We start from the raw sequence: 112,406 nt of genomic DNA, 5'->3' as shown, positions 1-112,406 counted from the left end.
ATATCATCAAAGTAGAGAAAGGGAGTATAATGAGGAGAGAGAAAGTGTGTGTGTGTCTGTTGGCTGTACGTGAGTGTTATGAGTGGTGCTGATAGGTTCAGGGTTGCGTGTGTATGAAAACAAGAACACTCTTCACATGCAATCAGTTCTATAGAAACACAAACATGCAAAGAGCACCAGCACTACAGGTGCATTTTAGAATAAATAAATAAATCTTTGAAAATGTGATTCATTTCAATAAATTGAAAAAATAAATTAAACCCATGTTATGTAGATTATGCATTACACACTGAGTGATGTACGTCAACTGTGTGGTTCTGATTATTATAGTTTACAGTTAATGAAAACCCTAACATTATGAACAACCAAAAAATAAAGAAATAAGAATTTTTAGTAGAGAAATGTTAATGCTATTGAGCTGACATTTTACAGAGTAAATATTAATGTAAAGTTGTGTGGAAGGAAAATGTTTGGTGGAAATATGGATATCCAAAAGAGAAAACTATACAACTCTTAGAAAATTGGGAAGCAAAATCCATTCAAGAGTTTGGGGCAGATTTACAAGGTTTGGACTGCAGCCGGAGTAAGTGCTACAAGAGTCACACAAACTTACCCGAGAGATAGACTCCAAATGTTGCATTCCAGACGCTAAAACACAGAATCCTCTCACCTGAGCTGAGGAGAAATGCAACTGACAGTTGTTCAGTGGCCTAGCAACTTTTTAGACAAAAATACATTTTGCATTTAATTTGGAAGTCAAGATCTGAGAGTCTGGAGGAAAAGAAGGGGACACAGAATCCAATTTGTTTTGGGTCCAGTGTTGATAATGTCTAAGATCCACACTGCTATCAGCTAAGAACTTGAAGAACACTTCATGCTTTCCTTTGCCGTCAATCTTTATGGAGATGCTAATTTCATTTTCCAGCAAGCTTTGGCACCTCTCCATACTGACAAAAGTACTTGATTTAACTATTTTTGAAATGACCAGCAACTCGCATGACCTAAACCCTTTAGAAAATGTATAAGGGATTGACAAGTGGAAGACAAAACACCAGACCCAGCAGTGAAGTTAACCCACAGCAAAATGGGCTTCCTTAGCTCATCAACAAAGCTACAGGCTGATCACCTTCATGTCCTGCTGCGCTGATGCAGTACTTCATGCAAAAGAAGCAGCAAGTATTGAGTGTGTATACTGTAAAAGTACATCTTTATAATTTTCAGTGGGCTGACATTTCTGTATTTAAAAATGTTTTCACAGCTGTTTTTAATATTCCTGAATGAAAATTAACTGAAGTAAACATGTTTAATATATTTCAGTGTAATAATTCCTTATAAACATTAGTTACATTTTCTAAATTTAACCACTGAAATAAATGAACTTTTCAATTATAGTCAATGTTTTTAATTTGTGCAATTTGGCTTTCACCTTAGGGCAACAAAGCCATGGTTTATTTCACCTTAGGCAGGTAAAATAAACTTAAAACAACAACAAAAAAGTTTGAGCACATTGTTCCAGCGAAGAACATTTAGATAACTCTATAATATCAGGCAACTTATGTAGGCGAGGAGAAGATTAAATTTAGTGAATGAGCAGTTCGTTATTGTAATTTAGTTTACAGTTTAAATTCAATCTTAGCAGCTCATAAAGATTTGCAAAATGACAAATCACTTTATCATCAGTCCCAAAACTAAGTGTAAAATGATCACACCGATCTTAAGTTTGAGTGCCAATGTACAAACCCACTCGAGGCAGATAAATGGTGCAAATTGTTCTCTAGAGTTAAATAAAGCAAAACGTACATATATATATACACTCCACACTCTGTGGTGGATACAACCCTCTTATTTTATGTCTGCCGAGAAGTGGTTCACATGTAACATAAATTTTTGCATGCACAGCAAAAATTCTTATTTTGAGGCGAACTTTCGGCTCCCGAGGAAACAGCTGCAATGGGTAGGCTGAGCAATTGTAAATAAATAATTTAAAGCCCCTTTTAGCCAGCCTCTCTGCTATCCATAGCTTCTGATTTAACAGGGGAGATGAATCAATTACCGAACTCAAATTCGGCAGTTTAAAAATAAATGTGCAGCATAAACGTCAAAACAATGAAAGCAGAAGTAAGCAAGATAAATAAGTTGTGCACTGGTTTTCTCTAAGCATAGCAATTGTAGTGGATATGGGAGCGGAGAGAGAGAGAGACTTCAAACACGATCGTTTTCTCTGGCATCGATTGGTCGAGCGTCGTGAAATCCGACTTGAGCGTTGACGGTCTGTCACATTTCACACTGGGCTCATACGCTCACATTCGCAGGGCTCACAATAATATCGACAGATAGGAGCGCGTTGAAGGTATGACTTTTCTGGTAAAATACGTACTCCAGACGGGGGAAATTGACCTGGTTTCAGTGGTGTTCTCTGAGGCGGGGTCTTATCTCTTGACCGTGTTAATTTTAGCCCCGGTTCTTTCTTTCCAATTCTAGATTCACCACTTTTTTCCTCTCCAATCTTTCTCTCAGCGCTTCGCTGTTCGCGTCTTCACAGCTGGGGGACTCACCACCACCCGGCGACTCAACGTAACGCCAAGAACCAAACTTTAACCATTTTTGGTTCATTTTTTAAAGCGTTTTGCTACCAGTTACCCGGCGTTTTAAGGGGTTTGTGGCGTTGCTCGTTAGCTCCGGGATTTTTTCCCTCTTGTGTTGGTCGCTGCTGGAGGAGGGGTTGGTTGGTTGGCGAACCTTGCCAAGCTAACGAGCGACATTACGCAGACTGGCTAAACAAGTTTAAATAAAGGGTAAAGTTAATGAAACTTAATTCAGGAGAAAACACAGTGATGACTAGGTGAAATGGTATAGAAACGCGGTTGTTTAACTGACTAGAAAATTATAATATCGCGTTTATCTCTGCGCACTAACCCTAGCGACTCCCCCAGCGTTAGCCTCCCCCGAAGTTAAACTCCGATTAAGTAAACGTTGTCAATGAGCGATTGAATAAATGTTGATTCAAAGCGGGTGTTTTTACTTTAAAACATTACATTTACGCTTCTTTGTATTAAATATGAAATTAAGGAACGTCTCTGTGTCAAGAGTTTGTGTGAAGGGGGTTTATCGCTAGTTGTTGAACCAGTTTTGTTGTGTGTAGTGGACGAAATGCTGCTAACCATGAACTTTTCTTAACATACATTTTTTTTTTACTTATTTCCTTTTCAAACTTTTTTCTCTCCCAACAGCCCCTTAAAGCTGCTACTGTGGGAGGAAACGAGAGAAAAAGCTCAGAAAAAAAGAAGTAGAGGAAATCCCCCGAAAGGAAATGCCAATCGCAACCGCTGGACAGCCAACGACTCAGGAGCCCAGAGTTTGCCCCCGGCTGCCCTCCACCCCGGAGCCTGTCCCTAAAGGGGCTGATTTATTCGAAGAGGCGGGGGCGGCGGAGTCGGCGGAGCGTACAGAGTACGGGGCCGCCGAGGGGGGCAGAGCGGTGTTCGGGGGCTTCAGTTTCAGCCACAGCGGCGCTCGGAGCTTTGTACAGCCCGGTTCGACCAGCGGCTCTCCGCCGCAGTCCCCGACCGCCGCCTCCTCCTCGTTCCTCCTCCACCTTTCTCACTCCCACCAAATGACTATGGAGCCCCCTCGGACTCGATCGCGTTCTCGGTCTGGATACTACCAGCAGTACGGGGTTGGGAGTAACAACACCGGAGTTGCGGTGTCCAGCCACCACCAACACCACCACCACCTCCTCCACCAGCAGCAGCAGCAGCAGCAGCAGCAGCAGCAGCACGGAGCCGCCTGCGCCCCGCTCGGAGCTCACAGCAATCACCCGGAGAACCAGCAGCGAGCACCGGGAAGCAACGCCCCTCCCGGCATTCACCGGCTCCCCTCGGTGCCCGGTGCGCACCACATCCCGATGACAGGTACATGTTCCCCCTCGACTTTTGTCAGTGATAGAGAAGTCTCACGTTTATTGGACTTTTGTTTTTTCACACAACCTCTGCCTTGAAGGGATGGATGGCAGTCTGGGGCGGGGCGGGGGTAGGAGTGTTTTTAGAGCCAAATTGAAACAGTGAGGGGGTGACTGCCCTGAAGGGCTGGCATGACAGTACTGTTTGTGTATGTGCGGAGACGTTTGATGTGCTCTAATTAGATGGGGTGTTACATGGGCTTGTCTGGGCGGTGCAGAGTTAACACTTATACAGTAGTTTAATGAACAGCAGCGGTATTTTTGTTTGTGTGTGTGTGTGTGTGTGTAGACTGGGGCAGCCTCAAGCCAACAGAACAGCTGAGAACAGGATGTAAACGTCACTTTGTTAAAGCAGTGCAGCACCTCCACATTTAGTCAATTCTGCAAAAAAGTATATAGGTAACAAGACTTGTGCACAGGCTAAAGTTTGTCCGAAGTAGGCATGGGGTTGTTCCTTTCTATGTGGAATAATACTAGGCTATTTGGTGATGCGGTTTCTAACAACAAATTGCACGATTAGAGACTTTACAAACTGTATAAACTTTATTGAAAGTATGTAATTGAAGATGTAGCTCTGGCTATGATGCGTTCAGTTTTGTTTATGTCCCTGTCTGCAAAAAAAAAAAAGTCCTGTCCACTTGCAGTTTGTGTTGGCTCTAAAGACGCTCGGAGTTATGTTTTTACCAGCAGCTGCCTTGGTAACTTATGCTTGGACGTTTTCCTTAACAAAGATGAACTTTTGAGTGTGGGGTTGTTGCTGGGTGTACATGCAGGGTCACTCTCAGACAGCAATTCAAGTGCAGTGAACCATGTATCATAGAAACACCTCGGCTAGAGTTTCACCTTCTCCAAAGTGTGGTTAACGATTTATGTTTTTTTTTGTTTTGTTTTTTTTCTTGTCTTAACGCAGACACAAAACACTCCAAAAAGTTATTAGGGAACATATTTCATCAACCTAAATCTTGATGCTATGGCTGTTAACTAACTCGTTATAAAGATAAAACCGGAAACTATGTATTTGGTATTTTTGTGTCGTCATATTGAACTCTATTCATTTATTTTTAAATTCTGCTTCCTCAGTCACATTATCCAGCAAAACAGCACACAGCTTACCTAAACTTCCTATTAAAAATGATATAAAATCAGTCTTTGAAGGTTCATTAGAATAAAAACAAAGGCACCTTTAAACAGAAAGTGCTTGTTGGTGTGTTCAAAGAACCCTGCAGCATTTAATTGAGACTGGAATTACCTGTCCTGCAGAGCCAGACGAAAACAGCTGAACCAGTCTAAGCAAACAGGCTCCCAAACCGTGCACATTTTCTGAGCAGTGTTCTGCTCACTGATTGGCTAGGAATTGTCTGTATTTCTTTCGAGTGACATGGGAGAGAGATTGAAAGACGATTGAGAAATTGCCATACCAGTCCGCATCACTCGCGTTCTTGTCATCATCAGCGTTAGCAGCCTGTAGTTTTCACTGTCAAAATAGCTTATTTATGACATGTGGGATTGCTTGAATCAATGGATTGAATGAATAAACTGTACTTGGATCCAAGCTGAATTCAGTTGAAGCCAAGCGGCATTGCTGGGATATTTAGTGAGAGTGTCTGAGCTGGGAACCAGAACCTGCACACAGGGCTGCACTTCAGTCTTACCATAGCTGCGACTCAAATAACACAAATGTCTGCAGCATTTAAACCTGATTACCTGTGTCATTTCTTCCCCTGGTCTCTGTTAAAATCTCTTTACGATCAGCAAGGGAGAAGATCACTCATTACTTTCTATTGTAGATGTCTTATAAAAATGGTAGCAGGGCTGTTCTGGTCAAGGCTTTTTGTCTGAAATTAGGATTATTTAAGTTTGACTATATTAAAAAGAGTGATTATTTAATTTAATTTATTTTTTTGAGTATCAACAGTAGAAAAGACATTGTTCTTTCTTGTTAGGTCTTTGCAGTGCTACAGATAAGGACACAGACATGGAGCTTTTCCATTCCCCTGTGTGTTCGGCTTGCTTGTCTAGTTCATACAGCGTCATGCAGCATTATATGTCATATAATGCTCAAAAAAAATCACCTGGCTAGTATAAAAACTATCCTTAGTGATTGAAATCTTTTTCTCAGTGGTGATTTTTTTATTTTTTATCTTGTCACTGTTCTGTAGAAACATATTTCTTCTTTTTAATGTATACTTGGGTGAGTGCAGAGGTTTGTTAGAGAAAGTTCATGCAGTTAAGGTCTATCGTACCATTAATCAGAAACTTGCCTGCAGGCAATTTTCATACAAAGCTTTACCCCTGGTTAGCCGAGTAAACCTGTTTTGAAATGTTTTTCTCTGCAGCACAGATGTTAGCATGGTTTATGAGCAGCCAATGGCAAAAAGGGTCAGTTGACTCTATGGTGATCCCTGCCAATGAAAATGGGCCCAAGTTCATATCCCAGTTTTGTATTTAAGATCCAAAAGGGAGAGCCATTGAGGAAATCTGACAATATTAACTTATGCTATCTGGTGGGAAAAGCTTTGACCTCCCAATATAAAGTTTGTCCAACTCAGACTTTTCTTTAGGAAGCACAATATGATAAAAAGCCCTGAAACAAAACCGTATTAAAAATATAAGTTAAAGAGAACTAATTGTGAAACAAGGTTTCAGATATAGACCAAAGGGAAAATGATTCCTATTTAGATGTTAAGCTATCTTTAGGATAACAAAAGGTGTTTTCTATGTACATATTTTTTTAGGAGAATGTAGAACTCTGGGGTTTCCAAAAGATTGCTAACATGTCACAGATTGGGGAAAAAAAATCAATAAAATAGAGCAAAGTCACTTTGCAACCTTCCTGTTATCTCCTAAAGGTGTGGCTCTCTCTTGTTGCCCGAATAAACCGTTGATGTAGTTGAAAATATTTCCTTCTTAAATATTTTTCCTTTGATTTGAAGACCTCCCATATTGACAGTAACTAACCTTTAGTCCCCTTCCCTCAGTAGCAACTTCCACAGCGAGCATTGTTGTTGTCAGAATGACCTATAAACGCTTGGTGGTAATTAGCATTTTGTCTGTTGAGCTTCTGACATCCATTCGTTCTGTCTATCCTGTTGATTGGATATACAGGACTGATCAACCTGAAAATGGTTCTATTAAGGTAAAACGTTTTTTTTTGTTGGTGTGTTTCCAGTATATTGTAATAAAAACGGGGGCATTCCAAAGTCCAGTTTCCCCGTCATGTTCTGGCTCCCTGACAGAGCTCCCCTCCATCCTTTTTCTCACATTACTAACAGGCAATATGCTAAACAGCAGTTACAAATTTGTCAACACATTTTAATTACTTTTTTTTTTGTCACTTGAAACTTCTCAAATTTATTGCACAGGGAGGGCATTATTGCCGAGTAATAATTGAATCACTCATTTGACGATAGAAATGTTTCAGGATAATTAGGAGTTGGATATTCTTTTAGCAGAGTAAAGCAGCTGGTTATCTGGACTCTTCCCAGCACAACACCCCTTATTAGACCCTCGCTTCATTCCCAGAATCAGCCTTCCTTGTTGGCTGAGCGTGAAAGAAAAGGAGAGATACTTAATCCATCCTTCCCATGCTAGTCACCTGCATTGGACATGAAAGATAAAGCTGCCCTGTAACTCTTCAGTCCCCGCCCCGCTCCCTCTCTCCTCTCTTCCCTTTGTAGTCTGCTGTAATTCTTTTGGTCCCCTTTTTTTTTTGTCCTCTCTACCTCATTTGTTCATTCTTGTTTATTGTCTTGAGTGCTCCCTTTTTTCTTTGACACACCGTCTTGTTTGCTGCGCACATGACTGTGCCCACCTGGTTTTCGAATTGTAACGTCCACTGAGATAAGTGTTCCCAAAGTGTGCAAAAAGCACCGCCAGATTGATCCGAGTAAAAAAAAAAAGGGGGGGAAAAAAAAAGAAACATTGTCTGTAGCATTTGATATCCTGTCCCGATTCTGTCCCACCTCTGTCACAGCCTGTCCTCTTTTAGCCACATTCCCTTCTCCCTCCCCTCCGGATCGTTCAACCCTTTCTGTACCCCTCCGATCCATTTTCTTTGGCCTCCTCCCTCACATTTGTCTAATGGAGGGATCGTTTTAATGGATTGCCCAAAGCAGCAGAGAGGAAGACACTACAGTCACTCTACATCTGCCTCTCATCCCTCTGTCACTGACAGAACTAGAAACATTCATATTGTTTAAGTTCTTTTTTTCTTCTTCTTCTTTTTTTTTACTTTCCTTTGTCTTGGCACCCAGGCAACCCCCTGCAGTGTGAAGAGAAACCCTTTCACTCTGATTTACCAACTCGTAGGGGTTTCGTGATGCTCTTTCACTTCAAATAAACAACAAAGAAGTCACTTTGGTCAGGAGGAGAGGATTCCTGGAAGAGTGGACTGGTGACCTTAAATGTGGCCTAAAATCTAAGAGATGGGCTTTGTTGTGGTTTGGAAAAAGTACTTCTAAGAGGGAAAGAATGCCAAAGGTCAGTTGAAGCCTTAAGAAATGTCAATATAAAAAGGAGGGAAAGGCCAGTAAGAGTGCAAAAAATGTTCCAGAAAAAAAAGTAGGGTTAGTTTAAAAAAGACGTCATGTGTGGGATTTGGCAGGTTTGCTGGAGTTGCGAGGAAGCGCAGCGCGTATTTTCTGTTTATAAAGGAAGGGTCAGGTGCAGAAAGAGGTTGAGGAGAGAAAAGGGAGAGCTAATTAGATGGAGGTCTGGGAGTATTAAGAAAGGGAGCATGTGAGCAAACCTCATGAACCGGAGCTGGCAGGAGGAGGATATCACGGGCAACACACTGTAAGCAAAGCACAGGGAGGAAACCCAACTTGCAAACAGCCTCTGAGCTTACAACCTGTAGAGCAGCCCCTGACTGAGCGCCGAGAGGAGGAAGAAGGACGGGCAGGAGGTGCTGTTTGCCCCGACTGTTTGCATGTTGACCGGCTGTCTCTGTTGATTTAAGCAGGCCAGTTGTTCAGGAGATGAGGCCTGCTTCTGTCATGGCAGCAAATCTGTTGCTTTCTGTTCTCTTGGCTGGAGTTCAGAAGGACAATGACTGCAACGTCGTCTGAGATGTGTTCTTTAAAAATCCCACTTGGTTTTATAACCCTATTCTGGGAAACTTATCTCACAAGTTCCTAATGTTGTTTAAGCAAATTATGAAATGGGAGTGACATTGAGACTTTTTCAAAGATTACTTAGCAAGTCTAATATCCAAGTTGATCTTCAGGTTGTAGAAAACCAAAGCAGTCCTAGTTGAGCTTTAGAATCACTTCTTGTAGTGTTGGCATCTAGGCCCGTCATGACAGCAGATTGTCCCAGAAATCATTGTGATAAACAATAATATTGTTGTTTTGAGAACATTTTCAAGTAATATACTGATAATGGCATAGTAATGGAAATTTTGCTCTCTCAAAGAGCCATAAACTTTAATTGTGTAAACAACATATGACGCAGGAACTGGAAAATATTTTAAATATTCCCACCACACCCCCCCCAAAAAAAAAGACTAAAAGCTTTAAAAAGTGGGGGAAAAACACAAATAAGATAAAAAGAAAGCATCATTTTCCTTAGTCTTTAAAATTCTTCAATTCTTTGTTTGAAGGTATAAAATATACTGGATTTTTGTCTGTGACAAACTGTAAGGAGGTTCAAGGGGTGTGAATGATTTAGAAAGGACTCTACTATTCAAACATGTTCAGTAGAGTACTTTAAAGAGTCAAGGGTAACATACTCCTCCCTCATCAAGCCCTTCCTGTATTACTATTCATGGCCATGACACGAGGTAAATATGGTTATTTCAGTCATCATCTTGACAATATGGCAAATATCATCCAGTTTAGAAAGTTTTAAAAATTTGTGTTTGTATTGCGGCCAAAAAAAATAAAATAAAAAATGACAGCTGAACACAACATGCTGCAGGAATGGTAGAAAACTGTCACTTAATCACAAGTTTCCAATGTGTAACCTTTAAAACCAGACTGTTACAGGAGAAGTTTTTTTTTTCTTTTCTTTTACTATTTATTTGATCAATTCATACACTTACCCCACTTTTACAAATATCCATTCATTTTTTAGAGAAATTCAATCTGCAGTGAGGTCTCATGTCCTCAGTTTTAAAGCACATAAATTGTGCTGTGGTACGAAACTACATACTGAGATTTCGACACAAGTTCAAATTATGTTTTAACAATACAGTTGAAGTTAGTTGGGAGCACTTTCTTTTGTTTCAGTGGTATCTCCACCCCACCGCAGACATCTAAAAACACAGTTCATCAGCTGTTTTATATTTGTATTTATGGCGTAAAGGAGGAAGATTTTGGCTGTGAATGCAGAATATAGAGTGAGTAATATCATATGGTCTGAAGGAGTGGTTAGCCTCGTGCGTTTCATGCGTCACAAACTTCCTCAGTGGCTTGCGCTGTTGGGGACTGTCAGAAACTTGTGCTTGCAGGTTGTAAGGCTTCACTTCTAAAACTGTCGTAATGGCAGATCCCTGAAAAGATGTCAGGAAAAGCACCAGAATGTTGCACTTAAATACATAAGTTCAAATGGGGGGGAAAAAAAATCACAAATGACAGGTGGAAATACCGTCATAGATTTTCTTCTGAAGCTGGATGGGCCTCGTCATGCACTCTGGCAGGGCTAGGCTTTGAGTTACTGTTAAAGGTGCTTTCTAAATTAAATCTGTCATCTTTGGACAGGGATTATTTTTGATTTGTCAAGAGTAGCCATCCCAAAATTACGCTTGTTCATGCTCAGATACATCGTTTCTGTTTGAATACACCGCGCTTCCAAGTAAATTTAAGCATAAAGGTTGGCTCCTACTTTTAAGAGTGGTATGGTATTGATGCATATTTAAAGAAAAAAACTTAATGATGAAGTTAAATTATTTACTATTAACTAGAATTGCTCAGAAAAATGTGCCAGTCGCAAATTCAAAAATCTAATCTTTTTCCTATCATTGAAGGCACAATGTCTGTTTGAGCTTACAACTGCTGTTCTGTGTAGATGCTGTTGCTGACAGAGGAAGGCTCAAAGTTAGCTGTTTTCAGCATCAGTCAGGAGTTCAAAATGAAGTTGGCTGAAGCACAGAAATGTAAGAGGTTATTCTCTGAAACGCTGAGACCTGACTGTGGTTCTTTTGGGCTGCACAAAAGTGAGTCTTGAAGCAGATAATAGGAAGGCTAAATGAAGTGCTGTAAGAGATGCTCTGTTTTATCCTTTTGAGCTCTAAACGTTTCAGTCATGTTGAATTTGGAAGAGTCCGTAGCCTTTTGGAAATCTCAGAGATGAGATGAACGTCTGTGTTCTCTAGAAAGCGCACACAAAGACCGATGCTTTAGTATTGGTAGCTGTGCTAACTTTGCTAATTATCAGGATTAGATGGTAATAATGGTTTAAAATGTCAATTTTGTGCTAATTGTCTTTGCTTAGAGGAGTAGTGGACTCACACAGCTGATTAGTGCTTCCCTTTTAACTTTTTTCTAAATTGGAGAGTCATCTATTTTTAAAAAAATCTTTCTTATAAATGGGTTTGTGTGCCAGCTACCTCTACACTCAGGCTTGTCAATATGAAGTGTACAAACTTCTGCTCACAAGCAGTTTGTTTAATGTATATTTTTACTCCCAAGAGCCACAGACAGATAAGCAACTTTAATGTGGCAGCTAAGAGAGGAAATGAAAGGAACATAGTGACGGTAGAGATGTTACACGACAGGAAAATATACGAAAGGCAAAATGTGCACACACATTTGTACCATCAAATATTCAAAACAAGCAATATCTGGGCAATCTTTACCAACATGTTCTGTGACAGCTTTCCGCTTCAGTGTGAAATGTGCAGTGACATGTGTTCAGGAGGCGGGGTGATGTGAGAAGTGCGTGCATATATGTGTGGGTTTGTGTTTCACATATGTTCAATTTTCTTTAGCAAGTGCTGCATCAGTCGGTGTTCTGTCCATCGGGCTGTTTTGTTCTTACAGTACAGCCTGCTACTTATCTGGGCTCTTATCCGTCAAACCAGCTGCTCTCTCCAGCGGTTTTGTCGCCCGGAACGGGAAGAGGTAGTTTACCTTGGAGCGCAAAAGGGGGGTGATGGGGATCATGGACAGAGATGGCGCGATAGGGCAAGGACAGGAAATGTGGATGCTGTGTGATAAAGCGGCTGGAATATATGGGAGACAGACAGGTTGGCTGATAGGGAAATGGATCGCTGGCAGGGAGGGATGTAATGAAGGGATGGGAAGTGTGAGGAGGAGGAGGTGTACGAAGAAGGAGGGTACCTTAGCCAGTGCAAGAGGGAGGGATCAGAAAGGGAGGGGAGAAGTGGAGGAAATGGATAGAAATAGCTGATGCACTCCGAGTCGTACAGAAAATCAATAGCAGTCAAGAGCAGAAGCCACAACCCCCACTCTGCTCCGTCTGGCTGTTCCCTCACCCTCCACGGCCGCTTTTCCTCCAGCCGTTTTCCTCATGTTTGTTCCTCCACTCCGCGTCCTTTCCTGTCAAACTTTCCTCCTTGGAGCTCTCACACTTTTTTAATGTTCTCTTGCATCCATTTCCTCCTCTTCTTCACCTCCGCTTTGCCCTCGTCCTGTCACCGGCGTTTTCCTTCCTCCACAGCTGCTCTGCATCTTCTGCTGCAGAATGAAAGTCGGTGGTAGTTTAAGGTGCAGTTGGAAAATAAAATCTCCTGTCTGCAAACTCAAACATATTTTTAAATTGACTTTCACAATTGAGAGAGAAGGTGGAGTTCTTGACATATAATAAATAGTAGGCTTCCTTAAGTATGTCGACGTTGATTTAACTTGTCGATGTCACTCTGTGATAACACAACTTGGTTAGAAACTTTTTAAACCACTTTGAATAATTAACTGAGCTTACTGTATCGGTTGATCACTAGAATCAATTGGGATTTATGTATGATTGTACTGAAATGTATTTGTTTTAGTGAAGTGCCTGAAGACGACATTTGTTGTGAATAGGTGCAATATTAATAAAACTGAATGAAATTAAACTTTTTTTTTTTTTTTTTCTGGCTGGAATTTGTGCCAAACTTAAACTACTCATTCGCTAAAATACAACGTAATTGTTTTAGATCACTGTACAGTCATCTAAGTGACTTTAATGTTTAATGACTTTGGACTAAATACAATTTACCTGTCTGCCAAACTGAGTTATTTAGTGATTGGTGGGATAAAAGCTGGCAATAAATGTCCAAGCAGGTCATTTTTGGTGCTCGTAATGTCCTACAAAGTGAAGGAAAAAATAGAAAACTGAGACTGAAAATAGAAATGCTGCGGACATATCTGCTGCTATTAGGTCTTATGTTTGAGGTTGTCCTTACGGACCATGTTGTTCCTCCTTTGTGTTTTCTTCTTGGGCCAGCTCTTACTTTTTCTGACGTTCACCCATGAATCACACCCAAGACTAGACAAACATGACTATTTCGTTGTTGTTGCTCTTGACATCCATCTACTTTCACCAAAATACAGGCAATTCAAGAAGCTCTAGTTTTCTGCTGACTGTGTTTTCTGCTTCTTTTGTTCCGAGTTCAGTGTATTGATTAAACTTTCTTAGATTTAGGGTCAGACCTGACAGTCTCCCCACATATTATCATTGATACTGCAGTCTTATTATTCAGCCGTCCTCGAGGCCCAGACTGCAGAGCCAAATAGTGTGTCGTCTGTTACCCCAACAGCGGGTATGATGTCATTCAAACATGTTCTGTTGCCTCAGTGTTGCGCTCTATAGAGTGAGTCGAACTGAATGACTCGCCTCTGACTCAATTTACAGGATTCTGACAATGTGTGAGTGAGACCATATTCAGGGAGGAAACTGGTTTTTGGCGCATTGTGATCAGTGAATGAGTGCTGCATAGAGGGGAGCTGTGCAGCCGGCGAGTCCCATGAATGCTTCGTCAGTTCTCCGGCCCTAAATTGTCTCACTGGATTTGTGGTGTTAGCTATCTATTTATTTATTTTTTTATATCCTTACCTCACTAATAAAAGCTTTCCGTTATTTATGTTGCTTTCCATCCAGATAAAAGAACGAGAAGAATTTTTTTTTTTTTTTTTTTTTTTTTAAAGTGATCGAGGGCTTCTGAAAACCTTCACTCTGTCTGCCTCGTCTTTCATTTCCTCTACTTGCACCACTTTGTTGTCAGTCAGAGCTTTTCTTCAAAGACGGATACTAGAATCAGAAAAAAAAAAAATCCTCACAAACAACCAATAGGTGTAAAGCTCTTTTATAAAGGGCTCTTCTCGCATGCCTTCTAGGTTACCTCTCTTCATTTCTATTGTAGAGGTTGCTTCGCTTGGCGTGCCCTTGGGAGCGTTTACCCTTGGAGCGCGTACCGGTGCCACCATCTGTGATCAGGACGTACCCGACCAAAGATTTGGCCACCGCAAAAGAGGGGGAAAAAAAAAATAAAAGAAAAGTCAAAGCAAATAGACAAAGACAATAAAAAAAAGATGAAAGGATTGTGGTAAAACAAAAGAGTAAACGTCTTAGCAGTGATGCAAGCGGCAGTATCATCTGAAAGCTCCTCTAATCCTGGATTACTGTGTTTGTTCTGTTTGTGTATGTATACGTACTGAGCCAAGAGAACACCATATGTGTTTCAGTGACTTTTATGCTGCATACGTGGTCGGCGGCCTTTCTCACAAACATGTTGTCATTGTTGTTTTCCGGTTCCAGGTGGCTTTAGGAAAATGACAACAGAAGGATTAAGTAAAGTGCAGATAAACAGATTTTACTGCGCAATAACTGGGTACACTGATCTATCAGGTTCAATAAACAAATATTTACACTATTTCTATAGTGCCCCTTACAGTAATAACTCATTTTGTGGCTCATTTTTAAGTTTACAGTCCTGCATAGATGAAAAAAGGGCATTCAGTTATCATGATTCTCAGAATAAAACGCCAAGATTTCTATGTAATCTTTGTAAGGAATCTGCAAACTATATTTTATCATGTTTGAATCATTTATGTCCCACAGTTCATGACCTGCTTTGTTTTCGTTATGTGCAGGGGCTTCTGGTGGAGCTTATCACTGCCACCCTGACCATGCATATGGAGAGGAGAGGGATAAGGTAAGCCAACATTCACTCATTGTTAAGGCCAAAATTATTCAACAAAGAGGTAATCATGAGGGCTTATTTGGATAATAAACTATAATATGGGTAATAAATCATATTATGGCGGTGGAGTGAAGAATATTTTCAGGAGAATGCTGGAATTGGCATTGGAGTAAAGAATTAATCCAGAGATTTTACCTTTTTTATTCCAAGAGTTTCTGGCTGACCTGATCAAACCGCTAATTATAATGTTTTAACCAATCTGTTGTGAATGGAAAAGTGGGCCACTGAACATTTGGCTTAAGTGTTTGATTCTGAATTAGTTGATCAAAGGAAAAAAGTAAAAACAATTCTCTGATAATGTTTTATTCAAGCGTGTGCAATTTATATGGTAATGTGAAAGAATCAGACTGAGGTTCACAGGTGTGCAGTCTGTGAGATGCTAAAAACACGATAGTGCTGAAAGCAAAAAGTGTTTGCAAAGAAAGCCATAAATGATAAATAGATTACTGAGTAGTCCTAAATATATTGACAGATTGTTTACAAATATAATAGTTTGCTAAAGCCCTATTACCTGTGACAATCTCACAAGAGCAAAATAGCAAATCATGGTGAGCAATAGATTTCAGATAAAAAAAACAAAACAAAAACTGGTTATCATAACTGCTTGAGCTGGAACGTCATTCTTTTAAAAAATAAAAATGCCGCCATGAGAGGATCAGGTTTTAAGTTGCCAATACCTGTATGTGAATTTCCTCTTGCAATTTCCAATAATAAAATCACAGCACTGCGGTTTAGTTACTCTATATCATTGACGGAACTTTTTTAGTAACTTTTAAGGTTTTTTAAACAAAAAAACAAAAACAAACATTGCTACAAAGCGTGTTTGACCTAAAGTGTCTTGAAAAAAAAAAAAAGCCTGCGATGCATATTTGAAGAGTTCAAGTAGAACTCAGTAAATGATTTTAATAACCACAAGTGAACACCTTTTAAAAGCATGCATATATTAACAAGAAAGTAGTGAAAGTGGAGAGGCTGGACACTGAAGTGTTGCGGAAAGCTTGAAGGGAAGAAAGGGGAGGGGTGTTGCTAATGATTTCAGTCTCCAGCTGTGGAACTTGCTTGGAATGAGAGAAGCAAAAGCAGGATGAGGAAGGGAGGGACAGTGGTGGAAGAGCCAAAGACGAGCTTTGAAATCGTCTTTATTAGTGTTTCTGGAAGCATGTCTGTAAATATTAATGAATCTCAAACAGAAAACGGCCATATTTGCTCAGTGTTCATAAAAGCAAAATCGACTAAATTGAAGAGACAAAAAGCATGGACTCGATTGTTGTCTTGTCCTGCACGATCTCGGCAGCCCCGGCTTTATTTCGGTTCTAAGCAATGATAGCAAAGCCACAACAGCTGGAGGCCAGAGTCGCTGTCCGAGAGTTGATGCAAGCATGCACGCCGAGTGAGGTTGTTGTGAAATAGAATGTGGAAGGGCGTGTCAGGATATCTGACTCGCCTGGTTTCTACATGCACTGAATACAGCGACGGTGAAGAGAAGTGGATGGATGGGTGCATAGTTTCAAAGACTTGCTTTAATATCCGTCAGAAAGCACTTTAGTTTTGCTTCTTCTGGTTCAGCTTTTCATCTTGTGTCCTTTTCTTTTAGCCTTGTGAAAATATGTTCAAACACAGCAAACAAACCCGCAGTTTGGAACATGAGGTTAAATTATAGCAGATTGCTTGAGGACACGTACACTCCTTTGTCTGATGATGTTCCCCTCCCTCTAACGGAGGGAGACAGGCCCATCAAACTTTCATACTAATGGGGAAATAGTCTGCATGTCTGTGGAGTGAATGTATGCATTTGTCCTTCTTCTCAACCTCTCTTGTCCCCTCAGATTTCAAGTCTGAGTGAGAGACAGGTCAGATAGACGCAAGAAAAAAACAACAACCAAAAAACGAGAAGATGGAGCAAAAAGAATAAGGGAGGTGGGGGGTTAAAGATGGGTTTAATTTATCTGATACAAGGGAAAGGGGGTGGGGTGGGTGGAGATTGTTGAGCAGGGTAGGAAGAGTGCGCTGGTAAGAGTCTGACTCAGATATGAAAATGGGCACAGTACATGTCCCAAGGGTTTTGGGGTTGGGGCCGAGGCTGGTAAAGAGGTTGTGGGGTGATGGGGTGGATAAGAAGAGCCAATAAGGAAGAAGAACAGATAGGGGATGCTGTTTCATTCTGTAATGGAGAGGAGTAGATGCTGTTTTCTGCAACTGTAATGCAATCAGCCTAAACAGGTGTTATCTGTCCTTTTACAAAGTGCTAATTTGTTTCCAATACTGTTACTTTCTTCAGTATGTTCGCCAAAGCGAAAATAGGTAATTTAACGCAAGTCGAAGGCGTCACTTCAGTTACAAGAAGGCAAACATTTTGGAGACTTGTTTCTTGACTCTTGAAGAAAAAATGTTTTAAAGGAGCAATTTTATATAAAGCAGACTTTTTGAGCTTTGTATAATCTGATAATACCAGTCCCTCATTGAAAACATACCTGGAGTGTTGCTTTGAGTCTTAGAATCATGTTTGAGCAATCCTTTAAGGAAAAATAATAATTAAAAACAACTGAACTGTTCTGCTCTTTCATGCATCACCTTTAACTTCACCCATCCTGACAGGTGAGCGGCAGGTCTGAAATTCAAAAATCCCTGTTCGGTAAACTCACCATACCTTAGCAGTATGTAGCACCAGTATGTAGTTCTGCCACAACACCCTTTAGTGTGGAAGTGGTTGCTTTAGGAATAATACTCGGTTGACTGTTTTCAGTGGGTTTATATTGTAAAGAGTGGAAAAAATTTGCATCTTAAAAGTTGCTGGAAGCTATTTAAGAGTAAGTTTTCTACAGAGGTATGCCAGCTGCTAATTTAGGGTGGTAAAACAGAGGCACTACTGATGTTGCTCATTTTACCCACGCCACTTTGGGTTTTTGGAGGTTTTTTTTTTTTTTTTTTGCGGCCAGCTTGTTTTAGATGCTAAAAGTAGCCACATACCCTGAAATGTACTTTTACAAAGTGTTTCTTAAATTAGAAACGGGTAAATTGTCCTGAACCTTACTTCAGAGTAATCATTTTGTCTTGTTGAAAAACAGTAAAACCGTCTTTTACAGCCACTACTAATACACACAATGTGGCAACTGCTCACAACCAGAAAGGCTTGAAAAAGTCTCTCAGATGTGATCGTTACATCTCCGACCCCTACCTCATGTTTCTTTCTTTCTTTTTTTTTTTCCTGTAACTCAATCCATCTCTAAATCTTTACATGTCAATACTTTCCTAGTTCTTGCTTTCTGGCCCCAAACTGGAGGAAATTGCTCTCGTACATCCAACGAAATCTTCAGGCTCTCATCAAACCACAGCCCTATGACTAAACTATTAGTGTAAACTCTTCATGGCCCCACAGTTCAAACACATTCGTTTTTTTTTTTTTTTGTTTTTTTTTTGTTTTTTTTGCCTCTGCAGATTTTCAGAAGGTCGTGTTTATGGGCTGCAGAAACGGTGGCAACTGCTCATGTGTGAATTTGCGCATGTCTGCAGGCGTTTCCATAACTGCGTGTGTTTCTGCAGTCTGCTCTCCAGCTGTTTCCTGTTAGCTATCGTACTGCTGCTCTCAGGGCTGCTGAGCTGTACATGTGTTCGATCTGGTGCAAGAAAAAGTTGCTCGTTGAGTCACTTAAAAAAAAAAAACTCCCAAAACTCTATAGTATGATTTTACTACTTTAGAGTGATGGTTTGTTGAAATGGGTGTCGTTTGGGGAACATGAGGGAAAGGCAGATGTAGAAATCATGTGTGTGTGAGAACCTGGCTGTCCTGCTGAGTACTGCAAGACTCATCGTGAGGGAGAATGAGTAACAACTGAAACACGGGCAGGTCTGTGTGTGTTCTTGCCTCACCATGTGCCAAGTGGGAGAGTCATTGCCTGACTGTAAGTGACATGACTCACAGATGAGGCAAAGGGACGGAAACGCTATATGATGACTCTTGAGTCACTGATAACTGAATGACTACACATGCAGCTATTTTGCCGTGTTTGCGTACATTTACCGCCTCTTTTTTATATTCTGACTATACAAGAAAGTACATGTCCAGTTGAGGGCGTGTTCCTGCGACTGGCACATGGGCTTGTACGCGCTTGCCTCCTGTTTGTATTTCCTCACTCTGAGAGGAAGTAGCTTTGAACCCTCTGGGCCGCTGAGTGCTTGCGGTGTAAAACGCTCCCCTTCGTAGATGCAGTAAACCTGGGGAAAGATGCATGCTTTGAACCATACAGGTCCAAAGCCACAAAGGATTTTAGGGTCTAGCAGCATTGGACTGTACCCCAGAGGGACAAAGAGTGGTGAACTAGATGTATTTGATGAGTGCTCTGGGTCACTAAACACAATACTCGTCTGTTTCCCCTCTTCCATTGTGCAGAGTGAGGAAAGCCCCAGTCCGAAGCGCCAGAGGCTGTCCAGTCAGTCCGTTTTAGAGCAGCTGACCTCGTCTGCGCCTCTGCCATCTACGCCGTCGCCCCCCATCCGCCCATGGGAGTCGGGACCTACGAGTCGGCGGCAACCTCACCCTCACACACACTACCACCAGGAGAGGTGCCTCACTCCTCCACGACTCCGACGCAGGTAGATTCTTTTGTTTGCTTTTTTTGTACCACAGTCTCCTAAGTACAGTGTTTTTCCAAAAGTATTTACAGCCCTTAAGCCTTTTTTTCCCCCATTTCGTAAGATTGACATTTGTGGCGTTTAAAGTATTTCATTGGGCTTTTATTTGATACATCAATGCAAAGCAGAAAATAATTTTGAAATGGAAGACAAATGATTCATGGTTTTTAAATTGTACCTCAAATGTAAATCTCTAAAGTGTGGCAGAAGTTGGTTTTTACCCCTTATTTTCACTGTTATCCCTTAAAAAAACAATTGTCCTTTGTAGGCCTCTAGTAAATCCACCTGTGTGTACTTCAGTTTTGTTGAAAATCTGACAGCTTTTCTGGGAAGAAAACAAATATTTGTTAAAAGAACACAGTAGAAGTAAAAGTTTGAAGCAGGCTGAGATATAATATCTCAAGCTTTCAACATCATTGAGGGTTGTTCAGTATATCATTCCAAACTAGAACATGGTACAATTGCAAACCCATGAAGACATGGCTGACAAGCTGACAAACCACACTTTTGGATTTAAAACAAGTTTGAAAACCGTGTTTTTCCTCCTACGAATGTACTCCTTTTTGTGGATGTAGTGTCACAAAATGTTCAAAATCTCCAGCTGTGTAAATATCTTTGCAAGACTCTGAATGGAACGAACGGTCTGCTGTCCTCTCTTACAGTCCGCCTGCGAGGCGCCAACGCGGCCGTCTCTCCAGGCCGTCCCGCCACCCTCCTCTTCATCACCATCCCTCCGCTCAAGGACCTACAACTCGCCCGTCACCGTCTGAGCGTCAGGACGAAAACTACCACCACATCCCCCTGCCCTTGTCACATCAGACGTACCCGGCACACACTCCAAGCACTTATCCTCAGCCCCCCACAGCCGGCGTAGGAGGCCGAGGTTCTGAGGAGCCCCGAGCCTTCCACCCCCCAACGTTATCGTCGCAACTGTTGCACCCGGCTGCCCATCATCACCCCCATCATCACCTTCCTCACCATCAGCAACAGCATCACGCAACACAACAGCAGCAAGGAGCCATGGTGTTGGACTTGCACGATCGGGTTAGTTTGCATCTGTCGAACTGTTGGAGACATTTACCTGTGTTGGTTAGTGCTTGTGTTTTTATGTGAGCTGCTTGTATTTTCTTCAGCTGCAGCAGGGCAACATACCCGTCTCCTACACAGTGACCCCTGTCCCTCCACACGGCCTGGCAGCACCTCTGTGTAGCGGTCAGCACATTCCCCCCTCCTGCTCCTCTCAGCAGCAGGTTCCCACCTGTAGTGTGGTCTTCAGCGCTGGACAACACTACCATCCGGTGAGAGAAACTCCCCAGTGTACAACATGTGACATTGTTCGTACAATTTGCAGTTTCCATGGTTCTGCGCTTTAAAGGAAGCAGTTTATCGTGTGTTAAGGTTTCCCAGTTTGGAGGACAAAGTTGGTTTTCTAAGTCACAGCTGCCACCTTGTGGCAAAGATGGCACATTACAGGTGATATTTAAAAAAGTAGTGTCCTTTTATTTTGACTAGCTTCCTTTTTCTTTTTCTCGCCTCTTTTTTCCAGATGCTACAGGCATGTTCAATGCATCATTTGCCGGTTTCCTATGCGTTTCCCTCACTACTGTCTAGTGACCCTCAGTTCCTGATTTCTCCCCCACCTCATCTCTCCCACCATCCGCCCCACCTGCCCACACAGTTCCTGCCTTTTCAGACTCAACAGCCAAGATCGGTATGTGAACAATCTGCTACTAATGCTTACACTTTACATTTGCTTGGATTGTATAGTTTGAAAATTGCGAGAAAAGCCATGCAAGAATTATGGTGTACACCGGGCTAAAATGACATAGCCATCAAATAAATTTCACTGCAGTACTTCCTTTTGGTCAGATTTACCACAAAATAAAGCAGTTTGTTCCATATTAATGCATATTTTTGGTTTTGTGGATATTTATCTCAGCCCTTACAGAGGATTGAAAACGAGGTTGATATAGGGGGAGAGCAGCTCCCTGTTGGAGGAAGCTTCAGCTACGCCCACCATCACCACCACCACCAGCCTCCCTCCACCCTGCCGCCTTCCACTCCGCTCCAGTTCCTTTCACACCATGACCCCCTGTCGCAAGATCTTTTCACACTGGTAGGGGGATATGTTTTTGCTTTTGTTTTTAAATCCCACATCGATTCAACGATTAAATTGTTGCTTTGCTTTTTCTCTTCTTTTTTTTTTGCAGCCATATCCCCACTTTATGCCTCGGCGATTCGCCAGTCGCCGTTACCGCTCGCAGCAGGCCGTGCCCCCGTCTCCGTACCACCCCAGCTTCCTGCCTTACTTCTTGTAAGTTTTCTTGCCCCGCTTCCTCGTGTTAAGCCAGGCTTTGGGTGAACACTTCATTGTGACAATGCCAGCTGCATATTTTGATCACTGTTCTTAACTCGCAGGTCAATGCTTCCTGTTCCCCCGAACGTGGCCCCTGCTATCAGCCTAGAACTGGATGTGGACGATGGAGAGGTGGAAAACTATGAGGTAGGACAAACTGAGTTCTGCAACTTAATATATTTGTGAACTAGAAGATGAATATTTTCTATCTATATGAAATCTTCAGGCCCTGTTGAACCTCGCCGAGCGTCTGGGGGAAGCCAAACCCAGGGGTCTAACCAAGGCAGATATAGAACAGCTTCCATCATACAGGTTTAACCCCAACAACCATCAGTCGGAGCAAACACTGTGAGTAGCTTCCTTTTTTTATTTGGAGTGCTTTGTCCCATCAGGCTGCAGTTTTAACAACTTTTTTTTAAATTTAATTTAATTTTAATTTTTTTTTTTACTGCAGATGTGTCGTTTGTATGTGTGACTTCGAGTCCCGCCAGCTCCTCAGAGTTCTCCCCTGTAATCACGAGTTCCACGCCAAATGTGTTGACAAGTGGCTTAAGGTGAGTTGTGTTTTGGCTCTCATAAAAATTGGAAAATGCAACTGTCTTTAATGGGTTTTTTTTTTCTACGTGAAGTTATAAGTTTCATTTCTCACTGTTGGAATGTTCTTGTTTTATTCCAGGCTAACCGCACCTGCCCTATCTGTCGAGCCGATGCCTCTGAGGTCCAGAGGGACTCTGAGTGACCTCAGACAACCACAATCCCCAAGCCCTGTTTTGGATCCGTAAACCATAAAAAGTGAACCGACGTATTCCGTCAAACAACTGGGACCACTGCACATGAAACAGCATTTAGGTGTCAAAACCTGCTGCTTAATCTTTCTTACTTTATCCTTGGACTTCTGAAGCCTTCTGTTTTGTTTAACTCATCTTCTAGTCTGGCATCTTCTGACGGTTGCTGTGAATTACTTTCTTAACACACCCAGCTGCAAATCCACTTTTAATGTCATCATGAATACCTTTCCATTTCTCAACTACGTGTAATTGTTTTCAAGGATGCATTTGTTAAAAATGGGTTTTCCAAGGATTATGACAAACATTTTAATCCAGCCTTGGTATTTTGTGGTGAAAACAAAACTCTGCTCTTTGTAAGGGAGTTGAACCGAACGCAAGAGATTGATTTCTCACTATCCTTGTTTTCCTCACGGTTAAAGCAGCCTGTTTGGAGGGAAACAAAGATTTATTTCACTGTGTGGAATGACAATAAAATACTTTGCACAGACACTTTGTTCTTTCTGTGCAAGTCATTGTGGTTCTGTTGACAAAAAGTTCCTTATGGGAACAATTCATAATTCGAATTCAAAAAGGCTTTATTGATCCCAAAGGGAAACTAAATAAACCACACTTGCAGAATTAGTTTTTCTCTCTCAGATTGATTTGAACTTAAAGAAAGTCGAGAATACTTTGGAAAATTTTAGGAAATTTCTAAAGTGAGGTTTTTATCCTCTGCGAAGTAGACTTTTCTTGTTTTATAAAATGATAAACTTTAACCACACATTGATGTTGCAGCTGATAGAAAAATATGGATTCAGTCTCGCGTGTGAACAGATCTTCAGAAATATTTAAATGCAGTTGAATTTTAAATCAAGCTTTCTTTTCTGCAAAAATTTTAATTTATTCTCCATGCGGTTGGAACGAGTCATTTAAGTAAGTTATTGTGTCTTCTGGTTACCTTCTGTGCAGGCAGCGATCCACTTCATTTTTTCATCGTCTACCAGGAACAACTTTGAGTCTCTTTTCAGGTTTTAAGTGGCTCCACTTTGTTTCCCTGGCAGATCTAAGCCTTCAGCACTTTACAGCGATTGAATTCCTGCGTCGCTTTCTTTGCGTTCTGAACAAACCAGTTTTGAGTTCAATTAAAACTGGTTTTCATTTTCTCTTCAGACGCCTGTTTATTTCTGGGTCTTTTTGGTTTATGTAGTGACATGTTCTGCTTGAGATGCAGGCAAAGGGGTTTTAAAACTGAATCTGTCTGAAAGAGATTAAGTGAAAGATCACGCTGCGACCTTCTGTTGGTATTGGTAACATATTCAGAATAACTCGACACCAAAAGGAAAAAGAAGTATTTAACTATAAAGCAGTAGATTGTTCAGATAATTGCTTTCTATGCACATCATTTCACCTGTTGAGTTCAGATTTAGGAGCAAAAACTGCAGATTTTTTCATCCCACCCTTCATTGGAACATTTTGGGATTAATCTACTTGTTTCCTGTTGGCCTTATGTTGGTTCAAGATGTTCCATTCAAACTACTACTGTTAGGTTGTATTTGCTGCCTGTTTCATTTTAATGCACAACATTTGCAGGAGAAACCGCATGAAGTGCTCTGAAAAGTTCACTGAGCCATCTTTAGAGGCTTGTATCCGAAATGCCTTTTCTACCAAAGCGTCTTCTCCAGGTCCAACCTGCGTCATAGGACAACCAACGCATTCGAACCAGATGTTTGTTTGTTTGTTTGTTTTTTTCTTTCCATCATGTGCAAACTACAGTAATGTCTAAATCTGTTATTTATGTACGCTCTTCCTCTGCATTGTCCGTTTAGAAAAATCATTGGAATCAGTTTGGACTGCAATGTTTCTAGATGCCGTATGTGTGATTTTATGCATCCTTTTTTTTTTTTTTTTTTTTTTTGTCGTACGAATGCATTGTTTTGTTTTCTGGTACACTAGCAATTACCTCAGTTCCACTATTTTTTATCTACTAGAAAATGGCGCAAACGGTATGATTCGGGCTTTCATTCTGATCCCTGGGTTGTTTGAGAAGTTTTCCTTCAAACTCTGAAACTGTATTATTCAAATGGTGTTATATTAGTTTCGTTATGTATTATATCTGTAACCAAAACCATTTGAAGGCTTATGATGATGATGATGATGATGAAATTTTTAACAAACATTTGTACATTTTGTATGAGAGTTACTTATGGTAATACTTTATTAAGTAGTGCAATGATTTTTTTTAAAACCCTTACTTCCCCAACCTCCATCTTTTGGATTTCAAAAGCTGGTTCAATAATAAATGTATAACATCCTCTTCTAATTTTGTGCTTGTTGAGAATTTTGTCCTGAGCTCATGTTTATCATCAGTAAAGATTTTCAAAGATGTTAGTAGTTTCTCGATGAGAGCTCTTGGTGGCAGTGTAGTTCTGTCATCCTGGAAGGCTCCCTATAGATGCCTCTCAAAAAGTTAAAACATCATAGAAAACTTAATTTGCTCGAAATGCGAAACTCATAAATTGCTGTGATACACAAAACTACTGTAAGTGTTTTGTTTTTTTTTGAAAATGAAAGCTTTGAGGAGACGACAAACACTGCAGAAATTTTTTGTGCTCAAGAAACTAAAGTTAATGGCAGCAACATCTCCTTATGTGGCTTAAGGATCACAGTTTAACCCTGGCTGTTTGACGGATGTCCAGCAGGAGGCAACAAGCTTTTACAAGGAGGTTAAGCCTCAAAAGGTGCACCACTAAAGAAAATACCTGTTCACAGTGTAGTGTTTAAATACAATAATGAAAAGCTGTGTGGGAGGAGAAAGGTGCTCAAATAACCCGGACAAGCACAGCCTTGAGACGATTATAGAGCAATAATCCATGTAAGGGTTTTGAGGGGATTCATAAGTCAAAAGATTAAAGAAAAAATCCCCAGAGTTTGGAAAGAGTGGAGCAGCACACAGTCCAAGGTACTTGAGGTCAAGTCCAAATTCAGAACTTCACGTTTCCATCTCCAAGCTTTATGGAGATGCTGATCTTATTTTCCAGCAGGACTTGAGGCATGAGAATCCAAGGCAGGGATCTTCAGCTCCAGTCCTCGAGGGCCAGTGTCCTTTAACTTTTAGACGTCCAAAACGCCTGAATCAAATGGCTGACTCGCCTCCTCAATGTACAGCTCAGTTCCTTCTAATGACCTCATTATTTGACTCGGGTTTGCTGAAGCAGAGGCAAATATAAAACTCCAGCACTTAGAGGCCTGGAGTTGAAGACCACTGATTTAAGGAAATGTATCAGTAGATTGAACAGAGCGACACCAGAACAATACACCCAATTTTAGAGATTTGTTCAATGAATGAGTTTCAGTTTCTGAAATGAATGATCACTGTCTCTGTGTACACTTTTACTAAAAATAAAACATCATGCATTTAATTATGATACAGGCTCTTGTCTGGGCACCAAGTCATTATATTTATCTTAGATCGCGTCAACCAGAGTTATAAAACCAGGAGGCTTGCACTCAAATCTAGCTAAACAGCGCCATCTAGGAGAACGTTTTTTGTTTCTACTTTCTTATTAATGCAAATTCAAAACCTTCTTGTGTTAGAACATTTCTTTTGAAAACAGTTTTATACTTTAAAAATTCTTCACTGATTAGTGAAGAATGTTTTAGGAAATTTAAAAGTCCTCAAACCTCTGAGAAGTACTGAACAGCTTTTGTAGCTTTTCAAAATTCTTACTCCACTGAATGAGCAAAGATGTGTAGATGATCGTCATAAATTTGTATTTAAGGCTTTTATATGTTATTTCCATTGTTAACTTCATCTATGAGTCACTTTTTCTGCTTTTAGGTCCTACTTAACTTTGTAGTCACTTAAAACTAAAGCCTGTAAACTTCAGATAATGCTCCCAACTCTGTTGTCCTGTGACGAATCTTGAGCAAGTAGAGATAAAAGATGGATGCCAACTTTTGGGCAAGTTTATTTAAAGAAAAACATGAGCAGCTTTCGTTATGTTTTGATAATATTTTGACATAATTAAATGTTGTCTGTGCTCAATCAACTGTTATGTTAGATATATGTTTTCATTCATGACATCTAAAGAAATGTCATCTCATCCTATTTGATTGTTTTTTACAGTACAGATTTATTGTCATAAAACACCCATGAAAGGCTCTGATTTGTGGGATCTGAGACCAGACAAACACAGTTTCCACTTTTGGCCTCAGACTGAACCCAAGCGAAGCGCACAGTAACGCTGAAAGTATTGGAAATATAGACCAACAGATTAGAGGGGAGGGAAAATGCGATTGTGGTGAAAAGTGTGATGTTTCTTTGCAGCATCTGCTCCGCAGTAACTAAACGGGGTTTGAAGAAGCATGTCTTCTGTCTTCTGATGTTGGACATAAACATATTAGCTATGATGGCGCACCTAGACTCCGGGTATTATTGCGTTAAAGTCTATATTGTTGGAAAAAGATTTGATAAAATCAAACTATTTCCAACTAGGCGACTTGTAGATTCTAGAAAAGATTGATGTTTTTTATTTTTGTGTGTTTATTTTTAAAATGAAGAGTACTTAACCTTGCTCTAATTCAGCTTTATATAAGTGTCATGTAGGATTAACTGAGTTAATCATCAGTGGTTTATTTCTGCCCTCTGGTTTGACCTTTTCAAAACCATATTTTTCCTCAAATAAAGTCATTTTTATATGGGTTTGGACGAATGCTTGGACATCCGAAAAAGTCCATCTTCAGCTTTCCAGCAGACACCTAAAGGTTTTGGGCCAAAACTGACCAGCATTTTCAACAGTGAACTTTAAGTTTAGTTTCATCAGACCACATGGTTCCCAAAATCATTTTTCCTCTCATGGGAGAAAAAAGATTACAGACCCATTTGTTGACTCAGAATATTATTGAAACATTAGTTAATTTCAGTAACGCCATTCACAAAGTGAAACCCTAACTACTATGTAATAACCTCAAAGAGAAACTTCTAGTAGCCATCTAATAGAAAGAAAGGCATTCTGGGAATCTGAAATAATTGTTTTTATTCTTAATATAAAAAAACCCCACAGAAGTCTGCTTTCTGGAAAAAGTACAAAAGCATCTCTCATGTTTTTGTCACTTGTCACATATTGGAGAGTCTAAGCCTTTTGTAATGAAAAATGCCAATCACACTAGTAAGCTTGTTTGGATGAATGCCCAGCCAGTGTATGTAAAGTCTCTGGAGATGGATAAGTGGGTGTCACCTGCCAGGCCTTTCAGAATTAGAGGGATAACCAAAGAATGCTCTGGTTAAATTTGACAAGAGTTAGACAAGAGTAAAAGAGGATCAAATTCTGAAACTGATCTAAAATTCCTGGACATCAGTTTCTTGTTTACTAGTGGACAATGTTACATGGCGTTACTGAATGAATTAAAAGATTAAACTAATTATCATTTTTTAAATGTTGGAAGTGCTTTCTTGTGTAGGTAAATGTATTACTTTTAGCCTTGAATTTCATTTGTTGTGGGTGTTTGTCCCTAGTTTTTTGCAAATATATGTGAGTGACTTCATCACTCTGGTGTTAGTCTTTTAAATAAATCCTATCTCCCTAATATCTGCTAGTTGGTGCTTGGAACCACTGGACTATAATTGGCCTCAAATTCAGAAATTAGCCAAGCTGCAGCCCTCCACACAAATGAGATACATGTTGACAAACAACATGAAAACTGGAATCTAATTCACTGATGATGGATGGCAGGTTTATATTGGTGCACTTATCATGTAGGTGGGGGAGGCGGGAACGCTTAATTCCTCTCTGTAATGAAATCCATCTGCATCTTCAGTTTGTCACAACATCCCACTCCTGTCAACGTGTCTGCGAAACTCAAATCCACATTTCCACATTGCAATCTCCAACCCTCAAACTGAGGAGATGAACATCAGCAAGCTAACCTGAGAGCATCTCTAAACAATTAGCAGGTTGACCTGCAACCGACCTTTGCATTACTGCTTTTTAAACTCGGAGTGACTCCCTTCTGTGACCAACAGCTGATTGGAAAAAAGAAAGGAGTGACAGAAGAAGGAAAATATTTGTGTCATTGCTGAATTGTTAAGGCTTCCCAAGTTGCTTTAGCAGCCGCCTCAGTGAATCAACAACAGTTTACACAGGTTTTGCTTTACATTGTTTTTCCACAGTTGCTGTTAGGCTCACTACTTGTCCACATTTTCTTCAACCGCACCTTTTTCTTCCACCCGAAGTTTGTCACTGTGTCTTTTATGGATAACCATCCTCATATAAAATGTAGGTGACTGAAATCTGGAAGGCTGCAAGGTCACCGATTTACTGCACACTTCTGTTCACCATATAAAAAGTCATGGGTCTTATGTAATATTTCGATTTTTATTGAAACTAAAATGAGTTTTTACAAGCTGTAAGCGAAGATCATCAAAATTAAATAAATATCTTAATTGCGAGAAATGAATCTTGAAAATACAAGTCTTACTTTTTAAAGTGAAGGACAAAAATGCATGCTTTTTATGCAATTCTAAACTAATGAGATGCACATCTATTCATATGCATGTCACTATAAAACTGTTATTATATATAGAACAGAAAACAGAACAGACAGATCAGACCAACTAAACAAAAAAAAAGAAAGTAACAAACATAAATCATTACTGTTGTAACTACTCACCTGTTTTATGTATTGATTGGTAGCAAATGCATTGCGTCCTGAGTGTAAGGCGACAGAAATGGCTCGTTCTATCGCTGCTCTTATTTCTCACCCTGAAATCTGCACGGATGAGTGGAAAGTGATGATGGAGAAGGAGACTTAGTGGGTGAGTGTGCTGTGAACTGCTGTGAAATGTGGCAACTTTGTGCCAGTTAACTTGACTGAAGCAGACACGGATTTCCATTAAAGCAGATTGAAATCTCCACTGGGCCGTGTAAAGGCTGGTTCTATGGCCTCATCCGTGATGGATATATGCACATGCAAACTACGTCAATAAAGTCACCCAAGTAAATCTTCCGTCTCCTGGTCTGAAGGTGCAAATCCCGTGTTTCCATTAGAATTAGAAAAAGAAAGAAAATTTGGGAGACGCAGCATGAAAGCACACCTCATAATCAAGACAAGCCTGTACTTTTGAATCCGAGATGTTTTATCCAGGAGTCACATATACATATATTTCTGCTCTAGTCTGCTTTGTGCCTCTGAGCATGCTCAAATAGTTTATGTGAATCTACTCATTAGCTCCAACAAAGAGTTTAAGTTATGAAGAACTGGCCCAGGCTTGTATCATACCTACTGGCTCAAAAATAAACCAACTTCTGAAGAAAGAATGGGACTCAGCTTTAGTGACTGACTGAGTTCTGAACAGTCCTGATAATGAAAAACCTCCCAAAAGGAAACCAACCCGTCCAACTATTGGCAAATGAATCCGAAGGTCTCTCAAGCTCCTGTCAGGTGTAATGGTGAGTAAGATAAGCCGACATATAGATCAATTAGTCTCACATGCCATTTTCACACCAGGACTTCAGAACTTGGACTGCATGGTGGTCTAATTGGTAGCACTGTTGCCTTGTAGCAAAACGGTCCTGGGTTCAAATTCCAACCCGGGGTTTTTCACTGTGAATACACACGACTGGTTATTTAGTCCGTGTAATTTGTCCCTATAGGTGTGTGTGTGAATTGGTTGTTTCTTCTGTGTCCCTGTGGAGGACTGGCCGCCTGTCCAGAGTCTACCCCACCTAGACATAGGCACCTGCCCCTATTAATCCATTCATGCATGGATGAATGGATTAATAGAGAGAGGAAAACTAATTGCTCCAGAAACAACTTGCTGGGCTAAACATCCTCTGAACTGGATTGTTGGACCTTTATCAAACAGAAAAGTGACTGATGTGAGAAAATATCAACCTATGTTACTACAAGGTTATGTGACTCATCCTCCTTTTGAGATTTGATTGATAAAAATGTGTTTTTACAAAAAAGCTCTGTAGAAGTTAATCTAAATTGCTAGATTCTTTGCAAATGTCAAAGTTGTAAATACATACACGCACACGCACACACACGCACACACGCACACACACACAAAATCTAAAAGTCAAATCGGGACTCTGCTCATTCTGAGTGAGCTCAGTCCCCTCAGTGAGTCTCAGTGAGTTTGACTCCAAGCGGTAACAGACAGATCGCCAGTGATAGCTGAAGCGCGCTCCCGGTGCGCGCCGCGGTTCCAGCGGGAGCGCATCAGAGGCTTCATTAGAGATCTGCAAACTTCCGCCGGCTGAAGATGGGTCAAGTCACAGAGAAAGAAGTTTGCGTTTGAAATTTCTGGAGACAACAGCGACGCCAAAGTGGATCTCGTCTATAACTGTTTGATCTGGATCGACGTTGTGACAGTGGCTGCTTGCGGCGGGAAAAATAATAATAATAATAAGAAATTAAAATACAGCGTGCCTTTTAACGCTCTGAGATAAAACGACCACAATGTGTTTTTCAATTTTTAGGCTGTGAACCTTTTTGTCTCCATGTTCCCATGTTTTCCTTTTTCCTTTTTAATGTTCTGAAAAATTCAAGAATTTAAAATCGGTCTAGTTGCTCTGAAACTGTGGGAAAGAAAATCCTATTTCATCACGATGGACAACACAGATTGAATTTAGTCATTAAATGGACTTCAAATTCTTCTTTGAAGAGCAACGTCGGAAAGTAACAAGTTTGTGCAAGGAAGCGGGAAGGAGATGACACCCAACCCTTTATTCCTGGTCCTCATTCTGTCGCTTACTAGTAAGTCATGTTCGATTCCTTGCATTTGAGCGTAAAACTTTACGAAGAAAAACATGCATTTAGATTCCGGGGCGTTCAGACTAGCAGCGCTTTAGTGGAGAATTCATTCAGCGCTATGATTCAGCAGGGAGGAAATAGACGCTGTCCATGGTGCTGATGTCAATGTAAGCACACGGATCTCTGGACTACTTCAGATATGACCGACGTGCCTTTCCCCTACACACACACACAGCCACGAGTTTGTACATGAACGATGTTCGGGTTCTGGGTCTTTAAAATTGTACCGTAGCCTTGATTTGCTCAAAAATCCCTGACTTTGACTGAGTTTTTATCAGTTTTTAATAATAAAATAATAATAATAATAAAAAAAACAAACAAACAAACAAACAAAAAAAAAACATAGACACTGAGGCAAGCATTATGGGACATACTGTTCAGTTTTGAATTTCTTTCTCTTTCTTCATCATTCATTTAATAACTTTTTTGCACTTTCTCATCCTTTTGGCTAAATAAATGCTTTCAGCCACCAACTTCAAGTGCACGGTTTGAAAACTGAAACACTATTCGGGCATTTTTAAAAATACAGACACATTCGTTGGCAGCCCTGGTATAGATGTGTTAAAAGCCTACAGTCCAATTAATCAATTATTGCTGTGGCATCATTTCACAGTGAAAAAGAAAATCTACATGGTTTATTTTGTGTTTATTAATTCTCACATTGACAAAATATCCTCTAAACAAAATCAATCCTGGCTTAAAAGAATATCTGTAAGCCAATCCATTATTTGATTGAAAAATTTAATCTTAAAGTCGATTTCTGTGGATAGAAATGTTTCATTAATAACCAACGACTGTCTTGGTCTGTGTGGTATAAATAGAAAATGATGCAGAGGTCAGTTTCTTTTAGCCTCTGGGTTGGAGAAGTACCCATAACGCACCATGCCACCATGTCCAGAGCTCATTGTAAGAGAGCATATACAGGCCCAATGGTTGGATAAGAGTAATGTCATAAAAAAAAATGTTTTTTCCTTTTTAAACTGGATCATTGTGTTTAATCAGATGAGACGAAGATTAAGCTTTTCAGCAAGAAAAACCTGAGGTCAGTCTGGTATAAAACAAGGGATGAAAATGTGTAAACATCTCATGTCCACCATAAGATGCTGCAATGGAATTATGGCCCCTTTTAAGGCATTATGAGAAAATATTTTCATACAAACAGGAAAAAACTTGACCATAAGCTAAAGATGAGTTGCCATTAGATCTTTCAACAGGATAGTTATCCCAAACAAAAATCCTTTTCATTTTCATTCAGACCTCCTCAGAAAGACTTTAGAAGAAACAGATTGGGTGATTAAAGATCCATCTTGCTAAGTGTTGTACTTTTGGCAAAAAGGGATTTGCAGAAAGTATTAGCAGCAGAATTTTCAACAACTCTTAATGCAACGACGTTACTGAAAATAATTATTTCCTAACTTGATTTTTAATTGAAACTCATGGATGGGTAACATCTGTCTCACTCTTGTTTAGAGATATTTTCTTCCGTCTACCTGGACGATTGGACAGTTGTTGTGTGCAGACTCTAAAAATATTCAAAAGTAAAAGCAGATGGGCTGTTTGAATAATTCACTGAGGGCTACTTTTGTTCATGTATCCAAGAAAGCCCCGCGTCGTTTCTCTCAGAGAACACACTTGGGTGGCTCACTGTTTCAAAAGAATCTCTTTGTTAATAATCTGCCCTGGATTCTGGTTTTGTGGCGTGTCATGGAGTGTTTTTGGCTTCTTTTATCACTAAACATTTAACATTTAGCATTTTCCTCCGGGTCAGAATCAAACAGCGAGGACATTTTACCAGCATAAATTAACAAAATAGACAACTCACTACAGTTGATGTAAATATAACAGAAAAACGTGGTTAAGCATCACTCTATTGGATCCATCAGGATACATATTCTCTGTAAACAAGGTTTTACATAATTTATAGGATGCAATACTGCACAACTCAGAAAGACTGGGGCAGCCTACTGTGTCCTTTACAGTGTTGCTCCCTGTGTTTGCTTCTCCTTAAAGGCCAGAAGATTTGTGCTGGATCAGTGTTGCGTAATTGTATTTGGCACCAGTGCTCATTCAAAGCGGCAGTGTTTATTAGCAGCTGTGGTGAAATGCACAGATTAAGAACAGTAGCTCTACATCTTCACTGATTCTGTCCTCCTGTGCCGCTTTAAGGCATTTGAAGCCACATGCAGCAGAGTAATAAGTACTGAACAAGTCACTTTATGTTTTAATCTGCCTTTTGATACAAAATTCACAGCGGACGTCTCTAACAGCCAAGGCAACCAGCAAATACAATCAGATCAAAACAAGTAAGTCCACAAATCATGCGTTCAAGAAAGTGAAATGGAACAGGAAATATGTGTTGAACACTTATTTATTTAAATATCTCAATATTGTGTAATTCAAAATAATTTTTCTGATAATGACTTCAAAAAATCTAGCATAAAGATCAATGCATCGCTCAGGTGGAAATTTGATCCAATCTCTATAAAAAATGTTTTAATCCGGGATGTTCTTGGTGTGTCTTCTTTGTCCTCTCATTTCAGTTCTTTCCATAGTTTTTAAATGGGATTCAAGACAGATAAGCATTCACTTTACATCAGGCTGCTATCATTCAACACAGAAAGTCTGAGAGAACTTCATCCAACCTGATGGCCGTTTTTTCAGTAAAATCCTCTCCGGGAATCACACTGTTGTTGCAAAAGTTAAAGAAATGGGGACAATAAAAATCGTGCAAAAAAAAAAAAAAGAGTAAAGATTGCAAGGGCATCTCTTTATATGCAAACAAAATATAAAGAAAAGGGAGATAACTCAGCTTTTGCTCAGTATTCTAGTCATGTTAGGACAGAGTTTAGCTTACGTCATCCTTAGTTTTAACCCAACTTTCCCTCTGCAAGCGGTACAGCAAACTATTTGTCCTTTTGGGTTGAAATGAGCTGAAAACTGGTTGTTTCATTTAGCTTTAAAGCATTTATTCGCCCCATTTGAACTGAAACAAATAACACCCAGTCTGACATAAGAGTCGAAACGGCATGGTGCATCTGTAACAAGAACATCTGCGCTCGCTGCACGCAATCTACTGAATAAAAAGGGAGACGGTTCATGTGGCACAATGAAGCAAGCCATCTAGATATTTAATGCCTGCTTTGCTTTTGTAAGTTTGCTTGACAATGGAGGCACGATGACAGCAAATGTCATGAGACAAAAAAAAATAAAAAATTTGCCTCCAAGTTGTTCTGAGCTATATTTTTACATAACCAATCATTTAAAGTTGTGCAAACACAAAGCTTCGAGAGGTTGTCTCATAGGATGCATGACTGAATTTCTGTTTGTTGTCTTTTTTCGTCTCTGAGAGTCTGCAAAGTGCTCAGCCAATCTCATTGACAAAGCAAACGAGAACATGGTGTAATAGTGATAGAGTTAGGCATTAATAGCTGTATTGTTCACATCCAACTGGCGTCTAAACACATAAGAGAAGCAAATTCAGTTGTTTTGTTTGTTTATTTTTGGTAAAATGAAGACTCCTGACATTGTGGTTCACCGCAGGACGAGCAAATGGCATTTATTCATCACATCAATTATTGACTGACTGACGTAATGTTTTCACTTGAGCTTGTGTCTGTTTTTCTAATGGCTGACTTAGCCTGCAGCCACGTGAAATTAAACACAGTCAGAGTGTATTTGCTGCTTGTGCCTTTTCTGCCTGCAGACAGCAGAGCAGAGAATGCTGAGGAGCGGCTGGTGAACCACCTGCTGGGACCGGAGCGCTACAACAAGCTGATCAGACCTGCGGTGAACAAGAGCCAACAGGTCACCATCTCCATACAGGTTTCTCTGTCGCAGCTCATCAGTGTTGTGAGTATAGTTTACGATCCACAGTAATCGTCAAAATTGGGTTCTGGGGCCAGTTTCATTGGTACGTTGAAGACCGACTATAATATTTCAGCTTCAGTATGAAGTTTTTATACAGTGCTTTAGCAAAAGTTTTTATACCCCTTCAACCTTTCTCTAATTTTTCACTTAAACTTTTCATGTTGATAATGTGAGATTTAAGAAAAACAAGTTTTTTTTACAATTTTTTTTTACAATTTTACTACTCCTTACATCATCTGTATAATTTTCCAGATTTCCACAGAATGGGCCACCCTCTGTGAAGGAGCGCTAAACTTTACTTCAGTGGATCCAGATTTTTCAACTAGAGGCAATGCTGGGTGAAAAACCCATAAATTGGGCTTTAATTTGACAGCCGACCCTTTTATATCATCCAACATAAGGCAGCATCATGAGAGAACTGTAGCAGAAAAGGGCTCTGCTGTTTTCATTTTTTTTAAACCCTCTGGGCTCTGAGCAGACAACTTCCCAATGTCTCTGATGCCATGCATCTTTAATCAGCTGCTCTCCCTGAGCCCATCCTACACAGAGCCACTTGGACCCAGAGAGGCTGCTGAGCGTCTAATTTCCAGACGAGAACTGACTGCAACAATGTTTTTGCTACTAAAAATGTGAGCTTACCATTGTCAACACAAGTAGAGAGAAGAAGAATGGAAACCGATTTTAATCAGCTCTTTTACACTCTTGACTTTGGTGGAATCCATTTGGCTTTTTGTGAAGCAAAACATCAAACTGAAGAAGTATAATTTGATATTAAGATGATAATTCATCCTCCCACTACATCATTACACCATGTCTGATAGATTTTTGTTTAATATATTGGAAATGCACCTTACCAGACAACTAGAGTTTTTGTTGTTTCTCCGGAGGCTCCACTGCACTATGAAGAAAAAAAAGTCCAAAATATAAATTATGGTGTGAGAGGAGTGATTATGCAAAACCGACCGAGGCAATATCTTCAGTATGAAATACAGCTTAATAAACAGACTCTGTGCTGCTTTACAAGTTATAGTTGATGAGATCTCTGTAACAAACCTACACTGTTTCTCTATCTGTCTGTATAGATATTTATCTAATATTTAATAAAATTCATTTTCTCTATATAATAAACTCATTTAATTTAAATTGCTACATAGATTTCATGGCATAAAATCTAACCACTGCTCCATCATCGTGTTGCATCAGTGAGTCATTTACATGTTTAGAAAATATGGTGACATTGCATTAGCTGGATTTTTCTTTTTTTAAAAAAACACACACACACACACACACACACACGCACACCCACACACACATAATCAGTAAAATAATGATGGAAATGTGATGTGATCATGCAAACATTCAAACTCTGCATCATAGGGTCTCAGTAAAAAGGCTCGCGGGTTAGATGAAGTGACAGCTTGAAGTTGCCGCTGGCTGGGAACAAGTGTGAGTCTTCTTGCCCGTCTCTTTGAGTCTTCCCAGTGATACGCGACTGACATGTTGAGGTCGAACAGCTACAGCCCATTTGATTTTTGGACGGGCTGCAAACTCGATGCAGAACAAGAACTTGCGAGAATACAAGGCAGAAGTTGTAGACGCATTCTTTTATTTGGATGTCTGGGTTTTTGTAAAACTGAATGAATCATTGATGATCCATCTGGGCTGTGAGGAGGTTATTTTAATTTAAAATTTTAAATTATAAAATTATAAAATTGCTCATCCTGAGACTACATTTTCCGCGTGTTCCTTTTTTGCAAAGAGATGAGCTTGGATGGAGAACATCTGGTAACAGTGATCTTCAAGTGGAAAGTGAGGCCCTCCAAATCATGAATATGTTTAGAGGGCCCAAGGTATATAATGCAGACTATGTGATGCTGCCTCTGTGTTCCTTGTTGGGATGATGTGCTTAGCCTAATGTGTGGAATAAGATTCCTTTATCCAGTATTCTTTGTAGGCAGATCAAATAGTTCAGTTTTTCTCTCCTCTGTTTGATTGTCTGATTACCTGTGGTTGTGATGTACAAAACATTAATTAAAGACCAACTGAACAAGAGCATAGAGTTAACACAAAGTGTCTGCAAATATACTGTTTTCTTAACGTTTTATTTCTTTTAATAATGAAGTGCTTAAAGTCGACCAGATAAACAAAAAAATGGCAGAAATCCAATCAATGTTTAAAATGAATGATTATTTTTTGTTTCTGTAGAATGAAAGGGAGCAGATAATGACCACCAATGTGTGGCTGTTTCAGGTACTGTGCAGTCTTTCTCCAATTCCCTGTCTGCATCACAATTCATACATTGTTGGTTTGCTGATAAGACCCTTTCCATAGGAATGGAATGACTACAGACTGAGATGGGACCCGGAAAAATATGAAGGCATCAAAAAACTGCGAATACCTTCCAAACTGATCTGGCTTCCTGACATAGTGCTTTACAACAAGTGAGTAGGTGGAAAACGTAAACTGATAAAATGAGCTGAAGGTACAGAGAAAATGTGAAAATGCATTTAACCATGGCTGTATTGTTGAATGGACAGATTGTTCACTGTTGAATATTTTTGGCCAATCTCTGAACATGTCACAGTGCCGACGGAGTGTATGAAGTTTCCTTCTACTGCAACGCTGTGGTCTCCAACACGGGCGACATCTTCTGGCTCCCCCCAGCCATCTACAAGTCCGCATGCTCCATCGAGGTGCAGAACTTTCCCTTCGATCAACAGAACTGCACGCTCAAGTTTCGCTCCTGGACGTACGACCACACAGAGGTGGACCTCATCCTCACCAGCGATTTCGCCAGCCGGGACGACTTCACGCCGAGCGGGGAGTGGGACATCGTCTCGCTCCCGGCACGCAAAAACGAGGACCCCAGCGACATCACGTACCTTGACATCACTTACGATTTCGTCATCAAGAGGAAGCCTCTGTTTTACACCATCAATCTGATCATCCCGTGCGTGCTGATCACGTCGTTGGCCATCCTGGTGTTCTATTTGCCTTCGGACTGCAGGGAGAAGATGACGCTGTGCATCTCGGTGCTGCTGGCCCTCACCGTGTTCCTGCTCCTGATATCAAAGATAGTGCCACCCACCTCCCTGGCAGTGCCACTCATAGGTCTGTGAAGTTTGTGTTTGTTTGCTGCTCATGTGATTGGTTCAAGGCCAGACAAAACTTTGTAGAGCTCTGATAACTGTAACCAAGTTATCATCTGGCGTTTTATAAAATGTTTTTGTTAAAATGGATGTGTTTAAAAAGCAATCTGAAGAGTTTACATTCTTAGAGGTTTTTAGAAACACTGACTTCAGCAAAGAGAAACCTTATCTATATACAGGAGCTTTTTACACCTGACTAAACCAACACCACAATTTTAAAACTCTTCCAGAATATAGATGGCTTTTGTAGAGTTTTACAGTGGTGGTTTCATGTAGTTTTGAGGCACAAATTTCATTGTATAGCACAGCCAAGTAACTATGTTACCTTCAGTTATAAAAATGCTTTATAAACAACCTTACTTAGAAGAAGTTTGACTTTCTAATTTGATGCCTTGAAATTGGGCCTCTGTCTCTTTAAGAAGCTCCTGTCCTTCTTATAGAGAGGAGGACAAGAAAGAGAAAGAAAAAGCACACGGATGTTGCTAGTGGAGGCACAACTAATTCTTAAAGAGAAATTTAAAACATCCTGTTCCAGATGTTATGCCCATTGGGTTTTTTTCTGGAAAGCATCAGTCAGCATTATTTTCTGCAGTAATTGGAGAAAATTTAACATCGTCACTTCTTAAATACTGAAATGAGGTCTTCTAGATTTCCCAGAATCAATAAACTTTTACAAAACAATGGAGGTTCTGAATACTGTGGAGTGTGAAAGGAACAGAACCAGCTGATTCATGTGGGCTGTGAGAACGGACACTGCCCTCGTTCAGTTTGCAGTAACATACAATTAGCAATTTCTTAATCTTGTTGTATTTAATGAATTAGGTAAGTAAAACTGTATCCAACATAAAATATATGCAAATGAAAGATGGACAGACACTTATTCCAAAATAGGTTCTGTATTGAGTGTTTGTTGTCAGGAAGCTGCAGCTGGTTTGTAGACGTAGCTCATATTTCCAAGATCGAGATCGGAAAGTGTCATTTTAAATGATTTGTTTATGAGCTAATTCCTTGTAGCTTAACACACATAGGATTTATGTTGTTAGAGATAATTACTTTTCGATTATGTACGTATAATTCATGTTTTAAAGTCTTTGAGAAGCTTAGCCCTGAAGCCACACATTAGTATACAGTAGATGTAGTAATATGTCTTGGTTTTACCCCTTTTTTCTCTTTTTCTGAACATTTCCCAGGTAAATACTTGATGTTCACCATGGTGCTGGTCACATTCTCCACTGTCAGTACGGCCTGTGTCCTCAATGTGCATCACCGCTCCCCGTCTACTCACTACATGCCAGACTGGGTCAAGCACCTCTTCTTGGTTCGCCTTGCAACCTTCCTGCTCATGAGACGCCCGGGTTCCTCCAACGTCCACAATAAACTCCGCAAAAGGCTCACCAGCAGGAAGGCCGTCATTAAAAGCAGCTCCCACAGTGCCGCAGGCAGGAGGCAGCACACTGACGCCAGACTGGGAGGAATCCCCACAGACTGCAACTCTTTCTACGTTAACGAGGATTCGGCGTACAACTGCTGTTGGAAGATGGGCGACGCCCGGGACTCCCCCGACTTTGGGAGGCCGACGGCGGCGCAGTTGGATGCAGAGCTGGAAGAAGCAGTGGATGGAGTGAAATATATCGCTGAACACATGAAGATGGAAGGCGGCAATGAAGGGGTGAGGAGCTGAAGTACAGAGAAATAAGGAGAGATAGAATGAAAATCATCATTAGATCATCAGCCTCTCTTGATGTGTGAGAGCGGCTGAATAAAAGAAGAAAAAGCAGATTTTGATGTGTGACATATCAGATCTATGGAAAAGACTGACTCTCTAAACATACAGTGTTTACAGTGCCTTGAAATAATATTCCTACTTCCTGAAAACATTTTTTTACATCACAACCTCAATGTATTTATGCGGGCTATTCCACAAAAAATAGTATTAAGCAAGGTTGGGGTACATCTGGCATTTTTGGGGGGGTGAGGGAGATTTTTAAATATAAATTAGAAATTTTTTTTTTAGGAAAGTTTAAAGTACGGTTGCATTATAAAGTTAGAGGCAAAATCTAAAAATATTTGCTGTAACTTTAGTAAAAAGTTATGAAATTCAAAAGCATGCAACACATTTCAGGTTTTCACTTCTAAACATTTTGTAACTCATGTATAGTTTTCTTTTCACTTCACAAATGCACTATGTTGTTTCAATCTATCACATAAACTTCCAATAAAATATATCTTTTGCAAACTGGTAAAAAGTTCAGAAGGCATGAATTCCTTTCCAAGATGCTCTAATTTTGTTCATTTCAAGGTTTCAGGCTCTCTGCGAACCTGTGTTTTAATTTGGAACAGTCGGAAAGATTAAAGTGATGAATAAAAATAGAAATCTGGTCTTTATCACCTCTAAGTTGATTTACCCAGGAGCTAGCACCAACTTCATGTTATGCAGCTGATCATGACGGATGTTTTTTAGCCAGCCTTTTAATATCAGTCATATGTTTTATAGCTAAAAATATTTTTGGCAACAGACCTGAAAGCCTTCATAATATCAAAATTTCAAACTCCTGTTAGTCTGTTCTTCCTATCTTATAAGCATCTCCAAAGAGAGTTTAATGTTTAGAGCAAGTATTTTAAAGTAATGTTAAAAACAGATAAACTGTTGGTGCAAAAATCTACAAAAAAAGTGACTTCAGGGTGATTGGTTCAAAACATATGGATTATGTTAAAATGAGCTCGTCACAACTTCTGACTTTCTGATGTGGCTTCCAGATCATCGAGGACTGGAAGTACGTTGCCATGGTGATAGATCGCCTCTTTCTCTGGATCTTCATCCTGGTGTGTGTGGTGGGAACTCTGGGACTCTTCATGCAGCCTCTCTTCCAGAGCTACAACACGCCCACAGCTGATGACACGGAGTAAGTCGGGCAGACTGTGAGACACTCATTCAAATGAACTCTGACATGATTTCTAACCAGAAAAAGGCTCCAGTTAAAACCTTAAATAACAAAGTGCTTTGACACTTCCATCATTCATCACTAGATTTAATTTCCCCATTGATTCCTAAATATTTATTTCTTCAGATAATCCACTTTATGACTGATGTGGGTAGTGGTATGAAGGAATAAAAATCACTTATGATAGTTCTAAAGTTGCATAAAACAAGACAACAGAAAACATTTTAGATAAAATATATAATCATGCCATTAAAGGTCCAGACATAAAGCCAATACAAAATCTTTGACTAGACTTGACAATTGATGTTGACAAAATATCAAAGCAGTCGAAGAAGCAAAGAAGAACTGTTTTTGTGTTTTGGCAGAATCAAAAGTTTCTCAGGTGTAATTGTCACATTTAATATTTCATTCACAACTCAGTAGGAAACATTCAAACAGTACCATTCAAAACATTCTTTATGTCAACTACTCCCAGGAATATCTAACTCGAAGCGTTAGTGTTAGATTTGTGTCTCTATATTATATGTAAAGACACAAATGCATTTATTGTGCTGTGTTTTTCTCCCTGCAGATATGGAGATTTCTAGGATTTCTGTGGCACAGAAGAGAAAACAGTCAAATCAGCATCAAAAGAAGAAAAGAAGCTGAACACTTGTCAAACATAATTCAGCTGCTGCTGGTCTGATCTGATCTGATGTGCATTCAGCCTGATCTGGGCAGCCTGCCACACTTTTTGAATTTGCAACGTTGGACTTTAAATGTGAACCAGTGTTTTGTGCGAGGATTGAAGCTTGATCACATGTCCAAGAGCAATGACAGATTTTATAACTCTTTTTCTGTCCATTTGATGAATACACCTTCACCACTACTTTAGGACAGATTTTGATCATTTTGAACCACTGTGAAAGTTTGGACTGGGTTCAAGTCAAAGACAGACTGGTATATTCACACTGTGGCACTTGTGAAGTCATCTGCCTTCTGCTGCATTATGGAAACTCTCTGAACATGTAGGCCTATTATTCACGGTAGAGGATAATTATTTCTCCTCCACCCACTCCATTCAAACCAATATTTAATGACACAACAGGAACATTGTGTCTTTTTCACCTTTCTTTCTTTATTATAAAGCTATTATTCCACCGTCCCCTTAGTGAGCTCTTCATTTCCATTGACTGTTCTACTTTGGATGTTACTTGTTCTGCTGTTATCTTCTGTCTCTGCGTTTTTCTTCTTTGGTTATTTATTTATTTATTTTTTTGTCTGTTATTTTTTTTTTTTGTCTGTTATTTTTTGTGAGAGGATATGTCAAAAAAACCTGTCAGACAAAAAGACGACTCGGGAAAACTTCCCCGAAAGACTACATGACAAAAAGTGATGTAAAAGCAGTGAAAGAGTGATTGGTTGCAGCCACCATAGCTACAGAGAAACGTGTCGGAAGCTGATTTGTGACTTGGGATTACTTTCTTCAGATTGAACTGGTTTTTTTTCTCAAGGTGGATGAAACCCAATCAAGTTGGGTTTTTTTTTTTTTTTTTACCCAACATTACAGATTTCAGCCAGCGAGCTTAGGAATGAGGGATTTTAGCTATCAGACTCAATAAGACTGAAAGTAAAGATCTAAACAAAAGTGATGTGTCTGTCATCTGACAGAGATAGAAAGCCTGAAGGATGGAGTGAGGGACTGCTGCCAAATCAAGATGTTTTAAATCTACGAAAAGAAAGAAAGAATGCTGAAGCTGAAACTACAGAAATGTTTATTTGACGTGTGCGCGGCACATTTTTGTAACAAGTTGATTGTGCAGGATGTAGGTCACATTAAAGACAGAAGATGTTTTGAAAGGGCCTTGTCTATTCCTTTTGTTTTTTTTTTTTACTTTTTGGATTTAAACTGAGGGTAGCTACGCTTTTTGGAACGATGCAAATGTACACCCAGGAACAATGTGATGTTAGACGTGTAAAATAAGATGATTGAATTTTAAAAGATTTTCCACACTAACTGTGTTCTAATGCAATATGCTGAATAAAAGAATTCTGTGTTGAAACTCTACAATAATGTGCTGACAAAATGTTTTTACTTTCTTTCTTTTGTTCAACGTGTCCCATGTTTAAAACACAAACATGACAGATTTTAATTTGACAAGATTTATGATTAAATCACAATCCCTCTTTGTGCACAACACTCCATCCTAACATGCAATGACACACGCAGAGTTTTTTGATCTTCTCGTCACAGAGTTGGTTTCGTATCTGCCGACACTTCTTTGGTGTTAAATATGGACAGCAGAGTAAATGTAGAAGAGCTGCTGTCACATTAAGAGCCTGGGGTTGAGAAATAAGGGCACATTATGTCATAATATAATTTCTACAGACTCTGGCAGTATGAGTTGTGACAAGGTGACATTAAACAATGTGTTCAGTGCTCAGGTGGGCTGACGAGGTTGGCAAAAAGTGGCTAAAATGTATTCCTACATTAGAAAATTGAACGTAGCGACAAAAACGAAGGCGTATGATGTGCTGCCTTTAACGTTCCTGCAGCTGTTTTGTGCAGGTTTTGATTGAAAATGTCTGCGTCAGTCGGAGCGTGTGTGAAGGTTTATGAATGTGTGTATAGCTGTTTTCTTCCTGTAGATGGTTAAAATCCTCCACGGGTTTGTCCTGCTCGGTCTTTAAGTTCAAAAAGTGTGTTAATGGCTGAGGTGGTGAGTCGGAATCGACAAAAAAAACAATAAATGGTCTTTGCTCCATTGAAGCCGAGTGCTTTTGTGAGTCTGCGAGCGTCCATTTTCCAATTCATGAACCCAATCAGCTAACCAGGAGGCACTCTATGGTAAAAATAATGACACTGTCCATCTCAGAGCACCCCCCGAAGACAGACAGTTACTTTTAATGCACTATTGCATGGATGAACACACACTCACACACACAATGGTCCATGGTATGATTTAAAGGGCCCAAATTCTTTATCTCAGCAAAAGTGGAGCACTGATTTCTGACCTGAAGTCAGCACATCAGCAAGAAACTACGAGTCTCTGCTCTGGTGGACAGTTATCGACCCACCGCATATTTATTGTGGCCCCTCTAGGTTTGTGTGTTCGTACATATTGTGTGTGTAAGTGTGCTTGATATCAGCATAAGGTTGGCGGGGGAAGGACTCTGACAGATCTGTGTTCCTGTGTGTCAGTGAACAACGGATTCAGACTTGCTGGGAAAGCCGCGTGCTAGATTGTTGCTTTTACTACAGTATGATTCTGTTTGAGTTGGCAAATTGTTGCCTGTGTCATTTATCCATGAAAACGAGGAGTGTTTTCCACACTTGTCTTCTTTATAGTAAAAATGTTTGAGTAACTGAATGTAATAGTTGTCTGTAATAAGTCAGTTTTGACCAGTAACCGCAGAGTAAGCCACAGTTGAGCCAATAAGATGTGGAAGTACCTCTGGCATTTCCTCTTTAAATCATTTTGTGGCAGAGATTTTGAATAAAATATGTATTGCATGTATTTTTTTTGAAGATGACTTCAGCCATAAAATCCTTGAACGTCGTCACTCTTCTTCTGGACCTCTGTAGCACACACAAAAAACATCATGTATGGTCGACAAAAATGGGTTTTAAATAATTTGTTTCTTGAAGTGGAAGTTAACAAAATTCAAACAGGACAGAAAAAATAATCTCCAAGTTTTCAAGGATATAAGAAAATTACTGATCCATTTTGAAACAAAGAAATTAGATTTTTGACTCCACATGAAAAAAATACGTAAAAGTGTGAGAACATGTTGAAAGTTTACAGCATAAAAGACTAATTTGTCTTCCTTCACATGGCTGCATGGGAAACCCATGGCAGGAGTTGCAGAACGGAGGTGGATCTGATGCGTACCTCCCTTCAGATGTCTGGGAGGAGACACCGGGTCAGACACACTACATATGCCTTCCAGCATGGACTCATCTTGCGATCTCCAAAATGAAAAGAGAATATCACTGAGTCTGAGGTTTCATTCAGGACCTTATATCTCTGAGAAATGGAAGGAAGGGACGGACGGACGGACACTCCTAAAACAATGTCCAAACTGAAGTACAGACGGAAAGCAAAACTCTTTTTGCTTCAGATACTTTTTTGCTCTCTTTCTGCCCTGGAGTCGATGTTGATGCTTGATGACACAGCGACCAGGAGATTTAGATTTCCGTGTCTTCCACTATGTGTCAGTGTGAGCTGACGTCTGAATCACGCTGGTTAATTTAGATCCCTGTGCTGCTTACCTTGGCTAAGGATGCTCTCCTTAATAAGCTGGGTTTTGGACCCTTATACATACCCCTCTTTCACCCCCATAGCTCCTCACACACACAAACACACGCACACGCACACCCGCACACACACACACCACCACCCACACATCCTGCGGTAAACCAGAGGGCGCGTCAGATCTGTCAACCTGCACACTGCCTGAGGGTGGGAACAGCATTTCCTTCACACACTCCACCAATCTTGAACACGTGCCAGATTCCATCTTTGCGATCCATTTTCCTTCCTATCTTTCTTTCTACCCTCTTTTTCCTTCTCCCTGCAGTTTCTGTCTGCTCTTTTGCGTTCTTAAATTGTGTGTGGAGAAATGGGGACTAAAAATATGCCTGTGATAAACCCAATTATCTGTCCTTTTTCACGCTGCACACCCAAGCAGCTGAAATCGTGGGACAAGCTGCGTGCAAAATCTGAACTCTTGCTCATTTGTGTGCATGCAGATGTGTACGGTGGCGTTCAGTACACGGACTGCAAAGTTTCCGGCTGCAAACTGATAAAGGCAGGGAAGGGAAAAGGGAAAATGAAAAATGATGCGGCACTAGACAAGTGCAGCATGTACACTCCAGTTTCAGACGACACCCATCCCCTCCCCCCGTCTCTCTCTCCAGATGAGCTTTTGTGTGTCTTTGTGGCCCCTGCATATATCGCCAGGTTAGCATGATGACTTATGTCAGTGTTTCTCGGAATAAGCCCCTTCTAGCTCTACTTGGCATTTGATCTTACTGCATGTCAGCTTGTGTGTGTGTGTGTGTGTGTGTGTGTGTGTGTCAGGGTTAGAATGTTGCATTCCTGGATGACCAGAAAGGACCAAACACCGATCTGAGACAGAAGTCCACAAAGAAAAACAAACATCTGATTTTCTTTCTACTCTGGTCAAATCCCAGTATGTAAAATTCTTCTCTATTCATGCATCTGAAAAGTCTTACAGGATGTATTTGTTACATTTGTCAAGAAAGTTTACAGTTGGACTTTAGATGTAATTTTGCTTCAATATAGACACGCTAAGTTTATTTGAGTGCTTTGGTTATGCTGCAGCAGCATCTCTTTCACACAAACGCAGCCATCAAACAATTTCCAAACTAATGAGCTTTATTCTAGTGCCGATGCAAAGCTCAGCAATTTCTTTGCATGTTCATGTAAAGATGATTGTGGTAAATAAATAAATAAATAAATTAATTAATTAATTAAAAAAAGTTGGCGTCACCAGTTTGATTCATTACCGTTAAAGTAAGAGTGAGCAAACCCACATTTGGACAACATATTACAGACGCCAGGACATTTTACTGTCCTGAGGAAAATTCTAAACAAATACAAGAAAAGAAGAGAAAGAAGAAGCGCTGAATCACAGAAGTATGAATGTCCATGGGTGTTCAGTTTGCGTTTGGGTTGGAAAATATGGTGCGTGTTGCTGGGATGCAAATCATTCTTATGTACGTCTTTACTTGGGTTTGCACAAAGCTTCATAAGAGGCAATAAACTCTATATAGGCCTGCGTGGGCAGAGACAAACATATTATTGCTTTATTCAGTCAAACAAATGAACATATGCATGTGTGTGTGTAGGTGTGTGCATCAGGCTGTTAATCCTCTTTTCAGGAGCGAGATTGCAAGTGTTTTGATAAAAACACAAAACATTTTGATCGAGTTTAGGTAAAAAGAAAAGAAAAAAATCTTAAACTAAATTAATCTCAGGGGTCGTAAGACAAAGAAAAGGGGGAAAAAATGGCCTTTAGTGATTAATTTATACGAAGCAGAAACAACTAAGACATTTATAAAACCAATTTCATTTGGCTTAGAATGAGTAAGTTTTGAACTTTTTTTTTTGCATCGTCTGTCTAACAGATTTGAATTTTGGTGTGGTTCCAAATAAGAACAGACTGTGGATACACATAATTGTTTAGATATTGATGACATTGTCTTGGCTGTTAGTTGCAGTGCTTTCTTTCACTCTAGTTTGATTTCATTAGTCATGTTTTCCGCCTCCTTTTCACATCTGATCCCCATTTATTAACCATCAACGTTGGCACTGTTTTCATGATTTCAACCCTGACTGTGTTCAGGGTCTCACTTTGTTCTTTGTTGTAGTTTTGCTATTTTAATTTAACAGGTTTTCTAGCATGTTTTTTTCTTATCTCTTCGTCATTTTCTTGGAATCAGAAATTTCTTGTGCCTTTTGAGAGTTTTTGCCACGTTCCTTCTCAGCTTGTTTTGAAGTGTTTGGAAACTCATCATCTGCCAATCTAAGGGCTCTCGAACGTCACCATTGTATTGCTGAAATCTAACTCCTCTTGTGTCCCTCTTGTTTACACTTATTATTCATGCTGAGTGTCCAGGTGAAGTATTTTCAGATCTTTGAGCCACTTCTAGCTTTAAAAAGATAGATCCACCAATCTAGCCAACAAGTCTTGAATGAGGTTGAGGAAATGGAAAGACATTGTATTTTAAGGAGCCAAAAACTAGTAGGGAGTGTGTATACATGTGAGCCAATTTAGTCATTGAGACAAGAAACTTTTACACCCAAAATGTGTTTTTTTCTAAACGTATTTAAGTTGCTTATTTACTCGTGTTAGTTCAGTGAACTGATCAAACTGCCTCTATAATTCAGAATGTGCTCTAAAACCTTTCAGTCTCCTGTTGTATTTCGTTGTGTTGTGACTGTTGGTAGGATTTATTCTTGCAAACCAAATATCTGCCATTTATTGCACCAGATTGCAGCAGTTTGCAGGAGAAGACAGCTGTTTGGGTTACCTGACATGATGTGTTGAATGGAGCACTTTTGATTTCTTTTGAGAATCACACTTCCTGCTCTCCCTGTGGCAGACCTAACCTTATTTCTTCACCACTCCAATGCTGGCATTTCCCTCTTCACCTTCAGAGTAAAGTCTAGATATTTACATCCCTTCCTCCTGGAAGCTCTTAGAAACCCCCTCAGCCTTTTACTCCATTAAATTCTCCTCAGTGACACAATCATGCCAGGGGGGAAGAAAAAAACACCCCATCTAGCCTTTGTTGCTTAGGGTTCAAAATAAAAGCTCTTCTCTGGGTCATGGGGATGCAGTGCAGATATGCGGGTGTGAATAATTCAGCATGGGCTAAAAGTTCCAGCGAGGCAGATGGATATTTTTATGTGTTTGTGTTCGACCAGAGGAAGAAAGACGGCACACATTAGAGCTGAATGAACGAGAGCGGGTCCAGAAGTGTGCCGCAGGTATGCAAAGTGAAAGGAGATGGAAGCATTAACTGTAAGAAAATCCAGCGAAAAACAGGGGATGTGAGGATTCGGGACTTAGCTTTCACAACAGATGTGAATGAAACATTTCCTGGCAGGACAGGTTCTGAGGCATCGTGTTAAAGAGTCCTGGCAGAAACATTGCTTTTGAGCCAAGTTTCCCCTTTTGTACTGCTTCTGTAATGTGGCTGGCAAAGATGAGTGTGTCATGACGCCACACCGCGAACACAGCATTCGTCGGGTGGCAACGCAGGAGACATCAAAAGCACATTATCCATGTTGTCCTGATTTTTTCTTCATCCGTCCTTTTTGTGCAGCTAGAGTCTCTCTGGATCAGACTGCGTAAACTGATTCCTGCTGAACAAAGGGAAAAAAAAGACATTGTTTTGATAGTTTTGACTGTGCTGAAATGAGAACAAACAAGCAGCTAACGAAGTCCTCAAACACAGTGATAGATGTGCAATACTAACATTTGGGAATCAGAAATGTTTCTAAGCCACAACCTTAAAGGAAGTTAGAGTTAAAGTCAGAGTGTTTTCTGGAGTTATGGATTTATTTGTGTAGATCTTTAGCCGTTCTGCCTCCAGCGGTCTCAAGAGTCACTGAAAAATATCTTGCTGTCCATCAGCCGGGTTCTTTCCATCTTTATGCAAACCACATGTGGAAGCTTGTTATATAAATAAAAATAAACATAAGAAGCGAAGTTGATTGTTTCAGGAAATCTCTTTTCATATTACAGTGTTGTTTTTTCCTACTATGTCCATCTCAGTAGTTAAAGCTTCAAGGTGAAGGAGTGACACTGTAATACCACTAGTGAACGTTCACCCAGGATTTCTGGGCTGAGTTATTATTCACGTCGCATGCGCCACAAGAGAGTCAACTTTTACTGGAGGAAGATGACCACAGGCTAAATTATTCATTTGGAAAAAGATAACATAGTTGGTCAGCTGTTAGCACAGGGTTAGTGCATTTTTAACATGCCATTATTGAATCAAAGTGTGCGTATTTATTATTCAGCTCCTGGGTAAAGACTTTGTAAAATTTCACTCACATCACAGCCAGGAATTGTTTTGGGGTGTATCTCTATCAACCTTTCACGTCTAGAGAGGAATATTGCCCTGCCCATGGCACTTACAGATCAGATTTATTCTCACTCAGGTAGTTTGATCTAATTTGTAGTTGTAGTTCTATGTTTAGGGTAGGTGAACCCCAGGCACCAGTCTCAAGTTGTTGGAGCCTCTGACAGGTTTTCTTCAGGATTATTCAGCTGCATCCATCAACTCTGACCAGCTGCCTTGTCACTGTTCAAGAAAAGTATCCCCAGGTCTTACAGTGAGGATGGTGCAGTTTCCTTTTTTCCAGCAATACTCAGTTTTTCTTCAAAAAATTACAGAGGGCATAAAAATAGTGACGATGTCACTTGATTGTGCCACTTGAGCTGTGCTCTGTGTGCTTTTTTGCGGTGTCAGATAAAATTGGGGTGAATTCAAAGTTTAATGTTTGATTTTGTTTGAAACAAGCAGTGGAAGCCATGCAACCTTTTCCTTACAATTATGTATTACTTTGACTTTGTCTATCCTATAAAAGCACACTAACGTTTGTGGAAACTTCACAAAATAAAAAAAAAACAAAAAAACAACAACATAATAATAACAATAAAGAAATCTTTAATGAGGGGATATTTTTTCGGTACTTTGTTAATGTAATGTTCAGGGACAATATTTGCAATACTTCTGATAAAAGTATCGTCCAAACATGGTTTTAACAGCCATTCTGACATTTTTTCTCCCCCTCAAAACGCCCATTACTTTTTTCTTTCCCCTCATTTTCTCAGCTCGGCTTGGGGTCTCATCTTGACTCAGTTTGTTAGGTGACGATGAACCGAGCGTGAAAAGTCAGGGACTAAAATTAACCCAATCAGTGTAATCCAGGAGCTTGTAAACAGGGGAGCTCACAGCGAGCGGTGAGACACGCAGCCTCCTCTGCGCAACGCGGCGCAGTGCTGCTGTTCAGTGGCCGGAACAGCAGCACAGCATTCTTCACTGAACCTCAGCTTGTGACAGTTGTGACGTGCGATGATTGTGATATAATTAATTATTACCCATGGCAGATGTGAAGTGGACAGAAGTTTAAAAGTCCGCTCACAAACCACAAACAGTTTGAACAGCGGTCGTTCAAACTTATTTGCGTTTCCATGGTAAAGGAGAGCTTTTTGTTTTATTTTTCTCTACTTTTGCAAGTCATCAATTTTAACTTCTGCCATGACTTTTTGGAGAGACTTTCAAGAACTCGATAGCATCTGATAAATCAGCGCCTCTTTAGAAACGAATAATATTAACAACACACACAAAGATAAGAGAAGTAATTCGATTTTTTTTTTTTTTATTTACGAAGTTTTAAAAAACTAACCAATCCATTCTGTCGTTGTTTTGTGACACTCCTACATATAAAGTAGAGGAGCTCTCCGCTCCCGGATCTGATTTCCTCCCTGTGTTTAAACTCGGAGTGGATGCGCCAGAGGGGAGATGAGCGCTCATAAGGGAGGGACGAACCAAGTCAAGTTTGGATTCAGGAGCGCACGGCCACAGTGAGAGCGACGGCACCAGGGGAGACACGGAACATCTTTTCATTCTGTTCCGTCTTATTTCCCCCATTGACTGCACTGACTGCTGTCCTGGTCTATTTTTTATTTTTTTCTAAATAAAGAGGGATCCTTGATTGGACACACAGGAGGAAAGGATGAAGCCTTCCCCGGGGTTGACTCTGATGTTTCTTCTGATAGATTTGCAGGCTCAAGGTAAGTGGTCTTTGCTTAAAGCAGGACTTCAGATCGGATAGATTTTATTTTAAAGGGCAATCACGAGTTCAGATTAAATTTGATCGGGTTAATAAGCGATATGTTACGCGCTCTGTGCGCTTGAGTCTGTTTGGCATGCATCCTTTCTTCATGACCACGAAGAATCCCTCCTCTTAAGTTTTGTTTGAATCATTTAGTTGCAGGAAGTTTTAGCCTCTTGCTTCTTCTCAAATCTCTTTTAAATGTAATTTCCATCACCAAGCAGCCCCATTTAGATCCTAATTATTAACATTAAAACTGCTCCCATTGACACAAACTGGGTCACCGAAATGGAATGCAGAATGGTAGTGAAGGCAAATGAATTTTGATGAATGCAAAGTTTGCTCCGAGGCAAGATTTTATGAAGCCATGCAGATTAATAATCTCTTTAGAGGACGTGTTCTCCATGTCCCTCCTCACTCCCCCCCTCTTGGTGAGGTGCTGATTTATACTCTGGCAGAGATGGGATGTCTTCAGTCAGAAGACTGAGTCAGCTGAAGGCATATGATATAAAACCTTCTCACAGCGCTGAATGTCACCGCATAAATATGATGACCTTAGTTATGCGCAGGTATAGCGAAAATATGAAAATAGTTTCGGAAAAGATGAGAGTGTTTGCACATGGATTTTTAAGTCATTTGGATGTGTACACGCAGTTTTTCTAGATTCTTTTCTGAAATGATTCACCAGAAGAAACGAGCTGGGTTTTTTAAAGAAAATTGAGAATTGTTGGGGAGGGGGGGGGCAGAAACGCGGTTTTTAATGAAGGAAAACTAAAGCAGTGGTCCCCAACCCCTAGGCCGCGGACCGATCCCGGGCAGTGCAAGAAGTAATTAAATATTTCCGTTTTATGTATTGTTTGTCTCTGGAGGATTTCTTATTTTGAAAATCTTTCAACCGGATTCTCTCGGTTACGTCTTGAGCGCCAACATTGAGCCCACAAGCAGCAAAATGAGTAAGATCAGATCAGATTCTTTGGAAAGTTTCTTTGCGAAGGGGAAAAGGCCCAGAGAAGAGACAGGAGAATGAATTTATCCCGGTAGGTAATTCTCACATTCCAAGCTCTGCATGATGTGGCGATTGACTCGTTAATGAGGCAATGAAGCTTCAAACTGTAGAGACCTAGCACCCTGTGCATTAGCAACACTTTGGGTGTCATTGTCTCTCATCACTCCTGTCTCATTGCAAAGAAACAAGCTCAGGGCTCCCATTAGTCGTTATCGTGAGTTACAATTTTCACGAAAGTAAATTCTTCGCTTTTGTGGCGCATCAGTATCTTATTTTGAAGGGATATGTAAACGTTACCATAGCGACCAGAGTCAGAGGGCGTTAGGGCAGTGTTCGAGACGAGATGAGATGAGAGGAGTAGAGCTTGTGAGTTTTAGGTCTGGTTCAAACGATTTAAGGATTGTCGGCCGATTTTCCAAACCTCTGTGACCACAGATCCGATAAAAGTCCAACAGGTCCGGTCGGTTCGTGTGTCCAGCCACACGGCAGGAGCAACACGCCACACATGAATCTATTCTACTCACGAACATCCCGGTTCCAGAAGAAAATCCAGTGAAAACCCCAACATACCATAGGCTACATGAATTTAGAATAATCAAACACGGATGACAATGTAAAAGCAGCAGTGATAGTTTGTGGACTCATTTTAAGCGATAAAAGACGTAACAAAAAGAAAAGGTGTTTGATAAAAGACGGCGGGAGCAGCCGCTCTATTTGCTGCACTATGATTTGGAGGTGAGTTGTGTTTTTTTTTTATTTTTTTTATTTATTTTTTTTTTTTTACATTTTATAAAAATGACCTTTATTTATAGTAATAAACATTTCCACATATCACTTCCGACTCCACCTCAGTTGCCATGTCAACTGTTTGGGATTCCCTCCGTTCTTACGTCACCGCGCTTTCTGATTGGCTACCTGTCACATTCAACAGGCTGCGTTCTCGCTCCCAGTCAGGGAAAACCACACAGGCTACGATAATCGGGCCAAGACAATGTTGAATATGCCCGATTTTAGATTGGACACATTCAACACACCACCACGTAACACACCACACACTGCAGGACGTTGTGAGATTGTCGTAAAGGAAAAATCGGGGCAAAAAAAAAAAAAAAAAAAAAAAGAAAGAAAGAAAGAAAAGGCTTTAGCGGGAACACCAAGAAGCGTTATCTGATGGTTCCTCCCGTCAGACAATGCCGGCCCCCCGGGCCGCAGCAAAAAAGAATATCTGGAAAAAGTCACAGCATGAAAAAGGAAATGTAAGGAGGTGTCAAAGGAGGAAAAAAATAGACTGATGATGCCAGGTAGAGATGAAGAGAAAGAAGGGATCAACGGGAAGAGTAGAAAATAAATTGGATCATCAGGTCAAAAATGGAAGGAAATGAATACAATTCGGGTCTGGAGAAGAATTTTAGTGAAAAGGTGAGATAAAGGGAAAATGATCTGAGGATGCCGAAAACCACCCAGAATCCTAATCACTGACCACTGCTGGAGAAAACTTGGTTGTGAACTGCAGGAATGTTTGCAGTGTGGAAGCCTCAAAGTCTCATGGTAAACATTTGCTCCTGGGGCAAAAACAGCAGATATCTGATTCATCATGGTCTTTCTTCTGGACTATCATCTTTCAGATAAACCCTAAAAAGAATATTCACTCTTTCTTTCTCTGTCTCCAATGGTTTGGTTCAATAGAGAGGAAAAGAATGAATAGAATGATTCATTCATCACCGTGGTAACTGAAATGTCGTCCCTCTGATTTCAGACACAAGTCCTCTTGGAGTAATTCAAACCGCAAATTATTTTATTTGTCGGTTGTTCTCTTTGGAGTTGATTATGCAATGAATTAACTATAATGACTGATATCAGTTGCCTTCCCCTCTATTAGCGGTACCAAAAAAGAAACTCCAGAAATCTTTTTTTCACGCAACTGTATGTATTTTGTCACACTTTTTTCACATTACTAGTAGGGCCTAGAATTTTTCTGATATGATATTTGTTGTCTTTTCGTATTGTTAAGCTCCAGTTTCAGGCAGTAATTCTGCCCTTTCTTGCCTCTCATTTTTCAGTTTCATCTCAAACTCAGTCTTAGTGTTCATGTTTTTACCGCATGTTTTTTTTTTTTTTTGTCCAAGGGAACCATCTATTGATGGCTTCTCTTTCATTGCATACGTCTAAACGTGGGATCACTTCACAGCCATATGTTTTCTTTTTCATGAATTTAGTTATATTTTAAAAGTGTTGTATTTTTTTTACTCTGCTTCCTTTAGTATCAAATTATATACACGATTACGGAGGTTTAAATGTATCTGAATGAGCGAATAAATGAATTACTGAATAACTAAAGGAGCAGATTGACCCAGACGTAAACATGATACAAATCATTAGAGTCCCAAAGGGAGAGAAACAAAAGCGTGTGAATAATTTCTTCTGACAAAAGCGATTAAGGTCGCAGTAATGATCCAGTTAATTAATCAACAGTCATGACCACAAATGAATGATTAACACTCAGAATGCAGGAGCTGCTCTTCAGAATTAGTGGTGTTACAGATCAATTTGGAGTAAAACAGAGATATTTTCTTTTACTGTAATCTTTATCTTCCACCTATAGAAAACAGACAGTCCCTCGTTCTCCTCAAGCAGAACTTGTGCACTCAACAAACTTTTTCACCGCAGGAAAATGTTTGTGTAAGTCCATGGAAGAGTACGCCACCCTCATGTATTATGCAACGCCAGACCACAGACTGATGCACTCCGATTGAGCGATCAATGTGAGGCTTGTTCCTTACAGGAACATAGACATCACACCCTGTTCTTCACAGCCCGATGTAGACATGGAGGATGTTTCACTCTGTCTTTTATGTACATTTAATTACAAAAACAAACAAAAAACAGAAACAGAATATCCATAGATGGTGCACCGCAGCGACGCCTGAGGTGATTTTAAAGTTAAGCAATGTGGGCATGTTTGTCTAACTGCTCATTGTGTTGAAACAGATTTAAATGCATGACTGATGATCCGGTGAGCTGTGTGTTTGTGTGTTAGTGCAGTTGTGTGGTAACAAGGTTAAAGTCACAGTATTTATAAAGCAGCAACACAGAACAAAAGGGTGTGTGGTATTTTTTTATTTTTTTTACAAACTGAGTCACAAAGGTATTTCCTGCTGCAGCCTTCACAGTTTCACTGCCACTCAACTTGCTGGTTACATCAGTTTACATTTGACTTTTCAGATAATTCTGGAACCAGAGTAAATACTCTGACTCGTTTAAGGTTTGATTTAGATGTAATTATGATCTTCCAATGGGAAAAGCAAAACAGCAATATAACAAAAACAATACAAAGCTTTCATAAAACCTTTTTACATTCAAGTGACCAACTATTCAGATAAGCTAGCTTATGGGAAATCTTAATTTGTCTTTAATAATTTGTGGCATTTAGCAAATAGGTAATTCTGACTGATCTGAAACAAAATAAGTTTAGGGTGATTTCTCTTCACACAGTATGAAAAAAAATGTGGGTATGTATCATTTATTCACTGCATATAAACATTTGGTTTCAACTTTAAGCTTCTGAATTTGAAGAAAGTAAAACACAAATTTAAAAAAAATCCTAAAGATCTCTCTTAATTTTTTTGTGCATTTAACCAAATATAAATCTATCTATAGATTTCCATACCAGTTTCATCCTGATAAAAGAAGCAGAATTTATCTTTAATGAGCAAAAGGAAAAGCTATTATGGACAGCTTTTCTTGGAAGGATATAAAGAGACTGATGTAAAGAGACCTTCTCTGTTTCTTTATGCTCTTCTTTTACAATCTAAAGATCCCAGCACAACACTTCACTTCTCCAAGGTTCAGAAGCTGTCGTCTTTTAGTTCTTCAGCTTTGTTCTCTTTTCTTCTCCTGCTCAGCTGAATTCCTTGCGCTTGCTGCCGTCGTGTTTTTATCATGAATATGCATCGTTTTGTGAGAGATGAAGACCTCCTCTTTTATGCCCATCTATGTTTCCCTCCCTCTGTGTGTCTCTCTTACTCACTCTGCTTTAAAAGCATTTGCACGCTCAGGGGAGAATGGAGGCCAAATGGCTCCCTAACGCAAACCCTTCAACTGCTGCAACTCATCCCCCACTACCAAATGTCAGCAAGGCTGTAAAACCACGCTTTCCTCCCAGTAAAAGCTCCAAAGATGCAGGAGGATCTCCACACATCCTGTGATTTAATCTCTTCTGGGTCAAGTTCAGGTCAAATTGGCGCTGAAAACATTTATTTTCCCTTTAAAAATTGGAATGTTGACAGCATCTACTCAAGAATGCAGCACTTAAACTATATGCTTCTTAAAATTACTGCCTAAACTCCAGCATAACATTTTCTTGTCTGAATCCGTTTTCACATCTAGATCCAGAACTAAGCTGCTCATGAAGCCTCCATGACTTGGATTGGCTTTCTGCCCTGGTTTAGACACCACCTGCATGCTGAGTTGAATCCTGGAAAATGTACAGTGGAGTGCATTAATTGTAGATGCTCTGGATTCTAATTTGCCACAGCTCCAGTCTTCTCATACCTCCTGTTTCATTCCTCTGCGTCTCCACTCACTTTTTGTAAGCTTTACTTCCTCTATCTCAGCTAATCAACGGAGCTGCAGCCCTATAAAAAAAAAAAAAAAAAGTCTGGACACTCATTGGTTGCACATATCCACACATTTAGTGTGGTCTAGAAAGAAACTGTTATTCCACTATATCAAATCTACTTGTTTAGACTTGGTGGAAAACACAGCAAAAACAAGCAAAAAAGTTGAAGTTTTACCAAATGTTGTAGCTTGTATCAGGGATCTGTTGTTGATCAGACAAAATGTGTGCCACAATGCAAGCTGATCATCAAGATTCAGGACTTTTGGTAAATATCAATGTATGCCCCATCAGATTAACACAGGTGACACAAAAGAAGATAGCTGCAATACTCCACAATTACATGAAGAAACTGAATTGCAATGGAGGAACTAAATAACTGAAAATAGATGCTTATTTGTCTTGTTTGTTGAAGAAGAGTGGAAATTAAAATTAGACTTCTTTTTATACAAAGATACTGAATGTTTCCATGTTTCTGTTCCAGCACAAATGATTCAGATGACTGCGTGCCATCATGTGCTGCAGAAGCCTGTTAATTGCCCATTCATGTTAGTCTGGTATATATACAAAGTGAAATAGTTCAAGTGATACAAGTTTTAATTTTTTTGTAAAACACTGCATGTATAAAAAAATTGATAATTAAAGTTTAAGGCTCACACGTGGTTAACGTAACATGCTAATTTGCTAAAAGTAAAGGTCATAAGAAGAACCTCCACCGTGTCAAGAAACCAGAGTATCATTAGAAACCTACACATTTATGTAGAAATGCATGAACTCAACGTAAAAGGTCTGGCTGTGATTCAATCAAAGAGTCTTAACAGTGGTTCATTAGCTCCTAGCTCAAGGTTGGTAGATACATAATGTTTGTCTGGAAACATTTAATTGATTTAAAGTTAGACAATCATGGAATCAAATGGAAATGCATTTCCTTGACTTACTAATTACCCCTCCACATATCTTTTCCACAAAACATTTCCATCCTAATCTGAGTTCCTTATGGCCATTAAAAGAAATCACAAAGACAGCACTGGCCTGCACAGTTTTAAAAATGGCAAAAACATCAACATTTTCCATATATTTTCATTGAAAGCAGTCAAACTTAGTGTAGCAGTCTTATTTTCGGATTATGTTTCTAACCTTTTAAGGTATTATAAATGTGTTCATAACTCTCCACAGTTTTAAAAACACACTGCAATGATCCTGTATGGAAAACAAATATAAAACAAGGCAGACCTGAAATCTGAATTTTGCCTCAAGTTTTATGAGGCATTCCTTTGTCAAAAGCCATTTCCAGACAAACACAGTACGAGAAAAATTTAATGAAAATAATGAGAAATTTTGAGAAAGGAACAAACGCACATTGTTCATTTTCATCTCACCTGTTGACCAAGCTTTTGAATTGTTACAGATCCGTGTTTATATATCATTTCCTGCTTTTGTTTTTATTCCCCTTCTACTTTTAAAGTAACATTTTTATGTGGAAATGCCAGAGATTGCCAGAGATTGTGAACCATTCATGCTTCCTTTGCTCTGCTCCCTTCATCACCTCTTCGGTAGAGGAAAACAAAGCGCGAGGAAACTGATTTGTTCAGCAGCTCAACCATGACTGCTTGTAAAGGAGGGTTAGTGAGCTGTCAGCTGCTAACTTCCTCAATGTTGTTAGGTACACGGGCAGGAATACATGAAAAGCAGTATTCCTATTTTTAATGTTTGCTTACTGCTTATGTCACAATATGTGCTTTTATCCAGGTGTAATATACTTCAACATATGAATTATTGATGTAAGAAGCAATTCACCTGTGGCTGTTCATCACATGGTCTTTTGTGGTTCTCCACATGAAAGATCCTGCCGTGTTAAATGTTATACGTCCATATGACGTGTGTGGATTTAGTCAGTGGATGTTCATTGGAAAGTAGCTCTCCTGTATATGTTAAAACAAAGATTAGGCATCATGACAGCATTTTTTTATTTTTTTATTTAAAAATACAGAATATCTTTCCCTCTATTTTGTGTCATTTTATAGATTCTTTTCCATAACTGTATATGACAATTTGATGTTTTTCTCTGCCTCGCTGGAATCACCTCCGAAGTTTTCCTGCTTTTTACAACTCCATTTAAAGCAGCGCTGCCACATACTAAGCATCTATCAGACAGCAGGCTCAGAACTCTGGATTCAAATAATCTCCTGAGTGACATCTTAAGAAGGCTTTGCTTTCAGCTTCTCTCCTCTCCTTTTTCACTTCTTCTTCTTTTCATCTAGGTGTTTTCGTTTTTAATTTTTTTTCTGTTTTCATTTTTATTTTTGGTTAGCTCTTTTTAATGTCTCTGGAGGCCCGCCATCGAGAGTTCATCAGCAGCAGGGTTCACGGTGTCATTGCTGTGTGCAGTGATGAGAGGTTATCTTCTGTGTTGGAAGGCGGGAACTTGATGAAAAAAAGGCTCGGCAGGATTTCATAAGCAGTTGATTCCCATTAACTCTATTCTTTTTTGCTTTATCTTAATTCAGTCTGATGATAGTATTTTAAACAGTTTTGGAGACAAACACTGAAAACGACCCAAGATTTCTTTTCAAATTCTTTTCCTATTCACATTTTCTTTTAGTTTTCTCTCCTCAAAGGAACAAGCCTTTCAAATCCTTCCACCAGAGTAGTTTTTTGTTATCAATCCAGAAATAATGGGGACGCCAGTGCTTTACGCAGTAAAAATTTACTTACAGTATGGACAGACACAGAAACCTCTGAAAATATTTTTGCATGTTCAGAAACAAGAAGCTGAATAGAAATAGGGTAAAACTGAAGTGACAATGTTCCTTCAGTCACTCAATTACCATGAGCATTATCAATGTAGGTGGGTAAAAATAAAAACTGCCAGATGATTTCTTAAAAACAAGTGACAGGAAGATTTGTTTACATGTTCCACAACTTAATAAACACAAAATAGGAATAACTTTGGCCTATGCATTATTTTGGCCTCAGGAAGGTTAATTAGAGGACATCAGGGCATTAAATAGATGCTAAAACTAAACATCTGCAGATACCTTCACTGATGATGAGTCAGTGTTTGTACATTGAACGTCACTCAGAGAAAATCACATTAGAGTTCTAATTTCAGTGTGACTTTGTTAATTTTGTGATGTGAACTAGTAAAAACTCACCTGTTGGAAGAAACAAAACTGTTTTTATTGGTAGCCAATAATCTTTAACCCCTCACAGTAATGTTACTTAAGACTATAATTACAATACTTTCTTGTGTAGATCTGTGTTACTGATTTTTACTAAGAAATGTCCAGCAATAACATAAGACCATAACAGCACCTTGAGTCAATTCTGACAGCTAACTGAGAAGTTTAATAATTCACAATCCAAGAGATGACCACATTCACAGAGCAGTGTTGAGTTTGGACAGCTGACAGTGATCAATGCCTTTAACAGAACAGCCGAGCCAATGAAAGCCTTTTCACCAAACCCGAGGCCTTGCAGAAGGAGGAATGCAGCACTTGTCAGTTCCTTTAATAGTCAGCAATGTCCGGCAAAGACTGAGTCAGCTGGCTCTAACATGGTTTTGTTGTGACTGCTGCTTAGTACCACCACTAAAGGGTTTTATCCTTTTCAAGGTGGAAAAGTTCTTCTTTCCCACTTTGTCAAAATTCATAAATACTTTTGGATAAAAGGGGCAGAGAGGAGGGTCTTATATAAAATCAATCTTTTTTTGCTTTCACCAAGTGCTGCCTCACAGAGTCCCCATCCCCGTGCCTCCCGCACTCAACTCCTCCAGACTAGCAGCAGCAACCAGCAAACGCCTGGTGGAACTGCATGTCTGCTGGGCTTATCATTGAAACAGTGAAACGATGGGTGTGCTGTGGTGGCGTAGAGGATAGCGTGACTCACGTTTGGAAGCCTTGAGTCCTTGACGCGGCCGTTACGGGTTCGATTCCCGGACCCGTCGACATTTCCCCCTTTCCTGTCAGCCTACTTTCAAATAAGGGACTCTAGAGTCCACAAAAGACCCCGTGGAGGGGAGAACAAAAAAAAAAAAAGAAACAGTGAAACGCTCCTGAGGGTAGTTGTTAACTGCATAATGGAGGAGTATTGTTGTGCTGAAGGCAGAGTGTCACCTCCTTTAAGAGCAGGAGCTTTTTAAAGAGACAGCAGCCAAATTTATGGCATTTAAGTTGATTTACATAGAATATATATATATATATATATATATATATATATATATATATATATATATATATATATATATATATATATATATATATATATATATATATATATATATAACATTTGAATGTGACACAGCTACTTGGTTGTGCTATGAAATGGCACTTTGTGCCTGGAAAAAATAGGTACATTGGGCCTTTGTACTGTACACCCCATGCATATTTCAGATTCTCAAGTTTCGTTTTCTTTTCAATATTTCAGATGTGCTCAACAACAAAATGTGTGGAAAAGCAGGTTTTCCTTGAATATCAGGGGTCCTCAAATCCAGTCCTCGAGGGCCGGCGTCCTGCAACATTTAGATGTGTCCCATGTTCAACACACTGCAGTCAAATGGCTGAATCACCTCCTCAGCATGCAGTCATGTCGCTGCTAATGACCTCATTATTTGTCTCAGACGTTGAGCAAGTGACGCATCTGAAGCCTGCAGGACACCGGCCCTCGAGGTTCCCTGGTTTAGAGTCACGTCCCACAGAAAAATCAGCAAATAGGTGAATCAGCAAATGTCGTACAGCACATATAGGTATACAGTGCATAGTGAAACAAATAGCTGCACCTGGCATTAAATCCACAATCACTGACATGCAATCATTGCATGGGTTTAATCATCAAAATACACAAAAAATGAACGTGAGAAGAATTTATGTGATATTGTTTGTGTTTTACACAACCAACATATAGGTTATATATTCTGATATACTAATATATATTTATAGATGTCATCATTAAATTACTTGTTTGCATCTGACTTGGCCAAATGCCCCCAAAGACCAGTCACCTCTGATCCCCGACAGACATTGTGCTATTAATGCAGATATTTAGAAAGATATTGACAAGCTAGCGTATTTAAAAAGAGCAGGACTGATTCCTAATGGAAATTCAGCTGGATTCGGGTTTTTTGGAGTCAATTGTCGCGTCTTTCTCAGCATTTTCTATTACTAAGCTTTTCTCTGAGCATTCATTTAATTTTTACACACATGAAAGTTTGAAGCTTTGCTCAAAGAGAAGCTAGTAACATAAATCTAAAACACTGTGGAAAAACTTGAGAACATAATTGGTCCTCCCACCTTCTATGCCTGCACCAAAAATAAAACATCTTTCATATCTTATCCACAGGCTATAAGCAACTTATCTTCACTGGGCCAAAATAGCTTCTTCCCCTTGGTTGACATCCTCACATTGTCCCTCAGGCAACCTATGTCAGGACAATTTGTAAATACAACTGCAAATATATTTTGCTAAATGCAGTCATGAAATGAGCCATCCAGACAGATACACACCTTTAATAGGTTAATCTTGAAATATTGAGGCTGAACTCACCGTACAGGATTAATCAGGAGAAGAGAGCGGATCTGCTTGTCAGAGATAATTTCAATGTTATTTACTTCTTTTGTAACTACTAATCCCAGACACACTGGCTATTTTAATACCTGCTCAAATAAATATATCCAATAGTTGATGTGTGCCTACGCAAGGCAGAGTCCCCTGGTTTGACAGGGTTTGTTTTGGAGCTGTTATGAAGCTAAAGATGAAAGGAGTGCAGAAAGTGAATGTTGAAAATAAGAGGAAAAACTAAACATTTTTTAGGATAAAGATAAAGGTACTCTATTAAATCTATAGTGGTATTTATAGGCCATGTAAAAAATATTAACTAAATTTACAAAAAATGTAATGAGGCACCAATAGAGAATTGAGCCAGGTGATAATTTCCCTAAGATGGTTTATCAAAATTAAAAGAAAGAAAAGAAAATACATCTTTATTTGTTTGGCTCTTCAACACTGAAAGTTATTCCTCATCTCAGACTTGCTCAAAGAAAACTTTTTACTCTGATCTCAGCAGTGAAGAGATACTCTAAAGAGAAAATTTAGCAGACGGTTCATCAAATATTATAAAACATTAACGGCACAAATTCAAAAAGCTCATTAATGAGAAGCTGCATCAAAATTAGAAGAAGACGAAGCCTGGCTTCAATCAAAGTCATCCCCAACGTGACTGAATCTGATTAGACGGCCTATATAGGGCTGTGGAGGATAGATGCAAATGACCAGGTTCACATTGAACGCTCTCTCTTTTTTTTTTTTTTTTACACGTTTAGTCACAATTTGCTCTCTCTACTCTTTCTTTCCTTAACTTCAGAGTGTGTCGCATCCAAAGCGGAGGACCGGCTCTTCAGGAAGCTTTTTAGACGGTACAACCAGTTCATCAGACCAGTGGAGAATGTTTCTGATCCTGTTACCGTGGAGTTTGAGGTCTCCATCTCGCAGCTTGTTAAAGTCGTAAGTTTTTCTTTTTTTTTGGAGACACACGTATCACAGAATTCAGTACATCCATGTGTCGTGTTTTCAGTTATTCCTTGTGTTATGATCAGTCTTTGTGAAAAGGAATGTGTTTTTCATGATCATCACATTGCCCAGATTTTGATAAAATAAATAAACAAATAAAAAATAGAAGTATTAAAAAAAAAAACCTCAATGTTATTCTAGTCTTTCTATAGTTTGTCCAATTTGAGAAACTTATGTGGCTCTGGAGTTTGCTCTGGCGATTTGTGACTTGGTGGCTGTAAGTTTGTATCTGAAAGCACTTTTTAGTTCGAATCCCTCAAAAGACAATCTTCAGAATAGGAGAAAAAAAAATACCTGGAAGAAACTTTTCAGATCGGACTCAAATGTGGTTATATCTGCATGCTCAGCAAGGTGAGATTAAACTGAAGGCGAGTGTGTTGACCTGTGTGTGTTGACCTGTGTGTGTTGACCTGTGTGTGTTGACCTGTATGTGTTGACCTGTGTGTGTTGACTTGTGTGTGTTGACTTGTGTGTGTTGACCTGTGTGTGTTGACCTGTGTGTGTTGACCTGTGTGTGTTGACCTGTGTGTGTTGACCTGTGTGTGTTGACCTGTGTGTGTTGACCTGTATGTGTTGACCTGTGTGTGTTGACCTGTGTGTGTTGACCTGTGTGTGTTGACTTGTGCGTGTTGACTTGTGTGTGTGTTGACCGGTGTGTGTTGACCTGTGTGTGCGCTCTGACGAATGTGTCACCCATGTGGGTCTTTTCAGATTCTGGCTGATGGGCTTTTATGGGTGGCTTGTGTGCAGTCGTGAGAATCACTGGACTGTAAATCAAACCTGAATGGTCAATATGGAGAATGGCAGCGAGGCAGTGACACCGGTACCTCTATGTATTATTAAATTGACCTTTTCAGCTGAACAACCTCTGCACCAGAAAACACAGATTGAAAGAAGGGATTGTCTTTTTTAGCATTTTTGTTCACTGTAAATTCCTAATAATTCCCAATGTTGTTGTTAGGTTTCCACAACAACAACATCTAACTTTTCTTATTTTTCTCTGTTATTTCTGTGCAGGATGAGGTGAACCAGATCATGGAAACAAATTTATGGCTCCGACATGTGAGTTCACAATTCACAAGGATTATAAAAACTTTTGTCACGCACTGTAAGTCAGATGCTTATATTGTATTACAAAAATAGAAATAAATAATAATACTATTTAAATATGCATATCCTTTGAAAAAGTACCACAGCTCACCATTAAGCAAGGAAAAAGGAATTAAAATGATGAATTGAAATTTACATCTCTAATTACATTTTTAATGTCATTTATTCAGATTTTTCAGATCTATACAATACATTTTGTTGATTTTTTTGTTACACATGCTAATCTGAAACCAGTTTCTTCAACTTGTTCCAAATAACCATTTAGCTAAACAAGCTCAGCATTTTGTTTTAATCTCAAGTAAAACACCAGCTGGTTTCTGTGACAGTAAATTTGCCTTTTGATTGGATCTCAAGGCCACAATAATCCACAATAACCATCGAGAATTATCCTGGCAATCATAATGCAAACTCGGTGGATGGATAAATGGAAAAACCAGTGCAGCATGAACTGGTTAATTAAAAATCTTCCAGGTCATGACTGAGAATTAATCTGTCTCGCTAATGAAAAAAAAAAAAATCTAAAGCGACATCCAAATAGCCAAGACTAATAGAACCGCAGCTCATAAAATGTTACCTGCAGGTATTTTAGCAGGATAAGTGAACACATCGATCTTTTGTTTGCCAGTGAAGAATTTATTCATACTGTCTGAGCTACTCACTGTACAGGCATGTCTACTGTCTGTAGCTTCATTCTTTAAAAAAAAAACTTGGAGCCAAGAAAATTATTTTTCACAAGTATTGCAGGGGCAAAAGAAAGAGTGATGATCAGTGAAATTTTACTGCATTGTGCAGCCCTTTTCCACAGCTGGATAAATTCCCAAAGCTAACTGTTGTACTACAGGTGTCAAATCAGAAGCTGCCAACACAATCTTGCAGCCACACATTGTCAAGAGAAAGGTATATTAAAAAACAAAAAACAGGAGTGTTGGATTTTTCTCTTCCAGATTTGGAACGATTACAAATTAAGATGGACGCCAGCAGAGTTTGATGGGATTGAGTTCATCCGAGTTCCCTCAAACAAGATTTGGAGACCTGACATTGTTCTCTACAACAAGTGAGGCTTTCATCATCATCAGAGTCAGAACTCATCTGCCTGTACTGACATCATGTTGAAGTGACAAAGAGCTATGTGTGCATGATCATTTATGGATTACTATTAGGAGCAAAAGCTAAAACAGTTGTTCAGTGTTTTGAATAATTTCAAAGCAACTTGATTCTAATTTATAAAGTAAAAAAAGTAACTACAAGTACAATACTCTGATTCCAATAAATGAGACCTGAAGTACTTCAAAAGTTGGTCACAGCTAAAAATTAGTTTTATATCTAGAATATTTCATACCAAGTATAAACAGAGCAGAACACACTCAAAAGAAACTCAGATAAATAGACAAATTCACTGGAGTATGTTGATGTCAGTTTAATAGTTTAAATTAGTGAGGATAATGTTATGGTCAATTGTTCAGTTACTTTATGCTATGTTTCCTGCAGCCTCATTCAGTCTTTATTGCTGCTTACTATAAAGATCCTAACATTTCTTCTTCTGTGCCTCCATTTCCTATTTTTCCTTTTATTGTTTGAAACAATTCCCTTCCTCCCATCTTTGTGTCCTATTTTAACCACACTTGTGTCGCGTCCTTTGATGCCCTGGCTGTCTTGGAAACGTGTTGATACTGCTGCCTTGCAGTGCTGTGGGTGACTTCCTGGTAGAGGATAAGACCAAAGCACTGCTGAAGTATGACGGTACGATCACCTGGATTCCTCCTGCCATTTTTAAATCCTCATGCCCGATGGATATCACCTACTTCCCTTTTGACTATCAAAACTGCTCCATGAAGTTTGGCTCCTGGACTTATGACAAAGCCAAGATTGACCTTGTACTCATTGGCTCCAAGGTCAGTACGTATGTCAATTTCCAATGTTATGTCATAAAAATCTTTAATGATTCATTATTTTCTTCTTCTTTAAAGGGACTATTAAGACAGACATTTTTGCTCCAACCATAAAATCCATCAGTTTTCTTTTCTAAATGCTGCCAGGACTCTGCTGCTTTATATTTATTTAGTTTTTCATTAGTCTTCAATCAGCTGTTGACAAAGCCTCCTTGTTAAAGATTCATAAAATTATAAAAACTAATTCCTGCAGTTTTAATCTGAGTCCAGCTTCAGTGTAGTTAGTGAATTAGAAAAGCAAGTTGATCTGTTTATTTTAAATGCCAGCTTCTGACTGCAGTCCAGTCACTTACATACTCAAAAGACCATTTATTTTGCAACTCCTTACATGACTACATGTATACCTTACGCAACAGAAGACCAAGGAAGCCTATCAGAATCATTAGTCAGTCGGCTCACACTTGACTGTATCGCTTTCATACTTTTCACGAAACTTGTGAGTTATTCAGTGGCTACACTTTGATCTTACTTTCCTTTTAACATCCAACAACGTCAAACTTTTCTATGATTTACGCCATTTTAAAAGTGAATATCTTTTCACTTGTAGTAGATCATTCAGCTTGGAAATCCTACTCATCTCCTAGGTAAATCTCAAAGACTTCTGGGAAAGCGGGGAATGGGAGATCATTGACGCTCCGGGTTACAAACATGACATCAAGTACAACTGCTGTGAGGAGATCTACCCGGACATCACGTACTCCTTCTACATCCGTCGCCTGCCGCTGTTCTACACCATCAACCTCATCATCCCCTGCCTCCTCATCTCTTTCCTGACAGTGCTGGTTTTCTACCTCCCATCTGACTGTGGAGAGAAGGTCACGCTCTGTATCTCCGTCCTGCTCTCCCTCACTGTGTTCCTGCTCGTGATCACAGAGACCATCCCCTCAACATCACTGGTCATCCCACTCATCGGAGAGTACCTGCTCTTCACGATGATCTTCGTCACACTCAGCATCGTCATAACCGTGTTCGTGCTGAACGTGCACTACCGCACGCCCATGACGCACACCATGCCGTGCTGGGTGCGGTCCGTGTTCCTCAAAGTGCTGCCCAGGATTATGCTGATGCGTAGGCCGATAGATGAGGAGGGTAAGGCCGGGTGGTTGGATGGCAGTGGGGAAGCAGGAGGAGCTGGAGGGGGAGGAGGAGGCGGAGGAGGGAAAGGACGGAGGAAGAGGAAGAACAGCTTGATTCAGGTACGAAAATCTTACCCCACTGCATAGAAATTGGTTTTCTTGAAGTTTCTCATGCATCATTTTGGGACACGTCAGATTGTGGCACCACAGTACCACCTTCTGTTAAAAATAATAACTACACTCTCCTAAGCTAATTCTTTGTTGAATCTAAGGTCATGTCAGATAAAAAACTACAACAAAAAAAGATTTGCTGACCTGTTCAGAAATATTCACATTTCAATGTATTTGAAAAAGAAAGTGATTTAAATGAATTAAACACAAAATATACTTATTTTAAAAATAAAAGAATAAATACATAAAAGTGTTAAAAAAGAAACTAATTTTTGGTGAAAAATGTACAAACTAACCGTAATAAATAATTACTACTTCTTGATGAAATATGTCCAGGAGGCTCCTTGTATCCAGCTACTAGTCCTTGGCATGACCTTGGCCATTGGCTCGACCCAAGACTTTACATTTCTTATTTCTCAGCCAGTCCTTGGTGCACTTCCTGGTTTATTTAGACTCACTGGATAAACATACATGTTTTGCAGATGGTCTCTCATTGTTCTTGATCTGCCTATGATGATAAGCTGCACAGGTTGGTTGGCTTCAGTTAAAAAAAAAGAAAAAAAAGAAAAAAGTAACTGTTAATCAGAGACTAAAAAATAATGTTTTTATTAATGAGATTGAACTCATCAGAAAGGCAGGAAAACCTCATGAAATGTAGCAGGAATCTCCCCTCCTGGGGTTTCAGCAGGAAGTACCAACAAATGAAGTTTGGGCAAACAATCTTTAAAGAGCCACAGCCAGTCATTGAAAAACTGTCACAAAACAGAAAATTAATGTTTAAAGACTGACTTTTGAATCTCATTGTTTTCCTATTGCAGCTGACTCTCCCTATCATCTGCTTGTACACCAGATGCCCTTGTGTTGGGTGTGATCCAATCAATGAGAATGTAAACGGTTTATCAGCATATAATGAATCAAGCTGAAGCCCTTACTTTCCAAGACTCTTTGGTGTTTCTGTGAAACTGAATCAGCAGGTCGATTTTTCTTGTGCAGTAGTTCAGTCAAAAGGTGTGCACAGATTTCGTGTCATTAGACATTCGGCCTGTTGTTGAATAAAAAGTGTGTTCTGCATTTCATTTAAATAAATTAGCACTTTTTGCAGTATATTCGTGGGATAATCATAACATGTAAATGAAGGATTTCTGATAATGTGTTATAATTCTCTAAGCAGAAGACATTGGCGGGAAAAGTTTTCTGGGGTATAATCAATAAGCTCGTTGAGAAGGTTCTGCTTGTCAGCCTTTTAGAGAAATCTGTTCTTAAGATTCCCTTGATGATGTTGTACAGCTAAGGTGATACTGTTGTGCCGTCATTTGGTTTTACCAAATCTGAAATGAGTGACGTGTTGTCATCCAAAATCTTTCCCAAACATAGTCTAGTTTCTAGTTGTGCTTGTGTCTCTCCAGCAGGTTGGAGAAGGTTCCCTCAACTGTCTAGAGTTTGGTGGGGACAGTTCGGCCATGGAGGGCTGCACTGGCAAGAAATGTCCCTGCCCCTGCCAGCATGTGAGGGAAACCCCAGAGACACCAGAGTCTGGAAAGGTGCCTCGTCAGCTGAGTCCACAGGACATAAACACGGTGATGGCCTTCTCCGTGGTGTCGCCCGAGATCAGACAGGCCATCGAGAGCGTCAAGTACATAGCTGAGAACATGAGGAGCAGGAACAAGGCCAAAGAGGTGCTGTGTTTTTCCAGCTTATCTGAATTTTTGGTGACGTACGATTTACTCTTTACTCTCTTTATGGTTTAAGCGGTCTATTATTATGGTACAGTAAATTACAGAGGAGACCGTTGGTACTATGTGAGTTCACAGGAGAAGGAGTCTGTCAATAGACTGATGGAAGGTTTTATGAATTTGTGTCGTAAACTTTAGACATTAAATTTTTAAAGATCAACAGGAGATAGTGCTTTGCTATTGGACTGGTCCATCACAATGCAGAAAAACAACTTGCATTGGGTGACATAGTGCTACAAAAACTATTGAACAAAACCACAGATTTGTGTCAAAATAGTGTTTCTATCTTAGATTTATTAAATAAAATAATTCATATATGTTTTACTGTCTTGTGCCAAGTACGACAGGATGTTAATTAAAAGGCTATGAACCAATTCAACCCAGAGATGCTGATGAGGAATATTGTTTTATGCATTGTTTTAAATGGATTTCTGACACATTGCCATCTTGCCATGTTGCCATTTTCACCATTCTCTCTTCTCTCTACAGGTGAGTTCATTTCACTTTTTATCCTCACCTTACATTGTAACATCAATTCAATAATGTTACAATGTACAGCATGTGCTTTAGGTCCAAGCAAATGCTGTACATAAGCCAATTTCCTGCTGCAAAACTGCACTGTGTAGATTTTCTGAATAAATCTTAAGAATGATTCAGTGTATAAGAGATACAGCTCTTCTATTGTTTAAATATACTGTTTGTATGTATACAAGGCGGTAGAAAATAAACACACTGCAGGGGTCCTTTTGCATAATGTATTTCTGCAAAAACACAACATAGGCACTGAAGGCCTATGGGAGAGCAGCATTCAAAAACTTCCCTAAATTGATGCAGAACCTAAACTGCTCTGAGCGTTAACAATGGTTCAGGTTAGAGCAGAGTGTGCGCTTAAGGCTTTACTCCCCTGTCTATCGGCTATAAATAAAGAGGATGGAGTCTCCCATTGGGGAGCAGAAATGCTTGATACGAAAAACTCAGGGCTCAGACGGATTTCTCAAAATGTCTCTTGCTGTGGATTGAAATGAATTATCATATTTATCAATTCATGTGTAAATAATGCATCAAATTTATGTTGACTCATGAAACTTTTAGAAACTTTCTCCTCTTTTTCTTGATTTAAACATTTTCCGTCCTGCTATAATGTTGATATTTCAACCTTGAGTCACCTTGTTCCTGCTTATTGTGCACAACATATTGTCTACAAAAGAAACATATACATATTATGTCATGCATGATACCACAAGTGTTTTCTTTTCCTTTTTTTGTCTTTTTCTATTTATAGGTAGAAGACGACTGGAAGTATGTCGCTATGGTCATCGACAGAATCTTCCTCTGGGTCTTTGTGACGGTGTGCATCCTGGGAACCCTGGGCCTCTTCATCCAGCCCCTTTTTGGTTTTGTCTCATAACCGTCGTAAATCTCAGGGTTCTCAGCCACATTGTGACAACCAACACTAAGAGAAGTCTCCTTTCTCAGTCAACTCATTACTGGATGCAGTTCTGAGCCTTAAGGCATCACTGGATGTGTTGGCTGTCCCCGAAAAAAAGCATTGCAAAGTTAAGAGAAAATTTCAATTTAATTTGTTGGTGTACTGCAATATGGTAGCGAAGATTTTAATGTAGTTCTTGTATGTGTCTGATGACTGCTTATTTTTACCAAAGGGATTATCTTAATTCTCCCCTTGTCATGTAAAATTTAGGGTGTGGTGGTTCTTTCAATGATGTGGTAGATTTTGATTTTTGGATAGTGGATAAATAGCCATACCTGCTTAAGTTCTTAAAAAAAAAAATAACACAGCCAGAAATAACACATCTGGGCTGATATACAGTACAGACCAAAGGTTTGGAAACACCTTCTAATTGAAATCAATTAGAAGGTGTTTCCAAACCTTTGGTCTATACTGTATAAACTAGGTTGTTGAGTTTTAGTTCTGATTTATATGTGATGTAGATGAAGGTAAACTGATGACCAGCGTAAAATGTTAAAAAAAAGCTGCTGCTGAAAAACCACAGCCATTGAATCAGGGAAGTAATTTGTACATTGAAGAATACGTACACAGAAAAGAAGGCTGTAATGTTTTAATGACCTGGTCAAACAAAACAGAGCCATGTTGCTCTCCAGTTGGGTTACATAAAATAACAGGGTAGTGGACCAGCAACACCACTTAGAAGTAGGGTTTTAATGCAGGCCTCTGACACCAATCATGCAAAATTGCAATGATCAGGTTTTCATCTTATATTTTAAATGAGATCGGAACATATACCTTTAAACAAAATGAATAATTTTAAAAGATGATTATTCTGGTTTGGGTTGAAATCAGCACCACATTCAGTGATACTTAGGAGTTGAACATCATCCAATATTTGCCAGTGAACTGGAAACTTTCAAAACAAGCACCTGACACAAACTCTCTCTAACCTGTCAAACTCGACCATTCATCCACCATCCAATGAGGTGCACAACTGGATAACTGGAACACAAGCTGTTCAAGTTTCTATTGTGAAAGGCAATTTTAATTATTTGTGGTTTTGCATAAGTTATGTTCTTTTAAATTTGGGGCATTACTTGCAGGACTATTTTTTTTGTTTCTGACAGTTTATTTATTTATTTATTCATTAATTAATTTATTTATTTATAGCAATTACAAAATATGTCATTACTGATGCCATGTCTGGTTATTGTTTTATAAGCTAATTGAATGGCCTTGTAAATGCTCAGTGAAATTATGCTTGATTAGTTTCTCTTAAAATAGCAGCCCATTTATGATTCCATCAGAGGGCTCTTAATGCCCAATTCCATGGCTAATAATTAAACCCTTTTTTTTAATGTCACTCAGGATTAGTCTTATTACTGAACTCAAAAGTGTATAAGATGCATGCATGAGAAAAATGATGAATGCTTTCACCCCAGAGCTTGGTGATACAGTGAGTTAATGATTACTGTAACTAATAATAGCCCATGATTATCTTTTTCTCTGTGTGTGAATTTGCTTGGATTTGTACAACAGGATGTGTGTTTCCAGTTAACTCTGCCAAAAGCACCAAAAGAGAAGAGAAATTAAAAAAGCAAAAAGCAACACAATCATTTGCCTTCGATAAGGTACAATCACAGGCCATTTATTAGGTCCACCTTTTCATTTGCTCACTAGAAATAGCACAAATAATGCATCAGCCAGTTACAGAGACTCAATGTGTTTGGGGTCCTTGATGTGGTAAAGTTGACTTGCAAAAAGGTCAACAGCCGAATGGCGATTAAAGGGGATTTTAATTACTTTGAGGGTGAGAGGTCATTAACAACTATCTCTCAAGTCTACAGAGAATAGTCTGGGAAAGAGAAAATATCAAGTAGGCGCCAATAGTGTAATAGATGAAGATGAGTTCAGACTGGATCACAACGGCAGAAAGGTAATGGTAGCTCTGATAACCCCTTGTAGCTACTAACAAATGAAAACTACAGTCTCTGACAGAACAACACATTGACCCTTTTGCAGATGGGCGCCAGCTAAGAAAAAGAAAAGGATACTAAAATTCACACAGGCTTACTGGAATGGGACACAATCGATTGAAAAAGTGTTGGCTCGTCTTACTTTCAGTTTTTCAAAAGGGGGTCCCACATGGCCCTGGCAAGGTGCACCTAATAAATAGGCCAGTGAGTGTGTAGAATTACCTGTAAGTACAAAAGTTTGTCAAACCAAGTTTTGAGGAAAAAGAAGAAATGTTTTACGTAAAAAAAAAAAAAAAAACAGTAGAAAAACGGTTATTTTTGTAGAAATGAGTGAAACCAGAAAACAGTTCCTACTAAATAAAACATAATGTAATTTGAACATAGATATGATTACATAGTGTTGACATCTTTGTTTTATTTTATGACATGATGGACTTTTGACATTAATGCCATCTGGTTTTTCTTTAACTTTTCTGGAAAAGTTCAATGTTTTATTGTCATCTTTCAATAATGCTGATCATTTATTAAAGATTTGCTGTTCTTTTTTTTTTTTTTTTTTGCTTTTTACATTTTTTTTAACAGGGATGCATTTTATGTTTTTGAAAGTCCTACTGCCAATTTCATCATCCATAATAAATATGGCATTTTTCTCCTTTTTTCCCTGTTATTGCAATACATTTTCAGAAATATTCTGTTGATAAATACATAAACATGTAGACACACTTAATAACTATAATCAGAAGGAGTACATCGACAGCTTTAAGTCATTTCAGAGCCATCTGATCTATAATTGAGCCTCCAGGAGAAAGTTCTAATAAAACACTGGACATTTTAGAGCCATTCAGCCATAACATCTGTGCTAAAATAAAACCCATCATTAAATTTGACTTTGCCACATCATCATATTTGTGAGTCAAAGGGGTCAGTTGCCCAGCTGCTGTTGTAGTCAACTATCACTGTCTGAAACATGGGAGACAAATTCATTTGCAATTGCCAACATATAGTTTTATGATGATTTTTTTTCTGCCTTCATCTTTTTTTTTGTCAGAGAAATTACTTAGTTGTAACATCGCTCATTTGTTTTTACACAAATTTTCAAACATTTGTCGCTGTTTTACCTTTTCAGATGCTGTCACATTGTTTCCTACCTTTCCATGTCTGCAGCTGTATTGGAAAAAAAGGAGCACTAAATGGCTCTAAACATAAGGAAGTGAAAGCCGTTGTGTAGAACATCAAGTCCTATCGCGTCTTTGGAGCAAGTGGATTTTACTTGCTAAGCCTCCATTTTGAATAATGCATGTGTACTGGAATTACGGGAGAGTAATTCAGCGTGTTCTGCTGCGTCAGGATGGATTATCTTACTGTTGCCACGATGTTACATTCTTGCTTTCATTATTTATTTGTTTGTTTTTCATATTTAAGAATGAAATGACCAACTGGAAAGGTTCAGTTTGGGGTTTTACAAGTCAGATAATTATTATCCTAATAATCATATATTCGGCCAACCTGTTTCATTTTCAGCTTCAGGCATCTGGATATCCAAGGTGAGTGAAAATTTTACCTTGCAGACAGGACAGTGATGTTATTGTTATAGTGATCACTGCTGCAATAATAGGGGAGCAGTTCCATTGTTTTGGTAACAGTGACGCACACGTGAGGCATACATGGTGTGTCCAAAATCATCTGAAGGGAGCTGACGCCTCTCTCCAGCGATCAACTGGTGAGAGGCGCGGTACACACACCCTGCAGGTTGCCAGTCCATCGAAGGACAAACAATAAATTCTCTTAGGAAAATTTAGAGAGACAGTTATGCTTTTGGACTGTTGGAGGGAGCTGAAGTACCCAGGAAGAACATGCAAACTCCACGCAGAAAGACCGGGATTCAAACCCAGGACCTTCTTGCTGCAAGGCAGGAGTGCTACCAACATTGGTCCTGGCTTTGTGTTTTCCTAATCAACTGAAAAGAAAACAGATGCTAAAACTTTTAAGTGTACTCATCTGTTTTTTTTGTAAAATTAATTTTTCAGGGTTACAGTGTTTTTACTATATGTAAGCTACACAAGCAAAAACAAAACAAACAAAAAATCAACACAAATATTAACATAAAAACTTCTTATAGAAATGTTGCTGAGTTTCTTAAGTAATAGCAGCTATACAAGAGCTGGGCCAATGAAAGACTTTGCAGCATGCTTGACATTTTGTTGTGAATTGGTGAGATGTTCAATTGCTTGAGACTAAGACTGATATTGATTCTGTTTGACTTTATTATTATTTTCTCTAATACTAAGGAAGTGAGGCTGGATTGTTTTCCAGACAAAAGAGCTCTATTTTAAACACTCCGTCCATGAAGGTGGGAACGACTACAAACTAAAACATACCTGATGCTGAGCCCAACTCTTTCGGTTTTCCCTCCTCTGAAGTGTCTGACTGATGTCTTAGTTTGCCTTGTGATTGATGGCAAGCTCATAGCTCCTTCAGGTCTGTTTCTCCAAAAAATACTGCAAGCTTTCCAGCACCTGAAATCTTCACTCTCCGCTGGTCTGATAAATGACGGCTTTACCACCCCTTTCAGTGAGCTACTTCTATCTGCCTGAGTTTATTTGTGATGTTTTCTATCAAATTCAGCTGTTTGCCCACCTCCTGTCAGCAGACTGGATGTCTGAGGAAACCCACCAGACACTCCACCTTACTAAGCAGAAACTGGCTTTCTTTTGTTTCTGAGGTAGGCTGAAGGGCGAAGGACTGTGAAGCAGAAAGATAGGGTCAGAAAATAATGTATTACATCTTTAGCAGGGAGAGGTGAAGATAAAGTTGAAAGTTTGAAAGATTTCTGAAATAGGTGTGGAAAATCACATTTTTGAACTGCGGCGAGTGAAGGTCTGGAATTAAGTCAGACGTCAGACTTCATGTGGGGATTTTTTGCTTGCTAAGCAGATTTTAAGCAGGTGTTGCAGTAGAAATAGAGAGCTAAAATTATTAACCCCTCACACATTTTAGTTTTGTTGGAGATGTCATTTGCTCTTAACATTTGTTTTTAACACGGAAGCAAAAATCTGAAATGCAGAAAAACTGCAAATTGTTCTGTTATTCATGGGACAACTTGCTGCATGCAAAGTCTCGGGACAAATCAGAGAGCAGCTTGCCTCACTGCGTAATCTTCTCCACGCTAGGTTATGGTGCCATCAGAGCATGAAACAAGTGACAGCTGCCCAGAGGCTGCCGAGGCTTCAGCGAGCCGCAGAACAGGAACAGCAGAGCTCGAGGCCACATGACCGCAGATCTTAAAAAGAACATGTGGTACTGTACATGGTGACGACGATAAATAGCCACATTATACAACACATACTCGCATTGTGACTTTAGAGGAAGGAAGTTTTTTGGTGCTCTGAAAATGAAAAGAAACAATGTCAGCAGATGTATAAGATTAATGCGTTGTGGTGTTAAAGCTCCACAGTAACGTCATCATGTGCTCAATGACTCTGCTTGCGAAGCTGCAGACTAAAATATTGTGTTGCATTAAATAGGACTAACTCAATCTTATTTCAACAAGAACAATAAACAAATACCTCCAAGCGAATTGTGTTTAATGACCCAGAAACACATAGCAGATGGATCATTTTATTAAAGTCGACAAGACCAAAGTTTATTGAACTTAATTGGCATGTAGTGAACAGTCAGGAATTTTTAATGAAACAAGCCTCAAATAAAAGCTGAGTTTAATCAGAGGTTTGGAATTGAGCTCTGCGACTTAACATCAATTCATGTTCTTCTTGAGTCATAAATTTAATGGCTTTAGACTCGACTTATTCAAATTATGAAAGACGTTTGATAACAATCCAAAGTGAAGTCACTGACATATAGTAAATGGCCCGTGCGTGTTTAGAGCTCCCCAAAGTGCTTCACCCTACTTTCAGTCATTCATCATTCACTTACACAGTGGTACCCAAAGATTTTCTGTGGCCCCCTATGGGTTACAATAAAATCCCCCCCAAAAAAGAAAAAAAAAAAAAAAACATCAACTGTGCACACAGATCGTTCAACCAGAGATAAACCTATACACATATTTTGTTTTCAAACTCCACTGAAGTTTATTTCACACTTCAGGTTGCAACAAAACACACTCAATCTTATTTCAACAAGAACAACAAACAAATACCTCCAAGCGAGGTATTTTTCATCTTTACAGTGAAACACGTTTGTGTAACTGTTATTTTTGTTTTATTTCATTCATCCAAACCGCTTCCCACCACCCCCTGTGATGGCTCTGCGCCCCACACTTTGGGAACCACTGCACTTACACACACTCATGTACCGGACTCAGAAAGTCTTGATATCTTACACACCAAAGAAAACATGAGTTACTAAGAGGAAATCTTGTAATGATGGAACCGTGTGCCCACCCAATATTTGCCAATATTTCCTCTTGTTGCTACAGCGAGTATCCAGTGCCTGTCATGCTTTTTACTTATTTGCTTTTCTTTTCCATTCAACAACAACTGCAATGACTCTGGCAGTGATAGAGGTCTTTCATCCAGCACTATAAGGGAGGTCAGTGGAAAGTTGTAAAGTGGGGGGGAAAAAAACTCGCATGCAGCATCACCTGACCAATGGTTAATCTTGCATGTAGCATCATCTGTACCATAATATAGTGGTACTTTCAGTCAGACAGCAAACATTTCAGAGCAACTCTTATTGGCAATACAGGAGACAATGATGCTAGTGCTGCCACTACTGTATCGACATTTGTAATGGGTTGTCCAAAAGCATCGGCTCTAAGAGGTGATGCTTTATCCTGAATCAAAAGGCTGATTCCCATCGAGGGAGAGCCAGCTCCATTATTTTTCCTTTCACTGCTCAGCTCTCACTCACAGTAGCTCCGCCTTGTTCACAGCAGCACTTTGTTTTGATTGGCAGTATTGTGGTTTGTCTCCTTTGGACAGTCTCTTAAGAAACAGACCAAATTCTAACTAAAAGGAGAAACCGCAGCAGCACATCCGATCTGAGGCATTTAAATTTATGCCAACCTGCACTGAGGACAAAGTTTGTTCCCGAATTTCATTCTGTTTCTGTCTAGGTTTTATTCGGTCGATTTCTCATCACTGTTTTGTTCATTTGTTTTTGAGTTCAATAAAAATTTCAAGCTTGCTTAAACTATTACTCAAAAGTACTTATGAAACATACCAAACACATGAAATTAGGAAAGCGTAAAGCTTCTCAAAAGGACACTAGAGGCCAAAAGATTTATCATAAAGAACATTAAAATTTGCCAAGGTACAGATGATGATAGTTTAAGAACCTTCTATTTTCAGTTTTTTATTTGTGAAACATTTTTTGAAGCACAGATGATTTTCTTTGTTCTTCGCAATTGTTAACATGACATAACATTAAATTCCAATGAAAATTATGTTTGTGGTTGTAATGGGACAAAATATGTAAAAGCTCAAGGGGCATAAATGCTTTTGCAAGACACTGTAGATTAAAATTTAGATCACTGCTTGTTTGCTGTGACAGACTGAAAATCAAGAAGTCTTGTGCTTGGTGACGTTTGGCTTGGAGATTCTCTCTCTTGACAAAGTCCCACTAATCCAGGCCTGCAGCTGGGATGCGGTTTATGTTCAGCGATACTTAGTTTGAATTCAAGAGTGCAATCCTCCAGCAGTGGAGGTGAGCTTATAACATTGGCAGCACTATAAAGAAAAGGCAACTCAAAAAGGAAACATTAATCGAGCCAAATGACATGGTGCTAGAAAAATCACTTCGTATAAAAACCTCTCAGCACCGAAGGTCAAACAAATCTGGTTTGTCGTGCGAAATTAGAATTGCAATTTATGTGGTGAGTCGATTTATTTTTCTTCTGCAGGATTTGTACAAATGGAAGGAGCTCAATAGGAAAACATTAGCATATTTACAGATGTACACATTTATATCGGAGCCTTCCAAGAAGATTGCCTTCCATGCTGGAATGCCATAATAAATAATGAAGCAGGCCTTTACTGAAAGCCAAGCTAGAAGAACAGATGAGCTTGGTTTAGTGTGGCTAGTGTAATATTTATGCTCATAATTACTTTCTTTAGGCTGACGGGGATTTATAATTTATCCACAGAACTTTATTTGAAGAACTGGTTTGTAGAGCAAAGAGAGAAATATATTTGATCATTTAAGCAAGAAGAACAAGTGCAATATGAAAAATAATGCTTGCTTTCCCATTTAATCTCACAATGCAGTACATAATCAAAAGGTTTTGCCTGAGTAGTCTTAAGGTTTTGTTCCTCTAAGATAAATGCAGAGAAAGAGTATAAACAGATGAGCGTCAATTCCACAATATTTTTTGTGGTTCTCGTACTTTTCGAAACACAGAATGCCATGAGCTGTTTCCCGGAATAAATAAAAAAAACAAAACTATATTGAACCATTTCTGCTGAGTCATTTCACCAGTCACTCTAAATCTATGACTTCATTTTATTAGGACTTTAACTTTCTACAGGGCTCGTGAAAAACACTTCATGAGGTGTTAAAGGCTGTTCTCCAGGCGACTCCTCTTCTAGTTCTCAATTCTTCCTCAGCATTTAGTTGATGTTAACCAGGTGTGTCTAATGGTCGTCATCGCTACCAGATTCAACTTGCCACGAGTTGGTGATCAGCCGTCAGCTTTGGACAGATGACACACATCGTCAGGCTGCAGGCTTTACAAAATCAATCACAGCCCTCCGGTGTGAATGACTGAATCCCCGGGATCGCACTTCTTCCTTCTAGTCACAATCTCCTAGAAGGACTTGTAATTCAAGCTGATGCTCACTGCAAAAACGTATAAACAGTCAGAGCCTGCTCTCTTAACAGCTTGAAGCTGTAAAGAGGAAGTCATCCCACTCCTCAGGGAGAACTGCAGGCACACAGCTCAGGGCTTGTGAATATCCCCCCAAAATAGTCTCACCTGGTTATGCCAAGGTAGGAGAAAATCAAGGCCTTCTCAGGGTATTGGTTGAAAAAACCCCAGTATGTGGAGGCAAGCCCAACAATTCTCTGCAAGTGAAGCAACTGTCTGCATCCCTACAACCAATTCATAATGCCAGGATATGACAGGTTCAAGCCTCTTTTTGGCCTGCCAACCAGCTTACACCACACCCCACCTTGACATCCCCCCTAAGAAGAAGGCAGCTTTCTGTGAGCTTTGCCCAGCCGAGGATCCATGAGCCAACACACAATCAGACACTCACTAGTAAGCTTCCCCAGTCCTGAGAGAGCTGCTTTTTTCTTCTTCTTTTTTATCCCAAATTGTCTTTAGCATGTATGCTCTTTTGTTCACTTTAGACACAATTGCACATTTGATTAAAAAACTTTTTTTTACCATATAAGTAATCGAGTATTTACCAGGCCCTAAAATTATTTCGGGCCTGGTCCATTTGCAAATTGTATCTCCCCATTTGCAAACCAACAAATCACAGACTCCAAACTGTTGTCGTCAAACAAATTAAAATGAAGCCCAAATGGAAAAGGCTTGTGAAAAACTAAGCAGACTCCTTAGATTTTTACTCAATAGGTAAAACTTTTAATTCAAAAGCCGTGTGCTTTCAGTTTACCAAGGCCTCCTTATCTAACTTCCTTTCATCGCTGGCTATAAATGCATTGCTGACTTTCCATTTTTACAAAATCCACTAACTTGTGGGATGTTTGAGGAGGAAGATGGAAAGAAGAAAGAAAGACAGCAGCTGAGAGGTGTTCCTCTGAAGCCTCGGTGGAGGCAGGAAATCACAAGATTTAATGTTCGATGTTAAACTGAGCAACACTTCAGACGGAGCAGTGGGAGGGAGCTGTGCAGCAACGCTGCATGCGTGGTGTAGCTGTTTTTATTAGTATTTTACATGGAAAATATATTACTCTGAGAGATTTTTTGGGAACAAAATTGCAAGGTATTGCATCAAATGCAATCATAAACTCACACACAATATCAGTAGAAAGTGTTCATGTTTGAGTGTGTGATAATGAATAACAACCGAGTGCCATTTCTCAAACAAAGCCTTTTCGGTTCTTGAAATTCTGATAATATGTATCACTATTTAATTTTTTTTTAAATCACTGCCTACTTTTATTTTTTTTTGTACTTCAGTATGATAATTCCTCCTCTTTAAAAAAAATGTTAAAAAAGATCAACATTCACGTTCACAGTTTATTCCAAATAGGAATAAACGTTTAGCAATTTGGTTTTCACTGGATGTTTGTAATATGAGCTAAATTCTCGATGAGCAGCACTGCTGACAAATTCTTCCTTTTCCCCTAGTCGAGTCTAGAAATTAAAATAAAATACTAGAAAGTCTTCCAAGAATCCACAGAAATCAGAACAATACTTTCAGTTTCCAGTATGCATATCCTACATAATATTAGATCATTATTTTGTGAAAGCTGCCACTGCCAGGTACTGCAGAGGCTTCAGCCAGCTCAGTTCCAGGATAATATTAGAATAGATTTTAACTGCATGCGGGTGTGTGTGTGTGTGTGTATGACAGACATGCAGGGAAAGAAACTTATTGTAAGAGGTCATACAGTATGGCACCTGAGTTGCTGCAGTCTGAGTCAGATGCAAAAGACTGAATCCTTGTGACAGTCTAATGTGTGTGTGTGCGTGTGTGTGTGTGTCTTGCATGTAGCAGAGATGAGTAAAATAAGGTAGAGTGAAGAGTCTGATTGTGTCTTACTCTGACTACCCAACCAGAACATTTTTGTGACAACTTCAAAGGTGCAGGATCACTGGAACTGTGTAGGTCCATGTGAATAAGCATGTGTGCAGGAGATGCATGTGTTCGCATGCGTCAAGGTACACGGTGTGCACAAATACAGACAGTTAGTTGCAATGAGTCAGATCCCCACTGCTCTCCGAGAATATTTTTTGTGACAGCTTCACTAAAACAGACAGGCAAGTGGAAATAAAATGACAGAATCGGTCTTACTCAGCGCCAGCTCCTGTCCCTCAGCGTTGAGTTTTTTGCATCTGCGTGGAGGTATTGTGTGGATTTTGTGTTTTCCTGCCTTTCCTGTTGCGTAAAACTGAAAAGTTCTAGGTTTGACAATAAGCTGGTCATTTTAACTTTGGAATGTGAAGGAAGAAGCATTTAGTTTATTTATTGAAGCTCCTCTTCAATGTCGCTACTTTATAGTTGTTTCAGAGCTCACATGCATTTGTATCACATGTTCAATAACTGTTTAAAAAAAGACTATGCATTACAGAGTTAAGTTAAGATTGGACAAGAATAAGCTTTTTCAGTGAAATAAATTACTATAAAAACAATAAATGAATTTATTGCTACCTGTGAGTTTTACTGTTTGTGGGTTTTTTTTCCTATTTGATTTATAATTAGTAATTTTCAGGGATGACTTAGGTTTTCATAGTTTAATTCTCTTCATATGAAATGCTTCTCCCACCTCCATCTTTTGTTGAAAAACCACACTTTTTCCATCCATCATTGTCTAAGATCTGCACCTGGGTTTTGCTCCTGAATGCATCCCACCTGTTCTTCATTAATCACCAAATACATATTTTACCTGTAATGTTTTGTTTTTTCTTTTATCTGCTGGATCCTATTTTTATTTCTCTCACCTATTTGTGCAGTGGAGGATTTATTACTCTGGGAACCTGTGTCAAGATTTCATGATCTTCCAACTGTAGTATAACTAGGCAAGTGCCAGCATGAGATGCTTATATTTTAATAACATTTGAATGTAGCAGCCACTGTATGAGCGCATCCTATTTTCTGAGAAACTTCATTAAGAATTTAATACAGAAGCGTCTCCCATTTATATTAGAAAAAAAAACACTGCTAAAATAAAATAGCAAAAGTTTATTTTAAAGTTAACTTTTTTATATATTGATTTTGATGCGTTATTTACATTAAAAATTGTATATATAATATTGTAGAATTAATAGTGGCTGTTGTACGTAGGTAGTACATTTCTTTCAGCCAGCTAACAGACAGTACACAGAAACAGATGGGGGAGGGGCAGGGTCATGTGACTGAACCTATCACAGAAGCAATATGTTTGTCATATTTTTACCTGCATACTTTAGAACATATCAGGTAATATCTGTAGAGGTGTTTCAATATCTCATCAATGTAGCCAAAGTAAAAATCGAACTGATTATGCTAACAGCCTTAAGGCACATTTAGTACTTGTAATGCATTTTTTTCTGTATAGATAGTTTTATATAGTGACATGTCTGAAGTTTGATGCCTTTTGAAAATGATTCATTCCTTCACATCCCCGCTATGTCCAGTATGCTGGGATAATGTTATCATATAAAACATGTCTCATCATCCTCTTTACAAAGTTTATCTTCTGTTAATGATTACTGATAAAAGCACTCACAGGTTTATATATGTATTTTTTTTAATCTATTCAGACGAGTGAATTATGAACCTTGATTTTTGCACTTTTGGGTTTTTTGTATATTTTTATCTCTTTAAGGATTAGCAGCAATTTTACCAACATAATAATGTTGCCTTGGAAGAAGCATTACCTTGAAGGCCAATGTCACATTTTTGTGCACAGACTGTAATCAGGTGAAGTGTTGCCATGCTGTTGCAAAACATAAAGTGCAAAGTTTTAGAAGGTTTACAGAAGATTATCAGAGTACAAGACGGTATAGTTACCTCTGTAAATAAGTATAAGAATAATTTTTCATATTCATTTTTTTATTTTTTTAGTCCATCATATAGGATCCTTCCATCCTACTGATGGATGGATGGCTCTGTAGTAAATTGCAGAAAGAAACTTTATATTTTGGTGTCCTGTTTTAGACATAAACAATCCTTTCTTATGAAGCAGGCAATTATCAAAAATGATGTTATCTCTGTGTTATAACTGTAGTTTTTACATGAGCAGCTTTATAATTACATGTGAGCTATCATGTGAACACTTCCTCCTAAGTGACAAAGATAGTGTTTATCTGAACTTCTGTCCCCTTTTCTCTTTCTTTTTAGCTTGCAGTACCTTTAAGCATCAACAGATGCACAAAAACAAAGCCAACGTATATTTTCTCTCAGTCTGTGTGCCGCTTGTCGTGACCCCCCCTCAGTCAGCACCCTCCTCCATGGCCCTGCAATGTGCTGGGCAGCGGGCCCAGCAGGATCTTCCTCGCTTTTCCGAATCATTGATAATCGACCGGCTCAGGGAAACGGAGGAGCGCAACAGCAGAGCGAGTGCTATCCTGCCACTGCAGCTGCTCCTGGCTGCCACGGCAACTGGGGCAGAAAATCCGACTTATCGCTTTGTCATAATCAGCATTGTGGTTTCCGATCTCCATGAACCTTTGTCTCCATGTTTGTGTCTGCCTGTGTCTCTGTATTCGTGGAGTTTTCTTCTTTCTTTTCCTTATCTGGTTGACTCACACAGCCACATTTAAGAACTACTTGCCCTTCACCTCAGCTCCTCTTCAATGTTTCTACATAGAAATTTATATATATCGACTGGATGCATCGCCTCGTAGACAGAAATGAACTTTTTCGTTTCTCAGGTAGATTTGGAGGAGAATTAAATATTTCTTCTGTCTGTTCAGAGAAATAATGTTCTCAATCCTGCATCTTCAAAATGACAAGAGGAACGTGACATTTGCTCAGCCATCCAAACCTTTAATTGAGTGCAATGAATTTCATATTTAAGGTTCAAGACCTGGAGGCTGGTTCGTAGTTTGCATTCAAATGTGTAACCTGTACTCAGATATAAAAATAAATATTTTTCTAATAACTATAATCATTCACAATAAGTCATTTTCAATGAAGGTATGACTTTTTCCAGTATGACCTAGATTGCCCATTTTCCTCCCTTCCTGTCTTCTGTGTGTCTCTCCTTTTGTCCCCGTTGCCAGTTGGATCACACTTAATATGGGTTCTGGTTCAATTAGTGGTTTTTTCTTTTTTCTTTTATCAAAGAGTTGTTCCTTTGTGGCCACAAGTGGAGGGATTGTTACACAGTAGCTGCCCATGTTTCCATTGGGATCTTTTGATGGGTATTTTGAAGTATTGCATTAGAAAAGGTTGATGGAAAAGACAAAATTCAATATAACTTCCTCAATTTTGAAAACAAATTTTCACTCTTCCTTGAGGTGGGTTTTAGGTTTCTGAAAAAGGTAATGTGGCAAAGAGGAGATGGAAACACATTTACTAAATAAGTTCTAATGTAGCAAACATGCACCTGACTAATCAGCTGTTTCCAATGTTAGAATCATTAAAACTGCATTTTCATCTCTGCATCTTCAGGACAGTGTCACCAATCTTAGTTGACATGACAGAACAATGGCAACTTGTCTGACAGCAACACATTTCTAAAAAACTGTTGCTATCAGTTCAGTTTTCTGAGTCATGTTGTCCATGCTATTTTGCAATCTCTTGAAGCCCTGCGTGAAGTCAACACCTGACAAAATTACACTTCGCATTGCCTGGTTAATTCGCTCCAAACCAGTAGGTGGAAACACACCTAATTCACATTTTCTTTTCCTTTTTTTGTGACATTTTAAAAGTTTGCTCAAAATTTGCATGAGAGTTGGGTGGAAATTGATGATCTTTTAGCAAACGTCTTGATTGAATAAAAAAAAAAGCAAACCTAAATCTGTCATAGAACAAATCAATTTGGGCTTAACTGTGGATTAAATCAAACTTTGCCCAACGAGGAAGAAATAAAAAAAAAAAAATGACAAAATAAATACTTTGAAAATCAAACAAATAAAACAAACCATGAAGCCCAGAAAGCCACACAGAGGCTGGAATAAGCTCCACACTGATCATTGTTTATGTTTTCCTAACTGTTCTGAATCCAAAGGTCAGTAAATACACGGCCAGAAGTGGAACTGACTGCAATTTAATTGAGTGCATAAAGATTGCCCTCTGTGGGGTGAAGGCAAGATGTATGTGCTCCACATTAGGTCTTCATGGTCACAGCAGCAGGGAGAGCACAGTGACTGGGGTGGCAATCAACATGAATTATCACCTCTCCCTCAGGTTTGCAGTCTATTGGAGACTCAGGGACTCTTTAAAATTTCACCATGTACAGCTATTTTGTTTAATCTCTAAAGGAGAGAAAAACTGTGAATCGAAGAAACAGGTGAAAATGCATGAGAACATACAGAAAAATGAAGTGGACTAATTAATTCAGCGGTGTGAATCAAAGGTAATTTCACATTGTTTAAAGATGTGGGTTTGTGCATGTAATGAAGTCAGAAATCCCTCTCCCTGCCTCCCTTCAGCTGTGATGACCCTAATGTGAACTCATTTTCTTGATTAAATTGGACTTTAAGTTCAGTGAGTCTAAGTGCAGAATCGCTCTGCAGCTTAAAGCCCATTTAAAAAAAGAAACTCTGCATTTTACCTTCTGCATCAGGAAATTATTGTCTTGACTCAGTCACGTCCAGTTTGTTTGTACTGTTGCAGATATGCTACAGCCTCCCTGAGCTTCAAGTAAGTAGGAAGGTGGTGTTTACTTGATATGCGTGTGACAGATTCCTCCCTGAACTCAAGTCTTGGCAATAGACAAGCAACAATCAGGTGCTTGTGTAAAAGAGCATTAAATCAAATGTACGAATCCCACCCATGACAGCCAAGTGGCAGATTGTCAACAGTGCTTGCCTGCCTGCCACAAACACATGTGTGTGTGTGTGTGCGTGTGTGTGTTCTGGGTGATTGTGAATGATCCATCTAATCCCAAGCTGCTCCGTGTTTGTGAGTGGGTGAGGAATGATTCACCTTTCAGCTCCTTCTCCGACTGATGTTTGCGCTAACTTAATTAGGAGAGAGAGAGAGAGTAATAGGCTCACTACTGCACCAGTGGGTCTAAGCTGTGTACAAGTTCACCAATTGCTGATTTGATTGCCTGAATAAATGACACACAGAAGATGAATCGGGTGTGCTCTGCTCTCTAAGATGATCTTTGCTCTTCAATAAATCGACCTTCGTCAAACTGTTGTATCATCATCTTACATGACATAATACATCATATATCACCTGTACTAAAGCTCACTTGATCATGTAGGTCCAATTTTATTTTTGTTGCTCCCTAATCACCCAATAGCGGGAGGAAACCCGTCCAAAGGAGGTGGACGTTTCTCTGTAAAAATCTGTGTGGGATTGGGACCCAGATTAGCTCATCTCCTCTCTTTACATAGCCTGCACTAGAGTGGCAGCTCATTTTTGTGCCTTTGTCAGCAAAAGATGAACACTGGTGAAAGAAATCTGCACTTGAAAACATCGTAAAACCCCTCGCCAAGTGAGTTCAGAGTCCAATTACTTGCAATGAAGTCACATCCAACCCAATTCTAGCTTCAAGTCAGTACAAGTTACTTCACTAACTAACTAAGCTAACTGGTACTAGTGATTCAAACTTACAGCAATGCACTTCTCAGCAATTTATGTATTAAAACACAATAGCAAAACTCTGAGCTGATTGACTAAAAGTTAAACATTGTATCAGTATATTTGGAGTTTATGGCTATTTTGGATTTTCAGGTCAGGATTGGTGAGAACTTGGAAAATTGGTGGTTTGGAGGTTCTTGAAGTTTATCTTTACAGCTTCAAAATTAGAAATGTGTATAAAATTAGATTTCATGTTCATCAACAAACTGAATTGATCTGAAATTCATATGGGCCCAAATCTGCTCAGCAGTGACAGAAACAATTATCTGTATGCGATAATTGTCATCTAACTGCTTTATTTTGAGCATTTTAATTTAAACCTCGCTCCCATTGTGGCACAAAAGCCAACCAGAATAAAAGAAAAGCTATTTTTGTCGGGTCTCAGTGCTATAATGGAAAATCTCAAAGAAAATAACGACTAGAGAACCAGTCCCACACGGCTGCAGCTTTGACAGACTCAGACGTGACCCAAGGGTCAGATGTCAGAAACAACAGTTCTCTCATCAGATGCTCTGATGTATCCAAGCATCTTTTGGGGTATTTTCACAAAATATTTCTAAAAAATAAAACCACATCTCCATCATAGACACACAAATCTTTTTGTACAGCCATGCATCATGTCAACCATATCTTCTATCTGCCAATGTTTAGGGTCAGGTATTCTTGGGGCTAGGTATTTCTGATGTACGCATGAAGTCTCACACATCTTTTGAGACGGCAGTTTGCCACAGAAGATATTTTAGGTGAACAAAATTGAATAGACAGACAGACTTAAAGCTCATAAAATTGAGTTTTCGTTCAATTTAGCAAATGACACTGAAAGGAGAGCAAAGTGAGTTTGATTTCTAACAGAGGGGACATGAGGGTGTGCCACCATCTCATGTTCTTTCTTCTGAGATTTCCAAGGTGGTCAAAGATTGCTCACCTCTGTGTCAAGCTCAGATGAGGGAGTCTAGGAGGGCCCACCTTAGCCAGCTTTCTTAGGGGTTGAATGGCAGCCTGGAGATGAAGCTGGCGACTCTGGTGCACGTGAACTCGCCTGGCCCTGCAGTTTATATTTTTGGTCTGAAACAAAAGAAAACAGGCAAAGAAACAATATATGACTTAATTGCTAAAAATGTTTTTGGAATCTATAGTTAAAAATAGGCTTTGGTCTTTTAGCTGTATTTCCTAATTCTCTTCTTTGACTTATATATGAATGTCTTCATATTAAAGGAAACAATATGGAATAAATGAAGAAAATCATGTCAGTACTTGGATTCTGGTTTGTTTTTTTCCTACTATTACTATTTATCTTGTTAGAAAAAAAGTCAAACATTAAATGCTCATGCTACTCATGGCATCACACAAAGTACCACGTAAGAACAAAGAAATAATAGAACAGCATGTGGGGCATTGAGAGACACGGCGTGGCGTTGGGATGATGTGCATGCATGTTACATTACTCTCAACCTCTTTATGGTGATGCATGCCTACACAGCAGTGTGATGGACTTCATTAAGGAAACCTACAGATCACTCCTTCCTGAAAGGTAATGTGAGCCATTTATTTGAAGGCTTCACAGTACCTGGAAACATTGTATATCTTGTAATGCAAGCCTGGCAGATTAGTGGAGTCGTTCATTTACTCAAAGGGCCTGAGGCTCAGCAAAACCTATGCAGAATGTTGCTTATACAAAGTCATTCAAGAAATTTATTTTCTCAGCAAAGTTGAGGAAACTGGAGGATCTGAAGACAACAGCAGTTAACAGGTCTGGCCTTTATAGAAGAGCCCCATGATGAAAGTGGTTGTGGAAGGAAAGCCAATTAAAGTTTTCTCGAAGATATGAAGGGGGCACAGCAGACTGTGGCAAGACTTGATAGCAAATGTTCACAGTTTATGGGTATCAATTAAGTATTAAAGAGTATTAATACTTTTGCAATGCACTTTATTTTTGGCATGACAACTTCTCATACATTTGTGAATCCCAACCAAAATAATGTACAATACATACATGGAAAACTCTTTTTAGGAGCAACAAGTGTGAGGTTTCTGTGTAGTATTGTGTTTTCTCACAGCAATATTGTTATGTATACTACTCAATTTAGTTAACTGTACTGAAACCTTCTATTTTGTGTAGTGGTGCACCGATTTATGGACCAGCTAAGTTATCCACCCCAATTTCCTTACTATTGGGAAACCGGCGATTGGCTGATACTTACGTGTGAAGCCGATCTTTTCCCCTAATATGTATCTCAGTAAAGATCTAACAATCAACCCCTGTCCCCTTCTGCTCACCTGTGAGAGAGATTTGAATAAGTGACCACCCCACCAGGTCACGTTTGCATATTTGCTCAGTCACCAACTCTGTGACTTTCTTGCTATATTTTATCGACAGAAATGGTCTCAACCAAAAAATTGGTATTGACAGGTCAAGCTTTATAAAGATCGGCCAGAATATTGCAATTGGTGCACCCCTATAATTTTGTATGATGTTCCCACAATGGGTCCATCATAATTTATCAAAGGAAACATGGCATGATAAAATAAAACGAAGGCTCATCGTGTAATAACTAATAAATCAGATACTCAAAACTTTACTTCCAAAGTGATCGCATTAAATTTAGCTCCAACTTGTTTCATTTCTTTACATGTTGACGAAAGCAATCCCCCTTGGATGTGGGGCAGATCAGATGTGTCCTCCCTCCACACCCTGTGACTGGTCTGTCCCGCCTCCAGCCCGTCGGCTCGATCGGCTCCGGAGCTCCAAGCTGCATGGACTCACGCAGAAGAAGCTGCAGAGAAGCACAGCGGGCAACGCAGAACGGAAAGGACGGACCAACACCAGCCGCGCTGCTCTGCACAGCAGGAAGGTGGGGCGCGCTGTGCAAAAGCCACCAACAAACTGCCATCCTTCATCATTTATCATTTCAAACGGGATTCACCTGGGGGTCCCACATGGCTGCCGAGGAGACGCGGAACGGTAGAACATTCTGATCCATTGTCGAGGACGGGACCAAGCATGAAGTTTGCGGCTGCGGTGCTGTGGTTCTCTTTGGCTCTTGGAGAGGCTGCTGCGCAAGGTGAGGAATCAGGGGAGCGCGTCTTGAAGTAAACTGGTCATGGTGCGATATGACATTACAGCAGGCACGGTGCAGAAAAGGACTTGGAGTCGTTTTGTGCGACAACAAGCGCAAAGCGTCACGCCAGCCTCATTATTAAGTCTAATTGGAGAATCTTTAGCTCATTCTGTCCACTGCGCACTATTTAAGAGCAGGGTATGTTACTTCGCGGGCGTTTTATAATTTCCGGAGGAAATGATACTTTATAATCGAGTAGCAGGAGCGCATTCATCATTGTGATAAACTAAACTGAGATAGATGTTTTATTTTTAAAATGTCATATAGAAAACTTCAAATAGGGATCTGTCTTTGAGAAGATATTAATGTCCATTTTCTTTTATTACCAGATATAAACTTTCTTAATAATGTAGGTTTAGTCTTGTTTTAGTCACCGTGCCTTGCTGTATTGAATTTACCGTCAATTTTATAATCAAATATAAAATGTTGCTGCTCCTCTTTTCTGTTTGCCCTGGTGTTGACATTTTTTTTTTTTTTTTTTGCATTAGTCTAAGAGCATCTAACTACAGACTCTATGTGTATTCAAGAAGATCAAATCTCATTGGCTAATTTAGGTTTGACATGTCAGCTTTTGTCATTGTTTTCTTCTGTTTGTGTTCTTAGTACATTTTTGCCTTGTTCTCATCAGGGATCAAAGGTCATTCCCAAAAACTATTTCTGTCATGAAAAATGTTCAGCTGCATTAATCCTGGCTGAACAGTGGATGTGCGATCATACAGTCATGGTAAAATGTTTGGACACATCATAAATATTCTGTTCTTATTGCAAAAGAATGTTTACTGTTTAATTTAGATCTGGAAAAAACATGATTGAATGGAACCACCTTGTTTAAGTGCGCTGAAGATAACAACAAAGATCTTTATTTTAACTTAGAAAAAAAATAGTACACCCTACGACTAATAGTGTAACTAAGTTAGTAACTTCAGTGAGATGCTTCCTGTTCAATCAATCAATCAATCAAATTTTAGCACATTTCAGCAACAAGGCATTTCAAAGTGCTTTACATCAAATCAAACACAAAAACACAATGCAACATAGAATCAACATTAAAAACATAACATCAAGTCAGATTCCATCAATAAATTTCCAATTGATTACGTTTCAAATACAACTCTAAACAAGTGGGTTTTTAGTTGAGATTTAAAGAAAATCAGTGTTTCAGCTGTTTTACAGCTTTCTGGAAGTTTGTTCCAGATTTTTGGTGCATAGATGCTAAATGCCGCTTCTCCTCGTTTAGTTCTGTTGCTAGTTTCCAGCCTCTCACATCAGTCGGATAAATCTTAGTCTTATCCCATAATGCAAAGACTTTTGATTCTCACCGGGTTCAGTCCTGCTTTTAGGAAGAATTTACTTAGATCGTCCACCCTGGGCATATTGGCTGTTGAAAAGTTCTTAACCTTAAGGCTGTTTTTTTACAACACAGAATGATGAATTTTAAAATCTTTAGGGACTTTATTAAACCCCTAGCAGACTAATTTGTTCTACGGCCATCTTTCTAAAGGCACCAGAAAGCTCTCTCAATCTTACCACAGTAAGTTAAAGGGGTTTTAAACAGGGTAGTCATCGTCAAAATGCTTAATTATGGTATAATCAATTACATCTTTTACCAGTATTTGATTTTAGCCATGCTGGGTTACAGTCAGGTGTTTCTTCAGCTTTTATGGTCTCTTTATTTTAGATTTTTCTTAACAGTGCTTTTTAAAACTGATGTAAAATATCCATATGTCTGTGCTATAAAAACAGGCTTTCACAGATGTCATCATTTATCCTGTATTGTTTCATATTCACTATTTTAGATATAAGAAAATTTACTCCATTTGAAATATACATTTAAAATACAACATATTTTCATACTTAATTTTGGGATTTTCTGTATCTTGGGAAAAAAATATCTTGATATATAATTAGAGTTTCAGCATGTAAACTCGGGACTGTTGACACAGCGGTAAAGTCGAGTTCCAGTGACAGCAAGCCTGATCAATTATTTGTATTTTAAAATTTTTTGGACTGTTTACAGATTTATGAATAAAACCGTAAAGATTCAAAAGCAAAAACATGTACTGATTTGAGTCATTGCACAATGGAGGCTCATTTACTAGGGTATTTGTTACTTTTTTAAGCGACTCAATTGTGACAAATAAACTGTGTGGACATACGAAGAAGCCTAAAATGTATGCATGTGTTTTTGTTTTAAATCTTTGTGCAAATCCAGTAATAGTGTATCATGCAGTTGTCTCACACTGATCCAAGCCTGGTGTCCAGTCACTCTGTGTGCAGTTGTGTTCAAAAAAGGATTAAAACACAAACCGAACTATTTTTATACCTCCTGATGGATAAAATGAAAGCTGTTTTCTCTTACCCCTCTCGGTGGCACTTCCTGTTGTGTTTCCGCTTGTAACAGATGTGGCAGTGTCAAGGTGATCATGCTACTGTGTCCCCACATGGGGTGTTTCAGATTGAGAAGCAGGCGGGGTGCCCTTGTGCATGCTGGGCCTCTCCTACATCTGTCATTCAGCAACGAAGCCTCGTCCCTCACAGACGCTCCCAAATCTCTGTTATACTCCTGCTGAGGGCTTTCATGCAGGAAGTGGATACAGACAGTCACGCTTTAATGCATCATAATTTTCCAACAGAGATTCAGCCTCCATCCCCACAACCATCACAGTGCACGTTGTAATCAATACCTTCCTCTATATCTCAGCCGCGCACACGCACACATTCCCTGCTATCTGCCTCGATCTAATGGAAAGAGCTGGCTCTTGTAGAGGAATGCAGACCTGGGACTAATGGGACTACCTTGTTTTTGTTTACGAGGATCCTGAAACAAAGCTGCTTCCTGTATTTTCGTATAGAAAGAGAAGTGTGTGAAAACCCAATTTTAGCTCTTTGCAAACTCTGTGTGAATCTGATGCAACTCGGAGAAATGCAGCCTGTATTTTTACTTTGCATGCTCCACACACTGAACAGGAAGCAATATGATCTTGAAAACGGACAATAAAGGGTCCATGAATGTTTTGCTTTTTCTTGAGGATTATTTTGCTTTGTTCACGTAAAGAATAATTGGCAGAGATCCAGTTGTGGCCGTTAAAACAATGGAGTGTAGTTAGACTTTTTAGCACCGATGTTTCATTTATATTTCTCTGTCTTCTAATAGGTAATTAAATTCATCTGAATAATTTTATGAACTTGGCAAACATTAGATTGTTTACTTCTGATATCAAAACTAAAATTTGTAATTTAAATTATCTTCATTGAGACACTTGCTGATTTTAATGTCTTGCTAAATCCGTGGGGAAATGTACAGGAACACATAAGGATCTCTGGGACTTACTGTATGATGTGCACAAGTTCAATGCTGATCAAAAGTTTACATACACTCATTACTGGCATAAATTTACATTTTGTGTTTAGTGACTTTACATCATTGTATTAAAAATAAAAACTGACCAAGTTTCAGTCGCCACTCCTATATTTTCACCATCAGATGAGGGGAAATTGGATAAAATTACTGATGAGTTATGAAATAAAAAGTAATTTAGTTATTCAGAGTTTTTTCAATTAGTTAATTGATTATTCACACCTGTATCACATTCTTGTCAAATAGAAATATTTGATACATTAATATAATTTTACATACAATCACACAGTCTGTTCAAGGGTAAGCTATTTTTTTTAATAACCGTACTTGGGATTTTGTTTAATTTTTATGGTGTCAGGATTTCAGGAACTCCACAATAAATTCTCAGTCAATCATTTAGATCTACTTTTTAATGTATGACTGTATGTAAACTTCTGACTTGAACTATTTGCACATTTTTCGTTCTCTTTGTTATAAAGTCCTTAAACCCAAACTTTGCTGCCACGTATGTATCGACAGTTTACATTACGTCCATATGTTGTTGTGGAAAATATAGATTGAACCCACCAACAAATCTACCCATTCATGCCTTATTCAACACCAGGTGTGTTAAAAAAAAGCCCCATTTGGAGAATTAATTTATTTTACCACTTTAAAATAATTGTAATAATGTTTTTCCAAGATTTCTTCTGATCAGCTGTTGAGATTTCTGTTCTTTTCTTTAAAACAGAAATCTCTCATTCACTTTGCATAATGTTCAGAACAACAGACATCTGCGTGCAGCTGATCGTCTTAGGTAAAAGCTTGAAAGTTTGATAATCATGTTAATGAGTTTAATGATCTGATATGTTGCTGATTATATTTCTAATTAACCTACCGCTGCTTTGAGTGCCGTTTGTCTGTTCGTTTGTCTGCAGCACTTCACATTCCGCTTTGTCAAAAGAGGTCTTTAAAATTTGTCAAGTTTGATATTGTCAGAATTTCAGTCTGAATATATAATAGACTGTGTCGTAAAGAAACCTGAGGGAGGGAATTCAATATGTCATTGACACCTTTATCTGCTATAAGATATATAAGATATAAGCAGACCTAAATCACTGAATCCCTCTGCTCGACAGATTGATGGAGCCATTCAGGGTTTATGCCTCCTGTCTGAGATTAGGCTTCAGAGCTCAGTGGTTTGCCCAAAGACACCTTGGTCCCAGCACCTGAGCCCCTACTGCTTTTTTTTTTTTTTCTGCTGAAGGATTTGGCTCATAAAGTGAAAAAAAAAGTGTGTTGTGTTCAAATGCAATGATAGAGGAATCACTATCAGTTTTGCTGTCTGTTCTCTTTCCTCTTGCCCCAGTTAATGTTTCTTCCAGCTTCTCTCCTGCCCCGTCTTCCTGTTTCTCTCCGATGCTGGAGGCAGTTGCTCTGGGTCAGTCTGTCTCACTCCCCTTCTCCCCCTCCCTTATCAGCTCTCACCACTCCTCTGATGCATTGCCCTTATTTGAAAGGCTGTTGAATTAAATTTCCCCCTCGCCTCTGTTGCAACGCTGCACCATAGGCTGTGCCAAACATCACTTCCTTATGTGGACTAATGCCCCAAGCTTCCAGCTCATAAAGCCGCTGCGTTAGCATTGAAGGCTCTTGTGTGTGGCTCATGTTCAAATGCCAGATACTGCTCCGAGCGACCGGCGAATGCCACTGCCATTTTCATCTGAATTCTGCATAATGAGAAATTTTTTTTGTTTCAGAATTAAAATATCTGCCAGGTCTATGTAAGTAAAAACATAAAACACTGTATGAATTATTTATTGAAAAAAACATTAAGTGAAAAATTGCAGATAAATGGTGTCCTCAGTTTCCATTTGATACCGACATATTTTACCTACTTTCAGCTGATCAGTGAAGTTGCCCTAGGCAGAATTACAGAATGCTTCATTATATTTATGCATGATGCTCTCTGTTAGTGCCCACCTCTGGGATCTGAACTCTCGCAGCTGTTTGCAAATGAATGGTGGCCAGTGAAGCGAGAGCGCTGCGGCTTCCGTGCTCGTCTTCCCAACCGTGCGTGGGTGTCACTTTTTACTCTGACAGTCATGTCTTGTGGCTGACTGCACCGAATGCTCTGAGCTCTTTTTATCTCCCCTGGCGACGGATCTGTCTGAGGTGATTGTGTCAGCGTGATCATTTTGCCGCTCTCGGGAACTTGGACACATCCGTTTGGCCACGAACAGCCATGAGTGTGATGTTGATTGTTGATGTGTGTGTGGGCGTGTGTGTCTATGTGTTGCCAGGCTCTTTCTAAGGACATGACCTCATATCCTCCCACTTACTTGTGAAGGCAAATGAAGAGTTTGGTTATGTTAGTCAATGTTTGCTGCTCTTCCATCACTCATGTTGTTTTGCAAAAGTTCAGTTTGGCATTTTCCTGACAATGGGGATCTTCTGCTACAAGTATAACCATATTTCTTGTTTTCCTCTGTGTTCGTCTTTTACAGCCCAGGAGGACTTTGTGTCTCTGGCTGAGATGGAAGATTCCCTGCTGAGAAATCTCTTCAAAGGTTATCAGAAGTGGGTGCGGCCCGTCGGTCATGCCAATGATACCATCACTGTACGCTTTGGACTGAAGATCTCACAGCTGGTTGATGTGGTGAGGACCTGGCATTTAAAATCAATTCCAGGTTTTATTCACATCGGACAGTACGAGGCATTTAACTTTTATGAAGATATATCACCCTGTCCAAGCAATATACATTTTATTACTCTCCTCCAACAATCAGCATTTCTAGGCTACTTTGAACAAACTAAAAAATAAATAAATAAGACCACGAGTGACAACTGTGATCTCAGTTTGCAATCAGCTGCTGAGTGACACTAGAAGACCCTCGGAAAGTTTAATTGAACTCTGGAGACGCTCTGTTCTTATGTGACGCTGCAGCAACATTAACTTGGTGGTAGATTCAGCAGATGAAAATATTTCTGACACTACTACCCTAATAAAAAAAGCACCAAAACCAAAACAGGACTTAAGAACTGCTGAAGTTAAAGGTTTTAACATCAAGGATCTTAAGCAGTCTGTAGACAATATGAAGTCAAATCATTATTTCAGAGCAACTGGTAGCAAAAGAAAACATCACCATGGTTGTCCTAAATTTTTAATATCACACTGTTAATATTTTATTACATTTATCGGTGTCAGTGTTGTATTTAACTTCAAATCTGCAGTTAGTTCATGTCTTTCTTTTATCTTTGAACAAATGAAACAACTTCCTGACAAAGATGAATGAAAAACAACTGGCCCAGGTACTGAACATTTTCAAGCTTCTTTTATGCCATGATTCTTTATCAGATCCAAATTTGAATTCCTTTCTCATTTATTTTTTCAGAGGATAGTTACATTATGATTTTGGTAGATGGCAGTGGAAGAACACAATGTTTACACTTACTATGTAAAATCACTCAGGCTGTGGATAAAATTAGAAATGTTGTATTCCCACTAAAAACTGTTTTTGTCATTGCAATTTAGGCAAATTCAATTTATTCAGATAGCTTTATTTCACTGCAAAATGTGTCTTGGATAGATTGGAGAGCATAAATATAAACAGACCACAATCAAATCCAAGTTCAATTTAATCTGCTTTTCATCTTGATTTATTGCCACTTCAATTCAAGTTTAATCAAATTCAAAGGCGACCTCGAATGGAAAATGTCTCGGGAATGCCAGCCCTATGTCTTAACAAGCTGCAGGGTGGGAGACTAACAAAGAGAGACAAACAGAATCTAAAGCACAGAGCCATACTGGCTTTCTGAAATGTAATTGAAAAAAGAAAAACACAAATTTAATCTGTAATTGCATTGATACTCAAGGAAAGTAAGAGTACATTTAAGACAGCTGGGTAACTGGTTAAGACAAGTCAGCAGCCCAACACTAAGGTTGCACTAAAGAGACAGCCAATGACCTTCTCAGACCGAGTGTTTCATTTGTTTCTTAAGATTATGAAAATGTTTGTCTTAAGGCATGTCAAGTGCATTGTGATCTTTATGTCAGACATTAATAGATAAATCGATCGGTAGATATTTACTGTATTTCTGAGGTTATAGCAAAAACAAGCACAGAAATTAGTCACTTCTAGGCTTATTAGCTCCTTTAATAAACTTCACTTTATTCCAGCTTCTAGTTTGCTCCTCATTAGCCTCTCTTATCGTCTTCAGTAAGCAGCTTTATTAATCTCTAACTGGGCTCTTTTTTCTCTTTTTTTTTTCCTCGCAGGACGAAAAGAACCAGCTGATGACTACAAATGTGTGGCTCTGGCAGGTGATGATGAGAACTTGATTGACTCTTTTCAGTATTATGATTGAAATTAATAAGGGCTTTAATTCCATTTATGTTTTTTTTTTAGCTGAACTGAATATGGTGATCATGATAATAATACAACAAGTTACTGACCCTACAGTGAATCATAAGCATGCGGATTCACCTGTACAATGCCTGCTGGAGTTTTTAGTTCACATTAGCAGGATGTAAATTATGCCATGATAGAAATGACCAGTCATCATAGAGGAAGGTGTTACTTGCTAAGCAACATTTCACAGCGGATCTGTAGCTTATTATCAAGCACTGATTGAGTGAGTTTGATCATTGATCATTGTTTGATCACTCCTCACACATAGAGCCAAAGTCATGTTTACCACGTGGGCTAGAAACTAATCTGGAGCACCTTCTGTATCACGATGCCCAAACTGTATTTCTCTATTAAGAATGTGTACATTTTCTATTCTTTACGACTGCATTTACAAAGAGTCCAAATTTGTGAAAATGTAACTTCTTCATATTTCCTGATTTGGTGAAACTAAAGGTAGCCTCCAGCTAAAGGAATAGAGAATGTCAAAGGAAATTCTGGGCTTCACCCAATGTGAGATTGACAGCAAACACTCCTTGATCTTCCTAATCTCAACACAAGCAGTGAGCACCAACTCCCCACTGACTGTCTTTGTCACTAGGAAAATAATATTCAACCATTCTCCTTTTAAACTCACAAAAAAAAAGGGGTCACAATTATTTGTGGTGTAAACACCACTCTGGATTTGGTTTCTGATTTGAAGCAGTCGAATCAAAAGGCATGTTGCTTACTTCTGCTTGAAAGGAAACAAAACTGTCTTGTTAACATCATTTAGACGACCTCAGACACATGCATGCTAATTTGACTGACTGTGGTGGAAGGTGTGAGTAGTAAACTCAAGAGTGGTGCATGGAGCATTTCAAGGGTACATCAATTGTAAATCTTAACAAAACACATCTTCCGTCTTCATTTACAATAAATGTAATGTATGACCACAAGTACGGTGAACAGTCTACTCTTTTTTTACTCTTTCCCCTTTCAATAGAATCTCCCCAGCATAAGATGATCCATGTAACATAACGTAAATCTTCAGTCATTTGTGAATATTTATATATTCTCACTTAGAGGTAAAAAAAAATAAATACATACAGTATATATTAGAGCTTAGTTTCACGTACATATAATTGCTAATCCAGCTCAGCATTTGCGTTCCCTAACAGTTTCATTGAAATCATGCTCTCCTTGTAAACATAAATTGTATTTATTGCTTCATATTTCAACAGAAATCAGATGCCCAATTCTGGAGGGTCTTTAAATGATGGGTGCGCTGTCACCTGAGTGACAGTTTTCATCCACATAGTGGAGAATTTATGACAATTTGACAAGTAATTATTTTTAACCACAGACAACAAATGGACTTGAGCATTTGCCAGTTTTATGTTTTTGCCCCAAGCTAAGACAGTAAGTTTGGATTCTTTTTTTTTTTGCAATTACTCTTGCCAGTCAAAATATAATTAAATTTTTATTGTTTTTTTTTTTTGTTGCTTTTTTTTAATTGCTGGAATGAAAGTCCAAATACTCTATTTAAATTTGTCCTCCATTGACTCGTTTGACTGAAGTGGTCTGAATGTGTCATATTGATCACTGCATTGTGTATTTCAATAGGAGTGGACTGATGTGAAGCTGATGTGGAACCCGGAGGATTATGGGGGCATTACGTCGATCAGAGTCCCTTCAGAGACTATATGGCTTCCTGACATTGTTCTATACGAAAAGTAAGTTCTACTGGATTCTGCACAATTGCAAGATTAAAGCATTAGAGTTTGATTTGATCCTTGTGGGCATGGGCTGATGTGAAGGTCTATCCAGATTTTTAAAGTGTTATTTATTCAGTCGTGCTTTTTATATGGCTTACGGCCTTTTTAATGGGATGCCAGAGGAATTGACTCAAGTTTACTTTGGTTCTGTGGAGCAGAGAAAGATAGAGTGAGATGAATAATGTTGCCCCCTACTTTCCTTCCTTCCTCTCATTGCTGAGAGGAAAGGCCACTACGCTTTTCGTTTACTTTAAAAAAGAAAAGTTTGACTGTTTAGAAAGATTTCTGGAAATAAAAAATAAGGATGGTCATTGTTTGGAACATAAAAGGGCATCACCAATCACTTTTATTAAAGAAACTTTGTTTTGAAAGCATGAGTAGGCCAACTAAGAGCATCATGCTTGCAGACCCCATTCACTGAAGTAAATAGCATGTCTAATTAAACTATTTCACGGATGTTTTTTCCCAGTTCTCAATAGCTAGCTTTCCAAATTATACCAATTATATTGTGAATCCATAGGATTTTACTTCTCGGTTAGCAGACAAATGCTCATTTAGACCTATGCATAATCAATGCAATTGAAACAATTTTTCATATTCTCCAAGTGCTGACGGTCGTTTTGAAGGTTCCTTGATGACTAAAGCCATAGTGCGCTGGGATGGCACTATAACATGGACTCCCCCTGCCAGTTACAAATCCGCCTGCACCATGGATGTCACCTTCTTCCCCTTTGACCGGCAGAACTGCTCCATGAAGTTCGGCTCATGGACCTACGATGGGCACATGGTGGACCTGGTCCTGGTGGACCACCATGTCGATCGCAAAGACTTCTTTGACAATGGTGAATGGGAGATCCTCAACGCCACGGGAATGAAAGGAAGCAGGAGGGATGAAGTGTACTGGTACCCATTTATCACCTACTCCTTCATCCTCAAGAGACTGCCCCTCTTCTACACTCTCTTCCTCATCATCCCGTGCCTCGGCCTGTCCTTTCTAACTGTGCTGGTCTTCTATTTGCCCTCTGATGAGGGAGAAAAGTTGTCCCTTTCCACATCGGTGCTGGTGTCACTCACTGTATTCCTTTTGGTCATAGAAGAAATCATCCCTTCATCTTCAAAGGTTTGTACAGGAAACTATTCTCTCTCATTTTCTACAGTTTGGATGTTAGCATGCCTTTTTGGTTGCTCAGTCCTCCTGCTTGTCTAAAAATGCTGAACTCCCTTTTTAAATAAACAGATTATAGCAAAAGACAACTTCTCTCCTCTCTTCCAACAATCCAAAAAAGGGAAAACACAATTGGCATTATTATGTTTTAAAAGCTGCTCTATTTTTTCCTTAATGCTTGAAAGGGAGAGAGATGAGATAGAAATGTTCAGTTGGTAAGTTTTCAATAAATAAAACCTTTGTCATTTCCTTTGAAAGCTGCTGTTTAAATGGGATAATTATTATTATATTTTTTACATTATAATTTATAAAACAGTGTGATCATACATTCAGTTAACAAAACCAAATAGTGTTTAAAACTTCCTAATGAAAACAAGACCTTCTTTTAATTGTGGGGTTTTTAGGATCACAAACTGCAAATTTAGTTTTACAATTTTTAAATCTATGTAGAATTATTAGTTCAGGTTTGACAAAATATGTGTTTTGCTTTACATGTTTGTCTTGAGCTACCAAGAAAACATTGAATGAGCTCTGAAAACTATTACTTTTAAAAAAAAATTATAGATATTCGAAGGACGTGAGAAATAAAACTTGCTCTAATACAAAGCTCGCTCCACATCATTCTTCTGACTGCAGATTTAGGCGAGTTAAGGAATGTAGCCACTTTTTTTTTGTCTTTTTTGCAAATTATTGCAAAACAAAACATCTTAGGTGAAAACCATGTTCTCTTGACTTTCTAATTTTAAAGAATGACCGAAGGAAACAGGCCTCATTAAAACCAGGGGAAACACAAAGTTATGAATTATAATTAGAAGTTCCTAGACGTAAAGCATAAACTACAAATTGAATAACAAATATAGTAATAGAAAATAATAATAATTTACTGCTTCTAATTCTCTGGACTGCTCGGCATGTGTAAGCATAGTTATTTATTTATGTTTGAACCAATTTTACATTTTCTGCTTTAACAGGTGATTCCTCTCATTGGAGAGTACCTCCTCTTCATCATGATCTTCGTCACCTTTTCAATCATTGTTACAGTTTTTGTGATTAATGTTCACCATCGCTCCTCTGCCACCTACCACCCCATGGCCCCCTGGGTAAAGAGCCTGTTTCTCCAGAGACTGCCCAAGCTGCTCTGTATGAGGGGCCACACTGATAGGTAACCTTAAATAAACTGTACTTTTTTCTCTTGTCTAAATAGTAAAATAACTCTCTGAACATGGCATTGTTGTCCAGAAATGTCAATGGCAGAATTTTTGTTACTACATAAATCAAGAGAAATTCTTACAGTTGATGTAAATTATAATAAAAAGTAATAATAATTGGATTGAGTAAAGGTAGTTCTCCCGGACAAGAGTTATTTTTTCTATTAGCGGGGTTCCTACACAATGTGAAAAAAATGTAGGAAAATATAGAATTAATTTAGCTATGTTCCCTAATTTCATTATTGAAAAATATCTGAACAATAAAATATTTTAACATAATTGACATGTTAAAGTATTTGAAAAATGATTTATAAATTACAGTAATCATCTTTCAGTTACTACTTCTTAACTTGATTTTTTTTGTTTTGTTAAAAGAATTGATCAAATGGTTTTTACAGAACAACATCAACCTAGTAATGTGTATATATTTTAAGTAAGTTTAGTTTTTTTCTATTCTGTGATAATAATTTGGGTAGAAAAAAACAAACTGAAATCGGAGACGTATTTTAGTACAAGAGAGAACCCTAACACTCCTATAAAAATAAAAAGGACAATTTCTCTGCCTTTCTGGCTTCTTCAATTTCTTACATTTGAGTTTTAGACTAAACCTTTGAGTGGTTTTATAACAAGTTCTGGTTTAGACATTAAACAAAGCTCAAAAATAAAATAAAGTTATCATATAATGAAAATCCAAAGAAAAGACCTCCTTTACGAAACTACTGAGTCTAAAGCCAACCTCAACACGATGCCATTTCCTGAAAAGTAGAACATAGTGAAAATAAAACTGAAATACTTAACTTTTTATCTATAAATAAACCTGAAAAGTCACAGCTTTTGAAATAAAAACAAAATAAAAATCCCGTGTTAGTCTCATTTCGCAGCAATAGCGTAGATTCTCTAAACCCACTAAAATAATGACTATAGTTGTTGCCATTCCCCCTCAGATTTCACTTCCCGGACATCGAGATGCGAAGCCCGGAGCTGAAGCCCCGCAGAGGCGCGGGGAGGAGGGCTGTTCCCGGTCACGGTGGCAACCAGCAGAGAGGAGCCTTTGGAGGGAAGGAGGATGAGAGCCAAGCTTGGTTGGCAATGCTGGAGAAAGCTACAAGCTCTGTTCGCTACATCAGCCGTCACATCAGGAAGGAGCACTTCATACGAGAGGTGCGGAGGCAGGCAGACAGCAGGGAATGTGGCTTCAAAAAGAAGCTACATTTGAGCTTCAACCTCCTGTCTAAATAGTTGCAAAGTCCAGACTGAGTGTTGTTTATGTAAGGAAATATGATATTTGGGAACTAAATTATATGTCTCTATTTCTTCGTGTGTGTTTGTGTCTGCAGGTTGTTCAGGACTGGAAATTTGTGGCTCAGGTGCTGGACAGGATTTTCCTGTGGGCCTTCCTCACAGTGTCAATCCTGGGAACTGTTTTAATCTTTACTCCTGCTCTGCAGATATACCTCAGCACACCTTCGTAAACTCGACCTCAGAAAAAGAGAAAAACCTTCTCTTGCCAGGTTCTGAGTTATTCAAAAACGTATTACAGTGTATTCCTATTGTATGAAAAAAAAAAACAACCTCAGGCTCCGAGCTTCCCATTCTTACCAGTACGGTTTGCAGCCTCAAATTACACCTGGAAACTGTAATGTCAATCAACCTACCCTTTATTCCAAGCTGCATGTTCAGGGGTGTAAAGAAGTAAGAGCAATAAATAGGTCAAATTAGTGTGAATGAGTTAAGCATCTGTGTTTATATGACTGCAATGTTGGCATTGTAAATGCAATATAGTGCACAAATATCACTTCATTTTCTTTCTTACATTCACTTTGTTGACAACCCCTTTGTATCTGTCTGTATGTTCTGCACAGTGATCGGATTAAAATAAAGCTGGAATCTGTTTTGCTTCTCTGCTGAGACCCATTTGATTACAACAGCAAAAGTTCTTAGTGATGCTGACCGAATCATATACAGTGAGATTGAAACAGCAGAGATCTTAGACTGTAATACTACTTCTCTGTTTTGCTGTTTTTTGTTACGAGAACACTGACATCCTTCATTTGTTTTGTCTTTGATGAGTACTGAAAGGGAGAAGAAGGACAGATTTGGACACGTAAACGTTGCAATAAAAGCTGGTTCATTTCATCTACAATTCACAAAGTGAAGTCATTCCTCCGTTTCAGTTCAGAGATTGTGAAAGAGCCATTCCCGCCTTCATTCTACGTGAACCTGACTATTATAATAGTCTATATTGAGGTGTCATGTTTTTTTTTTTTTTTTTTGTAAACTGATTGCAGTTTATTCAAAACTGCAGAACGGCTATTAACTGATACGCACGACTCAGTCTTTAAAATGATTGTAGGATTTTATCCCTGATAAAAGCTTTAGATCAGCTATCACACTGGGTCGTCTTTGATCGTCTTTGTGTTCACACTCTTTCAAGATCACAGATCAGTGAAGAGAGGCTGTCTGTTCTGAGGTTAAGGTTAAAACCCAGGGCTTACTGGTCCTTTGCTGCCGCTGCAAAACTATGGAACAAATTGCCCTTTCACATCAAGACCTCTCCAACATCAGACACTTTCAAATATTTACCTTTTGTGCCTTTTAAATCAGAATGAATTCCATTAAAATTAGCACATTAATTTTCATTTTAATTATTCTATTATATTAATACATCCACTTCCAGTAGTACCCTCTTCCATATGGTAAGCGACTGTGACTTGAGTGTTGCAAAAACTGGTCTCAAAAATTGACTACATGTCCTTTTCAATTTTTCACCCTAGATCACAGCTGGGCAATTAACCTTAACAAAAACCATCATAGGAAGCCAGTGAGCTGCTGGTAATTCTTGGGTTTTGATTGATTTTTGTACTTTGTATCTTTAATTTGCATTCGTTCTTCCTCAGTTGAGTAGCATGCAGGTTGAAATTATTTGTGTTTTTATTTAAGTCTGTTAGTTGTTTGCCTTTATTTTGAACTTTTTTTCTGGTAATCTATAGTAAGTAATCATGTTTTGTCAAAAATGCATTTGATTATTTCTTCGTTATCACTTTTAATTTTTTTTCATCATCATATCAATTTATGTTTTTAAATTAATTTTAAATACAGAGTATACAGAAATCTCCACATTTTGTTAGTTTAGTGTATGCAGTAGATTGTTAACTTTTCAGATTGAGAATTTGACAATGGTTAATTTTGGAGTGATAACATTTCTTCATGTAGCTTTAAGCTCATTGTAGTTCACAAGGTTCAGCACAGTTTGTGGGCGAGGCGCTGAAGTGCATGAGTCACCTGCAATGACACATCAAAACCGCTAGATGGGAGCAAAGGTTTGTCATTTTATTTCAAGTGAGAGCGCTTGAGGTTAAAAACTGCCTTCCATGAAGATGGAGGGAAAATCTAATATTGGTTAATATATATATATATGTTACCCAATGACTTAAATGCCAGGTTTTCTGGATATAAATATTTTCATCGTCACCCTCTCAATATTGTTACAGATGGTCGCCCCCACACTCCCTCCATGGTGTCAGTGTTTGACACAGTTCTTTTGGCTGATAGTTTTTTTTTCTCTCTCTCTCCTATGATAAGACAAAGACTTCTTCATACACTCACACCCGCATTGGAACAGTCTGACCTCGGTCTGCTCTTCTATTATTCACAGCTCCAGATCTGAGTCATGCAGACAGGTGTGGGTCTGCGAGTTCACACTTATGCCTGTTTGCTCCGGTGATGCGACAGAAACACTTTGGACAGAAGATCGGATAAATATTAACAAGAGGTCTTTGAAATGTGGCAGATATTTTAGTGCAACTGAGACTCTCCTCAAATATTTCTGGTTGTTTAAGTGTTTTTATTTATTTTTTTGTTGCTTTCCCCCTCAGGGAAAATCAGAGAAAATCTATTATTTAAACGTTTTAAACTGGATGACAAAAAGCATCAGTTAAATGCATTTGAAATGCAAAATGATGTGAATTGTGGTGTCGAAACCAAAATCTCTTGTGTAAACTAAAAAAAATCTTATGTAAACTTAATGAAATATAAAAGAGCTGACACACAATTGAATCTCTAATTCTATAGCCGAAGTGAAACAGATGGTGTTTATTATAAAATCCAGACCTGATGACTAGAATTTTCCTATAAAAGAAAAAGGAATTTTTCATCCAGTGAAGAAAAAATTAAGTCAGATATGTTATAATGCTTTAGCTGCACAACAAAAAAGAAGATTTTCCAGAGATATGAAACGCAACAAGAAACTTAGTCTCTCTTTGTTCCGCTTGGTTGAACATAGAGATGGAAATCAGATACCAGAGCTCAAACTGAGCTGTTTTTATTCCTCAAACAATGTCCCAGGCCTGCTCTGAAAAAAGACTGACTTAAACTACTAAATGAGACTCCTGCAGGTCCTCATTCACCAAGAGTAAGGATTCATCTCTGCCTGTGTGAGCTGGAACTGAGAGAGTCTTTTTTTATGCTGCTGTACAAATTGCAGCAGCGGCAACCAAGAATGGATTGAAGGGGAATCAGAGAGATTTCTGGACATGCAGACACACAAGGTTTTCACTCCTTTTGATGTGAAGTAGCTCTGCATGTTTGATCTGAAGTGTGATTATGATAACAGTAATGTGGTTGTTTCAAGTTTCTTATGTTGAAAGCAGCAAGTATTTGGTCTTGACTTTTCTTTCACACCACAACAACTTATGGCACATTTTACTTAACTTGACAATCATATCATGCACTGCAGATTCTGGAACAAATTCTAAAATATTTCTTGGCACTAATTTTTAGAGCAGTTTCACACTTGTTGCCAAGAAAATAATGAGCTTGAAACTTTGGCTGTCTCTGCTTTTTAGTTGTAAATCATCGTTCAGCTTTTTATTGATTTAAAATATATATATATATTTTTTTCTTCAGATTGCACTTGCACAGACCTACATACATCCTGAACAGAGCTGCTATTATTAGTAAAGTTTACCATAGCAGCAGATTCTCCCCAACAGTAAGGACATAGAGCTATGATATAAACATGATAGGTGAGACGCAATAATGATAATAATAATAATAATAATAATAATAATAATAATAATAATAATAATAATAATAATAATAATAATAATAATAATAATAAAAACATGATTAATAATAAAAATTCGGTTTTATATTTCTATGAACTGAACAGTTCTGTTGTATTTGCTGCTGCCCTTTGGCCAGGACTCCCTTGAAAAGAGAGATTTTCATTTCTAGGGGTTTTTATCTAGTAAAATAAAGTTTAAATAAATAAAAATAATACCTTATTTTACACTTTTAGAGAATAAGACCCTCAAAACGAGGGATTGGCAGTCTTAACTGCATGCAAGCAACTGTTTGGCAATCACGCTGGTTTGTCCTACCAGCACAAACGTAAATAGGTTGATAAGCTTTCCTGGAGATTTAACTGAAACTGTGTGCTGTGAGACTAAGTTTTAGCTTTTTACCCTAAAGCTGTATTAGGCATCAACAAAAGGTTAGGTATCTCTACTATAAAGTATGGTGAAGGACCTGTCATGATGTAGAAATGCTAATGTTCTAAAGGCCTTGACTGAGGGATTGGCAGTCTTAAACTCTTTGAAATAGCAGAATGTGTTAAATTAAATTCTTGAGGTCTCATCAGTACAACTTAAGATACATTGTCATTGGGTTTTCTTTAACAAGACGTGACCAAATTAAGACAGAAATAGGTAGGCAGAAAAAAAGATAAACGCTGTTGAATGATCGTCTCAGACTCAAATTCTAAAACTTGTGGAATTCACTGACATGAAGAGAAAGAGACAACACTGATCAAAGATGTGTCTGTCTTGTAAAATGTTAAAGACTAAGCTGTACAAAGTATTGACAGCAGAATAGCAAATTTTATGCAATTAAAGTAATTGAAAAGCTGGTATTTGGTTTTTTAAAAGGTAAAAATGCATGTTAGTTTGATTTTTAATTCCTCTCTGCTCTGTTTGTTTGAAGTCTTGTGCTCATCTTTACCAGGGATGCCAGCGCAGCTGAATCCTGAAGGGGCTCCAGAGCACTAGATTTATAACGTGAGCTCAAGGCCAGCATGCTACTTGATTACAGGTGTGATAAAGCAGGACAGAGGTCTCTTAAATCAAAAAGGCAGCAGGCATACAAGTCAACAAGGTAAATAAATAAATGGTGACAAAAGACAAAGTCGAAGTAAAGACTAGGCCCCCTCTGGCTCAGCTTAAAGCATCTTAAAGGGCTATGGTGACAGAACTACACACATTCAACGCAACGCTCAGAGAGCAACAGAAAAAAATACAGAAGATGGGGAATATGGAGATAGAGGATTTGCAAAGTGAGGAAAAAAAGCAAGCAGGAAATGGCGAGAGAGTAAAAAACACTGCAGATGTTCCTATATTCATCCAAGGCCATCACCAATGCTTCTGGGTGGAGGTGCATTAATACAGAACAGAAATGAAAAGCAAACAGAGAGATACAAAACTGTGAAGGAGGAAAAGAGAAAACAAAAGCAACAGGTATAAAGCAAGTATGTGTAGATAAAGTATGTGAGAAAATGAGGGCAAGCAAACAGGGAAAAGAGGCAAAGGGAATGAAAGCTTTGTTCTCTTTAAAACACAAACATTTCTTGAACCTTGAGAAATACTGAATATTCTGGAACAAAATCTGCAGCAGAAAGGTGTTTGTCTTTTGACCCGTCTCCGCTGACACATCGCATCACAGCTACCTGTAGGCATTTATTAAAAATTGATGTCAAAATGGAACCAGACCACAGCCTCCAAGCCTGTCCTCTTGACTCCAAGACTGCTGAAGCTTCAAATTCTAGCTGACCAGAGTCCACGTAGTCAGTTGATGTTTTCACACAGGTGTCCTTTTATATCACGAAAATTATGTGACAATTGATGTAGGAACATAACATCAGCCACAGTTTTTGCTTTCAGTGTCACTGTCCACTATTCGGTGTCACCAGGCAAGGAAGAGTGTAGTGAACAGAGTTTCATTTTCAGCTCTGTGACAGATTGGTGACCTGGACAGAAAGCATCCTGCCTCTCGCCCAAAGACTATTAACAGAGGCTCCTGGCAACCCTGGATTAAATGGGTATGAGAAATGGATGGATGGATAGTTTGATTTCCCATAAAAATTTCAAATAAATCTTCACTGAAACTACTACAAAACCTAGAGGAACACTCCCAACAGAATCCGCATCCTTCAAAACCTTACCTTTATGTCATTTAAAACTTAATTATTATTTTTCCTTTAGTTTCTTTTGATAATCCTGGCCAAAAAACAGGATTTGTCTTTTGGCCAAAATGAGAATTCAAAGTCAATCATTTGAATTTCTCTCTTCAACCCACTTCCTCCATTATTATTATTATTATTATTATTATTATTATTATTATTATTATTATTATTATTATTATTATTATTATTATTATTATTATTATTATTATTATTATTATTATTATTATTATTATTATTATTATTATTATCATTATATTATTATAGTCACAGTTCTGATTACAAAAGAAATGTGCAATTTACACAAAATTTGCAAGTTTGTATAAATTGGGAAATAATCTGCAAGTAAGAATCAAATGTGAAACTAGATGTATGAAATATGATCACTGATTTTTTCAACATTGTCCACACAACAAAAGCATTATAGGAGCAACCAAATAATCATTGCTCATAGATTTGTGAGCTGTCACAATGATAAACTAAAAAACGGAAAGCGTATGATATCCCTTAGACAATGATGTATGCTAACATTATATTGTATTTATTGGCTAAAACATTATCCAAGTGAAATTCAGTTAAACAAATTGTGTTAATGTTTAGCCTCAAACTAGATATCATAATACTATGTTTTCTAATTTGGCATCACACACAAAAAACTGTCTAGAAAAACCATTAACCTTTGTCTAAAACTACAAACGACATGTAAAAGCATTTGGCATAAAGTTAACTGACACTGAAATATTGTTGAAAAGATGTAAAAGTTTCATTCATAATCTAAACAAGCCAGACTTTCAATGTTTAGGCTACATTTGGACAGGAAACATTGATTACAACAGGCAAGTTTATAGTTAGTACTTTTTTTGACTGAACCACAAATGAATTGCACAAGTTAAGTGTTTGAAGGGATTCTAATAAAACTCATATTTTTTTTATTTTAAAAAGTAAAGGCATATATGTAGTTAAACTATTTTTTACTGTGAATTACAGTGCAGGTTTCAATAAGAAAAAATAAAAAACTTTGGCACAATATTTTTATTTAATCAGGTTTTTCACCAACAATTGAACTTTTACATGCCATGCTTAAGTGATGGCGTATTTGGCTGATCTTGGAGTCAATTGCAGAGACTCAGGAAGCAATGGATTTTAAAGATTCAATGAAAAGGTATGAAAAAAACACAACCTTACAAAAATCATAGGGAGCCACGGCTGAACAAAAAGCAATTCACAACAAAAAAAAGTTAATACAGAAAAAACGGGGAGTACACAGGCTGAACCAGAGAAGTAACAGGAGGAACCAGCAAGGATTGACTGAGAAAGAGGTGCTAAAGAACTGGGAGGTTGAATGCTGAAACAATGAACCTGGGCTGATTAGCTAACTGACTACAGGTGTGAGGGGAGAGAGCAGAAGGCAGACTGAGAATGAACGACAGAGAGGGATAGAAAGAGAAAGAGAAAAGGGCACAGTGGGTGAGGAAGAGTACATAGGAGACTAGGAAATGAATCTAGCAGTAAAGTAAACTAAATATAATTAAACCAGAGTAACTACAAATAACTGGACAAGAAATAAACGTAAAAAACTAGAGTCAATAAGAAAGGACTGACCTAAAGAAAACAGGAACAAGAACTGGGCTAACTAAAATAAGAAACTAACACAAAATAAAAATGAAACTATAATCAAATCAAACTACAAAAACAACCTAAGGTCCTAACATACATCAGATTACTGCTCTACTCTTTAATAAGTAAAAATGTGTTTTCAGAGACAAAGAGAAACAGGAGAACTTCTTTTTAACTGATGCCATTTCAACTGGGTAACATCTGAAAGCTGAGACAGAGCTCTTCTGTCTCAGTGAAGGTGGGCAAAGTTGTTTTGTGGCAACACAATATAATGTTTTTCAAGAAGACAGCTGAACAAAACAGAATTACACAGAAAGTAAGAACCTTCTGCGGGTGGGAAGTGCAGCGAGTTGTAGCTGCTGAAACACTCCTAGTTGTTAGTTTACTAAAAACTAACAACTAACAATGACTTAAGCTGACTTTGTGACATAATCTGTTTTCCCTATAATAATCATATGTTGCTTGAAAGACTTGATATTTCTATGATGGGAGGTTCTGTAAAGTTACAAGAAAAAGTTT

General features: G+C 38.8%; 4 protein-coding genes across 6 annotated transcripts; all 4 read left to right on the top strand.

The window, feature by feature from the left end:
• Positions 1 to 2,258: 2,258 nt before the first annotated feature.
• LOC122829921 (E3 ubiquitin-protein ligase RNF38-like) lies at positions 2,259 to 23,360 on the top strand. Of its 2 annotated transcripts, none has more exons than XM_044114844.1 (13): positions 2,259 to 2,350; positions 3,231 to 3,911; positions 14,989 to 15,050; positions 19,486 to 19,688; positions 20,390 to 20,771; positions 20,861 to 21,025; positions 21,274 to 21,438; positions 21,667 to 21,843; positions 21,938 to 22,041; positions 22,146 to 22,230; positions 22,310 to 22,431; positions 22,538 to 22,637; positions 22,760 to 23,360. In XM_044114844.1, the coding sequence occupies exons 2-13, from the start codon at positions 3,311 to 3,313 to the stop codon at positions 22,820 to 22,822; spliced, it is 2,229 nt and encodes a 742-aa protein (XP_043970779.1). In that variant the 5' UTR covers positions 2,259 to 2,350; positions 3,231 to 3,310; the 3' UTR covers positions 22,823 to 23,360. The 2 variants fall into 2 exon arrangements, with proteins under 2 accessions (XP_043970779.1, XP_043970780.1); XM_044114845.1 differs by lacking the exon at positions 2,259 to 2,350 and adding an exon at positions 2,575 to 2,795.
• Positions 23,361 to 31,056: 7,696 nt separating this feature from the next.
• LOC122829443 (neuronal acetylcholine receptor subunit beta-2-like) lies at positions 31,057 to 43,552 on the top strand. Its single transcript, XM_044114000.1, has 8 exons — positions 31,057 to 31,610; positions 35,371 to 35,516; positions 37,740 to 37,784; positions 37,866 to 37,975; positions 38,119 to 38,645; positions 39,874 to 40,352; positions 41,441 to 41,586; positions 42,197 to 43,552. The coding sequence occupies exons 1-8, from the start codon at positions 31,565 to 31,567 to the stop codon at positions 42,210 to 42,212; spliced, it is 1,515 nt and encodes a 504-aa protein (XP_043969935.1). The 5' UTR covers positions 31,057 to 31,564; the 3' UTR covers positions 42,213 to 43,552.
• An 8,121-nt stretch (positions 43,553 to 51,673) lies between these two features.
• On the top strand, positions 51,674 to 74,148 carry LOC122830161 (neuronal acetylcholine receptor subunit alpha-3-like). Its single transcript, XM_044115297.1, has 8 exons — positions 51,674 to 51,942; positions 63,963 to 64,102; positions 65,186 to 65,230; positions 66,223 to 66,332; positions 66,963 to 67,170; positions 67,812 to 68,423; positions 69,881 to 70,150; positions 71,490 to 74,148. The coding sequence occupies exons 1-8, from the start codon at positions 51,885 to 51,887 to the stop codon at positions 71,613 to 71,615; spliced, it is 1,569 nt and encodes a 522-aa protein (XP_043971232.1). The 5' UTR covers positions 51,674 to 51,884; the 3' UTR covers positions 71,616 to 74,148.
• Positions 74,149 to 90,748: 16,600 nt separating this feature from the next.
• Positions 90,749 to 104,935, top strand: LOC122829883 (neuronal acetylcholine receptor subunit non-alpha-3-like). 2 transcript variants are annotated; one of them, XM_044114781.1, is made up of 8 exons: positions 90,749 to 91,103; positions 97,005 to 97,156; positions 98,777 to 98,821; positions 100,512 to 100,621; positions 101,270 to 101,783; positions 102,800 to 102,990; positions 103,981 to 104,197; positions 104,374 to 104,935. In XM_044114781.1, exons 1-8 carry the CDS (start codon positions 91,043 to 91,045, stop codon positions 104,506 to 104,508), a joined length of 1,425 nt encoding a protein of 474 aa, XP_043970716.1. In that variant the 5' UTR covers positions 90,749 to 91,042; the 3' UTR covers positions 104,509 to 104,935. The 2 variants fall into 2 exon arrangements, with proteins under 2 accessions (XP_043970716.1, XP_043970717.1); XM_044114782.1 differs by having other exon boundaries at positions 90,750 to 90,893.
• Positions 104,936 to 112,406: the final 7,471 nt, after the last annotated feature.

This window comes from Gambusia affinis, linkage group LG04, assembly GCF_019740435.1.
Source record: "Gambusia affinis linkage group LG04, SWU_Gaff_1.0, whole genome shotgun sequence".
NCBI classification, from domain to species: Eukaryota; Metazoa; Chordata; class Actinopteri; order Cyprinodontiformes; family Poeciliidae; genus Gambusia; species Gambusia affinis.
Note: the sequence above shows the minus strand (reverse complement) of the source record. Positions and strands in the feature narration are given on the sequence as shown.

Excerpts from the sequence above, each read along its gene's own strand:
- LOC122829921 (XM_044114844.1), top strand. The coding sequence starts at position 3,311 with ATGCCAATCGCAACCGCTGGACAGCCAACGACTCAGGAGCCCAGAGTT. Across the intron at positions 20,772-20,860 it reads TGTTGGACTTGCACGATCGG|CTGCAGCAGGGCAACATACC; the intron begins GTTAGTTTGCAT and ends TATTTTCTTCAG. Across the intron at positions 22,231-22,309 it reads GAGAGGTGGAAAACTATGAG|GCCCTGTTGAACCTCGCCGA; the intron begins GTAGGACAAACT and ends TGAAATCTTCAG.
- LOC122829443 (XM_044114000.1), top strand. The coding sequence starts at position 31,565 with ATGACACCCAACCCTTTATTCCTGGTCCTCATTCTGTCGCTTACTA. Across the intron at positions 35,517-37,739 it reads TGTCGCAGCTCATCAGTGTT|AATGAAAGGGAGCAGATAAT; the intron begins GTGAGTATAGTT and ends TTGTTTCTGTAG. Across the intron at positions 37,785-37,865 it reads CCAATGTGTGGCTGTTTCAG|GAATGGAATGACTACAGACT; the intron begins GTACTGTGCAGT and ends CCCTTTCCATAG.
- LOC122830161 (XM_044115297.1), top strand. The coding sequence starts at position 51,885 with ATGAAGCCTTCCCCGGGGTTGACTCTGATGTTTCTTCTGATAGATTTG. Across the intron at positions 65,231-66,222 it reads CAAATTTATGGCTCCGACAT|ATTTGGAACGATTACAAATT; the intron begins GTGAGTTCACAA and ends TTTCTCTTCCAG. Across the intron at positions 66,333-66,962 it reads GACATTGTTCTCTACAACAA|TGCTGTGGGTGACTTCCTGG; the intron begins GTGAGGCTTTCA and ends GCTGCCTTGCAG.
- LOC122829883 (XM_044114781.1), top strand. The coding sequence starts at position 91,043 with ATGAAGTTTGCGGCTGCGGTGCTGTGGTTCTCTTTGGCTCTTGGAGAG. Across the intron at positions 97,157-98,776 it reads TCTCACAGCTGGTTGATGTG|GACGAAAAGAACCAGCTGAT; the intron begins GTGAGGACCTGG and ends TTTTCCTCGCAG. Across the intron at positions 104,198-104,373 it reads AGGAGCACTTCATACGAGAG|GTTGTTCAGGACTGGAAATT; the intron begins GTGCGGAGGCAG and ends TTGTGTCTGCAG.